This window comes from Moschus berezovskii, chromosome X (genome assembly GCF_049115385.1).
Source record: "Moschus berezovskii isolate FMDL1 chromosome X, NW_MosBer_1.0, whole genome shotgun sequence".
Classification (NCBI taxonomy): domain Eukaryota; kingdom Metazoa; phylum Chordata; class Mammalia; order Artiodactyla; family Moschidae; genus Moschus; species Moschus berezovskii.
In genome coordinates, this window is record NC_142488.1 from 99,724,329 (window position 1) to 99,868,507 (window position 144,179).

The following is a 144,179-nucleotide window of genomic DNA, read 5'->3' on the forward strand; positions in this document are numbered from 1 at the left end:
TATCCATTGTCCAGAACTCACTTATTTCCTGACTGGTAATCAAGTGTGTTTGACAAAGGGAAGGAATTTATAATCATGTGTTTAGACTTTCAAAAAAGTCTTGGAAAAGGTTCTGTTCCATGCCAGGGTTGTTTTAAAAGTACAATTGAGGCGCCATGGGCTAGGAAATGCTTTCACCATTCCTTGAAACTGTGAATGTTTCCTGCCAGTAGCGCAGCTCCATGGAAGTTGGTTGAATTGAACTGAGTTGAGTTTGGCTAGTTGCCAAAGGACGGGCACAGATGGTAAGCACTGTTGGAGTCCAGGAGGCTGGCAAAGCTACAATGGGCTCCAAGGGAGGGGAGGAAAGAAGGCTTCATGAAGCACCAACTACAGACCAAGAAAGATTCATTCATTCATTCATTCATTTCTTCAATGAATACTTGTTGCATGTTACACTGTACAAGGCACTGTGCTGGATCCTAGAGACAACTCAGCAAACAAGTCACACTGATGAGCTGGTTGTGGCTTTGATGGTTCACAGACACTTCTTTGTGAACTGGGCCAGAGCAGGGAGTGCCAGGATCTGGAATGGGATGAGAGGTGGGCATGAAGGATAGCCAGAATTCTGATTGGCAGAGAATTTTGAGTCTGGACCTAAGCATTAGAGTCCAAAGACTTGTTTAAAAAAGGAAGATTCCCCTTAATTCAAAAGAGGGAGGAGAATAAATGGGACAGTTCCTGGATCCCACTGGGACTTCTCAGTTGCTTCATGGGATTGTATGCAGTATTGGGGGTAAAGGGACTGTGGTTTGATAAAATCAATATTTATGGGTCAAATGAACCCCAGGGGCTTCATGTGCCTACTTTGGAGATTTCTTGGAGATGTGCTTGTGCTGAGGTCACTCTATATCCAGGCCACATACGGGAGCATGAAATATGGCCCCTGATCTCATTTATCAAATGCCTGTTGATGTTGTTCAGTCACTCAGTTGTGTTTGACTCTTTGAGACCCCATGGACTATAGCACGCCTTGCTTCCCTGTCCTTCACCATCTCCCAAAGTTTGCTCAAATTCATGTCCATTGAGTCAGTGATGCCATCCAACCATCTCATCCTCTGTCGCCCCCTTTTCCTGCCCTCAGTCTTTCCCAGCATCAGGGTCTTTTCCAATGAGTCAGCTCTTTGCATCAGGTGGCCAAAGTATTGGAGCTTTAACTTCAGCATCAATCCTGCCAATGAATATTCAGGGTTGACTTATTTTAGGATTGACTGGTTTGATCTCCTTGCAGTCCAAGGGACTCTCAAGTCTCAAATGCCTAGCATGTGCTATTAATTAACCTCACAACAACCCTATGAGGAGGGTAGGTTTGTTATTAAAAATATTTAATAGCACTATGTCTTGGGCACTGATGGATGAGCAAACAATCAGAATGGTTTAGTCGCTAAGTCGTGTCTGACGCTTGTGACCCCATGGACTATAGCCTGCCAGGGTCCTCTGTCCTTGGGATTCTCCAGGCAAGAATACTGGAGGAAGTTTTAGATGCTGACTATAAACATCCAATATAAACAACCTCACAGAGCCATATCATGGGGCAAAGAAGTAGGAGAGAGGCACAGACTAAAGAGCTTCCTAGTTCTCAGAAGACGAAACCAAGATCTCATCTCCTTGGGGTTCACAGATGTCCTGAGTCATTTTGAATCTCTTTCCTCCCTGCTGGTGCCTCCACTGCTCCCTGTGTTCACAGCAAGTACGTGAAATATCCCTTGCCTATTGACTCCTCTAAAGCAATGATATCTACTGCAGCTGCCCCTCTCTCCCAGCAGTTTTCTAAGGATGCCACTTGTTGGCTCAAAATTCTTGAATGGGCCTCATTGGTTTGACAAATTATCACCTTAGTGTGGCCATCAAAACTCTCTGTGCTCTGGCTTGAAGATGCCTTCCAGTCATATTTGTAACAATAACTATCCAACATGTCTCCAATACCAGAAATCTTTTCTCTTTTTTTATAACTTATTTTTATTGAGATGTAATTAGTATATAAAACTGTGTAAGTCTGAGGGGTCAAATATGTTGATCTGGTACATATGTATTGCAAAATGATTACTGCTGTAACATGAGCTAAATCTTCTATCACCTGACATAATGATCATTTCTTTTTGGTGGGGAGAGCTTTTAAGACACTTTTTCAACTAGATAACATCTCTCTGTCCTTAGCAACTCCACTGCATAGGATACCAGTAATATGTGTTTGTCAGATGGTCCCAACAATCCTTTTGAGGGCAAGGGCTGTGTTCTTTCTCTTCATGTTCCTTGTCTATGCTGGAACAGTGCCTGGCATACAGTAGGTGATCAGGAAATATTTACTTGGGTCTGAGGTCTGCCTTCTTCCAATGAAGCCTTATAAGTTTGAAAGAAATTGGCTCCATTCAGGATATGGAACTTTGTGGATGCATTTTTTCCCCCAAAAAAGAGAATATTATGCAAATTTCAAACATACAGCAAAGTTGAAAGAATTTGCCAGCAGCACCTTGTAACTTATTAGCCAGATCCTACCATAAAGTTTTCTGATACTGGCTTTATCCATCCCTCACCTATCCATCTGTCTGTCTATCCAGTGTCCTTTCTTTCTAAAGTTGCAGGTATCAGTACATTTTACTCCTAAACACTTTCCACGTGTGTGTATGTGTGTGTGTGTGTATGTGTGTTCGTGTGCTCAGTCATGTCTGACTCTTTGAGACACCCTGGACTGTAGCCTGCCAGGCTCCTTTGTCCATCACATTTCCCACGCAATAGAATGGGTAGTCATTTCCTACTCCAGGGGATAGGGTTTAATATTTGCTTGTTATTCTTTTATTTACTTTTGAGGTAAAATATATCTATGATGAAATACGCAAACATTAATTGTACATTTGCTGAGTTTTGACAAATGTAACTGTGTAACTTAGCTCCCTACTAAGATGTAGAAGATTATCTCCACTCAAGATTAAGCTTCCTCCTGCCCCTTCCCTGGCAGTCCTCTCCCTTCACTCTTAGAGGTAACCATTGTTTTGATTTTTTTTCCGTCACTGATTAGTTTTACCTATTACAGAACTTCATATGAATGGAATCATATAGCATGAACTCTTTTGTATAAGACTTCTTTGAAAAGATACATGCTAAGAAAAGACTTCTTTAACTCAGCCTGAGGTTTCTGAGAATCATCCAATCATGTACCTGTCATTTGCTCCTTTTTATTGCTGAATAGCACTCCATGGTGTGACAATACCACAGTTTGTGTATCAGTTATCCATTTATGCTTTCTCCTACTGATGGACACTTGTATTGTTTTCAGTTTCTGTCTATTAAGAGTAAGGTGGCTATGAATATTCTCATACAAGTTTTTCTGTAAACATATATTTTCCTTTTGCTTGGGTAAGTACAGAGGGAGAAAAGTGCTGGGTCACAGGGAAGATGTGATTTAGTTTTATAAGAAACGGCCAGACTTTTTCCCAAGGTGGTTGCATTTTTTTACACTCCCACCGATAATGTATGAGGATTCCAATTGTTTGTGGTTACTTTAACTTAGCTTTGTCTTGTACCCATGACATGCATTTACTCTTAGAATAGGGCCAGGCCTATTTGTGGTTTATTACTTAAAGTCTCCCCCCGTCACCCATTTTGCTGACTACTAAATGTATATCCAATCTCTAGATGGAGTTGCTAAAATGTGAGTCAGCTCTGTGCGATAATAGCTTTTACTGAAAGTTTACATGTGCCCAGAACTGTGTTAAACACTTTATATGCATTATCTGACTTAATCCTTATAGGAACCCTGTGTGGTAGGTACAATATCATTCCCATTGTACAGATGAGGAAACTGAGGCCCAGAGAGGTTAACTTGCTCAAAGTCACAAGCTTGTAGGTGGCCAATACTTGAACCTGAGTCTGTAATGCACTGCATGCATGCCATGTCACTTCAGTTGTGTCCAACTCTTTTCCACCTCATGGACTGTAGCCCATCAGACTCCTCTGCCCATAGGATTCTCCAGGCAAGAATACTGGAGTGGGTTGCCATTTCCTCCTCCAGGGGATCTCCCCAACCCAGGGATTGAAACTACATCTTCCGAGGCTCCTATATTGCAGGGGAACTCTTTACCACTGAGCCACAGGGGAAGCCGCCCGTAATATACTACCACAATGCTACAGTGCTGCTGTCTAGTGTCCTTTGTCCAGAGGCTAACAGGAAAAAAAAGAACTCTGTTCACACCTAACCCCTTTATTTTTCAGCTGAGAATATGGAAGTCCAGAGAGGAGAAAGACTTGACTGAAGTCCCCAGGTGCCTCAGTGGTTAAGAATCCACCTGCTAGTGCAGGAGACACAAGAGACCAGGGTTCGATCCCTGGGTTGGGAAGATCCCCTGGAGAAGGAAATGGCAACCTGCTCCAGTATTCTTGCCTGTAGAATTCCCCGGACAGAAGAGCCTAGTGGGCTACAGTCTGTGGGGTCACAAAGAATCAGACATGATGGAGCGCACACACACACACAGCCATCAGAATCCTACCTCCTAGTCAGGAAACCTTTCCACTCCAGTACACAGCCTCCTTCAGTGTTTTGGGCAATTTGGATTTCATTTCTGCCTTTTTAATGATGACAAGAGTCCGAAAACCATTTTGAGATCTCTGAAAAAAGTGTGTGAATCTAAGAGAATGGAGTAGGGTCAACATTCCCCTTAGGGCCAAAACATAAAGTCACAAATTAAATTGTCAAATTTGTGTCAATTCATGCCTAAACATCTTGAAAAATGTTTCTTCCGCCCACTCAGTCTTCTCTGGAAAAGGAAAGAAAACAAATGCGAAGAGTTGAGGTATTCTGTGGGAAAGGAGTTGGAAAGGAAGAAGCCGGGGGCACTTTTCTCTTGGACTGCCACAACGCCATCTGGTGGAAGCCTTGGGTTTTTGTTTTTCTTCGTTTTTCTGTTCACAGGTTTATTGCCGGTTTCTGTGCCAGCCCCTGCGTTAGGAGTGGAGAATCCAGATGAGACGCGCTTCCTCTCGTAATGAAGCTAATGTTCTAGAGTGTGGGGGTTACCCAAACCCTTCCAACACTGTGTGGTAAAAGTCCTATTAGAGACAAATAAAGCAAACTTGCATTTTCGTTCTGGGTTGGCCACCTACCAGCTCTGTTACCTTGAGCAAAGTCACTTAACTTCTCTGTGTCCCAGTTTTGTCTTTTGTAAAATGGAGATAATAATAAAAGTGCTCACTGTAGGGTTTTGTGGCAGGATTGAATAAGATAATCCTGAGAAAGCACTTAGAATAGTGCTTTGAGCATATTAAATGTTTAATAATGTCAGCCATGGTTATAGGCGTGCTCAGTTGTGTCCAACTCTTTGCAACCCCATGAACTGTAGACCGCCAGGCTCCTCTGTCCATGGGATTCTCCAGGCAAGAATACTGGAGTCGGTTGCCATGTCCTCCTCCAGGGGGGATCTTCCTGGATCAGGGATCAAACCCATGTCTCCTGCACTGGCCGGCAGATTCTTTACCACTGATCCACCTGGGAAGCCCTCAGCCATGGTTACTTCATCATTAATGATAAGCATATGGTGCTGTGGGGCCCAGAAGAGGAGCATTTAGCTCATCCTCAGAGAGCTCATCGGAGAAGGAAATGGCAAGCCACTCCAGTACTCTTGCCTAGAAAATCCCATGGATGGAGGAGCCTGGTAGGCTGCAGTCCGTGGGGTCGCTAAGGATTGGACACTACAGAGCGACTTCACTTTCACTTTTCACTTTCACACACTGGAGAAGGAAATGGCAGCCCACTCCAGTGTTCTTGCCTGGAGAATCCCAGGGACGGGGGAGCCTGGTGGGCTGCCATCTATGGGGTCACACAGAGTCGGACACGACTGAAATGGCTTAGCAGCAGCAGCAGCAGAGAGCTCATAGCAGCCGTCCCTGCGGATGTGACATTTGGGATGTTTTGAATGGCAGTACTCAGACCCTTCCTCCATGTGGAAAGCAATGTCTGCAACATGTGGGTAAGGAAAACAACAGCGTTCACCTCCCCTCACCCCTGCATCATGAAGGGCTGGCACAGCATCCTTGCCACAGGAGTGCCAGGGGCTTTGGTGAGGGCCTCTGAGCTGGAAGATGCTATGGGAACATTTAAGAATTATTGGGATTGGAACCCAGACCAAGTGAGAAATTGGTTCCCACAATGGATAAGCAAAGCCTGACTTGAAATTAGATGCTAAAAGAAAAATTAAGGCCAGTTGTGCCAACTACCACGTGTTTGTTTTAATTCTGACTTTGGGGGCAATAGTGCTTCACTGGTTCTTTTTTCACCCAACATAGGCATGCTGGAGCCTGGTAATTTCCCACTCTCTCAAAACATGAACATTTCTGGGCCCCTCTTTTGCTCTCGAAATTGTGCCTGGTCCACATCATGACCACATCTGATTCTATTCATATTGTTTTTCCCTGTAAACTCTTAAGCCTTCTATGTTGTCCCAATTTTACTCATCCTTCATGGTCTAGACTTTCTCATTTGTTCATGAAATATTTTCTTTTTTATATTGAGGTATAACTGACATATAACATTTATTAGTTATAAGTGTATAGCATAATGCTTTGATATTTGAATATACTGTGATATGATCTAGTGAGTGATCTAGTGATAAGGTGAGTGAACATCCGTCACCACACACAATTACAATATTTTTTCTTGTGATGAGAACTTTTAATATCTACTTCCTTAGCAACTCATGAATAAGCAGTACAGTATTATTGACTATAGTCACCAGGTTGTACATTACATCCCCAGGACATATTTATTTTATACCTGGAGATTTGTAACTTTGACCCTCTTCACCCCTTTCTCCCACATACCTCCCAACAACCACCATTGTTTTTTGTATCTATGAGCTTTGCTTTTTTTTTTTTTTTTAGATTTCACACATAAATGAGATCATGCAGTATTTCTCTTTTTCTGACTTATTTCATTTATTCCATTGTATATATACACCACATTTTCTTTTTTCATTCATCCATCAGTGGACACTTAGGTTGTTTCCATATCTTGGTTATTGTAAATAATACTGCAGTGAACATGGGGATGTATGTATCTTTTCAAGTTAGTATTTTCATTTTCTCCAGATAAACACCCAGAAGTGGAATTGCTCAATCATATGATAGGAACCTCAATACTATTTTTAATTGTTTGAGGAACCTCCATACTATTTTCCATAGTGGCTACACCAATTTACATTCCTACCAACAGTGCTCGAGGGTTCCCTTTTCTCCACATCCTCACCAACACTTGTTATTTTTTGTCTTCCTGGTAATAGCCATCCTAACAGGTGTGAGGTTGTAGCTCACTGTGATTTTGACTTGCCTGAAATACTTTCTGAGAATGTACTATGTGCCAGGCACAGTGGCAGACACTAGAGATAGAGCAGTGAACAAGACAGACACAGTCTGTCTACCTTCCCAGAGCCGACAGTCTGCCTGGAACTATGACGTGAAAACAAAGTATTGTGACCATGAGTCACCAGAGTTTTCTCAGAGGAGGGATCTATCTAAAATAGTGCTTTCCAATTGTTTTCTTCACATAGCACACATAGATAACATATATGACCCCTAGGATAAATGGGTAAGAAAGTAGCCTGCCAGGGAGCTGTGGCCACTCCAAGGGCAGAGGGCATCAATATCTCGGGCATACCTAGCATCTCTGGTTGAGAATCTCAAGTTATAACCCATGGCATTGTTGTTGCTCTCATCCCACTTCATCCTTGTAGGCTGATGGGCACAGAAGGTATGCTGCTGCAGGTGAATTCGCACTCTTTGTTATTAACTAGAAGTTGGTAAGAGTCACTTTTGCCTCTTCAGCATTAGGCTTAGACTGGAGGCTCCAAGGAAGGCTTCCTGGACAACTGAAGCCTAAAAGGATCTCTGTCTCTCCCAAATTCCTACATACTGAGAGTCTTCAGTTCACAGTTCAACTGCTAATTCACCTGCATAGTCTGATATTGCATGCTGACAGCATAAGAACATCGTCTCCCCTATAGCATCAAGCAGTACTGTACAAGAGAGGGCTCCGAAGGACTTCTTCAGTGTCATGTTTCAAGACCAAAGAAATCTTATTGGAACTTAAGAGGGTCTTAAAATAGAAATGGCTTTGTTATCTAAGAAACATTCAGTGCTGAAGCCATCCTTTAAAACTTCAGATAAAGTCCCAAAGCTGTAAGAGAATGAAGTAATTGGCCTTCTTCCTAGAGACAGGATGCTGAAGCCCCACAGCTCCAGGCCAGTTTGGAGTTTTTCTTCTCAGAACACAACCGAAGGTCAACCAAGATATCCCACAACCCCAGGAGATAGGGTCGAGGGAGCTATTGTTTATATCATAAGCAAAAGGGAAGAATTCACAAGTAAAGAGAGCCCCAGGGGTGTCTTGCAGAGAAAACAAAGACTCCTGCTGAAATGAAACAGAAGAGTCCACATCTTTTCCTTCCCTTGGACTCCCTGAGAAAAATTAATCCTCTCACCATCATGAATCCTAATAGCCAATAAAATGAAGATTTGGGTGAGAAATGATGTGATCTTGAGGAAGGCTGGGGTTCAAATGTGACAAATTTTAACTCATCTCTTTGCATTGCCTGCTCAAATAGTTCATGATTCAGTCACTAGACTAGGAGGCTTCCTGATTTCCCTTTGTGGCCCCATCTCTCCCCCATTCTTTTAAACAAACTTTTTTTAGAATATTTATTTTATTTATTTGACTGTGCCAGGTCTTAGTTGTTACACACGGGATCTTTAGTTGCAGCACAGGAACTGTTAGTTGTGGTATGTGGGATCTAGTTCTCTGACCAGGGATCAAACCTGGGTCCCCTTCACTGGTAGCACAGAGACTTAGCCACTAGAGCACTAGGGAAGTTCCTCCCCCCATTCTTGGGGAGCGACATTGTTACTTTCCTATGCTGATGAGTACAATTCACCATCCCAAATTGAAATTGGGCATTGGAATGCCCCATCCTAAGGAATGTCAAAGATACAGCTAAGGTAGAGCTGTTGGCCATAAAGAAAATATGTGTGGACACGTCTGTAATACATATGTATGTATACATATACATATATCTGATTCTGAGCTGCTTATAACTCCATGAGCTAGCAAAAAGCTGGCCACAAGAAGAAATACCTGACTTCAAAAGAATCACTTTCATAATTCTTCTTCAAAAAGTCTCTCTGGAGAGACACACAGATAGGTCAACATATTTTCTCTTCTTTTCTCTTTTTCCTTGTCCCTAGGAGTCTCTTGACTCTTATTATTATTGTTGTTGTTGCTGATTTCTCACAGTCCCAAGGCAAAAATATGAATTAGATAAAGTTGATGGTTAGCACTTCCAAGTGGTCCCACCACTAAAGCCCATTTCTGATTCTTGATACCCTTAGGAATGTCTTCCAAGAAACAAACTGATTCAAGATTTCATTCTCTCAGAATCTCTCACGTTTTCAGGTGTTAAAGGAAGTAATCTGTCCTGCAAAAGAAAAATCAATCCCATATCAACAGTAGAGGGTTAGGGGAGCCAACAGTTAACCGGGAGCCTCCTATCTTGGTAAGCTGTGAAGACTACCCTCTCTTCTGTCAATTATTTTGTATAATAGTTTAATCTAAGGACAGGTGTTAAAGGAATTTACAGATCTAGGGAAAAGGTCACTGTTGACCAATGAGAGAGGATGAGACACAGATACTGTTTTTGTTTGTTTGGGTTTTGGTTGTTGTTATTGCTGTTAAACTTCCCATGTGATTCCTAAGTGAAGGCAGGATGAAGAACAACTTGGAGGGATGAGCTTGGCAGATTGGAAAACACAGAAATGAAAGAGAATGGAAGGTTTCTGTTGTGGAGATATGGTAAGACAAGTAAAGAGAGAGCTTCTGATTCAGGGACTTGAATACCAAGACATTGTGACTTGAATAAAAACAGCATCAACAAGGTGGTATTTTAAGAAGGTTAGTCTGGCAGAGCTCTGTACAAGATGGAGTATACTGAGTACACTGGCTGTGATGGAAAGAAAAGACTTGCCAAGAAACTAGTTGGGAGGTCAGTATAGCTGTCTTGGTGACTCAGACGGTAAAGAATCTGCCTGCAATGCAGGATACCCAGGCTCAATCCCTGGGTTGGGAATATCCCCTGGAGAAGGGAATGGCTACCCACTCTGGTATTCTTGCTCAGAGAATCCCTTGGACAGAGGAGGCTGGCGGGCTACAGTCCATAGGGTTGCAAACAGTCAGAGAAGACTGAGTGACTAAGCACTCAGGCATGCATAGCTGATTTAGGTGAAAAGAAGTGAAGGTCTGATCTATGGTAGTAATTGCGGGAAGAGAGTAGGAAGTGAACTTTAGGTACATGAGGTCAAGTCTCCCAAAAACTAAGCCCAACTGAGACCGAAAGCAGATGCAAACAACTGACACACTTCAGGTATTTTAAGTTCACCCAAGTTGTCTGTGCCCCTTATTTCACAGCTGCCTAGGTCTACTTCCTCCTATTCAAGCTCACAAAGATATTACTCATCAGATGAGACTTTCAGGTTCTCCGACACCCTTAATTAAACACATTTGTTCCCAAAATTGATCAGTTTGAGATCAGTCTGACATTCTGTCTAGTATATGCTGGACAGAATATGAGCCTAACTGGTTCATCCTCTTCTCCTCCAACACACCCAAATACACCCAACCTTCAACTTCTCCTATCAATCTTGCCTCCACAGGCCAGACTTGTCTGATCCTACTCAGGATGCTCATGTAAATAAGATATAGGGAATTTTCAGGATGCCAGAAGATCCCCTCATACCCTTTTCTAGGCAATACCACCACTTTCTTCAGAGAAAACCATTATTCTGGTTCTATCACTGTTGTGGCCATTCTTCATATAAACTTCATATAAATAGAATCATAATGTACTGTGAATAGCTTCTTTTGTACAACATAATTATCTGTCAATAATTTATCCGTATCTTTGCATGTAGCAGTTAATTATTCTTTTTACTTGCTATGTAGCATTTCCTTGTATGAATATACCACAATTTCTAATCTCTTCTCCTGTTGATGGCCATTATAGTTGTTTCCAATTTGTGGGTCATTATGAATAGTGCTGACATGGGGTTTCCCAAATAGTCCAGCCAACATCACCTTACAGCAAAGTTTTTTTAAACAAACTCCACCCACATTGTTCTGGGTAATTTTTTTGAATACTTGAAATCCCCCCCTTTCATTGGTTCTCTCTCTTGAAGTTCTGTTGTTCAAATGATGAATCACCTGGACTGACTCTTTAATACCCTTACCTTTTTGTTCCTATTTTTCATCTTAAAAAAAATACTTTGTTTGGAATTAGGTAGTAGTGATAGTGGCACATTGTTGTGAACCTAATACCACCTAATTGCACACTCAAAAATGGTTAAAGCAACATTTTGTTATACATATTTTACCACAATATTTTGGCCCCTCCAAAAATTCTACTTTCTGAGAAATTTCCTCTACCAGTTCTTTCAATTTTTTCATTTTAGCCATCATATTTATAGTAAGACTGGGCTTTGTTTTCTATGTATTAGTTTTTCTGCAGCTCTCTGCTCTTATTTAATCCTTACCTTCTTATCTAAGAAGAAAATACTAGCACTGACTGGGAGGTCTAACAGTGTGGTTGTCTCTGAGGTAGAGGAGGAGGGAGGATGAGGCCAAGGGATAGCTTTCTTTCATGGACTTCATGTAATAGCTGACTTTCAACCTGTGCTTTAAAGAGTGGCTTGCAGACTCTCTAGAGCTGTGCTATCCAACATGGAAATGAAAAACTCAGTTCCTCAGTCACACTAACCACATCTCCAATGCTTGATGGCCACACGTGACTAGTGGTACTATAATGGATAGCACAGATACAAAACATTTCCAAACTCACAGAGTTCCATCGGACAGCACCATCTTGTGGTGTCATGAAATCAGTGTAGAGGGTGACAACCAGCATTTAAATAAACGAAATAGAGTCACTGGTCATCTCATTATTATTTTTCACATAAATATTGTCATAAAATATTGTTTCATACACATATAAGCAGGGGCTTCCCAGGTGGCTCAGTATAAAGAAACAGCCTGCCAAGGCAGAAGATGCAAGTTTGATCACTAGGTCAGGAAGATCCCCTGGAGAAGGAAATGGCGACCCACTCCAGTACTCTTGCCCGAAAAGCCCTATGGATAGAGAAGCCTGATGGGCTACAGTCCATGGGATCACAGAGTCAGACACATCTGAGGGACTGAGCATGAGCAGGATACACAGAAGTGTATGGTCACAGCATCATGGATCATATTTTTAAAAAAATTGAAAGCACTGCTGAATTGTGTGTGCACAGCCCTGCTTTTTAAAGAGAGAACATGGGAGTGACAGAAACTCTTGGTGCCTAGTAGCATGGCATCATCTATAGCCTCATATCCCGATAGCAAACTTGGGACTGAGGGCATCTTAAAAAAAAAAAGAAATCACCTTGGGATAGCAAAATCACAATAAGAAAGCTAGAGGCAATGGGCCTTAGGGTTCCCCTGGTGGCTCAGATGGTAAAGCATCTGTCTACAACATGGGAGACCCGGGTTCGAGCCCTGGGTTGGGAAGATCCCCTGGAAAAGGAAATGGCAATCCACTCCAGTACTATTGCCTGGAAAATCCCATGGACAGAGGAGCCTGGTAGGCTACAGTCTATGAGGTCGCAAAGAGTCGGACATGACTGAGCAACTTCACTTCACTTCACACTGCTTATTTCTTCTGTCATTCATCTTTCTCTATTTTTAAAGTCCAGTCTTCCCCCTTTCTTTCTTTCTTTCATATAGGAAAAAGAAACTAAAGCTAAGGCAGTGTTATGAGATTTGTCCATGGCTACAAAACTAGTGACAGAGTGAGCCCAGGTCTCCTCACCTCTAAATCCAGAACTCTTTCTAAACCAAGTCTTCAGGGGCTAGCAGTCCTTTGAGTCCCTGAGTGTGCCAGCCAATATGCTAAATAACTTGACTGATGAATGTTACCTGGATACACCAATGATGATGATAACAGCTAACATATGTTTTTGTTGGTGCTGGTAACATATGCTTACTATGTTTTAAACAGTTTAACTCATTTTACCCTCACAACCACCCTATTATCAATCAACCTCATTTTTCAGGAAGGAGAAATGCAGTGGCAAAATGTTAATGAACTTGCCCAGTCACACACCTAGTGAGTGGCAAAGCCAGGAAATAGACTCAGGCAATAGAGACCAGGACTCTAATACCATTTTATATACACCCTCATATAACTCAGGTAACTTAATTTCTCCCTAAATTTTAATTAGCCTGAAGGTAACAATTATTTATTAGCACATGCTAACAATCCACACAACATGACTATGTTTTGTCCCACAGTATCAGTGCTACAAAGGAATTTTACTCTATTAACTGTACAAAAGTAACAGCTTTGGGTTCAATCCTCCAAACTAACGGATGTGATTTCTACAAACCAGGTTGTCTGCTAATGCAATTCTATAAACCTAGAGATGAGTGCTTTTGAAATATGTGTTTAAAAGTTTGGTTAATATTCCTCAAATTTGCAGATTTTATCCTGGCACATAATTAAGCACAAATTGGCTTGATAACATGGGTGGATTTATTTCTTAAGATTCGAGTGCAAACTTAAAAACCAGAACAAAGCTTTTCATCAAGGAAAACATGAAAATCTAAGTAACAATCCTGCAATCGTGCATTTTAACAGAAAATACAAATATGAATACATTCTAATTTGTAACTACATTTGAAAATTAAAATATTTCTCTCCAAATCCCAAATACCCCACAATCTTTAATCTGTTTTCATCATGCTATTCCAGAAACATCTGTAACGTGCCATCAGGAAAATATAGGCAAAGATTATTAATCAATCTTTATGACCACAGAAACATCATTCTTAACTTCTGACTTTTTGACTCATTCATCTGTATCTCAGTTCCAAAAAGTGATACAATTATACCTCCACTCCAGAAAAAAAAGAATCAATACAAATATCAAGGAGGCAAGATACTTTCACATAATTAAAGCAAAAGTCACAGGTGTTTGACTTAGAAATGTACATACTTGTAGGAAATTTTGGAGGCAAGATACTTTCATGTAATTAAAGCAAAAGTCATAGGTGTTTGTCTTAGAAATGTACATACTTGTAGGAAATTTTTAAAGTACAACTTTATTTGATGGCTGACATGTAATAACAACAGTGAACAATTTAAACCGGTATAAAAATGTAGGATCAAAATCTTTAGGCTCAAATACTTGAAAAGTCACTATGAATATGGAAAGATCCGTTTACATAAACAAGTGTATTTTTTGATGAAAAATCAGGGGGTAGTGGCATCTCCCTGGTCCCTTAACAATATTTGGATTTTCACAAAGAATTAGCAGCACCCATCCTTAAGTGTTAATTATGTGTTTCTAAAGGACCCATACAACAGATTAGTTGGCAGTGTTCTAGCTTTTGGGAGATGGGAGTGGGTGGGGGTGCAAATATCTGAGTATGTATGCATGCACTCACACATTTAAAATCACCATTCCAAAAGGGGGGGGTCACACACTGAAAGTCTAAGTACACCATCCTTAGAGGGTCAACAGTGGGCCAGGAACAGCAGAAGCTGAACAGTAGTCTACTTGGTAAAAATGGTTTTTCACTCTTCAAAGGCAATTTGGGAAGAATGAGAATACTCACATACACATAACTTCAGGGGGCCTTGTGCCTTGCTTCAAATTTTACATTGCAGACACTGAACATTCTTTACAAAAACCTTCATTCTTGCTTATAATAACACCAGATGATTTTTCCTTTTTACCACCATATACATAACATTTAAATATTTTCTTTATAAATATTCTAGAGCAAAAAGAATGTGTTTTGTTGCAGTGGTGGCCCACAACTGTACAAAGCAATATAAGCAACATATATATATAGGCATATATATATATATGTATATATATATAAAATGATTAAGAAAAAAGTGCAAAGAATAACAGTATTAAGAAGTTTTGTGGGTTTTTTTTTTACAGTAACTATGGTTCAAGTGTGACTATATTTTAGGGATATATAACCCCAGATTTCAATTAAAGATTCAAAAAGAAGCCCACACACAAAGTTACTGCACAAATATCAGTCCCTTATTGAGTAACTTCCCTTCTCCCAAATCCAGCATTTCCAGGTTCTAAACTCTTCTTACAAACAGGAAAAAAAGTAGTAACAGTGTGTTCTTCCCTTTAACTTCCCCAAATTCATCCAAGTTAATTAATCATTCATAGATTCAAGCAAGATAGCAGGAAATTCATTTATCATAATCCACTTTGCAAAAATTAAAGCAAAATGAAATGCTTTTAGAAATACACATTGATCAAGAATCAAATCAGCAACAGCAAACAGACCTTAAATTATGAGTGTGATTTAATACACTTTAAAATCCCTGTTATCAAAGATAAATTCAGAGTCTAAATCCTTTCCCAGGTTCAATGCTATGCAAGGGTCAGGATTCGAAATACTCAGGATTTCATCACCTTTTCTAACAGAGAAAATGCTCCCACTAAAATTTGATTAAGTTTCTATCATTTTAACTCTTGGTTTCAGTCTTATTTTGAACAAACAGAAAAAGGCAATTTTCAGCATTTTGAAGATGTACTTTTATACTTAAGCCATTCAAATAATTACAGTTACTGATTTTCAATCTCCAAGTTCCAAATAACAGTTCAATTTCCCTTTAAATGTATTACTAGATATTTTTTGGTGCATTTATATGTTTTTATTCTAACTTCAGGCACTGTAATTATTCACAATATTATAATGATTCTACATCTAACCTACACAACAATTATGAATCCTAAAATGGTTTCCAATGTTTTCATTTGATTCTGTATATTACATTACAAATCAAGACAAATGTTTGGAAGAGAATTTTAAAGCCCTGCAGCACTTCTACTTTGAGTAATGTTAAAACATTTTTTTGGTCATGCTTAATATTTAAGCATCTTCTGAACTAGGAAGACAGTAGACATTGGAAGTTGCAAATTTCCTCAAACTACATTCTACTCCAGCTCTAATTTATTTTGTTCAACATTACATTTTTTTGTTTAATGAAACAAGTATAATCTTAGGCTAATTTTTAAAAACAGAAGTTTTATTCTAAAATTAATAACACAGCTACAGGGAAATAACTTTTCAATTTCAGCTTCACTAGAACTATGGAAACTAGTTAAAGTGGACTTAATCACTTTTGGTTTTGATTTTTTGTTACTATGTCTTTAGAACGATACAATTTACATTCTAACAGACAGTTCAAGGACGCGAGGTTTAAAACTCTAGAACCCAAAAAACACCAAGCCACCTTCTGCACAACTGTAAATACAAGATCAGCATTTTATTTGCCCCCATACATTCGCTCAATGTCTTTGAGGTAATGGTTCTTCAGTTCCTTCCTTTTCAGTTTGAAAGCATCAGTGACCAAACCAGTTTCAGGGGTCCAGGGCTCTGGGCTTAAGCGAACCTTGATTGGAATTTCAAATCGCTCCAGTTTCACTGAAATGAGAAGTGTGGGGACAGGGAGAGGAAAGGGGGAGAGAGGGAGGAAAGGAGGGGATAGAGTGAGAGAGAAAAACAATTAATAAAAGATGAATTTTGCAGCATTTAGATGATGCAGGTGATGAGATAAACTTACTTAATGGTATGTTATAGTTAATTAGTAATACCACCACCTTATAATTTCATTTTATACTTCTCAAAGTACACATCAATTGCTTCAGTTGGATGGTTTTGGTCTATGCAGTTTTTTCCCCTAATATATATATGTCCCCAGGCAGTGCAGTGGTAAAGAATCTGCCTGCCAATGCAGGAGATGCAGGTTCCATCCCTGGCTCGGGAAGATTCCCCAGAGAAGGGCATGGCGACCCACTCCAGTATTCTTGCCTGGAGAATCCCATGGACGGAGGAGCCTGGCAGGCTACAGTCCACGGGGTTGCAAAGAGTTGGACACAACTGAGTACACACACACACACACTCTATATATATGTGTGTGAGTGTAGACACCCTCCTATTTAGAGTGTATCTGCTGTCCCCTCTGCATAGAATGGCCTTCCCTATTGTAGCTGCACAGCTCATTTCCTTACTTCATCCAAGTGTCTGTTCAAATGCCACCTCCTCAGAGAGGACTTCCCTGACCACTCCTAACAAAACAGAAGTCCCTTTGTCTCTCTGTATCCCCTTATGCTATCTTTTCTTCAAAATACTTAACACCACCCCATACATTGTATATGTGTCTCACTTATAAAAACGTAAGCTTTATGAATGCAGAGGCTTTGTTCTATTTACTGCCATTCACAGGCTACACTGAACTCTCAAGAGGCACATACATATTTATTCACCCATTCCACAGAAAATTAGCCTCTAGATAACTGTTCAGAAACTTTATTATAATTCAAATAATCAAAAGGGGATTGTGAATTTCATACTTCTAAACGATATAAGAACTGATGTAGCACATAATGGGTCTGAGTTAGACAACACTTGTTGAAAGAAATATAAGAAAATGGTGAAAATAAAGAGAAGCAATCAATATAGTACTCAATAATTTTAATTTTCAATAAGTTATAGTCAGTCAAGTTACTTATTATTAATACAACATCTTCTTTAAGATTCTGAAGGCTCACTACTAACAGTAATGTTAATCTACAGATGAGCTTTATTTTATACGCTATTATTTAAAACAGCAGTTTTGAAGACACAAACAAACATCTTCATGCTTTAAAACTACTACTAAACAGCCTTAGGTAACTTTAGGGATAACTTGGTTTCAGTGACAGGCACAAAGAACTCAAATTCAATGAAGCTTTTGTTCTAAGACTAGTCTAAGTTTTACAAAAGCGTGGTTGAATTAGTGAGTTTCTCGTTAAAATAAAATAATAATATAAAGCTGAGTATGAAAAGTAATCTTTTGAACTACTTAGAACCAACTTCCTAAAAGTGATGCCTAAAAAGGTAAATAAAAGGATATGAAACTTGTTTCCTTGGTGGCTTCCCTGGTTGCTAAGATAGTAAAGAATCCACCTGCAATGCAGGAGATCCAGGTTTGATCCCTGGGTCAGGAAGATCCCCTGGAGGAGGGCATGGCAACACTCTCCAATATTCTTGCCTTGAGAATTCCATGGACAGAGGAGCCTGGCGGGCTACAGTCTATGGGGTCGCAAAGAGTCGGACATGACTGAACGACTAACACTATCAAAACTTGTTCAGATTAACCGTATCTACTCCGATGATACATTACAGCTCAGTTACACGGAGATCCCTGAAATAAGGCCAAATTTGAAATTCAAGGGAATAACTCAAGTATTGATCGGGCTCCAAAACCTTTTATTTTGTATTACTTTCCATACTTACCTAGGTCCTATTCCAGAAACACTGACAACAATGAGACAAAGCAGGTATATTATTTCAATTGCACACAAGCAAATAAAGCATATATATTTTTAAAATGCTGCATCAGAGGTTTCCCAGTTTTGGAAATGCCTAAACATTATATAGTACCACAAGTTATAGAGAACAATAGGCAATCACACAGTTTCCTATAAAAAGGAAAAATTGCCAACAAGTGAAAAATACTAGGGGAAGAAAAACAGACAATTTTTAATCATGGCATTTTATCAGAACTACCTAGGACATCATGAAATGTGACCTGTAGGTGGCAGCAAATGTCAGATATTTTTAGCCAGTGATAATTGTCAAATCACCCCAAAACAATTATTTTGCATTCTTATCAATACCTTGCACTTATACTTAAAATATGAAGTGGTCTCCTGTGAACAATGCATGATTTCAAGCAGATTTAGCTGAGGCCAATCAAAACTATTTTATACTTTTTTGCCTTAGTCTCTGAAATTAGGGCTTCTTTGGTGGCTCAAAAATTAAAGAATGGGAGATCCAAGTTCTATCCCTGGGAAGATAGAACTTGGGAAGTTGGGAAGATCCCCTGGAGAAAGGAATGGCTACCCACTCCAGTATTCTTGCCTAGAGAATTCCATGGACAGAGGAGCCTGGTGGGCTATAGTCCATGGGGCCACAAAGAATCAGACACAACTGAGTGACTAACACTTTCACTTTCTGAAATTATAATCTGAAGCAAAAGATTAGTAAAATAAATCTTTTGTGGCACACACAAGCTCATGAGTTATACAGACTTAACTCATGATTCCTGTTCGTTAACCAAATCATGAACTGTTCAGTTTCATGCCCATTCAAAACACAGGAAAGTTATGTAGGTGTATTAGGTCCCAGAATTTTATTCCATTTTCCAGCCTGAAAAGCCTCCCCCATTATTGCTTTCACACAGTTAAATATTCAGTGATGAATTATTCAAGTCACATTCTAGTCCATGAGTACTTTGAGAGTCAGGTCAGGAAGCAACAGTTAGAAATGAACATGGAACAACAGACTGGTTCCAAATAGGAAAAGGAGTACGTCAAGGTTGTATATTATCACCCTGCTTATTTAACTTATATGCAGAGTACATCATGAGGAACGCTGGGCTGGAAGAAGCACAAGCTGGAATCAAGATTGCCGGGAGAAATATCAATAACCTCAGATATGCAGATGACACCACCCTTATGGCAGAAAGTGAAGAGGAACTCAAAAGCCTCTTGATGAAAGTGAAAGAGGAGAGTGAAAAAGTTGGCTTAAAGCTCAACATTCAGAAAACTAAGATCATGGCATCTGTTACCATCACTTCATGGGAAATAGATAGGTAAACAGTGTCAGACTTCATTTTTTTGGGCTCCAAAATCACTGCGGATGCTGATTGCAGCCATGAAATTAAAAGACGCATACTCCTTGGAAGGAAAGTTATGACCAACCTAGATAGCATATTAAAAAGCAGAGACATTACTTTGCCAACCAAGGTCCATCTAGTTAAGGCTATGGTTTTTCCAGTGGTCATGTACGGATGTGAGAGTTGGACTGTGAAGAAAGCTGATCGCCAAAGAATTGCTGCTTTTGAACTGTGGTGTTGGAGAAGACTCTTGAGAGTCCCTTGGACTGCAAGGAGATCCAACCAGTCCATTCTAAAGGAGATCAGTCCTGGGTGTTCATTGGAAGGACTGATGCTAAAGCTGAAACTCCAATACTTTGGCCACCTCATGCAACGAGTTGACTCACTGGAAAAGACTCTGATGCTGGGAGGGATTGGGGGCGGGAGGAGAAGGGGACGACAGAGAATGAGATGGCTGGATGGCATCACCGACTCGATGGACATGAGTTTGAGTGAACTCCAGGAGTTGGTGATAGACAGGGAGGTCTGGCGTGCTGTGATTCATGGGGTCACAAAGAGTCGGACACGACTGAGCGACTTAACTGAACTGAACTGAACAGCCTATTGACTGAAATTGTTTTTAAAATACTACATTTAAAGAAAAAAATGAGGATTTGTATCAAAGAAAATTCTGGAAGCCTGGTGATATTAACATAAAAAGTGTGATATGTCAATAATACTATAACTAACAAAACAAACTTTAAGAAAAAATTAAGCCACTCTTTATGCTTATAAAGTAACATACTTTTTAGATTATGTTAATAACTGTTATACAAAACTTTACAGTGACCAGAGTTAACTAGAAGAATGTTCTTGGGGGAAATAGTTTTTTAACTTCAACTCGCTAACAAATGTTGCAAACTCTTTATTTAAACCAAAGTGGAACTCAAGTAGGTAATCTAAAAAAATAATAGTACCCTAGTTATGGAAATAGGTGTGCTCATGTATCTCTAACAGGAGTATAAACTAGTCCAGTTTTTCTGGGGGAAGAGGGAGTTATTTGGCAATATAAGGTAAACCAAGCATGCGTGCTAAGTTGCTTCTGACTCTGTGCGACCCTATGGAGTACAGCCTGCCAGGCTCCTCTGTCCATGGGATTCTCCAGGCAAGAATACTGGAGTGGATTGTCATGCCATGCTCCAGGGGATCTTCTCGAACCAGGGATAGAACCTTCGTCTCATGTCTCCTGCACTGATAGGCAGACTCTTTACCACTAGCACCACCTGGGAAGTCTAAGGTAAACCATAAGCCTTTAAAATATACATTTTCCCTAACTCAGAAATTTCATTTCTGGGGCATCACTGGTAGCTCAGTGGTAAAGAATCCACCTGCCAATGCAGGAGACACAAGTTCACTCCCTGGTCTGGGAAGATCCCACATGTCTCAGAGCAACTAAGCCGTGTGTCAGAACTATTGAGCCTGAGCTCTAGAGACCAGGGACTGCAACTACTGAAGCCCATGGGCTGAGAGCCTGTGCACTGCAACCAGAGAAGCCACTGCAATGAGCAGACCCCACCTGCTATAACTAGAGAAAGCCCACACACAGCAACAAAGACCCAGCACAGCCAAAACTAAAGAAATAGATTTTTTTTTAAAAAAGAAATTCAATGGCTAAGGATTCATACTAATAAAACAATTACATAAGAAAATAAATTGACTGGGAGGCAAGAACAGGTGGGGGTCTATTTGTTTAACAGTAGAGGGGAAAAGTCTAACAAGGAGACACTCCTATACTGGAATACTATTTAGCTAAAAAAAAAAGGGGGTAATGCAATTCTATATTTACTGACTTAGAAGAAAGTAGATGACATTGATATGTTAAGTATATATACCAGAATGTAATGTCACCACCCAAAGGTAACTACTATCAAGTGATTTTTGCTTCCTCCTTTAAATTTTCTGTATTGTCCAATAGTTTAGAATGAATATAGGTAACCTATCCTCAGAAAAATGATATTTTCATTTTTTGGAGGGAAGACAACAGGTTAAACTAGGTTAACAGCTTCCAATTAAGCATGCAGAGTACATAGTTTATACAAGTTCCCCTGGCAAATAAACAGTTTGAAAATGATTTTTTATATTAAAAAAGTATTAACCTCACAGAAAAAAAAATAGAAACACGAGAAAGAGGACAGTGAGTGAGAGGACTCAACAAAATTGTAGAAGACCAAAAGCAAACGGGCTAAAAAGCTAATTGCTGACACTGAAGGACACTGACAGAGGCAAACCAATTTCCCAAGCCCATAGACAGAAGCCACAGGGGCCAAAGAAAGAGATGAGAGGCACACTGAAAACAGGAGGGCTGACTCCCGCCTCTTCAGAGGACAGTTCTCTCTTGCTCTGCTGTTTCCCAACCAGGCTGGAGACAGGTGTGCATGTGTGCTAAGTTGCTTCAGCCATGTCTAACTCTTTGTGACCCTATGGACTGTAGCCTGCCAGGCTCCTCTGTCCATGGGTCTCCAGGCAAGAATATAGGATTGGGTTGCCATGTCTTCCTCCATGGAATCATCCCAACCCATGGATCAAACCTGCATTTCTTAAGTCTCCTGCATTGGCAAATGGGTTCTTTACCACTAGTGCCACCTGGGAAGCCCCAACTGAACTAGAGACTCTGGACTCAAGGACACCAGGTACAGTAGAGGCAGGAAATAAAGCTGAAAACCTAAGAATTCAGTGAGGAGAAGATCTACGTACCCCAACCCCAGTCCCAAGTACCTTTTGTGGCTGCGAGAATACTGACACTCAGGTTAGTATCACTCCAGGGAAGAGAGTGGAGAAGTCTTCTTTGCAGAAGAAGTATTACCCAAGACATTAACATTTGAGTAACTTTTCAATGAAGTCCAGTAAGCTTTCCAAATAGCTTTTTAGTATCTCGTTCTCAAATATGAATGGACAAAGGTCAGTAGATATATGTGAGGCTAACCAAAACAAGCAGAAAGTGGAACTTGGAGGAAATAGAAACAGTAACAGGAGAAGTTATCCTGTTATCCTCATAGAAGTTATCCTCAGAGGATGACTGCACCCATGAAAGAGCAACTGGATGCTACTAAAAGGACACTGAGAAAGCAGGAAAGAGCTCTTGAAAATTTAAATTCCTGATATTAGAAGCTGGAAATTCAATAGACTGAAGCAATGATAGAGTTGAGGGATCTGCCAGAATATAAAACAAAATGGACAAGACAGAATACAAAAGAAAAAATAGATAAGAAAATAAGAGGATGAATGTACAAGGTCAACAGTCATATAAAAGTAGTCCCAGATAAAAACATGAACCCAAAACTTAAAGGGGGGAAAGACTATGAAAGAAAAGCAAACACACAACAAAAGGTAAATGGATATTTCCCAGAAACAAAGAGCAGAGATCTCTAGATTAAAAAGGCCCGTACCAAGTAAGTATACATAATAGTAAATGATAAAAGATTCACACCAGGGCACATGTGAAAGTCGCTCAGTTGTGTCTGACTCTTTGCGACCCCACAGACTATACAGTCCATGGAATTCTCCAGGACAGAATACTGGAGTGGGTAGCCTTTCCCTTCTTCAAGGGATCTTCCCGACCCAGGAATTGAACTGGGGTCTCCTGCATTGCAGGTGGATTCTTTACCAACCAAGCTATCAGGGAAGCCCGATGAGAACAAAGACAGACCGTTCCAAACACAGGCTAGATGACCACTTTGACATGCAATAAAGAACTAGATAGGTTACTTCACCATATAACATTTAAAGATCCTTTCAATAAGAAAATTCATTATATATAATTTAAGAGTCAGGTTTCTTTTTTTAAAAAAAAAACTTGTATTTTATTATCAAAACAAAACAAATAGACATCTTGAAAAGCCTAATGCATAGGACCTCATTAAATAACTTTTGAGGACTTCATCAGACAGTTTCTTACTTACTGGTATTTGCAGCTTCTCTAATCTCTTTCAGTATTTCAGCTTCCATGGCAGGGTTATTGCAGATATCAACCCAAGTTCCTTCTACCCCTTTCTGTTGTGCCAAAAGTGTCAACCTTTGCTGATTAGGAACCACAAAACTTATCACGTAGGACTGGTCACTAAAAGTTTAGATAATAAAGCAGAACAGAAATTAAAACATAAATTCAACGAGAACAGTACACATAAGTCCAAATATATATTTCTCTGTTACAAGTTCATTAAGAAGTAATAAAGCCCATAGTACTGCCATAAACACAGACATATAGATAGACCAATGGAATAGAATACAGTCCAGCATAAATCCTTGCATATATGGTTAAATGATCTTCAACAAGAGCACCATGACCACTCAATGGGGAAAGGACAGTCTCTAAAATAAATAGTGTTGAAAGAATTGGATATCCACATATAAAGGAATGAAGCTGGATCTGTATCTTATAGCACATAGGAAAATTAACTCAAAATAGATCAAAGACCTAAACATGTAGGAGCTAAAATAATAAAACACCTAGAAGAAAACAAGGGGAAAGATTTATGACATTGGATTTGGCAACGCTTTCTTAGATATGATACCAAAAGCACAGGCAACAAAAGAAAAAATAGATGAAGAGGACAACAAAAATAAAAAATTTTCTGTGTATCAAAGGTTACAACAGAGTATAAAAAGGCAATCTATAGAACTGGACAAACTATCTGCAAATGATATGTCTGATAAGGGGTTAATATCTAGCATGTATAAAGAATTCATACAACTCAATAACAACAAAATAATTCTATTAAAAAATGGCAAAGACCTGAAACCATAAAACTCCTAGAGGAAAACAAAGGCGGAAGCTCTTTGACATAGGTGTGGTAATGATTTTTTTAATTAGACACCAAAAGCAAAGGCAACAAAATCAAAAACAAACAAGTAGGAGCATATAAATTTAAAAAGCTGCACAGCAAAGGAAGCCATCAACGAAATGAAAAGGCCACCTACAAAATGGGAGAAAAGTATTTGAAAATCATACCTGATACAGGGCTAATATCCAAAATACATAAAGAACTCATATAACTCAATAGCAAAAAATATTCAGTAAAAATAGGTATGGGGATCTGAATAGCCAGTTCTCCAAAGAAGACATACAGATGGCCAACAAGTACATGTAAAGGTGCTCAATACCAGGGAAATGCAAATCAAAACCACAATAAGATATCACCTCATACCTGTTAAAATGGCTATTATCAAAAAGCCAACAAATAACAAGTTTGGGGGAGGATGTGAAGAAACAGGAACACTTGTGCACTGTTGATGGGAATGCAAATTGGTGCAGGCACTACAGAAAACAGTATGGCGGCTCCTCAAAACATTAAAAATGGAACTATCATATGATCCAGTAATCGAACTTCTTGGTATAAATCCAAAGGAAATGAAAACATGATATCAAAGAGATAGCTAGTCCATGTTCACAGCTGAATAGTCCATGTAATGGACTGCATGCATTAGTCCATAATAGCCAAGATACAGAAACAAGTGTCTATCCGTGGATGAATGGATAAAGATGTGGTGTATATGTACAATGGAATATTACTGAGCCACGAGAAAGAGATTCTGCCATTTGACTGCTCTAGATACCTTGAATAAACAGAATCATATGGTGCTTATCTTTTTGTAACTGGATTATTTCACTTAAAATTTCCCTCAGGGTTCATCTATACTGTAGTATGTATCAGAATTTCCGTCCTTATTAAGGCTGAATAATATTCTAGCCAGTCACCAAAAGACAAGCATTGTATGACTCTATTTGTTTAAGGTATCTAGAGTAGTCAAATTCACAGAAATAGAAAGGAGAATGTTGGTGGACAGGGGGTGGGGAGGATGGGGGGAAGGAGGAAATGCAGAGTTGTTTAATGGACATTGAGTTTTATTTTTGCACAATGAAAAGTTCTGGAGATTGGTTGTACAACAATGTAAGTATACTTAATGCTGCTGCTGCGTCACTTCAGTCGTGTCCGACTCTGTGTGACCCCATAGACGGAAGCCCATCAGGCTCCCCCATCCCTGGGATCGTCCAGGCAAGAACACTGGAGTGGGTTGCCATTTCCTTCTCCAATGTGTGAAAGTGAAAAGTGAAAGTGAAGTCGCTCAGTCGTGTCCGACTCTTAGCAACCCCATGGACTGCAGCTCACCAGGCTCCTCCATCCATGGGATTTTCCAGGCAAAAGTACTGGAGTGGGGTGCCATTGCCTTCTCCGATACTTAACACTAGTGAACTGTATTAAGAATTGTTAAGATGGTAAATTTAGGTTTTGTGTTTTTTTCAATTAAAATTTTTAAAGGGAGTAATAAAGTCCAGAAAAATAAACCATATTAACATATAAAGAAAGAAAATGGTTCAGTCTCTCAGGCTTTTTATTTAGAAAACTTATACTAGCTGAGTTACCTTCCTAGGAAAATTACTTATGCTAAGTTTCAGTTGTTATGGATGTTAAATCAAATAACTGTTATGGCATAGCAAGACGTTGTAGGTAGTCCATAAATGGTTAAAATCTCTGGATTATCTCAAATGACCTTTAAGCTGTTGAATTCAAGAACTGTCATAAAATGTATAACATTCCCCAACTCTGAAAGTTTAATGTTTCCCTTATGATTGTATCAATATTTTCCCAATTATCCTGTTACTGTAAGTATATGAAACAAATGCAACTTTAAAATTACCTTTTGGCAAAAGCACAGATGTTATCAATAAGTGGACAGTTCTTCAGTGCAGCTTCTACTTTCCCGAGAGACACATATTCTCCTGCTTGTAACTTCACCAGATCTTTCTTACGGTCTGTAAGTCATGAAGCATGTTAGCTTACCCACAGTACAGGTATGTACAATTTTGATTTCCTTTCCATCTCACTGCCTTAACCTTTAGTTATAAAGATACTTCTAAAATCTTGTTATATAGAATGCCTGCTCACACACATCAGTTAAAAAGAAAATGTCTACTTAAAGAAGTACTGGCTAAAATGTTACATCCCACACCAAAAGTTTTTCTTTTTCAATTTTTTATTGTTAAAATGACTGTGCTCTAATAACATGCTGGCACAGGATGGCACAGCGTGGCTAATCATCAGGTTGTCTTATATCCCTACCCATAGGCTGGGAACCCACTCTACATGCCAACAGAGCCAACCTTTGATTCTAGCACAATTAAGGATCAAGTGGAAAAAGGTAATGAGGTTGTTACTGGTTCTAAATCAAGCCATGCTTCCTGGAAATTTCCCTGGCAGATCAAACTTCTAGGTGAAGAACCAGATTTTCTCAGGAAATCTCTAATTCTATTCAGGTCACATATGGGTCCAGAGACAGATTTAAATGGACCATTGGAGATATGACTGAGGAAATTTTATGGCTTGAAAAGGGCCTGAATGAGACCCAACACTGTGATCGGTATTAGCTAGTCAAATTTTTAACTTTTGCCTGATTAAAGTGAGTAATGTAAGGGCTATTTTGGAGTAGCTTTGAACTTCAAAGTCTATTCTAGTAGGCTCAATAAAGACAGTGCCAAGCCAATTGATATTCTCAGAATAGATTAACATTGAGAACTGAGATGTGTTGGCCAAAAGGTTCATTCTAAGAGTCTAGGATAGTTAGAGTCATATAAGTGGCCACTAGGGAAAATAATGTGTCCACAATGCCTCCTGGGTGGGTAGGTAAATGGTGAGGAAGCCCTAGAATAGGGTATGTTGCAGTACATGGTTATATGGAATCAAATGTAGTTGACAAAAAAAAGAAAAAAACCCACAAAGAAACAACCAAAAAGCCCTCTTCTGAGCAGTTTTTGTTTTCTCATTACCAACTGCTATTTTCCTGCTTTTCAACATGGTATTTAAAAAGAAATGGCTGTTTGCTCATAGAGCACCAAAAATAATGCACATAATTAAAAAGTCACATAGGAGGAACACTTTTAGAAACTTCAAATTTATGTCTGCCCACTCTAATGTTGCTTCTGCTACCACTTACTAAGGTGAAGGCACTGCGCTGCTCTAAGCATTTTATACATGCAAACTCATTTCATCCTAATTAAACCCCTACCAGGTCAGTGTTGCTGTCCCTATTTCACAGATGGAGAAGCACAGACATTAATTAAATAATGTGTCTAAAGTTTAAACCAATGGAACCATCATCAATGTTATTAATGACTTGACCAATATTACCTTTCATAGTTGTTGAAGTTGCAAAAACTAAAGAAAAGCACAAAAAGAGAACACACTGACCGATAATCTGTAAACACCCATCGGGATGGAATTCTCCAATATCACCAGTGCAAAACCACCTTTGGCCATTTTCATCCACAGAATAATCCTCAGCTGTTTTCTCCTCATTTTTAAAATATCCCATGGAGATATTCTTTCCACCAATTACGATTTCACCTCTGGGGTTTGGCTTGTCATGAATTGTATAACCGCCTGGAGGTCATAAAAGCTATTTAGTTACTGTTCCAAAACAAAATTTACTTGCATTAATTCTTAAAGTTCCTTTGCTAATATTTTTTGCTGGTCAAATTGTATTTCACTCTACAGGAGCATATTAATTAATATTTACTGAGATTTGTGTGAGGATAGAGGGTGACTGTGACTGCAGAAGTACCAACCCATTTGAAGCCTTCCCAGGACCATAAAATTTCACACTTAGAACATCATTAAAGCTTAGGGTTCACAGACATCTACTAAAAGAAAATCATCCCCAAGTAGGATAATACTTGAAGCTGTTATAAATAAATTATTAATATGTTGATATCAAATGTGTTTCAGATATATTGTTTTAATCAAAGAGAGTAGTTTGAGAGTAAGTGCTCTCAAAGGCAACACCATGAAGTAAGAAAGTGTTAGTCGCTCAGTCATGCCCAACTCTTTGCTACCCCATGGACTGTAGCCCGCCAGACTCCTCTGTCCATGGAGTTCTCCAGGCAAGAATAGTGGAGTGGGTAGCCATTCCCTTCTCCAGGGGATCCTCCTGACCCAGGGATCGAACCTGGGTCTCCGGCAGTGCAGGCAGCCTCTTTATCACCTGAGCCACCAGAGAAGCTATGAAGTGAGAGGGAAACGTTATTTCCTTCACTTTGCCTCTGGCCAGTCATGGCTTTAAAAGTCAAAGCACCGAAATCATTGACAATGAGTACTGAAACATTTTATCACACTCATTACTTGTTTATTACTGAACAAAGCTTACTCTAAGGAAAATACACAAAAATTCAAATTGATAAACTGAGATGCTGGTTAGATTTTAGGTCATAAAAGAATTAAAAGCAGAGTTCTTTCCAGCTGTTAGCTACCCTTATAAATTTAAAACAATTCAATATTTCAATATGACAAAACTCACTGTATGTAAAGCATGAACATCATTCGTATTATATAAAGCAAAGATTCTTTCATAGCAAGGAAAACTCCAAACATGGACCCACTCCCCACAAAACTGACATTAAAGCCCAGTACCAGAAAAATCAGAAAATAAAAATTAAAGGCAAAATTATTCTTACCAAGTTTTGTAATATACCTTGTTTCTCTGATTCTACTGCTTAATAAATAACCCACTGAATACAGCAATTTTGATGCTGATGCCCAATATACATAGACACACAGCCCCTATATTTTTTTCAAATCTTCATTCTAAAGCTGGAAAGGCGCTACCATGGGAGAATGAAGACTTATTTCCAAGATGTAAAACACCTGGGAATGAAACTGACTTTTCAGCATGGTATTTAAAAAGAAATGGTTGCTTGCTCATAGAGCACCAACAATAATGCACATAATTAAAAAGTCACATAGGAGGAACACTTTTAGAAACTTCTAATTTATGTCAGACAAAGCCCATTCATTTTCTTAGACTTGAACAACCTAAGGGATATGTACAACAAGATAACTGGTCCTTTAAAATTTCAGTCTATGGCTCTATCCTAAGGTGAATACTCCCTTTTTAAATGTTAAGCTTTGATTTTTTTTTTAACAGACAATAATATTGTACTATATCCATCAAACTTGCTTAGAGACTAAAACTTAATTATCCCATCCACTAAAAAGAAAAGGCAATTATGTAATGTAATAGAGATACTTAATGTCGCTACAGCAACAATCATACTACAATATATAAAGGTACCAAAATAACATGTTGTATGTCTTAAATTTACATATTATATACCAAATACAGTAAATTAAAAATAGAAGGAAATCTTAAACTTTTTAATTACTCTTCATCTGGCATGGCTAGGTTGTTAATTATTTTGCAGTTAATGAATATGCTTAATGTTTTTTCACAATTTCATCACGGGAAGACTGCGTTACTTTTGCCTTCAGCTGGTTTATAGAAAAGGATTATCACTAATGTCTGTAAAGCACAGGTCTCCTCTAAGTGGCTCACAGTTACTTACAAAAATTAAACTATACAAAGCTAGACAGTGGATTCTCAACTATAAAAATGTTTGCTGGGGTCAAGAGCTAAGAAGTTGGGGAAGTGTGTGTGTGATTAGTCACTGTATCCCCTGAAAATCTGGGGTTTCATTTCTCAGCTCAAATACACTCACTAGCAATCTCAAGATTCAAAGGATAGGATATATATCCTTCTCTAAATCCAGGGAATGCCCCATTAAGAACGTTTTCCTCTTTACCATCCATAAAGTATTCCCAAGTTCAGAATCGTTATGCCTAGATTCTAGAGATTTGCTTTTTCTATTGGGAACCTAATGATGTTACTGAAGAAAAAGAAAGCACAAAAACAAGCAACAGCAAAGACTCACTTGCTACCACTGAAAACCTAACACTTTTTAAAAAATGAAAGTCTAGAGGCTCATGGTGATTTTCAGCATATCTAGAAACACTAGAATTTGTCATAAAATGCTTACCTTCCTGCCAGTCTTTTAGCTTAATTTCACAGCAAATAAGAGGGGCCCCAACTCTGCCAGTGGTATAGTCAGTAACTATAAGGGAGAGAGTAACAAGGATATTAATTAGTGCATGACATTTCACTGATGATACTGTCCTTTTGTAGTATGTGATTATTGCGTGCATTAATCAAGTATTTATGGACAACTTACTATGTACCTTAGCATTACATTAAACATTGTGAGGAAAACACATTAAAGGTGAGGAGACCCTGTCCTCACCGAGCTTACAAACAAACTACCTGGAGAGAAAAGCACATTAAATAATTTGGAGCACATTTAAATAGTAAACTGCATGGTTCTGAAGGTGAGCACACTAGCACCTTGGAGGCTAGGAAGATCAACATAAAATGAAATGACTGGGAAAGATTTACTTGAAGCGCTACACGTGAGAAGACGGCTGGGACCAGATAGCAAAGGGGGCATTCCAAGAGAAGGGAACAGAAAATACAAGAGAGAGTAAGAAGATTGGCTTGTCTGGAGAAAAGAACCCAGGCGTATACACAGGTGGGAAATAATGATGAATAGGTAAAATGGTGCCAGGTTAGAGATGCTTGAAATCTAGGTTCACCAGGTATGAAGCAGTGTTTGAGGTGGACGTGTCTAACAGAAGAATACAGGATGAATCAGAAGTGATATAATAGAGGCAGACACAGCAGTTGAAAGGTTGTTACTTCAGGACATGGTGAAGTAATAAAAGGTGAGATGCCAAAGGTGGCAGCCAGGGGAGGGAGCAATCCAATGAAAAAAACGGGGAGATCGAGTGAAATTTAAAGATATTAAAAATAAACAATCCAATGACTTCGAAGCTGAATGGTTTTATCACTGACTTGATGGACATGAGTTTGGGCAAGCTCCGGGAGTTGGTGATGGACAGGGAAGTCTGGTGTGCTACAGTCCATGGGGTTGCAAAGAATTGGACATGACTGAGCAACTGAACTGAACTGAATAACACTGTCATACACAATCTTGCAATGGACAGATGGTTTTGGACAATGGCATTGACTTTGGACAGGAGTTTAAAGTGAAAGTGAGATAACAAAAAAGAATTACTCTACTCCATTGTTTCACAACCCAGGGATACTTGGCAACAACTAAAGATATAATTCATTGTCACATTATCTGGCGGCTATGTAGCAGCTAAACATCCTACAACATGCAGAAGCAGTCCCAACAATAAAGAATTATCTGGTTCAAAATCTCAACAGTGCTGAAGTTGAGAAACCCTGCTGTAGGCTGTTGAAAACAACAGAAAAGAAAACAAGCTAGAAGTCAGGATAGGAACACAGATTCAAGAGGGAGCACAAAAATGTAAAAGCAGAAACTAACACGACGTCATAAAGCAACTCTACTCCAATAATAATTAATAAAAAAAAGAAAGCTGGGAGAAAAAAAAAAGTGATACCTAATCCAAGAGTGCAGTGCTCTGAGGAAGTGATCATTTTAGAGAGAGATTACGAGACCAGGGTGACAGAACTTTGTGGACTGACAATGTGTCATAAATATTTATGAGGGCTTACAAATAAAGGGTACACATGACTCAACTAAAAGTTTCTAAAACTAAAATATGTAGATTTGCACTGATTCCAATATTACTTAATAGGTATAAAGTCACCATGGTTCCCAACAGCAATTATAATTATATAATTATTTGCCATGTTAAAAATGCTTACATTCAAACACAACATTGTAAAGCAACTATACTTCAATAAATTTTAATTAAAAAAAAAACTTACCTTCAGTAACTGTCCCAGCACCACATGTTTCTGTTAATCCATAACCCTGACCAACTGGGCAGCAGAAGCAGACATTCATGAATCGCTGTGTCTGCGGAGACAGGGGTGCTCCACCAGACAGCATCATACGGACATTTCCTCCCAGCAGAGCCTTCACTTTTTTAAACAGTATCCTTGATAAAAAGGGGGGATAAATGATTTTTTAAAGTCTTTTATTGGAAGATAATTGCTTTAAATATTGTGCTGGTTTCTGCCTTACATCAACATGAATCAGCCACAGGTATACACATGTCCCCTCCCCTTTTGAGCCTCACTCAAATCTCCCATCCCATCCCACCCCTCTAGGTTGTCACAGAGCACTGGGTTGAGCTCTCTGTATCACACAGGAAATTCCCACTGGCTACCTATATTTTAATGTACGCATAGATTATTCTTGGTGATGCACCAAGTGTCATAATTCATAGCCTCTGGAAAAGATGTCTCAACTTTGGTTGAACATCTAAATTTTGGGACCATTGTGATAATGAGAGGTGATCAAAGCAACAACTAGTAACACTTTAAAAAAAGGCAGAAAAACTCTGAAAAATGCAAAAAGAAAACTGTACAGTGTTGGGAAACTGCTTTGACACATAATAAATGAAAGAAAAGGATGATGTCAAAGGAAAAAATATAAAGTTATCTTTGGAACATTTTGTCATCTATCTTAGTTCCCATACAATAAAAAATGCTTCCTTATCTTGACTCCCCAGCACTACATTTAAAGTAAATATATATTATATTCATATGCTTAATATGCTATTTTATGAATACAATAAATCAGAAACTTTCACGCAAAATAAATATTGAAAATCACTTTTTTAGTTAGATCACTTTTTTCTCAACTATCTTGAGAAAAAGTCTACTCGAGTTTTTCTTCATGAGACCAAATTTTATAATTAAATCTTAAATATGTACACCAATTATTAAAATTTGTTAAACTGCCAAGATTAGAGTTCAAGGTCCTCTGCTTGCTATATAAGCAACAAGGCTTAGAAGTGAGTAAGAGAGAAATTCAATGTTATGATCATGGTGGCGATGCTCAAACTAAATTAACTTGTCATTTACTTATTCATCTTCCAGATATTAAAACACAAAAAGATTTAAAGGCTCAACTACAGAGTCTGTGAAATATACTTACAGATTGCAAAGTGGTGCATCATATCCCTTTTTGATCTGTTCCAATTTGTAATCATACCCTATCTTGAACAGAGTTTTCTGAATATAATTCATCTCTTGGACTTTGCTCATAACATTCTTATAAATTCTATCCATGATTTCCTGAATGGTAAGCAACATATTAAATAATATGAAAAGAACTACACGAACACTGAGATAGCCTTTAGTCAAAATTACTTTATTTACAAAATCTTAATAGTCTTTAGCATAATGGAAATATTTACTTTATTAAAGAATTAATTTCACTAACTTGTTTACTATTTCAAAAACACTAAGAGCAAGGATAGGGGTTTCTCAGTTCTATACACTAACTTTATCTAAAATTTCTTACAAGAATTCCCTGGAGGTCCAGGGGTTAGGACTCAGTGCTTTCACTGCCATGGCCTTGAGTTCAGTCCCTAGTTGGGGAACTAAGATCCTGCAAGCCATGTGGTGTGGCCAATTAATAAATATATTGAATGGAAGTGTTTTAAACATTGACTAAATTGATGCTTTTGAACTGTGGTGTTGGAAAAGACTCTTGAGAGTCCCCTGGACTGCAAGGAGATCAAATCAGTCCATCCTAAAGGAAATCAGTCCTGAATATTCATTGGAGGGACTGATGCTGAAGCTCCTATACTTTGGCCACCTGATGCAAAGAACTGACTCATTGGAAAAAACCCTGATGCTGGGAAAGACTGAAAGCAGGAGGAGAAGGGGATGATAGAGGATGAGATGGTTGGATGGCATCACCGACTCAATGGACATGAGTTTGAGCAAGGTCCAGGAGTTGGTGATAGACAGGGAGGCCTGGTGTGCTGCAGTCCATGGGGTCACAAAGAGTCAGACACGACTGAGCGACTGAACTGACTTGAACTGAAAGTATAAATAATTCATCCACATGTCACATAAAAATAACTTAAAAAAATTTCTTTTCTTTTACATATATTCACTTGTTCTCAAATAGCACTAAAACATCCAACAATGTTGAATATAATCCTAATGTTGTTCTTACTACTACCTTGTGACTCTTACAGCCTGGCAGAGAGTTTTACAGTTTCTTAAAATTATTTCCCTATACATGACGCATTCTATTCCATCTTAATAGAAGCTAAGTCAACAACAACAAAAAAAGGATTCTTGCTCACAGCTCTGTGGAAAATTAGAAGTAGTTCAAGGTTTGGGATATACTAACTCCCAAGCTAATACGTAGAAAACAGAAAACAAACAAACCAACCAACCAGTAAAAGCCCCAACTATCACTGTATCACTAGGTGATGTTTTTTTGGCATTACTTAGCAGAAATCAACAAGAATTATTACATAAAGCATACATATTTATACCTAATTTTAAATATTTAAAATAGCAAGTAATATAAATTTAGTTGTGCTACAATGAATAACTCTATGGATGGCTCTTTCAATGCTAGAACAGAGTCATTCTCAAATGAGGACAGCAGAATTAGCCCTAACATTATGTTCAGTGAAATGAGTCAGACAGAAAAAGCCAACTACTGCAGGATCTCGTTTGTATGTGAAACATAAGAAAGCTGAACTCATAGCAACAGAGAATAAATTGGTGGTTGCCTATGTCTAGGGGGTGAGGGAAATGGGAAAATGTTGGTCAAAGGGTATAAACTTCCAGTTGAATAAGTCTAGAGATTTAATGTACCCCATGGTGACTATGATCAATAAGACTATATTGTATACTTGAATGTTGGTAAAATAAAATCTTAAATGTTCTCTTCGTAAACACACAAATAGTAACTATGTGTGATAAATGTTTTAATTAACATTATGGTAATCATTTTGCAATACATATGTATATCCAATCATCACATTGTATACCTTAAACTGACACAATGCTATATGTCAATTATATCTCAATAAAGCTGGGGAGGGAGGGTAGCATGGCAACTCAAGTATGGTACAATGTTGTTCCTCTCCATTTCCTCAAAAAGAATCACTATTGGATAAACTGAAATCCTTGTTTATATCTGTGATTGAGAAATCCCAAAGACTCTCTAAAAGGGTTTTAATATCCTATAACTATTCCTCTTAAGAAAGTGCATGGTATGCAAATGACAAACCATGTAGTACAAGTACACCTAAAACTAATATAATACTATACCTTAACTATATTTCAATCTAAACCCCCACCAAGGGAAATAAATTGTATCATGTGTATCCTACCAATAAATCATGTATAAGTCATTAAAAAAAATATGTTGGGTGGAAAAGAGCATATGGGAGTGAGACAGATGGGTGAGAACTACTTCCACCACTCCTCCCAACACTAGATACCAATCACAGATACAGAAAGGCCTTAATGAGTAAAGAACACAACACAGTTGCCACACACTGGCAGGGTTTATTGTTAGCACATTCAGTCACCCTTTAACTCGACCTAATAATATTACATGACATTCAATACGGTCATTACTTATAAGTAGTGATTTACTGTGAATTCTCATCATATATGTGAATATTACAATACTAAATGTATCTTTTATTCTGACTCAGGAAAGAAACTGAGAAAATAGAGTCTATCAGAAACAATTCTCAATAAAAAGATTTTTTTTAAAGGCTTAGGAGGGGAAGGAGCTAAGGGAACCAATTAGGTATGGCGAAGCATCAGTGAACTAGCAAGATAGGAGATGGTTTACTATCTCTAGGTCTGAAGAAGTGAGAGGAGAGAAGTATTACTGGAATCTAATGGACATTGCCATGAGAAAGACCTGGTTAGAGCCAATAGGAAAGAGACTGTCCAACAACTACCAAAAATGGCAACTTAGCAGGGAAGAGGCAAGGTCAGTAAATAGGCAGACCTCTCTCTCCGTCCTCTGATCTCTCATGAGCACCAACAAGTGGCTAAGCCCTACCAGAAATCAGAACGCATGCAAATCCTCCTGGAGTTAGCCTCCCAAGACACAAAGTAAAGAATGAAAAAACAGGTAATTAAAAGATACACAGCATATCAGCTAACTCTTGTTTATCTTTCAGGCCTAAATTCAGACATTATTCCTAGACTCCTCGGTCCTTCCCCCTCCCTAATTTATGTCCTCTGATACTGTTTCCTAAGAACTCCTTGGTAATAAACCCAACATACTGTTGCCCAAAGACAATCCTAAATAGACAGCCACAGTGGTTAAGAAGTCTCTGCCATCACAGTTCAAGTTTAATTACCACCTATGGGCTCTGTGACCTCTGGCAAGTATTTTTTTTTCTTTATATAAGGACCCACCTAGCAGAGTCTTAGGGAGGATTAAGTGAGATGATCCATTTAAAGCACTTAGCACAGTGTCTGGAACATAGTTAAGAACTGTGAAACCTATTATCAGCATTTTATTATGCTTTTAATCAGAAGCTTCTCCTTTCAGTTTGTAACTTGCTGAATTCTATAGCACTCTAAATAAAAAAGCAGATGCTACTCTGATCTAATACTTTGGTTATTTTGGTAATTTGAAGGTAAAAAAATTATCTTCCATCTGTAATTCTTAGAAAAACTTGGACTGAACACTTCATTATCTAATCACAGGCTTTCCATATGCAAAAATAATTCTTAGAAAGATAATAGGATAAGATGTAAAGTCTGATCATAATACAAGCAGTAGTGATACTCTCACTGGAGTTTCTGAAGCCTAAAGTGCTAGAATATATTTGACTATACAAGTTAGAAACATTGTTAAATATTTAATAATTTATCATTACAAGGCTATAAAATGTAACATCTTATTTTTATGAAAGGCAATATTTCATACAGATTTTGAATATCTAGAATTCAATCTGATGTGAAGAGCTGACTCACTGGAAAAGACCCTGATGGTGGGAAAGATTGAAGGCAGGAAGAGAAGGGGATGATAGAGGACAAAATGGTTGGATGGCATCACCTACTCTATAGACATGAGTTTGAGCAAGCTCTGGGAGTTGGTGAAGGGACAGGGAAGCCTGGTGTGCTGCAGTCCATGGGGTCACAAAGTCTCAGACACGACTGAGTGACTGAACTGAACTGAGAATTCAACTTTTTCTCTCTGGGAGTTCTCTCATATGACAGTTTCCTTAATCTTTCTTAGCCACCATAAGGGTCAGCAGGCTTGGATTCTAGATTCAGCTCTGCCATGAACCAGCTCTGTAACCTTGGATACACTGCCCCAGTTCTCTAGGATGGCCTCGGTCGCCTCATTTTTAAATGAAGTGACTAAACTAAATGATCTTTAGAGTGTCATCTATCTTTAAAATATTACGACCAATTCTCAGACTAGGTAATTTGAGCTAGGTCAGTTTCATCATTTAATTTTCAAGAATCAGCAAACCCTTACAGGCATCCACTTTAGAAGTTTGCCATTTCATCTTTTCCCGATGCTTATCTAAGATTTTAAGGGACACATTTTACCATAATTTCCACAAAGTAAAATTGTTTTAAAATGTTGACAAGTATTTAAGAGGGTTACTTTTTTAAAAGTCCAAGTGCAGGTCATGGATGACACTGACATGCTATACTCACCGGGACAGCAGCCATGAGTGTAGGCTTCAGTACAGTACAGTCTCCTTTGCTTCCCTTTTTAATTTTGCTGGACTAGAGTAAAGAAAAAGTAAATAGGATCAAGGAAAGAAACCTTAGCAGAAAAAAGGTTACAATTTAAGTATTAGCAAGAGCAAAGACAGACATTTACAAATGGAATTTGCTCTCTACTGCTCTGTGAGTTATCTGTTCCAACTATCATAACCTACAAGTCTGAGGTATGAGGACATTAGTGTTTTGTCCTGTAGATAATTTCTTCTAGCACATTTCAGTCTTCCTTAAAGGAGAAACTTTGATCCAGGATAAAAGAAAATGGGGTATTTTGGTAAACTGAGCATTTTTACTAATAACATATCACACATAGCACAGACCACCCATTTTCAAACAAAAACAAAAAAAGGCTAAAAAACCTAAACTAAGGTAGATCAAACACTAAAACAAAACTGAAAAAAATTTCACTTTCTTTGATCAGCCAAAAGGCAAAGCCACATCTCAAAGTCATCTCTATGAACATCAACTAGCATCATATAGAAATACTATTTTGGTAACATTTTGGTTGATAGAATACTGAAGACAATGAAATTAATTATCAGTCTCAAAATAATTTTAAAATATATACATAATGCTAACAAATCCTCAAGATTATTTTCTATAGCAACATACTGCTCATGGGAGCTATTTTTGAAGCCTAGGAGAAAGTTTTAGCTGAATTAAAATATCTCATGCTTTAGTAAACTGTTCTCAGCCGAACACTATAACTTAATATGATCATATCAATAGACTGAAAAGCTTGTCACCTGGTCAGAGAGTGTAAGTGGAGAAGAATATCCAATCCTACAGCCATAGGTAAAGCAAGAGATCTCTGCTGTCAACTCAAGCACATGAGCCAAAGGCAGGTAGCCAATATACGTATCTTTTGGTCTAAAACAAAGTAAGAGAAAGATTCTAGCCATTCTTAAAAAGACATTGTAAATTAGAAACATCAATTATTGTTTTACTATAGCCTGAGTTTAGAGAATGTCAAACATGAGTTCTAAGAACCCTCAATAATTTTTTCTTACCCCAGCCCAGGAATTCTCTCACACTGGCCAGTCATTCCAGCTATCAAATTGCTATGATGCATCATCACTCCCTTAGGTCGGCCAGTAGATCCACTGGTATACATGACAATAGCCAAGTCTGAAGGAGTTGGTCTATTAGGAGAAATGCTCACTAAACGAATGAAAAAGCACATTTCCTTTAGTTTAAAAGTTTAATTGTTAAACAAAGATAAGATTTTTAGATTCTGGTGTAATGATAAACTAAAACAAATACTCTCTATTGATCATCAACAAGAAAATGGTTATCCAATTCTGATTACCTGCAATGAGAACTTCAAACTTAATTTGGCCCATTTTCTGAATGTTTAGCCTAATCCCTCTCCACAGTGCTGTTTACAGGGTTTTGTTGTGGAAAGATACCTAAGATCTGGAGAATTAGGAAGATAGAATACTATGTGTAAGCTCCTCAAGCCTCAGTTTTCTCATGTCTAAAATGAAATGGTTGGACTAGATTTTGGTTCTTAACTGCTGGTGGGCATAAGAATCACCTGTAGAACTTAAATAAAATACTATCTCTGGACCCTAGCTTTGAAAATTCTGGTTTTGTATGTCTGGAATGGATCACAGGCTCCACAGGTGACACTCATACACACTCCTGATTGAAAATCAATTGGACTTGATTTTTTTCAAGTTTTTAGAAAAATAATTTTATTTTAAAAATAATTGAACCATGGATATTGAGTAAGATAACAATAAGATAACCCTTACTTTAATTAGATTAAGTAGCAAGTAAAATCCAAAGACATCAAACCAAAATGATGTCTGTGTTTTGATGGCTGCTTCTTGAAATCTATATAGGAAATCATTTCTTGAAACTATTGAAAGTGCAGTGACATAAAAACTGTAACAGGATATTATTTCTCTCTCTGCTACACACACACACACACACACACACACACACACACACACACACACTCACTCATGCCTGTAGTTAGAATATTTGGTATGTGTCTGGACTGGGGATTCTTTTGGGTCTTCCAGAATTAATGCTTCTTTCCCTATCAGGGTCAGACCATACTTCAATTCTTTTTAATCAAAATCAGATTTTTTTTAATCAAAATCAGACAGGAATTTTAGGAAACCAAGAAAAAGAGACAATTTAGGGGGGCTTACATGCCCTTCATTTCCCACCAAAGGTAATATCTAAACAGTTTCTAAACTTTGTTTCTTCTTGCCATTTGCCTGCAGGTAGGAACTTTTAATCATCTTGTGTCCTGAGCCCCAGCGCTGTCTCTGCTTGTTGAATGATTGGGGGAAAGAAATAGAGAGGTCTTCCCAACAGATTACAGTCAGCTGTCTTGAGCAGGGATTGGCCAACTTTCATTGCGAGGGACCATAGAGTAAATATTTTAAACTTGGAGGGTCGTATGGTCTCTGCCAAAGCTACCCAGGTTTGTTACTGGAGAGTGGGCAGTTGTTAAACAAATGGATATGACTATGTTCCAATCCAACTTCATTTAGAGAAACGTGCAGGTTGGAGCTTGATAACCTGTCTGCAAGAGTTGTGCTTCTCAAACTATCTTCTGTGAGGACCTTTTTCCCCCTAATAATTTATGGATGGATGCATTTGTAAAGTATAATAAAAGAAGGTAGAGATGAGTAAACTAGGTGGGATATGTAGTCTATCATATTATGGCTCCCTATGAGCCAAATTATGAGGATCCCTACCTCCCATAGTTTTATGCCAACAAATCCCAACCAATCAGGACTTCTCAGTCAACTTTATCCCAATCTTGCAGGGTCAACCTGGTGCTGAGACACAATTCTCCATGGGTCTGTTGCGTTTCTGCACATCTTGTGAGCAGAGGCACAGACTTTATTCTGGACTATCTTTTCAAGGATGATTCCACAGCGAACAGCCTTGGAAGATAGAAAAAGTATCTCCCTCTGGAGCAAAGAACAGGCATGCTCACTGTCCAGTGCAATAAAGATAATACTTTTCCTCAGAGCAAGAGGCAGGCATGCTGACTGCCTGTTATAAAAGACTCGGCTTCCTCATCTAGCAGAGTATTGTGATCTTCTCATTAAACATGTGAAAGAAAATAATTTAAATGGAGTATTTCAACTGTTCAACCCTCTCTGACCTGATGACCAACTGACATTTTGATATGACACACTTATTTCAAATGGAATACCAACTACCATATCAGTGGTAGAATAAATCCAAGTATGGTTTTAGCAAACAGGTCTGTATCCACAGAGGTATGATTAAAATCAGTAGCATTAAAAAAAAAAATAAAGGAAAATTTTACTGAATGGAAGGCCTGAGGTCTGTCCCTTACATGAGGTTCAGATTGGAAGGTTATAGTAGGTTTTTAACAAAAAAAAAAAAAAGGAAAGGAAGTTTGGCAGCAGCTGCCATAAATCTGAATCATTGAATGCATGCATGCTTAGTTGCTAAGTTGTGTCCAACTCTCTTCAACCCTATGGACTGTAGTTTGCCAGGCTCCTCTGTCCATGGAATTCTTCAGGCAAGAATACTGGAATGGGTAGCCACTCCCTTCTCGAGGGGACCTTCCGAACCCAAGGATCGAACCTGGGTCTCCTGCATTGCAGATGGATTCTTTACCATCTGAGCTACCAGGGAAGCCCTGAACCATTGAATACTTCTCAATAATTTAGTAAATTTTCAAACAGTGGTTACCTTTTTGAGGACAGAGAGAAAATCTTAATACTATACGGTCTTGATAGTTTTTAAACATTTTTATTTTTTTATTGAGTTATACAAACCTTTTTTAAAATCAGAGAACAGTTTTCACTTGTATTATTTCTTTAATCTACTGGAATAATAAGCCTTGAATAGATTAATAAATTTGCTTTACTTACAGTTTTCTGGCTTGGATCCCAACTCTTCTACTGATTGCATGCTGTGAATCTCAAATCCTTCAGGGTATTCTGCTTTATTGATAGTCTTATTGTCCACATAAATGATATGTTTAACACAGTTGATATCTATCAATGCAGTCTATTGAACAGAAAGAAAATCCAGCTATTAAATATGGGCCCACAATCAACTTCATTACTGAATATGTTCCTATGTTGTCAAATGCTACCATAAATTAAAAGAAAATGTCATATTTACCTTAAGTTTACTCTCCAGAAGTTCAACACTAGTAATCAGATAGGTAGCCTCAGATTCATTTAACCCATGAACTACAGCTTCTCTGCCAAGGGTGGCATATAAAGTCACAACTACATAATAAAAAATAAACACAAACATTAAATGATAAACATTTCTTAGATATATTATTTCAGCCAACTTTTAATGGTAGACTCACAGACATGAATATATTTTAGAATCTAATTTGATTTCATAGTCTCTGCTTTTACCCTTCCACCTTGCCTCAAACTTCCTGGCAGTCACAAATGTGTCTTACAATTCTCAGGATTCTAACTCTCTAAACCTAAAGAAATGGAAAATACTGAAAGTGCCACAAACTGGGCAAAAATCCATTAGTTAAGATTCTCAAGGTCAACAGGTTCTGGCTTAACACTTGCTTGGAAGACAAGAGGATCTCAGGACAGTTTCATGTGTAAGCACAGCCCACTCTCTCCCTCCAAAACCACCAGGCACTTACGAGGAAAGTTGTACTTAAAGCAGGTCTGTGCTGCAATCATCCATTCAGCCCTGGTCTCACAGAAAATGGCAATGGTGCTCTTTGGCTTCAGTCCCAGTGCAGTGAGTCCACTACCGAAGTTATTCACTCTGCGGTTCACTTCGAGATAGTTCAACCATTTATAATTCCCGAGAATTAACTGTTAGAGTGAGGGATGCTGTAATATTAGCATATGTACTCAAACAAGCAATTAAAATACTATTCAATGGGGAGAACTCAAAATTGCCCTTAAGTGAATATACAGACGCTAGGAACACCTTTGGAGAATTAGTTACAGGCACTGTAATGAAATGTTGGCGTGTTTTAAATGCACTTGATTTATAGTCAAGTGTACCTTCCCCTTTAAAAAAAAATAGCCCCAAAATGCTTTACCTTCTTAAAAACCTTTCCATTTGGCTGCATTTCATTTTCTTCACTTAGGACTTCCCTGGTTCCCAGGCTCTCCTTCTTCCCAAACTTGGAGACAGCATGATCGAATAATTTATCCAGGGTGTCTGCTCCAGGGATGTCTATGACAGCTAGCGAGTCGAAGTGCGTGACAGAGCGATATGGACTTCCAGGTTTGTCTGAGGTGGGCTTAGCTTTTATTCTCTTTGCCATAGCGTTTTTCTTCTTGGCATTGGTAAGAAAATACCACGGAATAAATATAAGGGCACTGTATATTGTTATTAACAGGTGGATAGGCAGCAAAATAATGGTGAGCACATTTTGCTTAAGTTTCATGGTGGCAAGGCTTCTAAAATGGTGTTTATTTCTTGTTATTCTTTGGCTTCAGAAAGCCTGATTTTGCTGAAGAAGGCAATAATGGGAGCAGCAGTAAGAGTAGCAGAATAGTCAAGGCAGTTCAATTTTAATGATACAGAAAGAGTTAGTAATCTTTGGAAGCCGACAAAAAGTACACCTGCAGGTGAAGACAATGAACCAGGCAGAGAGCAGGGAAAACAAAACAAAAACAAAAGAGTATTAACAAGTTGATAGCACCATTGATTTAAATACTCAGGTTTTTATTAGTTTCTATCATTGATTTGATACGAGAAAGCAGAAATAACTGGTCTGAAAGACTGGTATTTTCCAGTTTTAATCATTATGGCCATAAATTTTAGATGTAATTTTTGTAGGCTTTCTGGTATACTGCACATGACTCTACAAGTCAGTTGTATAACACTATAGCACCTATATGAGCACATGCATGTGTTATTTAAGTTTGGCTAAAGTTTGGGAGAGTAGAGAATGCCAATCGGAGAAGGCAACGGCAAGCCACTCCAGTACTCTTGCCTGGAAAATCCCATGGACGGAGGAGCCTGGTAGGCTGCAGTCCATGGGGTCGCGAAGAGTCGGACACGACTGAGTGACTTCACTTTCCCTTTTCACTTTCATGCATTGGAGAAGGAAATGGCAACCCACTCCAGTATTCTTGCCTGGAGGATCTGAGGGACGGGGGAGCCTGGTGGGCTGCCGTCTATGGGGTCGCACAGAGTCGGACACGACTGAAGCCACTTAGCAGCAGCAGCACAGAATGCCAATACTGAGGTTTCACTTCAATATGCATATGTAAACTGAACAGCTTTGAATAGTATTTGACTTTTTCAAAAGAAGGGAAATAAATCCAACAATTTTGGTTTATTTCTCAATGATCAACCCAGAAATATTCTGAGTTCTTCATTAAGATAATTTTTTAGTAATGCTATTCACTATCACCTATCCCCCAAATTGGACTAATAGAATCATAAAATCATTTCCTACATGTCTGTTTTGTGCTCAAATTGCACCACTTGCCTGGGAGTGGCAGTATTAAGTCCAAGGCAGTATAAGTCTCCTGGCCCCTGATCATTATGAGTTAACAGTTATGAGGTCATCAGCACACAAGATAGATCCAGTGTTTTTCAAACTTTGTTTGCAGGAGAAAGGGGCAGCTAACCCATTTCATCAAATAAACACTAGTGAAGACTTCTCATGGAGAAGGAAACGGTAACCCACTCCAGTATTCTTGCCTGGAGAATCCCATGGACGGAGAAGCCTGGTAGGCTACAGTCCACGGGGTCGCAAAGAGTCGGACACGACTGAGCGACGGAACGGAACGGACGGAACGGAAGACTTCCCATCTGTAAACACTAAAGTGGAATTGCTCTGGCTGAAGCAGGGATTGGGGGTGCCCTGAGTCCCACCCTGGACTTCCTGGAACCCCATTCCCAAAGTGACCACTGGAGCTTTTCCAATGAAAAGTCTGTAGAAATACCTAAGTCCTGTGGTGCGCAGTGCAAGCAATTAATGTGATAGCAGTTCAGAGCAAGTGCAAAATGGTCCACAGTTACAAAGGAAAGCTTTGTGGAGATTAGACTTAAGCTGGACCTTATGTTGGGGATCTGGAAACAAAGGGGAAAGGACAGAGGTCATTCTGGGCTGGGGAACCACATGAAGAGAGGAATGAAAGGACTCTGGGAGAGGAATGAGTGCGAATAATAAGGACACTCGCCTGACTGGGGCACAGAGCACTCGCCACAGCAGTACAGGCCACGGTAGTACATGATCTGACAAATCAGGCAAAGTAGTTTTCATTTGATTTGGCAGGAAACTGGAGGCCACTACAGGTCAGAAAAACAGTGCCAATTGGAAAGGAACTGCAGAAACAGCCTCGGGGAGAATAATCTTTCTCCAGGAGCTTGCCTTCAGTTGAGAAAGCTATTTTGGTGAGTGGCAGTGTATTTCAACTAGAAAAAAGTAAAGTATTAGCTCACTTTGAGGAGCCAAAGTAAAGGGCATCTTTCTGCAACTCCTGTGAAAATCGACTACTGACCCCAAGACAGTTGTGCCTTTTTACACCAATTACTATAAAATGGTAACATAATCCTTAAACCTGCTCTGCTGTTATTCATGTTGTTCAACTGAGTGTGGTGAAATGAGCAAGAAACTACAGATGAAACGACCCGCGATGCAGGCCCCATCTCTGTCAATGACTGTGTAACCTTGGGCAAAGCCTCTGAGCATAAGATATGGCTAGATCAGTAGGCCTTAACTTCCTAGGGGTGATGGACCACTTTCAGAATTCAGTGAGAACTATAAACCCAGTTCTCCTCAGAAAGATATGCAAAATGGTATACTCAAATTCAGGGAATTCCTGAGTTCCCTGGAATCCATCCATGAACACCAAAGGTTGACACCACCCTTACAATTTCCTGGGGCCCTTGCAACTTTAACTTTATGCTTTATTGTACCTAGAAAAGGGCTTCCCTGGTGGCTCAGTGGAAAGAATCTGCCTGCCAATGCAGCATATGTGGGTTTGATCCCTGGGTTGGGAAGATCCCCTGGAGAAGGGAACAACTACCTGCTCCAGTATTCTTGCCTGGGAAATCCCATGGACAGAGGAGCCTAGAGGGGTATAGTCCATGGGGTCACAAAGAGCCAGACACAATTGAGTTACTAAACAACAATATACCTAGAAATTGCTTTCTCCGTCTCTCTGACAAGTCTCATCATCCTTTTTTTTTTCCCGAGATAGAACACACCAAGGGTCTATCATAGTGCCTGATCCTCAGTCTGCAAGATCCCCTCTAACAATCCTCTCCTCCATCAAACATTCCATGACTACCCAAACCCATGATAATCTCTCCTTTTCCTAATTTCCCACATCACTTAAAATGTCTACCACTCATTCTGATCCTTGATTATACCATCATTTAAAAACATCTAAGCATCTAGTTATGCAGCACAGACCAGTAGTTCTCAACCCTATCAAACCCAGCACCTCTTTATTATGACAAATATTTTATAATACTCCTTTATAAACCTTAAAGGGTGCTCACAGATGATAGTCTACTTACACACACAGTTTTAAAAATAATTCCTTACTGATAATATAAAGAAGTACTGAAAGGAAATTAATTCAAAATAAATACTTAGTTCAGTGCATAAATTCTCAGGGACAATACCAGAAGACAAACAAGTCTTTAGACTGATAGACTCCCCCTAAGTGGGGAGTATCACCTCATTCTCATTTGAAAAATGGGGCTGAAGAAGCAGAAGACAGCTTTTGACAATATTACAAACTAGCTGGATTTAAATTGCGCTGTATGCTTTTCAGTCAATTGTATTGTTCTATACACTTAATTTTTTACACAGATTTCCCTTAAGTCTTAGAGGGAGGGAAACATCTACTTAATCCTCATAGTACACACACACACACACACAACCCCCCCCACAAGGCTCAAAGAACACTGAGGTAAAGAGAGATCATTTAGTCTAGAAGTTTTCTAATTTTTTCTGGTGGTGCTGAGGCTGGGGGCATGGGGTGCGTATGGGTCACTCATTTGAATAAAATCTTATATGGACATGGAAACACAAGTACAGATAAAAGAAAAAAGCAGAGTTTCTTCAGTTGGGGAAGCTGTGTAAGCACCTGAAGGGACTCCACGGAACCTCCATTTCAGCTGAGTATTTGAGCCACCGATGCGGTCTGATCTTTCATCTCCAAGGGAAATGAATGAGTGACAGTGCAAATTGTATCCAAGGCCTGTCCCCAAGTCTGGTGCTCTTTCAAGCACCCCCCTGCCCCCAGCCAGCCTCTGCCCACTTTGACCTATCATTTAAAAATCCTTCTTTATCAAAAGTTTTCCAGCATTACACATAGTCTGCTGATACATTCATTTAAAAAAAAAGATTTGAACACCTACTATGTATGTTTTGAGCACATAATACAAAGATGAGTAAAACGTGCTCTCAATCCTTTGCATGCACATCTGCATGTCCATATGTATGGTAGGGGGCAGGGAGATGAGTTCACAAACATATACAGTAGACTATGATAGATCCATCCCATCAGAGGAGCGAGAACAAAAGGTATTCAAAAAAGGGATGAGATTACACCCAATTTGGGGAGCAGGGGCAGGAGAGAGATAAAGGAGGAAGGAAAACCATCTCGGAAGGTTTCACAAAAAAAAGCACAGTATTTTGGGTTGGTGTGAAGGATGGGGATGTTTTCAAAAGGAGAGGACAAAGATTGGGAAATGAGGATGGCCCTCATGGACTGGGGAATGGCTGGCGGCAGAAGTGCAGGATGTGTCAGAAAACAGAAAGCAGCATAGCAGATGCTTTCGAGCTTTCTGCTTTTAAAGTGCTGGTCCCCTTTTGTGATCTAACTCATATTATTTCAGAGTCAATGCTACTAGAATGTCACTATAAGAGACACATGTGTATAATGGTTTGGTAACTCAAGATTAAACACCCTGCAATTATATTAGAAGAAAGCCTGATGATAGCTTGGGTGGTAAACGCCCTAAACGAAGGAGATTTGGCTTCTCGACTCAATGTCTGCTCTTAAGTGTGACTCTGGACAAGATAGATGACCTCTCACGTAAAAGCTCTGTACCAGCGGCATCATGTGTAATCGGGAATACTGCTTGTGTTATCTACTTCACGGCAGTGTTGGGAAGATCCTGTCTGGTCCAGCTTCACTCCCATGGGTGTGTGGCATTGGTCCCTGGAATACACTCTCAACCCTCTTGCCCCTCTCCCACTTTGGTGTACTCATTCGGCTAAACAACGACCTGGTTAAATCCAGTTTACCACCTCATCTGCACCCATCCCCATGCAGCTGAATCTGGCTGGAGAAACACCCAAAAGAGCCGAGCATCCCCCTTTAGATCCACGGCTGCTCCCTCAAATGGACCCTTGAAGCTGCAGAGAAGCCACGCTGCCCTGCCATAGGCCATCCACAGGCTTGCTCTCCTGGGGTTCATGCTTTGTTTTCTCTCTTCAGACCACCGAGGCTCCTTCACTGTCCTCAACCTCAGCTGCTGACCTGGCTTCCAATTTGGCTGAGAAAACTGAAACTGTCTGAAGAGAAAGTCCACAGACTCCCACCAGTGTCTCTGCAACTACTCACATCTGTGGCCACATCTCTCCTGTGACTAGAGATGGGCTGGTGATGCTCCCAGCCAAGGCCGACCCCTTCACTCATGCATGAAGCCCCTGTCCAGACTAGAAAGACCTTGCAGCACTGCTCTATTGACTCTTCCTTCTCCCGCTCTGATGAACTGGTCCCACCCACATCCTAACAGGCTATGATTTCTTCCATCTTAAAAACCATTCCCTCTCTTGTACCTTATTCTCTGCCTATGGCTCCATTTCTTCTCCTTCTCTGTGTGTGTGCTAAGTCACTTCAATCATGTCTGACTGTTTGGACTATAGTCTGCCAGGCTCCTCTGTCCATGGGATTCTCCAGGCAAGAATACTGGAGTGGGTTGCTGGGCCCTTCTCCAGGGGATCTTCCCAACCCAGGGATCGAACCTGTGTCTCTTAAGTCTCCTGCATTGGCGGTGGGTTTTTTACCACTAGCCCCACCTAGGAAACCCTCTCCTTCTCTGTAAGACTCCTTTAAAGAGTTGTCCATATGCCCTGTCACCCAGTTACTTCCCATTTTCTTTTGACCCCACAGTGAAGAGGAACTAAAAAGCCTCTTGATGAAAGTGAAAGAGGAGAGTGAAAAGGTTGGCTTGAAGCTCAACATTCAGAAAACAAAGATCATGGCATCTGGTCCCATCACTTCATGGGAAATAGATGGGGAAACAGTGGAAACAGTGTCAGACTTTATTTTTGGGGGCTCCAAAATCACTGCGGATGCTGATTGCAGCCAAGAAATTAAAAGACGCTTACTCCTTGGAAGGAAAGTTATGACCAACCTAGATAGTATATTAAAAACAGAGACATTGCCAACAAAGGTCCGTCTAGTCAAGGCTATGGTTTTTCCAGTGGTCATGTATGGATGTGAGAGTTGGACTGTGAAGAAAGCTGATCGCCGAAGAATTGATGCTTTTGAACTGTGGTGCTGGAGAAGACTCTTGAGAGCCCCTTGGACTGCAAAGAGATCCAGCCAGTCCATTCTAAAGGAGATCAATCCTGGGTGTTCACTGGAAGGACTGATGCTGAAGCTTAAACTCCAATACTTTGGCCACCTCATGTGACAAGTTGACTCACTGGAAAAGACTCTGATGCTGGGAGGGATTGGTGGCAGGAGGAGAAGGGGACGACAGAGAATGAGATGGCTGGATGGCATCACCGACTCGATGGACATGAGTTTGAGTGAACTCCGGGAGTTGGTGATGGACAGGGAGGCCTGGCGTGCTGTGATTCATGGGGTCGCAAAGAGTCGGACACGACTGAGCGACTGAAGTGACTGAAGCTCAGGTTTCCTCCTACCGCTCCACAAAATTGCTTTGCTCAAGGTCACCAATGACTTCCATGTTGTCAGATCCCAAGGTCAATTAAAGCTCAGCCCTCATCCCGCCCTTGACCCACCACCAGCCTTTAGACCATTTGACCCCTCTTTTCCTGCTGGAAACTCCTTCACTTGGCTTCCAGGAGAACCCGTTCTTCAGGTTTTCTTCCAACTTCCCTGACCATTCCTTCTCCATTTTCACTGCTGCTTCTTCCTCATCTCCCGGACCTCTCAATGCTATAGTGTTCAGTCCTTGAACCTCTTCTTTATCTAAGCTCACTCTCAAGGTGATCTCATTTAGGCTTATAGCTTTAAACAGCATATATATGATGATGATCCCAAAGTTTCTTCGCTAAGCCTGGAGGTCTCCCTTAAGCACTAGGTTTGTATATCCAACTGCTTCCTCAACAGATCCATTTAGATATCAGTTACATACTCATTTAATATATATATATATATTAATAGGAAATTGAGTTGCTGATCATCCTTCCATAAAGAGCCCACTCAGTCTTGCCCAACTCTGTAGCTCCAGTTGCTTTAACCAAAAGCCTTCAATCAGGTTTACTTTCATTCCCCTCTCTTTCTCACAATTCCACAGCCAATTCATCAGCAAATCCTACCGGCTCTACTCACAAAACAGATATCAAATCTGACTACTTCTCACCACCTCCACACATACCAACCTGGCTCAAGCCACTATCTCCTCTCACCTGGAGAAATGCAATAGCCAATGTGAGCTCCCTGCTTCCACCTTTATAACAAATTCTAAACTCAGCAGCCAGAGTGCTCTAGTTCAACTGTAAGGTAGATCATGTCATTCCTCTGCTCAAAACCTTTCAAAGAATCCCCATGTGACTCATTCAGAAAAAAACATAGTCCTTACTCCGATCTATGAGAAGGGACCTGTCCCCCACCTCAAGTTTCTGCCTTCATCTGCGACACTGTCCCTGTTTCCTTCTGCTACCATGCCACTTGTTCCTTGATGTTTCTGGGACACAACAAGCATGACCCTGCCTCAGGGTTCTTGTACACACTATTCTCTCTGGCTGGAATGTTCTTCCAAGATACCTGCCCAGCTTATTTCCTCATCTCCTTTTTGCCTTTATTCAAGTATCACCCCCTCAGTAAGGCCTTCTCCGTGCTCAGTTGCTAAGTCGTGTCTGACTCTGTGACCCTATGGACTATAGCCTGCCAGGCTCCAGTCATGGGATTTCCCAGGCAAGAATACTGGAATGGGTTGCCATACCCTCTTCCAGGGTATCTTTCTGACCCAGGGATCGAACTCAGGTCTCTTACGTCTCCTACACTGCAAGTGGATTCTTTACCACAGAGCCACCTGGGAAGCCCAAGGCCTTCTCCAGTCACTCCAAAATCACAGCCCATTTTGATTCCTCTCCTTAGTACTTAACACTACTACTACATCATATGCTTTATCTTTCATGTTTATTTTCAAGGCCTCCGTTAGAACATAAAGGTTCCGTGAGGCAGTTTGTTGTTTGCTGCTGAATCCTCCTACACTTGTACCTTTGCATATGAAGTGTTCAATAAACTTGACTGAAATAAGAATGGACATGGGATTGCTCTGAAACTATAAAGTAAAAATGGATGTTAAGGGCAGTAGCCAGAAGACAACCAATCTTAGTCATCTTTTTAAAAAATCACTTGTCCATGCCAACACTCCAGGAAATCCCTGGTAATTAACTTGAACATGTGTTTGGTTGCTTGATAGAAAACATGAAACTGGACAAACTGCCTTTTCCACAGAGGAAAAAAACAAGCTGTTACAAAGGCAAGAGGATTATAGAATTTGTACCATGTGCCTTTTCACGGATGCCTTTCACAAATGCTGCCTGCCATGTATGAAGAGGGATACTGCTGTCCCACCAGGAGGACATGAACTCTGAGTTTCACTTCCTTAAAATCAAATGATGCACTTGTATTTCAGCTGGAAAGTGCAGGGCATCAGCTTCAGTCAGGGGATAGCGAATCATTCCTGTTGATGTTCAGCATTCCATTTGGGAATCGGATTGCACGCTCACTCAGTTGTGTCCAACTCTTCAGTGACCCTGTGGACTGTAGCCTGCTAGGCTTCTCTGTCCATGGGATTCTCCAGGCAAGAATACTGGAGTGGGTTGCCATGCCCTCCTCTAGGGGATCTTCCTGACGCAGGGATCGAACTTGCGCCTCCTGCATCGGCAGGGGGATTCTTTACCAATGAGCCACCTGGGAAGCCCAAGAATCAGATTAACAGCTACTTATTGAGCCTGTACTATGGGCTAGGACTGTGATCAGTCCTTTAGATACACTATTTCCTTTAATCCTTCAGAAACACTCTTTGAACTAATTACCCTAGGGATATAACTTATAACTGATGATATAACAGTCTCAGACAGATCATTTGACCAAGATAACACAGCTAAGTAGGGATTCTGATCCAGGTCTACTGGATTTTAAAGTCCATGTTTTTAGCTGTACTGTCTGTGACCTGGGTCATACTCATATAATTTAAATAGGTGAGAGTGACAAACTTTGTGTATGAAAAAATCCTGATGACAACTTTGAGCACTGATTTGTCCTACAGTCTAAGGCATTTTTATAGCGGTGGTGAGGGGAGCCCTTTAGCTGCCCAGTGAGTCCTAGAAGTTTAAATGAAAATCAGATGTAATTTTACCTTGCTTCTTGTTTTGAGGCCAAGTTTAATGTTAAGTATTTCATTCCAGTTACTTCAAACGCTCTGAGATAGTTAGGTTAAACACAAAAAGCATTAGTAATACATGAAGCTCCAGCACACAAAGTAAACAAATGCGACATACTGATTAAAGGCTGAATTTAAAAGAAATCATCATCTTTCCCAGTAGCATGTGACACAACACCCATTTAAGAAAGAGACAAAATAATAAACTAAAGTCAATGCCAAGATTTTTTTTTGCAAGTTTTAGAAAATGGTCTAAATCAAGCAAGGATCCATGCATCTACCAAGTTGAGACACATGGTAGAGACAAGTATACTTCATCTGTCTTTGATATATTTCCTTATGAAAATGTAAGAGAGATCAATGTGATAATCAATGATTAACTCTCAGTGCTACTTTAAGAAATCACATTTTCAAATCACACATAAGTTAAGAGTAATTTAAATAGATAATTTGCCTTCTGAAAAGGATAAGCCTGTATCCACTAAACATTAAATCAGAAAACAATTATAAAAATTCCAAGAGATTAAAACAGATATGCATACCTGTTGCACTTTAAAAGATCATACTTCAACATAGATATTGCATCAACAAGACTTTTGTAAAGGAGTGGAATGCTTTTTTAAAATTCCTATTTTCTTTCACACACTATTAAAAAGTTTCAAGTGATTTTAAAACATATAGGAGAAAGGTTATATACACGTTAAAGAAAACAGTTGCTTTGGTTAATGAAATCAAACTTCATAGGTACTACATTACAACATAATTAACCTTGTATTTCAACATTAAAACTTTTAAAACGTTAATATTTTAAGACAATAAAAGGCAATAAGAGTAGCTAGCACAATCTTTTGCTATCAGACAGTTTGTAGGACTGAATAATCATGTAAAATATATACCCGTCTGCTCTATGTAAGTCTCATGTGACTCAAAGTTGGTAAGTCAATCTAATCAGTATGAAATAGCTTATACAGTCAAACTTTTGAAGTATACAGTAATTATAATAAATACATTTGAAAGCTGAAAAAAAGCAAAAGAAAAGCAAACACCGAGGATGACTAGACACACACTCTATACCACACATTGTGCCCCTGCCTAGCTAGTTTGGCTAGAAGAGTCTAACAGCCATGACTGATCTTTGGTACCATCTCTAACAAGATTAACCAAACCTGTTTGCATCATCACCTGGACGGATATTAACTCCTGAAGTCGCCATCCTGCTAGTCTCTTCCCAGCTTTCCCCAGCAAAGAAAGCACCTCAGCTGCCATGTTGAAGATGCCCTTTCTTGCTTGAGCATGCGTTCCCTCCCATAATGTGTTAAGAACATGCCCAGCACGTATCAGATAATGCTTTTTCTAGGTCACAGGATAGTATAATTGGGATCCTATCTACATATGTTGAAATAAGGAGATGTAGTGTGTTGAAATGTCAGAGCCTCATACAATGTCGTGCCTACACACTTCACACACACTGTGTACAAGTACATTTATCTTCCTCATTTTAAGTGATTGAAACACACTTGATTTTTATTTTTAAAAAAACACTTGATTTTTAAAGTTTTCCAAAGTTGAGAGTGGGTTGGATATAATTTAATCCAAAGCTTACATATAAGGAATTTTGAGAATATATCATGCTAGAAGTGGCACCTGCCAACAAAGCATGATATTATAATCCAACTTTATCAGACATCATGAAAAATGGGAGAGAAACTAAGTTCTAGGGGGTATGTGTTCAGAGAGAAATACAAAGGGTTCAGTGCTGCAGAAGGGAAGCAGACAACGACAATGACAACCCCAATCCTTACTGCTGCTGCTAAAGAGCATCTGCTACTGCTGCTACATCAAACGGCCCATCATGCATGGTGTAGACTTTTTGTCTGTAAAGTCTTCCATGTACTGGGTATTTTTTTCTTTATGATCTTAACATAAGTTAATTAAAAACAATCGGATTACATATCTGAACTTTCAAATTAGCTCACAGTTATAAATGTGTTATCTGAATGAGAAATATACAGACTATTATCGTTGATATTTGTTACACATCTGTCTCCTATCATCTTATCTACTAATTATAATAAATTAATACAGCTGTGAGCTGCCAACCCTGAGCACAGATTAAAAAAAATCTGTTAACTTGCAGTGTTATTTCCCACAGCCTTTGTGTTACAGGGAGAATTTTGCAACTTACATCTTTTTTGGCCTTTGCTAGAGGAGGGACCAGTTTAATAGATTGGTTCTCTATGAATGTTGTCTCCCAGTACTCACACTGTTAAAAAGTTATGCAGCAAGGTAGTCTTAAACCGGGAGAAGGCAATGGCAAGCCACTCCAGTACTCTTGCTTGGAGAATCCCATGGATGGAGGAGCCTGGTGGGCTGTAGTCCATGGGGTCGCTAAGGGTCAGACACGACTGAGCAACTTCACTTTCACTTTTCACTTTCACACATTGGAGAAGGAAATGGCAACCCACTCCAGTGTTCTTGCCTGGAGAATCCCAGGGATGGGGGAGCCTGGTGGGCTTCCGTCTATGGGGTCACACAGAGTCGGACACGACTGAAGTGACTTAGCAGCAGCAGCAGCAGTCTTAAACCATTTCTTACAAAATGGCTAAATAAGTCACTATGATTCAGCTACCAGGCCACCATAATGTGAAACTGTACTGTGGTAGATAACAAAATAAAACAATAAAACCTCGCTCTGCTCTTCAGTAGCAAATATATCTTATAACTGAGATTAATAAGAGTTCAGTGACTGATAAATCTGTTGAAGACTGAAATCTTATAGCCAACTTACAGTCAACTCAAATATTAGTGCTAGTAAAGAAAAGGGCAAGGATATTCCAAAGACAATGAAAAAATTCAATATGTATTTTTATTATTAACATTATTATTAATGCAATACATAGTTAAATTATTCACACTGAATTATGGGTGTACCTGACATTTGAGAAATTAAAGAATTTTTAACTAAAAAAGGATGCCACATGAAGTCAAATACAAGAAACCATGGAAAAGTACTCCGGGAGGTAATGTCTCCATGTTAGGGATGAGGAATATTTTCCATTCTGTTCTCTCTTCATGTTCATTTGTTCACCTGACCCATGCAAGCTTCACGAGTGTGAGTGAGATAAGAGAATTATGTATTTCTATTTTGAAGTGTACTTTGGGAGAGCCAAGGCACTATGCCAATTGAAGAACTCTCTCTAAAGTGTCTGTTGACTCCTGAACTGGCCAGATACTCTTGCTACAGCTTCTGGAAACTCCTGCTTTTCACCTTGGTAGTTCTTTCTCTTACACACCTAAGTGGGCTGCAGGTCAATTACAATAAATTTTTGTGTGTGGGACATGTGGGGTGGTGGTGCAGAGGGAAAAAGAAACAGGAAATAGATTCTCTGTGTATAAATAACTATAGGAGCCTGAATCCTACAGCCCATATAATTGCACTATGGTCTATTTCCCAAAAGAAACACTAAACCTGTTACCTTATCTCCTTTGTCAATCATGGGATAGCATGCTGAATTTGGAGACAACTAATTTTGGTCTGTTGATGAAAATCTTTGTTCATGTTCAAGATTTTTCTAATGCAGCCTAATCAGTCAACTGTAGCAATCTTCGCTATATAAGCAAGTTAAGTCTTTTGAATTTCTTTATACTTGGAATTCAAAAATAGTTATGAGCACATAAAAACTACTATTTCTTCTGTTTCAGTTTCATAATCTATTATAATGAGAGTTATTCTCAGAAGACCAGAAATACAAGAGAGACAGCATTGTATATGGGGCTTTGGTCCTGGCTCAGTAGCTTGACCAGCTGCACTACCTGGAACAAATTAAATTACCTCTTGTCTATTTCCTTATCTACATGAGAAAGTTGGATTCAGATTTTAAGATATCATAGACAAGTAAAAGTTTTATAAACAAAGAATGATGGTGAGGGCAATGACACAACTGCAATTTTTTTTTGGCCAAGCATGGACATAAAAAACAAAAACCTATCATTTACTATCACCATCATTTCATAAAAATACAGAACAGGTCTAACTCTTCAAAATTAGAAGGATATAACTTATAATAAGCAGCAATTTTTCAAATGGAAAAGTTCAGCTTTAAAAATCTCATGGCCTGTGGGGCTTCCCTCATTTCACCATAAACCAGTAAAAAGTCTTCACTGGTCAGGGTACTGTCTAAAAGTAAATGTTTGGGAACTCCTGAACTAGGTAATTTTCAAGGTCCAAGGCTCAAACACTAAAATTATAATTTTAGGTGCTCTGTTATATTTCTTCCATTCTATATTATAGTCTAGAGTAGGTGTTCCATGAAGGACAGCACTGATGCTCAGATTTTTTAATATCAGAAATATATTTAAATCATTTTGAGAAATAATAACTAAAATTAAGCTTCAATTTATTGGAGAAAGTATACACTACTACAGATTCAACTTCATCAATATTAATGAACCATTCACTGGACACTTACTATTAAGCTGATTTTACAGATGAAGAAATTGAAGCAAAGGAAAACTAAATAACTTTTCAGAGATACACTGCCTCAGGAGTCAGAACTGGAACTCCAATCGTGACTCCACTTTTTGGTAATACTAAAATAAAGAAGATAAAATTTAGATTTTAATTATCACTTCCCCATTCATAAATGAGTGACAGATGTTTTAAGTCTTAGAAGCTGTCCAGAGTAAAAGGTTTTCCTATTTTACTTTTCCAAATAATGCCTTTTTAGCATATAAATATTGGCAGGGTTTTTCCAATATAAAGAGAGGAAAAATGTCTATTAGTTTGGTCACTTAACTTTCTCCAAAAACTGACAAGTTTGCAAATTTAGAATTTTTAAAGGACAAATACTTACAGATTTTCTCTTTTTCTCTTAAGAAGAACCCGTATATCTTTCTGGATTTGAATCTGCAATAAGAGACAATATTTATGTGTATAGTGACATAAGAAAAGATCCTCTTTAAAAAGAAACCCACCTGCTTTTTCCCATTACCTGTGCACCTTAGTTCATGATAAGCCAGGTACCAAAGGAAAAACAAGAAATGACTAGAAATAGTGCTATTGGGTCTTACAAAAGTAAATGAGCCTGGCTCTAAGAAACAGTAGTCAAAACCCTATGGGAAAAGGGCAGATTAAGAAACAGGCAGAGGACTGAATAGACATTTTCCCAAAGAAAATGGTCAACAAGGTACATAAAAAGGTACTCAATATCACTAATCATCAGGGAAATGCAAATCAAAACTACATTGAGTTATCACCTCACATCTGTTAGAATGGCTGTCACCAAAAAGACATGAGGTAATGAGTGCTGGTGAGGATGCGGAGAAAAAGGGACCTCTTGCGCACTGTTGGTAGGAATGCAAACTGATGCAGGCACTATGGAAAACAGTATGGAGGTTTCCCCAAAATTTAAACTACAGCTATCACATGATCCAGCATTCCTATCTCTGCTTATATATGCAAAGGAAATGAAAACAGGATACTGAAGATCTCTTCAATGCCTTCCCATGTTTCAGTTCAGTTCAGTTCAGTCGCTCAGTCGTGTCTGACTCTTTGTGACCCCATGAATCACAGCACGCCAGGCCTCCCTGTCCATCACCAACTCCCGGAGTTCACTCAAACTCATCTCCATTGAGTCGGTGATACCATCCAGCCATCTCATTCTCTGTCGTCCCCTTCTCCTCCCGCCCCCAATCCCTCCCAGCATCAGAGTCTTTTCCAGTGAGTCAACTCGTTGCATGAGGTGGCCAAAGTATTGGAGTTTCAGCTTTAGCATCAGTCCTTCCAATGAACACCGAGGATTGATCTCTTTTAGAATGGACTGGCTGGATCTCCTTGCAGTCCAAGGGACTCTCAAGAGACTTCTCCAGCACCACAATAGCCAAGATATGGAAAAAACCTAAGTGTCTGCTAAGGGATGAATGGATAAAGAAGATGTGATATGCATGCACACACACACACAGACACACACACACACACAATGGAGGTATTATTCAGTCATGAAAAAGAAGGAAATCCTGCCATTTTCAAAAACATGGATGGACCCTGAGACGTTATAGTTAGATTAAGTCAAAGAAAGACAAATATTGTATTATATCACTTATGGGGAATCTGAAAAGGTCAAACTCAACAAACTAGAAGGCTGGTTATCAGGGGCTGGGTGGGGTGGTGGAGGAATTGGGGAGATGCTGTTAAAAGATACAAACTTGCAACTAGAACGTTGAGTAAGTTCTGGAGACCTATAATGCATAGCAGAGTAACTATGATCAACAATACTGTATTACATATTTCAAAATTTCTAAGAGATTAGATTTCAAATGTTCTTGTCACAAAAAAGAAATGATAGTTAACATGATGTGATAGTTGTTAGCCAATACTAAGATAGTAAACAGTATAATATATAAATATATCAAATCAACTCATTGTACATCTTAAACTTATACAATGTTATATGATAATTATATCTCAATAAAATATATATACACAATTACATTTTTTTAAATGACAGGGAGCAGGAGTCATGATGTAAATGGTTTTATTTCTACCTCTTAATCTCCCATAGTCAGGATAGGAGCCAAGTTCAGAGACAAAGTCTGACTATAGGAAACTAGTAGGTCAATTTGACTGGTTATCCCCAAACTCAATGCCCACAGGCACCCAGCTATTTTCTCACTAAAAATGAACTATTTCCTTTAAACAATACATGGCTCTTTCCAAATTCACATATAGCACTGGTCTAAGTTTGAGTGAGCTCCGGGAGTTGGTGATGGACAGGGAGGCCTGGCATGCTGTGATTCATGGGGTCGTGGAGAGTCGGACACGACTGAGCGACTGAACTGAACTGAAGCAGAAATGAGAGATAATTTTCATCTTCCTTCAATGAACAAAGAGATAGTCTTGTGACATCCTTCAAGATATATACACTGTGAAGGTTTAGGATCCATTTATAGTTAAGGGTTAGTCTGTTTTGGAAAATGCAAGAGAAAACTTCTTACCATCTGAATACTCGGAACAGTAAAATAAAGCTCTCCAGTAACTGATACTGTTTACTTACATTTCAACATGACTGGGCATCATATTATGCTTCAGTTTCCTTTCCATCCAGTAGTACTTGGTACTATTTCCATATGATTATAAGAATAACATTCAAACAAAATTTTTACTCTAGACACCTCAATGGAAGTTGCAAATCAAACATCCATATAATTAATCAGCATACTCAAACAGTTGGTTTTCTCTTTTGCTACCATCAGGAGGGTGAAGGAAACAAAGGTTTATACCCAGATCAATCACTAACTGAGTATGCCTCTCGTTTGGCTTAATAGAACTACTTTTCAACTCAAGTTAATACCCACAATCTACTCTAGGAAAGGGGGCTCTGGCAATAGTATCAGTACCTGTGCGAATACAAGTGGTTAAGATGACTTATAAACAAAAGACACACTATTTAATATTTTCTTCCTTTTCTCCCTGAGGGCTAACACTTGATATTAACACCAAGAGGGGAAATCTCTGCACGTTCCTGTTAAAACAAAGTCCCAAGAGCTCAAAAAGAGAACGGTGAGGAAGAAAAACTTCATATTTTTTATACAAATGCATGTATTTCCTCCCCCCCACAAAGCTTAATTCAGATAACTAACAACAAAAAACCAACCTTTCATAAAATCACATGAACACCTATAGGTGATGCAGAGTGAGGACAGGATACAAAACTATCCAGTAGTTTGTGTAATTTGAAAAATAATTTCCATAGTGAAAGTTTCCAAAGGAGAGTTGACACTTGGTCATTGGTCCCACAGAGAGAGAGGGTGGAGAGGATACTCAGAAGTATCAGCTGGATGAGAGGCCCATACCAACCTTTGGCTAATTTCCAGTCTGAGAGCTCTCAATCAATTGGGCAGGACAAAGTAACTCTCAGATGTTCTTTAATACAAAAGACAGACATAATTTTTCTCAGTGCCTATAATCTTAAAGGACATTTCTTTCATCACACACATACAAAAATCAAGCAAGCAACAGCTTCCCAGTATGATAAAAGGGAATCAAATCACATTTCCTAACCGAGCCTAATTAAGTTTCTCTACACTACAGAAAAACTGGCACTCGCCTCTCTCTCTAGCCTCCTCCCTACAAAATAGCATCCTCCTCTTAAAATCATCCTATTAAATTGAAGAAATAATTTGATATAAAAGAACTAAACAGATTATCAACACGCAGGTTCTCTTTACAGATGATCAGAAATATGGATGATCTGGCTAAAATTAAAATGCAAATTTGAGTCATACTTTTCACTTTCACGGATATGCAAGCTTTTGCAACATAAGGAAGTTGGAAATCCTTAGCATAGCAAATTTTTAAACAGACTGAAGCATATAACATGGTTTGTTTCCACTTTATAGTCATTTCAGTTCAGTTCAGTTCAGTCACTCAGTCGTGTCCGACTCTCCGCGACCCCATGAATCACAGCATGCCAGGCCTCCCTGTCCATCACCAACTCCCGGAGTTCACTCAAACTCATGTCCACAGAGTCGGTGATGCCATCCAGCCATCTCATTTTCGGTCGTCCCCTTCTCCTCCCGCCCCCAACCTTTTCCAGCATCAGAGTCTTTTCCAGTGAGTCAACTCGTCGCATGAGGTGGCCAAAGTATTGCAGTTTCAGCTTTAGCATCAGACCTTCCAATGAACACCCAGGATTGATCTCCTTTAGAATGGATTGGCTGGATCTCCTTGCAGTCCAAGGGACTCTCAAGAGTCTTCTCCAACACCACAGTTCAAAAGCATCGATTCTTCGGCGGTCACCTTTCTTCACAGTCCAACTCTCACATCCATACATGACCACAGGAAAAACCATAGCCTTGACTAGACGGACCTTTGTTGGCAAAGTAATGTCTCTGCTTTTTAATATACTATCAAGGTTGGTCATAACTTTCCTTCCAATGAGCAAGCGTCTTTTAATTTCATGGCTGTAATCAGCATCTGCAGTGATTTTGGAGCCCAAAAAAATAAAGTCTGACACTGTTTCCACTGTTTTTCCATCTATTTCCCATGAAGTGATGGGACCAGATGCCATGATCTTTGTTTTCTGAATGGTGAGCTTCAAGCCAACCTTTTCACTCTCCTCTTTCACTTTCATCAAGAGGCTTTTGAGTTCCTCTTCACTTTCTTCCATAAGGGTAGTGTCATTTGGTGGCATGAAAAAAAGGAGTAATACAGCATCTAGAGTTGATCAGCTTTCAATTAGGGAATGAGGAAGCTCTGAGAAAGCCTTACCCACTAAATATCAGGGAGCATAAGAGTGTCCTTGCAGCTAACAAGAGAGTGACTAAGGGAAAAAGTAATACAAATAGAAGGCAGTGTTGTTCAACCTCATGTTTTGAGACAGACTTCATAACAAACCATTAATGTGTTTAGTTTTTGCCCTTTCTGTAAATAAGTTAGTCTGCTAATGAATATTTTGGAAACATTTTTCTAAAGTAAAGTCAATATACTAACAATGTGATAGCATCAGATGGAAATGTTTCAGGCATGATCAATCATTCCTTCCTTAATGACTCAAGGACCAATCTTAGTAAGTTTAAAAGAGAATGTTTCAGGAAAGAGTGGGAAACATTAACAAAGTCCTACCCACACTGTGTCCAAATCTAAAAGTAAATCCTGGAAAGTCCCTTACAAAACAATTCCCTAAGCAACAGTCTTTTATAAATCTATGTATACAAAATTTATATAACAGCAAATACTAATGGGTGAAAACTGCCATGCTAGCATATATTTTAAAGGTCAGAGATGTTGAAATAAAAAATGACACAGGTGCAAAACAGTATGTATGAGTCTATCACTATATAAACACATACATATTTGAGAAGGCACATATTCATAGAAAAGTTAGCAAGACATGCACCAAATATTACTGCTATTATTGCATGGTACAATTAAAGGGGAATTTTACATGCTTTACTAATTTTATGTTGTGTATTCTTTGATTTAGTATCTTCCAAAGTTTCCAGAAATAAAAGTTGCTTACTTAAAAATTAGTTTTTCAAAATCCTAAAGGAACAAGAAAATGACTCATTTGAAAGGCCTACATGACAGTCATAAGGTAGTCAAATTACCAGAGGTACCACTCAGAGTCTAAGCTACAATAGAATCTTTTCTTTTCCCTTTAAAAATATACTTGAGTATGAGTGGTCCAGGAGCTTTAAATGCTCCTAAGATTGTGGGTCACTTGATTTGTAAACATTAAAACTATTAAAGAAATGTTATAACCTAAGTAAAACTACCCAGAATATATCATGAAAAGAGTACGGATGTAATTCCAGACTCTAGTCACAGACTAGTCATAGACTATAATGTTGCTTCATGGAAAAGTTAAAACCAAAAGTGTTTATAAAATACTCATGATCTCAAAAAGCTGCTTGAAAAACAAACATTACAAATTATCAAATACAAGTGAAACTATCTTTTTCATTCGATCCTCTAGAAACAAGAGCTTTAACAGTTTGGTGAATACACTCGGGGACTTTTTTCTAAGCATATTCTAATATACACACACAATTTTAAAAAACTGAATTATACTATCTACACAAGCTTGCAACTTTCTTTTTAAGAAATGGCTCTTACATGCCTTTCCATGTCAGAATACATAGATCTAACATAATACTACTTTGTTATTGCTTTTTAAATTTTAACAGTTATATGGTATTCCATTGTATGGCCATGTCAAAATTAAGTCTTACCAATCTTCTCTATTGATGGGTATTTGGGGTTTTCTAATTTCTCATCACTAGAAACATAGCAATAAACACCCTTAACAATATATTTATGCCAGCCCTTCTATAGGATACATTTCTAGAAGAATTTTTAAGTCAAACTGCGAGGTTAACTGCACCTTATACCATTTATGAATTTATCTTAATCACTTAAGTAAACATAAATAGAAGGTCATATGGGGCAAGGATTGTGTCTTACTATCTCTGCATCTATTTTGGCTTGAAAGAGCATTAAAAATCTCCTGGAATGGATAAAGGAAACTAACAGCTGTCAGAGAATACAGCTGGTTTAACTCATCTTTTTCTTCACATTTAATATCAGCTTTCACTTCATTAGTAACCATTTTTAAGATAGGATTTTTTTTAAATTATCAACTTCAGCAGACATTTTGGAAAAGTACTTACAACAAAACACTACCAGTATATTTTAGAACAATGATACAATGATAATCAATTTTAACCAAAGAGAAAATCCTTTGTTTTACTCGTTAGTCAGAAATTATTCTTTTCAGTGCTAGAACAATATATAAATTGCATATCCATGACAACAATGAATATTTCTTTACGTAGTTAAATCTGCAGTATTCTGGGGTAAATTCTTTGTTTCATTTTCTCAGTTTTGAAGCAATGTTTATTTATACTCTACCCATTGTCTTTACCCAAGCTCAAAGACAGAGTCTAGTTTGAACATTAAGAGAAATACTTCAACTCTAGTTAAGAATTCTGTTATCACCCATTCTCTTACATAACTTTTCCCCTTATAATTAGTATGGTAAATTATATGAATTATATACACACACAGTTTCATCATTAGCATGGCTTTATATATATACATGCACACATACAATTTGCATATCGTACACATGTAAATTATGTGTATGTATAAAAATGACAAGTATCTACCTACAATATAAGTACCAGACCTCACCTGGGACAGGAAGATAAACTATATGCATATAAATTCCATTCCTTACCTACAAAGTTATAGACTTCCAGAGCTGAAATAGGCTTTAAAATGAGAGTCTGCTGCTGCTGCTAAGTCGCTTCAGTTGTGTCCAGCTCTGTGCGACCCCATAGATGGCAGCCCACCAGGCTCCTCCGTCCCTGGGATTCTCCAGGCAAGAATACTGGAGTGGGTTGCCATTTCCTTCTCCAATGCATGCATGCATGCTAGGTCGCTTCAGTCGTGTCCGACTCTATGCGACCCTATGGACAGCAGCCCTCCAGGCTCCTCTGTCCACAGGATTCTCGAAGCAAGAATACTGGAGTGGGTTGCCATTTCCTTCTCCCTAAAATGAGAGTAATTAGTCTCTAAAAAGAAATTCTCTTCCCTCCCCTTCCAAATGATCACAGGAGCTAAGAGAAGATCTATTTTCTAGAACATAAGGAAAGACTCTTATATGCTTCCCTATATGGCTAATGTAAGAATTTCTTTCTAATCAGTGTTGATTAGTTTTAAGATGAAATGTGAGAATATTAGAAAGCAAAAAAGTACACTATTTCTAACCTTTTGGTTACCTAGGATGAAATTAACAGTATCAAGACAGAAAGGCACATTCTCTTTAAATGTTCTCAATAGAACAACTGCATTTAAATAAATTTTTAAAGTCACAAATATCAAGAGTCCTATTTGTAAGATCCACCTAAGATATAGCTTGACTATTAGGAGGCAATCACTGGGGAAGAACTGTTTTAATAGATGAAAATTGCTGGCACATTGGTAATATTTGACTCAGGAGCAACAATCTTCCAATACTGATTTAAAAGAGTGTTTTGAACAAATTGATTGCATAATATCAAACATTGTACTTACTACATCTCTTCCTTCCAAGTTTACTCAAGCAGTGTGTTGATACATGGGTAATTCTGAATTTACAAGGCCTTTATTAAAATACTGAAGAACTGAACAATGCTTGAAAGAAGTATTTGTTACTTTAAGAGATCTTGACCAGAAAGTACTGCTGTTTAATAATCAAAACTTTCCAAAAGCTTGGGCAATTTTTGCCAGAAGTTACATTTTGTTTTTAAAGACATGACTCAATAAATAAACAGACAGAGAGCACTAAGGTAATGAACAATAAGTACTCATGAAGCAATCATTTTAGGAGAAAAACATTAGCATTTTCTTCTACATTAAAGATGAGATTGATAAACTACTTGAGAAAAGAAAATACATTTTTAGAAATACAGACTCTTAGAGCTAAAATATGGCCTGTTTCGATGACTCTCAAAGAATCTGGGGCCACCAGTTCCGGGCAGTACTACTGTTCATAATATTGCAAGCGCCACTTTCATTTCTGCCAGGAATAATTTTTATTTGCTGAAAAAAAATGCACTGGAGTTCCGTCGAAAGTAGTGCCAATTAAGAATAAAGAAATTGTTCAGTGTTGCCAAATGTATACAGAAAGGCACTTTATATCCCATTGACGGAAGTGTAAATTGGTACAAGTTTTATAGAAAGTAATTTGGCAATAGGCATTCAGAAGCTTTAAGTCATACATACCTCATGACTGAGTAATTTCACTCTCTACTTCTAGGACTAGCCTAAGGAAACAGAAATGCACACGCACAAAAAAACATAGACAATAGTCACTGCTGTGATATAAAGAACAGAAAACTAGAACCAACAGCAAATATCCAAAAGGAGACTAGTAAAATAATGATGTATCCTCATGGTTTAACAGTACAGTCATCAAATGCAGTATTGTCAAAGATTTTAAGGATGTGAAAAAACAGTCAAGATATTAATAAGTGAAACTGGTTTAAGACAAAACTTAACCAAATATACGCAGGCTACCAGTTGAAATATTCATCTCTGGATTGTAGAATTACAGGTGATTTTTAGTTTTGTCCTATTTTTTCCTACATTTTCTAAAACTGCTACAGTGAACATATTACTTTTATCATTCAATATATAAGTAAAAAATATAGCACCAGTGTCAATTAATTCTAGTGTGTGTCTATGTTTATATGTGGGTATTGATAACTGACAACGAACACGGCCCATAAGGCATTGAGCCCTACTGACATGGTGAGGTGATGCTATTTTGCTGACATAACTGCATTGTAGAGAGAAGATTAGATACTTCAGTTTTTAAACTAGACTCAAAGTAAAATAAACTTCTTTGGCTTGTGTAATATGATCTATGAAGCGAAATAAAATAAGTGGGTTTTTTTCTTGCTGTAACTCACTGTAGCCTGCCAGGTTCCTCTGTCCTCAGGATTTCCCAGGCAACATTCCCATCTCCAGGGGATCTTCCTGACCCAGGGATTGAACCCAGGTCTCCCCCACTACAGACAGATTCTTTACCATCTGAGCCACCAGGGAAGCCTACTGGCAAGTGAATAGGCAATATCAAAAAGCTAGATAATCACAAGGGGTTCTGCACAGATGGAAATACCAATAATTTCCTTAATGCCCACAGTTCCACCCATTTATCCTATTAAAACAAACAGGAACTCAAATGCCAGGTGACACTGGCAAAAGATTTAAGAGGTATGAGAGGAATCATATTGGCATTCCTCTGCCCCACAAAGAAAATATTTTTCAGCTAGCCCAAGTATATTAATACTAACATATTATTAATTAATATTAATATCAATCAGCCCCCTAATGGGAATTGAGGCCTGCCTGCCCCCAGCTGAAAGCATCACAGGCAAAAGGCAGCAAATGAGTATCTTTTCTTTGCTTTCCACATGATGATGGGAGGGATGATACAGGCAGGGGATTTTAAGAGTAAACTCTCCATCAGTACCCACTTGTTTACAACCTGAACTCTGGGACCAGTGGCTCCGAATATTAGAGGATCTCATCTTACCTAAGACAGTCTTGCTTCAGACATTCCAATTAACTGTGATATCAGGTTACTAATATGTACTAGCTGACTTCAAAAAGCTGTAGGAGGCAGAAAGGGTTGAATCATTTCTTTCCCTCAAAGTTTTCATTTCAAAATGTTTCGGGCAAGAGTAAAGTATCATTAAGTAATCTCATTTCCTGTAAAGGCCCACACAGCTCCAACTGTGTCCTGCAATAACCTCAACAGGGCCTAGTGGCACTGAGTTCACAATGCTCAAAATGATAAAAGGCACACAGTGGCTACGCATAACATCCCACTGCAATATACAATTTACTTGAAAATTAATGTTTTTTATTTACTTGAAAATTAATGTTTTTACTCCAAAGTAAAGGAAAAGCTATCTGTGGCTGCTGGTTAACTCAACTGAGCCGAGCCAGTGCTTCTGAAGCTAAGCTCACAAATTTGAGCCCTGTGTGAATTGGTGAAGAATCTGCGTGCAATATAAGAGACGAGGGTTCGAACCTTGGGTCAGGAGATCCCCTGGAGAAGGAAATAGCAACCCACTCCAGGATTCTTGCCTGGAAAATTCCATTGACACTGGAACATGGTGGGCTCCATGGCATTGCAAAGAGTTGGACACAACTGAGTGACCAAGCTCATATGCACAGGAATTGGTGAAAAAAAAGGCAATCACATTTCTTAGCTTGCTAATATATGTTCCCTGGTTGTCATGTGTTGTCCCAGATTCTTACCAGAATTCTTATCAGAGTCATCCCCCCCAATCTTTTTCCTTTTTTTGGAGAGACAACCCTAGTGATGACCCAGTAATAACCCTAACTCTGGTCCCACAGAGAACAAGGTAAGAGTGTATGGCTACATCAGCAGAAGCCAGCCTTCACAACTGGAAAGACACTTCCCTGTACTAAGTCCTGACTGAATCCACAGTGATACACAAATGGGCAAGTAAATGAAATAATCAGCTTTGTGCCATTAAACACACACATGACTTTTTATTCCAAGTGTTTCAACAATATCAAATTATGATAACTTTAAATATTTTATCTACAACCAAATATTTATAATCCTACTTCTAAAATCTACTTAGATTTTAATTGGTAATTTCTAGCAAGTCAATTCCTCATCTTACAAAGCATACACTGGTATATTGAGTACATAAAGGATAAATCAGATCCATTTTAAGAAAATACCTCCACGAATAGGTTTTTAACTTATGATTTTTAAAGACTATAATCCTATTTAAGAAGTTGTGTTTACCCTTTCACTAAATTAACCTAAATCAAATAGGTTAATTTGGCAACTAACCTATTGCCAAACCAACTTTGTAGTTATGCACTCAGTCATGTCCAACTCTTTGCGACCCCATGGACTGAGCAAACAAAAATTCTAACTTTGCAGGGAATACAAATCTGATACTCATTTCTGAAAAATACAACCAATTATAACTTGCCATCTAAGATTTTCTGGAAAATACAGGTTAGCAACCATACAGTTGAATATCGAATGAGGTATTTGATTCCCAGTGATAAAAGACTAAAGCAAACAGGAGACATTCCAGACTAACCCAGATGCTGTAAGCTTAAGGAATTTTTCACCTATTTATAAGCTTCAGTTCTTAGAAGAGGCTGTATCCAGTACAGCCTAATATTCAGCTTACTAAGAAAGATTTTATTTAATTTGGCCCATCAGAAAAAAAAAAAAAAGACCACAGATGAACAGGATAAGGTGCTCCGTTCCGTTCCATCGCTCAGTCGTATCCGACTCTTTGCGACCCCGTGGACTGTAGCCTACCAGGCTTCTCCAGGCAAGAATACTGGAGTGGGTTACCGTTTCCTTCTCCAGGAGATCTTCCCGACCCAGAGATCGAACCCAGGTCTCCCGCATTGGAGGCAGACGCTTTACCTCTGAGCCACCAGGGAAGCCCAGATAAGGTGCTATGCTCCATCAAAGGCTAAAGGGAGGGAGACAGTGAAGCTCCAGTACACACAACACACCGCCGTGATGAAGGGTAACTGTGAACCAATGTGCTGGAGCCAGCCGGCCTGGGTCCAGTTCCTGGCGGTGCCACTTACTAGAGTTGAGTGACCTCAGGCAAGTTATGTCCCTTCTGTGCCTCATTTGCCACAACCCTGAAATGGAGGGAAATAATACTCCTACCTCCTGGGACTGCTGTGAAGCTGAAATGAGCTGATCTCACAGCTCCAGCCATCATGAACTTCTTTTAGGTTCTCCAAAGCACCAAACTTAATCTCTCACTTCTGCATCTAGCACATGCTTTTCTCTTTGCCAAGAACATTCTCTTCTCCCTTTTCTTGGCTTCCTTTAGGTCTTAGTTGAAATGACACTTCTAAAAAGCCTTCCTTGACCTCCCCACTTTATGTCAGGTGCCTCTGCTGTTTGTCCTCCCAGTGCTCACATGGCACAACACCTAAACGTGTGCAAGTTTCTGTTCCCCAGCTGGGCTATAAGCTCTTTAAAGACAGAAGTCATATCTGTCCCCATCATTGCTATAATCCCAAGAACCCAGAACAGTACAGGTACACAGTAGGTGCTTACAAAAAAGTTCTGGACTGAAATAACAAGTCATGCTAAAGAGGAAAGAGACCAAAGAATGAATCCCCACTGAAATCTTTCACTCTAGGCAGAAATGTATGCCTCTTCATATCTGAGATGTATAGGAATACTTCCTCTCATCTATTGAGAAGTTTGAAATTAAACACGCGACATGCCACATTCTGGCAGAATACAAATTTTCTGGCCATTCTGGGTAGGAATAATGATTTCACAAGCAGAGCAAGTAACGGCCTGTTCAGTATGTTTACATCTATATTTCATGTCTCATATTCCAAAGTCTTTACTGATATAAGGATATCGCAGCAAAATTATATGGCTACGGTACCACTCCGATTCTCATCAGCTGGGCTAAACGAAATCCGCTAGTGCAATTGGCACAGATGGAGAGAAGCAAAGTAAGGTGAGACAATGAACGTGGAAAAACAGGAAAGAAAAAAAAGTGAAAGTAGTATTAAGAGCGGAGAAGGCAATGGCAACCCACTCCAGTACTCTTGCCTCGAGAATCCCAGGGATGGGAGGAGCCTAGTGGGCTGCCGTCTATGGGGTCGCACAGAGTTGGAAATGACTGAAGCAACTTTGCAGCAGCAGCGGCAGTATTGAGCAACATCAGCTGCTAGTCTACAAGAAACCACTGGGTGGCGCCAGTGAACCTGGCTATCCAATACAGATATGGAACCAGGAGGCAGAGCCATCAATTAGCCTGCATCTTCCAGCTGCTGCTGCTGCTAAGTCACTTCAGTCGTGTCCGACTCTGTGTGACCCCATAGACAGAAGCCCGCCAGGCTCCCCCGTCCCTGGGATTCTCCAGGCAAGAACACCGGAGCGGCCTGCCATTTCCTTCTCCAATGTGTGAAAGTGAAAAGTGAAAGTGAAGTCGCTCAGTCGTATCCGACCCCCAGCGACTCCACGGACTGCAGCCTACCAGGCTCCTCCATCCATGGGATTTTCTAGGCAAGAGTACTGAAGTGGCTTGCCATTGCCTTCTCCGTGCATCTTTCAGAGCTTAGGTTAAATGCTCACAAGTTTATTTTCAGCATACTGATGGACAGATGCAATTCACCAGATTTCAAGTTCTCTGCATATATCGTTAACACAGGCATAGGTCTTAAGGATGTTTGTTTATCAGAGATACCTGGAAGGTGATTTGTCAACATTTTTACCTGGTGAAATTTCTCAGTCAGCTTATCATTCTAAATGCAGAGAATCTCAGAGTGAGATGCCAGGGATTCTGAGGGGAGTGAGAAGGAAGGAAAGGAATCAGAATGATTTAGAAAGCTATTTAAAAAACTATTAGGTGGTATTATCCCACATTTTAAAATATACTTTCATGAATTGATTTTGGCAGTTTTTCTTTAGTCCCTCTTAAACGACTTTTAGTAGTAATAAAGAATATACTTTGTCTTAGTAAACGAACATGATCTTTATCGGAAATTTTTCAAAATATAAATAAAGATTTTTTTTAAAACTATTAAGTTGAGCCATATAAAACTGCTGATAGTCAAAAAACTGTTACATACCCCCCAAAATAGCAATTTCACACAGTTCAACCAAATACACACCTATTTAGAATCACTGGTTTAGTAAGCCACAGTTACTGATAAGAGTGTCCTCTCAGGTTTGTTGGGGAAAAAACGTTGAGAATACTCGCATAGTTTCTCTTTCATCATGAAGAGTTAATTGAACAAATAAATGGAAACAAAATAACTAAAGATAGGGAATTTGCTGGCAGTCCAGTGGTTAGGACGCGGTGCTTTCACTGCTGAGGATATGTGTTCAATCCCTGGTTGGGGAACTAAGATTCTGCAAGCCACATAGCATGACAAAAAAAAAAAAAAAACAAACCCTCAGGATAGGGAATAGATTAAACTATATAAAAAATAGCAGACATGGGAACATGTTCACCAAAAAAGTAAATGCTATATTAAGTGTAAAAAGCAATTATAAAACAGTATATAAAACACATTTTGTGTTTTGTTGTTGTTCAGTCACTCAGTCGTGTCTGACTTTGTGACCCCATGAACTGCAGCATTCCAGGCTTCCATGTTCTTCACTAGCTCCTGGAGTTTGCTCAAACTCATGGCCATTGAGTCAGAGAAGCCATCCAACCATCTTGTCCTCTGTCATCCCCTTCTCCTCCTGCCCTCAATCTTTTCTAGCATCAGGGTCTTTTCTAAGACCCAGTGTTTTAGGGGCATTCAAAAAGTTTGGGGGATATGGAAGGATATATACTAAAAATCTCAATAGATATCTCTGGGTAGGGGGTCACCCTTACTTTGTTTTGTCTTTTTATCTATACATGTTTCTAAAATAAACATGTATAACAATTTTGGATCCTGGAACAGGAAGAAAAATAAAAACCTTGGTAGAAAAACTAGGGAAATCCAAACAAATTCTACACTGCAGAGTACTGTGCCACTGTCTGTTATATAAAATGTTAACCTTTGGGGAAGTTGGGGGAAAGATATCCAGAACATCAGAACTATCTTCACAAATTCATTGTAAATCTAACATTATTTCAACATGAAATACTTATTTTAAAATATAAGCCATGTATTAAGATCACGCCTTTTAAACCTAGGAGGAAAAATTCATTTGGTTAAAAAGATTCCTACATTTAAAGAATAATATTGTGGACTCAAACTTCTTTCAGAGGCAGAAGCTTTGAAGAAGCTATGCCTTCTAGCATGACGACCAAAAGCTGTAAAGACTTAATGACATATACATTGCCTTTCATAATATGAAAGTGAAGTTACCCTACTGGGCAAAGACTCACTGAAGCCGGAAATAAATAACTGATTCTCTATTTTCTTTGATTTTTTAATCATCATTGCTGAAGACCAACCACCATAAGAACATTTGAGGGAAGGAATTAAAAGTACAGCCAGTAACAACCTTTAATTCAAAAAAATATATTTACTTTTTGTCTGCACTGGATCTTCATTGCTGCACTCGGGCTTTCTCTAGTTACAGCGAGTGGGGACTACTCTCTAGTTGTGGTGCACGGACTTATTGCTGTGGCTTCTTTTGTTGCGGAGCACAGACTACAGCCTCTAGGCCCATAGGCTTCAGTAGTTGTGGCTCAAAGGCTCTAGATCGCAGGCTCAGTAGTTGTTGCGCACCAGCTTAGTTACCCCGTGGCATGTGGGATCTTCTCAGACCAGAGATCAAACCCATGTCTCCTGCATTGGCAGGCGGATTCTCAATTACTGGACCACCAAGGGAAGTCCCAACCCTTTTCTTTTGTAATAATTTTAGTTGTAGTATTTCTAGTTGTCAAATTCCAGGCAGCCTTGGAGAAGGAAATGGCAACCCACTCCAGTATTCTTGCCTGGAGAATCCCATGGACGGAGGAGCCTGGTGGGCTACAGTCCACGGGGTGTCAAAGAGTCGGACACGACTGAGCGACTTCACTCACTCACTCACAGGTACAAGAACATGCATTCATTCATGAAAACTCCAGTGAACATTTACTATGCCCTCTCCTTCTGGAGCTTAGTGTTCAATAGATAACATTTTAAGAGGACCTAAGACTAGGCACTTCCCTGGTGGTCCAGTGGTTAAGAATCTGCCTTCCAATGCAGGGGGTGCAGGTTCAATTTCTGATCCAGGAGATAAGATCTGCATGCTTCGTGGCCAAAAACCACAACATAAAACAGAAGCAATATTGTAATAAATCCAAAAAAGACTTTTAAAATGATCCACATCAGAGAAATCTAAACACTTTTTTTAAAAAGAGGCCATGAGACTAACACAGAGAGCAGACATACACCTGTAACGGAAAGGAGGGCCACCTATGAGTCAACCCCCAACCCTATATGCCCAATCAGATGATCATCTTCAGTTCAGTTCAGTCGCTCAGTCGTGTCCAACTCTTTGCGACCCCATGAATCACAGCACGCCAAGCCTCCCTGTCCATCACCAACTCCCGGAGTTCACTCAAACTCATGTCCATCGAGTCGGTGATGCCATCCAGCCATCTCATTCTCTGTCATCCCCATCTCCTCCCACCCCCAATGATGATTATCTTATCTTTTATTAATAAAAAGCTAATAATAGCCGCTACCCTCTAGAATTATCAAGTTATACCTATTACTGCTTAGGGACCAGCTGGCTTGCTCAAAATGTATTTTTTAAAAAATCATATTGGAGCAAGAAGAATTATGCAAAGCCAAAGGATGAAAGCGAAGTTCTGAAAAGAAATAAAGGAAAGGAAAATGCAGAGTTGAAGTACACAAACAGAAAATTAAAAGGTTTTGATCAATTTCATCTGCAGACTGCTACCCAGCTGTTACAAACAGGTTACAGCTTTTTGGTTGTAATACTACTCTGGCAAGTGTAAAATTTGGAATAGGTTAGTTCCATTGCAAAACACACCCAACTGAGGTTTTGTTACCTGGAATTTTCATTAGTCGAGTATTGAAAATGCATCAATAAGGTATTTCTGCAGATGAAACCCAAAACAAGAATTTCAAAAAACAAATTTAAAAAGAAGCACCAGTGTACTAAGAACTCCCAAGCAGAGCAGAAGTCTTTCCCATCTCAATGGAACACTGCTTAAGGAACGGCTATTATGTGTCCCCATAAAAAGGTCAGCCAAGAAACTTGTTGCAATTTCAACAGTGTTGATATTTCCTACTAGTAGAAATCACCCATTTATCTCTAAAGCAATTAATTTCTGCTGTATCTGCAATGTAATCTGCCTTTAAGACATCCCTTTGCAGTTATTTCTGTGAATTGTTAAGCGAAAATGTATCATCTTTAAATTAAGTTATAATTCAATCCTCCTACAAACATCTGCAAACAATACGAGAAGCAGTAAAAGCGGTTTGCTGTCTCATGTACTGCATGGAGCAATACACTGCTTACTCTTCTTCAAAAGCAAAACTAAGGTCAACACAGAGGCGGTTCTGAAAACAAACGTTCTCCGTTAAGCACACATCTTGAGGTCTGATGGTTGTGTGACAGCGACAGGCCAGATTTTTAAAGAATAAGAAAAGATATCATCAAAATGCTTTCAGCACCTCAATTTGATGGTTTCCAGGGCTGCTATGCCTGAAAATAGAAGAGAAAGGTACTGAGTTTTGGCACCTGGTGCCAATCCCACCTAGACAACATCCTGATCTTTCATCAGCAATGGGGCAGTGCTGGTAAAAAAAAGAAAAAAAATTTTTTTAAGGTCAAGCAATAGCAAGACATGGCCCCAGACCCAGTCAAGTACCAAACTCAAAACAAATTCTAAAAGTTTAGATCATTCCACAGAACAATTTTATGTAACTCAAATATATAACTGTGAGGCTTTGAGACATTATTGATTTTTCTTTCATGCAGCATGTAGAGGTAAGCAGTAGAGGCAACAAATCTAAGAACAGATTTTCCATCCTAAACAGATTCCTAATCACTCCTCTCAAAGCAGAAGAAACATTTCTCATGATCTCATGACAAAATGACATCTAGAAGAGACCAGACAAATAAAATTATCTTAGTGTCATAATAGCTGGAAACGATGCAAGAGTGAAGAAATCTAGTCTAGGTTGAAAAGTAATTCTTTCAACCAGAATTAGCTGCATCAAAATGAGTTGTGTGCATCTCATCAAAGTCATTAAAAACAATCCCATATTTGAAGAAGACAAATAGAATTTTGACTCAATTTTGCAGATTTCCACTGAGGTCTGTGATATCATCAGATTAAACACTGCAAGGCTTCTCAATGTTCTCTTAGTTTAGGGATTCGATAGGCTACAACTGGTTTCTAAAATATGTCTTTAAATTACAAACTGGAGTTGAGATTCCTAGTTTTCAAAACTCCAGTACGTTCTGGCTAGAGACTGTATGCTCACAGCCACCTCCCACTCCTTTGGTCATGCCCTAGTATAGCATCCACCTCCTCTTTCCTGTGGGCAATGCCCTAAGCAACATGACCCTTCAATCAAAAGCAGAGAGGGAGATGGACAACAGTCTTCACCAGTTGAGGACAATTAGAAGCAAGATTAATAGGAAGCACTTCCTCCTTGTGTTTTTTAGCTGCTAAGTCATGTCTGACTTTTGTGACCCCATAGACTGTAGCCCACCAGGCTCCTCTATCCATGGGATTTCCCAGGCAAGAATACTGGAGTGGGTTGCCATGCCCTCCTCGAGGGGATCTTCCCAACCCAGCGATCGAACCAGAGTCTCTTGCATTGGCAGGCAGATTCTTCACCACTGGGCCACCAGGGAAACACACTTTCTCCCTAAGAAGTTAAAAATAAAAAACACCCTACAATCGTTAAGGGTTAGGGGCTTTATGAGAAAAAGATCAGTGGTCTGAAAGTTGAGTTAGGAACAACTCCGCCATTTCACCACATGTATATCATTGCAATCATAGGCCAATCACTCCACACAAACATTTCATATAACAAAAGAACAATGGCTCAAATGCAGGGTACCGCTGACATAAGACAGAGATTAGATAACTATCTGAGCACTGGAATATTCTTCTCCCAATAGCCAGATAGAACAATCTTCCTTTGCAGACTCCTACTTACATTGACTGCAAAAGGACCCTACTGAGCTAGGATTCAAGTCAGCCAGCAGGACTAGTGCATGTGTCTTTACAACTGCAGTGAACAATTTGTACTTCTGGGGTTGAGAATCACCATCCCTGATTCAATTCTACTCAGTCCTAAAAGAAAGACTGGAATAGTGAGGTTGGGGAACTCCATTTCAAAACAAGAATAAAAAACAGAGAAGGGAGATTCACCAGGGAGGTTTCCATTTTGCAGCTGTCTTTTCTAAAATTACTTGTAAAGAAGTAAATTATTTGGGGGGATACTTCCTAAAGAAAGCTACTCCCTTATTAACAGTTTAATTCTCAACGATCTCCTGGTGAGAAAGAGAATATTAAAATTAATGTATCTTCTTTCTACAAAAGAAGGGTTCTTAGTGTACATACTGATTTGTAACTTGCTTCCTTTAACTGTAGTCTATACAGTGAGCATCTTTCATGATCGATAACTGTGAATAAGTGAAAAAGAAATCCTAGTGAGAAAAAGAACAACCATGTGCCAGGTAAATGTAGTGCTCCACTTAAAATAACCGATTTCTGGGACAAACTATAATCTTCCAACAAAGTCATGGTCACCAAAAGTAAATAACCAAGGAATGAAAAATTTCTCAATGTTAAACCAGTTCAGTTCTGTTTTGACTTTATCCACATTGTTTAAGTTGTAGTTACTAGTAATGATATATAAGTACAGTATATTAAAACGTCATTAGGGATCTTTTGGGTGGGGTTTGGTTTTAATGAAGGTTTTAAAACTGAGCTTGAACAGTTATTTTGGTTCACAGAAAAACCAACTGGTCTGACTAATTTTTGGTAAATGTGTGGGCGTAGTTGTGTTCTTTCACAGCTTATAAAAGTAAAGAAAACCTGAGTGTCTGTGGCAACATAAATCTTTGTCTATGGTATCTCAGTCTAGTAAAATTGAACATTAGGAGAAGTGTGTTGCAGGACCAAGTTTGATTTGTATAGTATGTATTCTGCTCATATGTCATCGAGAAGCCTTTATTAAGCATCTGCTGTAGGCACATTATAACCACTTCCGGGTTTATACTGAGGGATTTAGAGGTGAAAATACCTTACTTTATGATGAATTCAATAGAGTGTTTAACAAAAGAATATTCTGCCTTGCAGACAGTGGTGTTAATGTGGCGGCCCAGTGTAGCTGCTCATATTTTCATTATGGAGATTGAAGTAGCATCCCCGTTCTCCAAGGCCTTTCTGGAATAGATTTTGCAGCAAGAAGATTCTTTTTTTCCATAGGCACTGTGAAGTTAGAAGATTTTATAGGGGAGTAAAAATCCCATGAACAGAGGAGCCTGGCAGGCAACAGTCCATGGGGTCGCAGAGCCAGACACAACTGAGCCACTAAGCATGCAGGCAGAATAGAGTTTTCCCATTTCTCACTTGATTAATGACAGGTGTGTGTGAGATGAGACTATTAACAGAGGTATTTGAAACATTTATGGTGGCTTCTAGTGATTGTTAGGAAGTTAAGGCAGTGGAAGGCATGGTGAAATACCTGTTTTCTCTTAGGTATTCTGTTTATTACCTTCAACATGTGCCTGAAGCATTCTAATACTGTTAAAAAAAGAAATGAGTCTTTGGGACTCTCTGGGAGAGGGTGAAGGTGGAATGATTGGGGAGAATGGAATTGTAGCATGTATATTATCATAAGTGACCAGTCCAGGTTCGACGCATACATTTTCCTCTGTTCATTTCTTTGCATTTGTGCTTTTTTAATAAAATTCTTTTTTAGAAATAAAAAAAAAAAGAAATGACAGGGTTTTGGAGGACCACTCCCCTGGGGGTACCCAGGTGATGTCATAAAAAAAAAAAGGTCTTCAAAAATGGGCAGAGCTGCTCCCTATGAAATGGTGATCATTCGTTTTTCTCAGAATATATTAGTCATTTCTGCTTTTCAAATGAACTGAAAGCTGAAAACTTCCCGCAGACAGGAAACAGGAACTTGGTTGAATGAGCTTAAAGTTCAGTTATGGCTTTGGAAACAGAAGAGAAGACACAACTAGCACTAGTATCTCATGGGATGCATCCAAGTAAAAGGTACTCTGTTCTCCATGACTGCTGAAGATGGTAAGTTGAGAAGTAGCTTAAAAAAATAGTTGAAAAACCGTAACTTGACTCAGGAGTGGAACTGAGTAGAACTAGCCATTAATAACTGTCAGATGAATGTGTTTCAGACAAATAGAGTAGAAAAGAGAAAAGCAGGCTGGAATAATGGTATTCTTACACTTGGAACCACAGAAACCTTCGGAATTTGGTCAATTGCAGGTTAGTCTAGAATGGTTTAAAGCCTTTGGTAAAATATTTGGGATTCCCTCTGTGCCCAGGCATTTCCTTACAGAAGTAGGTTAGACTATTTGTGAAGAAAGTGGTTTCCATACTCTGGAAACTAGAAAAGGCAGGGTTCAGGCTCACTGTTTTGTGAATTATAGCGACCTGCAGATGGGAAAATGTGTAGTGTTTATTTCCCCCAGTAGAAAGAAATGTCAGTATTAGCATATTCATTCACATATAGTTACATGTTATACATTTTTAAGCAAAATGACTGAACTTGGAAGGATATCATACAACTCAGATTTTCCACCAGAAATTTTGGGATCCCTTTCCTTCGATTTTGTTTTTAGTGTCGAGTGTAAAGGCCAGGATTTTTATGTAGAAGCAGGTTTTTAATTTAATCTGTGATATCATCAGATTAAACACTGCAAGGCTTCTCAATGTTCTCTTAGTTTAGGGATTCGATAGGCTACAACTGGTTTCTAAAGTATGTCTTTAAATTACAAACTGGAGTTGAGATTCCTAGTTTTCAAAACTCCGGTATGTTCTGGCTAGAGACTGTATGCTCACAGCCACCTCTCACTCCTTTGGTCATGCCCTAGTATAGCATCCACCTCCTCTTTCCTGTGGGCAATGCCCTAAGCAACATGACCCTTCAATCAAAGGCAGAGAGGGAGGTGGACAACAGTCTTCATCAGTTGAGGACAATTAGAAGCAAGATTAATAGGAAGCACTTCCTCCTTGTGTTTTTTAGCTGCTAAGTCATGTCCGACTTTTGTGACCCCATGGACTGTAGCCCACCAGGCTCCTCTATCCATGGGATTTCCCAGGCAAGATTTCCATAGACACCCAGATTTTCTTTACTTTTATAAGCTGTGAAAGAACACAACTACTCCCACACATTTACCAAAAATTAGTCAGACCAGTTGGTTTTTCTGTGAACCAAAATAACTGTTCAAGCTCAGTTTTAAAACCTTCATTAAAACCAAACCCCACCCAAAAGATCCCTAATGACCTTTTAATATACTGTACTTATATATCATTACTAGTAACTACAACTTAAACAATGTGGATAAAGTCAAAACAGAACTGAACTGGTTTAACATTGAGAAATTTTTCATTCCTTGGTTATTTACTTTTGGTGACCATGACTTTGTTGGAAGATTATAGTTTGTCCCAGAAATCGGTTATTTTAAGTGGAGCACTACATTTACCTGGCACATGGTTGTTCTTTTTCCCACTAGGATGTCTTTTTCACTTATTCACAGTTATCGATCATGAAAGATGCTCACTGTATAGACTACAGTTAAAGGAAGCAAGTTACAAATCAGTATGTACACTAAGAACCCTTCTTTTGTAGAAAGAAGATACATATGTTTGCACACGTGCATGTGTGTGTGCATGCAAGTGTCCATACATGTATGTACCCAAACGTGTGCCCAAAAGTTGACCATATATCTCCCTGGCTATGGGATTATGGTGCTTTTATTTATTTATTTTGTACTTATATTTTCAGTGCAGAAAATTCAGAAAATACAAATAGTTTTAAAAATAATGTTCTGCCTTTGTTAAAGTACTAAGTACTCTCTAAATACAAGGCATTCACCCCCATTTCTAGCTCAATGTTATTGTATAAAGCACAATGAAGAAACGGCATTGTAAATATCCTTCAATGTGTAATGCTGCATATGAGGAATCTGTAAAATTACTATCAAAAGGGTACTGGTATATATAGAATTGTATAGGGTAAAAAGTATAAGTATCTCTATAATGCCTTCCTCTAACACCACTCCCTTTTGCCCCAGAGTTATCCATTCATGGTGCCTATCAGTCATACCTTTTTGTATTATCCATATGCATGGCAAGGTTTTGTCTTTTTTAGATAGGTGGAATCATGGTATATGGAGTGTTATATAATTCCCTCCACCCTTCAACAACATATTTTGGAACTCCCATGTCCATTTATATAGGTCTAAGGGATTTCTTTCCTTTAATAGGTTCATATTATTCAACAGAACAGCATGTTATTATTTAAGTCATTCCCCTTCTGATAGACATTTAGGTTGCTGCCAAGTTTTCACCATTACCAAGCTTCACTGCTTTGAAATCTTGTATATATTTTTATACAAATGTGCAGATACTTACCCAGAATAGCTTCCTACAGAATTACTGGGTCAAAAATATATGCACATTTAAAAATCAGATGATTTTGGCACTCTATCAAAAAGCTACACAATTCACACTCTCATTAAAGTGTATGACAGTGGCCATTCCTTTCTAAAAGTGGATATTACAGTTTTTGCCAGTGTATTTGGTAAAAAAAATTGGTTTTCATTTCCTTAATTACTAGAGTGAATTTGAGCATCTTTTCTTTTTGAATCATTATTTCAATTTCTTTTCTTTTTTCATAAAAGGCCAATTCACAACCCTCTGCCACTTTTTCTAACAGGTACCTTTTACTTATTGATCTGTCAGTCAGTCAGTTCAGTCGCTCAGTCGTGTCCGACTCTCCGCGACCCCATGAATCACAGCACGCCAGGCCTCCCTGTCCATCACCAATGATCTGTAGGAGCTCTTTATATATCATAGATATTATATAGTAGAAACTTTTTAACCTAATTTTATTTGGAATACAATTAGCCAATTTAAAAAGTCAACTAAGGTGAACAATCATAAAAAAAATATGCTCATGACAAACATTTCATTTTATCTTCATTTTATCAGTGGTAAATGTACACTCATTTATCAAGTTTTTGATAAAGGGCCAGAAGGCCAAAACCTTTCTTTAACTCCAGGCCCACTAACTATAAAGAAATTTAAACTGAATTCTTAGATAATGCAGAACTTCAAAGAACTTAAAAGATACTTGCAAGGAACTATTAGTGGAGAACTCTTCAGATTTATATATATACTTTATACAAATCTTTTATCATTGTCTTACACACCCCTAATTATACACTTACAACTTGTTTTCATCAACTCATTTCAAAATATACCATTTGTTTTGTTACAATAAACCTATCCCCCAACTTCAACTATCATCTGTATTTGCTGAATTTTATTTCTTTCACATCTCTATGCACTCTGCACGTCAACTCCTATATAATTTGAAGCAAATCCCAGACATCATATCATTTCATATGTAAATTTTCAGTAAGAACTTCAATTCCTCACTACTCAGATTGTATCAAGTTATATGAAAATAAATTTCATATTTACAAAAACAAGAACAAGCACAGTAATTCATAATAAAATAATAATTCATATTTTTAATTTAATTATTTTAATTCATACTAATTCAGTAATAAAAGCATCTGTTGTACTGGTGGGTTCACAAGCCTGGCGTACCAGATACCAATCTACTAATAGCAAGTGTTCAGTTCATAGTGTGTTTTACAAAACAAATGAGTATCATTTAATATGGTGGGTCAGTTAAGTGGAAGTCAATAAAAGCTTCCATGGCATATACAGAAATTATTTTCCTCCTGTCACATGACTTTTCAACTTTGTTACGGTGTGTTGTGCTTTCCAGAAGTTTTCAAAATATATACATAGATTTTTAAAAAATACATCTTTAACTTATTTTGGAGTATGATGTGAGGCAGGGACCCATTTCTTTCCAAATATACAGTGAAACAGTCCAAACTCAGTTTCTATTTTCAACCTTACCTGTAGGTGGGGCATTTAAAAGAACTAAAGTATGAACTTCTAACTTACAAAAGGAAGCTGTGCACACAAAATAATAAACAAACAATCTTAAGTTCAGCTTGACAGGCTCAAACTACTATGTATTTAAAGATCACAGTAACTTTGGGAGAAGGAGCAACAGAACTGCCATACCTGGCTCTCATTACCACTCTGGCACACAACAGAATCTCCAAAGGATATCGTGACTAAATAGGCCTCCTTCTGAATCTCACCAGTTACCAAACTTGCAAACTGACATTCACAATGAAAAAGCCCACACCTGACAAAAACAACAAAATCAACTTTTCCAACTCTCCATCCATTCCTTAACGCTGCCCCTAGATCAGTGCCTTTGGACACAATAAAGAAAATGAATAGTCTTCCAAACCACAATTTCCACATGGAAACAACCTAAAAGGTACTAAAAGTCAAGGTAACATTTGTTAAATTTCCTTTAAAGCATAGAGACTCAATAATTTATTATAAGGTTGCTTTATCTCTGGGCAAACTTTTTGTGTAAAGGACCAGAGAGTAAATTGACTTTCAGGGCCGTTAAGTTCTCTGTTTCAACTCTGACACTGTATTTTGAATGCAGTCAAACAACACATAAATGAATGGATGTGCCTGTATTCCAACAGAAATTTATTTACAAAAACAGGTGGTGGGCAGGATTTGGTCACAGGCAGTACTTTACCCACCATTGTCTTACACCAATGATTGATCTCTTCCAACTAGGAATCCACTATCCTGGCTATAAATTTATTGAGCAAAAATTGTGACACTGAAGGGACAATTAATAATTTCAGTGCCCCCTTACAGAAATGAATACTCTTAAAAAGTCAATCACTGAGCTTTTCCTGTAAGTTATTCTCAAACATGAGCACATATATTTTTCAAAATAACACTTGTAAGCTACCTTAAAACTAATGCTTATTTTAAAAGATAATTAAAACGAACATTAAGTAGCTACTATAAAAGAAAAACATACAGTCTAGACAGATAAATTCAACATTCTATTTATTATTCTGAGCAGAACAAGCCTACTAAATCTATCATCATATTTGCAACTTCACTACTCAAAATGAAGAAGCAGACTTTCAAAGTACATTTAAATGAGAACTCAATTTTTTTTCTTTGGATTACTTACCAGAAATGTTGATTAGAAACTACACAGTTTTGCCAAAATATTTTAAAATTAGAAAGTGAAACCAAAAATCTCCTTGGCATATGACACATCTACTTAATTTTAAAATATTAATTTTAATGTTATGGTGACTGCCTGGTAAGACAGAAATTATATTTTTAAGAATGGCAGCCATTTTAATCCAGTGAGAACATGTATAAATATGGATTCACAATCTAAGCCATCAAGGTCACTTGTTTGAAGAATACATCTGAGCTCCAAGAATGCTCAAATAAAAAAACATGTTCACACTGCTTACAGAAATACTGGATGTTATATATAACAGCAAGGAATAAAATTAAATAACAAAGGTATATCAGATTCCTTCACAGTATCCATAAGAGGGAAAACTGACAAACTGGACCTTATCAAAATTAAAGACTTATTCTGTGAAACTTGCCTATGAAGAGGACAAAAACGCAAGCTGCAGGCTGGGAGAAAATATTTGCAAACCACATGGCCAACAAAACACTAGTATTGAGAATTATATAAAGAACTCTCAGAACAGTAAAAAAAAAAAAAATTCCAACTAGAGAATGGAGAAAAGACATGAACATACATTTCACTGATGAAAATACAGAGATAGCAGATAAGCACATGAAAAGATGTCCAACATCATAGCCATTAGGGAAATGCAAATTAAAACTATGACAAGATATCACTGTATATATATCTATCGGAATGGCTAAAAATAAAAAATAGTAACAACTCCAAGTGCTGGCAAAGATGAGAACCATTCATGCATTGCTGAGGGAATATAAAATGGCACAGTCACTCTGGAAAGCAGTTCGGCAGTTCCTTATGAGACTAAACATCCATACAAGCACCAGTTGCACTCTTGAGCAATTATCCTAGAGAAATGAAAATTTATGTTCATACAAAAACCAGTACATAACTATTCATAGGAGCTTTATTCATAACGGGTTACAAAGTACAAGAAAGAACCAGATATCCTTCACACAGGACTCAAGAATGAAAAGAACTATTGATACAAGATATATTCCCTGCAAGAATCCCACACAATTACACTGAGTGAAAAAACACCAATCAGGCAAAGAAAACACATTAGGGGTTGCCAGGGGGTCACAGAGGGAGTGAGATGGCTATAAAAGGACATCAGAGACCTTTGGGGTGATGGAACAGCTCTGTATCTTGACTGTGGTGGTGGTTACATGCGCTAACACTGCATAGAGCCAAACTGTTTTTGTTTAGTCGTTAAGTTGTACCCAACTCTTTTGCAACCCCAGGGACTGTAGCTGGCCAGGCTCCTCTGCCCATGGGATTTTCCAGGCAAGAATACTGGAGTGGGTTGCTATCTCCTCCTCCAGAGGATCCTCCTGACCCAGGGATCAAACCCATGTCTCCTGCATTGGCAGGCGGATTCTTTACCACTATATAGTGCCTATAGAGAAGCCCATAGAACTAAGTACACACACACAAGTGAGTGCATGTAAAACTGGAGATCTCTGTACCTGCTTCAATCTCCTTGTGATATTATGCTACAATTATGCCAGATGTTACCACTAAGAAAATTAAAGGGTATTGTTTTTTACAATTGTATGAGAATGTACAACTATCTTAAACAGCTAAAAGAGAAACAAATAAAAGGAATATATAAAACCAGTCAACAGCATGAGTGAAAAAAACAAACCTTTCATTTTTGTTAAAGTCTCAGTAATTGAAAGTCAAGGAATGGAAAGGGAAAAAAAAAAAAGGAACACCAAGAAGAGAGTCTACAGGCTACAATTAACACAATTATCTCCTCCTCCCCTGTGGAGACTTAACTTCCCCAGGATTTTATGTCCCTGATTTGACTGTTGTTAATAAAAATAAACTGACACACAAAACTCTCTCTCCACAACCCTCACCACCATCGCCTCCATCCTGGACTATAAAATTAAACCTTGGAGGGAAAGGATTGTCTTCTCAACCATCATACCCTAGAGGCCTGGCACAAAATAAATGACAGATGGAGGAATGAGATACGTTGAATGAAGGAACAAATGAATGAATGAATGAGGTGCTTGCATATTCTTTTCAAGTTGCCTAGCCAATTACAGTTACAAGGCAGTCTGTATACACTCCCATACAAATTTCTTAAAAACCTTGAACCTTTAAAGAAAAATAAAGTGTGGTATGCACACCCTTCACTTGCAAGCAGAAGTGAATAATACCTGACTTTTGTAGAATGCTTCCCAATATATAGAGTAATTCATTTGATATGGATGAATTAAGAATTATGCATATATAGATTGGAACTAGTATAAGCAGATCTTTGAGAAAAACGTTCTAAATAACTAAGGACTTAACTAATGATTTAAGGCACAGCCTTAATGCAAACTATGATAGATATGTATCGTCAAATTAGGGGACTTATGCAGATTATTCTGACAACATCAAGACCCTTTTAGAGATGCAAAAATGAAGTGAGGTAAAGTGACTTGTTCAAGGTTATACATTTAGCTACCACTGGAACTGCATGTCAGCCTCTCCAGAGTCCCAATCCATTTCTCATCCCACGGAATTGGGCAAGCCTTGCCTTTCTCCACCCATCCTGCCCCTACCCAAAACACTCAAAAATGGATCACTTATTTTTAAAATCGGGGCTTTAGGGGGAAACACTGAATTTAGTCAAGATGTTTATTGTTGCAATACACCTGTGGATTTTTAGGTGTCAAATTACTTCTATCAGAACAAAAAGGTACTTTATTCTACGTTGGGAGAAGAGTTCAGTGTTTCATCCTCTGCCAAAATGGCAGATAGGGTGTTAATTCTTACAGGAGTTTTAGGTGTTTCACACTTCTTTTCAATCTAAAAGATGAGCTATTTTATAATTCAAGGAAGAGGCCTCACACTATGCAAATCTTAATTGATACGCTCATTGACAGTATAGTCATTGGAGCTCTGCCTACAAACTAATGCATCAAGAGCAATTAAAAGGATTTGTTAGAAGTAATAGAAAACCTAATGTAACAAGCAACTACTGGGAAACGTGGATTTCATCAGGTTAAATATCCCTTACACTGCAACACGTTACAATACTAAGCATGAATTCACAGGTCTTAAAATCAAAATACTAGAAGGAACCTTCGTTCAACACCCTCAATTTTGTAAATGAGCTAACTGAGGCGTTGATTAAACCATTAACCAATAGAGCAGACTGCTTACTTTTTCAGAGGGACTCATTTAAATGCCATCTCCCCGTTGTTTCTTAGAGCGATGATTGATTCTTTTAACGTGAAAAGAGGGATTAGACCACAGTCATTTCAAGAGGGTGGAAAAAATGCCTTTGAAAGAGGAGATGCTGGAGTGAAGAGGAGAAATGACGTCTCATTTAAAATATGTAACCCCTTAACGGGGGTTAGGCAGTGAATCATATTCTCCTCGATTCTTCTCTGTGCTATAGACATCGACCACAGTTCTTTCTGTAGCACACTCGAATGAGAGGAAGAGGAAGTGAATAAAGCTGATGCTAAATATACAGCACCCACGGAGGGCAGGGATGTAGATAGGTAGGACAGCAAAAAAAAATAAGAGCATGCTTCTGCTAGAAAGCAGTCCTTTTCTAACCTACCTAAAGATAGGAAGCTAAGAGGATATCGGAAGCTAGGGCATCCTTCAAATTCGAAGGGCGGATGCTTCTAGAGCCAGAAAGAGTCCCAAGCTCTCAGATACAGAGCGACTCGAAACGGACAAAATGGAGCTGAGGTCCGGGGGCGTCCTAAAGGTCGTTTGGAGGTCTGGCGAGTCCCTGGTGTGCTCACTGGGGAAAGGTCATGGCAAAGCCTGCACCCCGATTGGGAAGAGCTTTTGGCCCTCGAGGAGGCGGTGAGCGGCATGAAGAGGCAGACCAGGGTCTCGAAGACCCCACACCTCAGCAAAGCAGATGATACCGGCATCTCGGGAAACCTGCCCGGCCCCGGAGGAGGCGGGCGGGTAAATCGGCCAGGCTCCAGAAGAAAGCGAAGGGATTTCGGGAACAGGAACGTCCCCCCAACGTCCTCCGGGATCAGGTGTGGGACGGTGGCGCGGCCAGAGCTGGGGGCCCGCGCCACAGCAACGGGGTCGGGGTGCCGGGGCCGGAGCCTCGCGGGTCCCGGCTACTTACCCGGGGCGCTGCCTGTGGCGCGTTCGCAGCCGGCGGGCGCTCGGCACTCTAGAAGCCGGCGGAAAGGGGCCGCGTGCCCGCTAGCGCTGGGACGAGGAGGGGCGCGCCGCGGAGGCCGGAGAAAAAGCCGCAGCCGCGCGCGCGCACCCGGAGGGCCAGCGGAGGCGGGGCGAGGCGCGGCGCCGCGCGGGCCCGGAAAAGACGCGCCCGGAGGGGCGGGCGGAGCGGGGGCGCGCGGTGGTGTGGCACAGCCGGCCGAATCGCGGGCGACGGCCCGCTCAGCCCACCCACGCGCCCGCCTCCGCTCGCCCCGACGTCAGCCGAAAAGGAGGGGCGGCGAGGGCCGTTAGAAGGCGGGGGGCGGGGAGGTGCGGGGGCCGAACTGGCTAACGGCTCCCCGCGGGCCTGCCTGAGGGTCCAGCTCCCGCACCCGCCGCCGGGTGATGGAGCTTGCTTTCGGGAGGGTCCGGCGCTTCTCTGATTTCAGCGCGCTGCCCCAGGGGCCCACGCCCGCACCTGCGCTCCCTTTCCCAGGACTCCACCCCAGAATGAAAGTTCCTCTTGGGTCCTATTCCAGCTGCCCTTTCAAGATACTCATCTTCGGACTTCACTGCTCTTTAGAGAGAGATCTTAACGTTCTTTGCCGAAGACATCCTGCCCCTCCAAGCCCCACCTAACGCCTCTCTTCACCCTTTATCGCGCCTCTCACTGCCTGAAGACCCCATGCAGCCACCCCCACTTATGAAATATCACAAGAATGCAGGGTTTTCACTTTATGCCTTGTGTTTCTACGATGGTGTCGTGGTAAAAAGAGCTCACCACCGATAAGGAAATGTCACCGCAGCACTGTGACATCTTACTGGCCCTAATCGTTGCTTCTGAGCCAGTCCTACAAATAATCTTCCCGAGAGATTCAAGAAACTGCTGTTAAAAATAAAATGCTGGCGAACTGTCTCGGGGCTTCAGAAGAGACCGTAATTGTAAATAAGCCACGACAAACTGCCAAGAATACATCACCAAAAGAAAGAAAATGCCAGTATTCTTCCAGTTCCCTGATGTTTAATGGAGGACTAGCTTCCTTTTCTTGCTAGGCATGGACATGTCATTTCACTGTTTTTCATTTTCCCATATAATTATGAGAGGTAACGACGAGCGTGTGTGTGTGTGTGTGTGTGGCCAACTCAGATTACAGGGTAGAGTTGTTCTTAGACTTGAGTATGCATCTGAATCATCTGGGGTGCTTGTTAAAATATGGATACCTGGATCTCAGTGGGACTGAGAAATTTGAATCTTTAATAAGCATCTCAGGTGACACTATAGGTGGTTGGAAGCCCGCAATTGGAGAGCTGAGAGCTGCAGCCTTTATATGTTACTTCTTTGAAGTGGGATTACTCATCCAATTTTCAACAGGCCCACCCACTTATATATAATATGCCTATGAATATTGCTATGGCAGTCATATAACTTCTTTTTTCAAGACTGACCTAGAAAGTTCAGGACTTCAAACAACAAGTTTAATTGTCATGTTTATTTATGAGATCTTGTTGTAATACCAGAAATAAGTAATCATTTGTCAGCTATAAAATTCACTGGGCACCAACAGCGTACAGAGGACTGTCAAGTATAGTAAACACAAACGAAATCAAACAAATGATCATCCTTGCCCTCAACAAACTTAGTGTCTAGTGATGGAATGAAAACAGAGAACAGACCCAGTAGACCACATAAATCAGACCAAAATGGAAAAAAAAAAAACCTCGTATTGAAAGTATATACTTTTGTCAGTTTCCTTTACTAGCAGGCATTTAGCCCAGAATTTTTCAATTGGGTAATTTTTTCTGAACACTGAGTCAGCATAGGTTGCTAAAGTTCCTCCAGCTTTAGAAGGTGTAAAGGAAAGAGCCTGAAGCTATCAGTTTTTGTTTGTATGTATGAATCTGTGCATGTACATACCTATGTATAAGCATGTCTGTAAATACAGATATAGAGATATTTATCAGACCAAGAAACTAGTTGTATTTTCAAGATCTTTATCACATGCTAGTCATTCATGCTAACAGTTCTGGCTACCTTTATCATCTGCCTTTTCTCACCTTTTCCTTTCGAGTTAACCACACTCAGGATGAAGAGGATAGAAGGATCTCCAAAAAGGAAACCAAGTGTATCCACGCTGTTTCTAGCTGCTCTTTTTTCACTTTTTCAAGGTCAAAATAAACTTTGCTTAATTTCTTGTCATCAGAAACCCTCTAGAAGTGTACTACCCAGGAGCAAAACATCCCCCAAGCCACCTGTCTGACATTTTAGAGAGAACATTTGCATCATTGTTTACTAGTTTGGAAGACATGGGATTATTATCTCTGTTTTACAGATAGAGAAACAGATGCAGGTTAAACGACTTGTCTAGACATATAACTAACCAGTAGCAGAGCCTGGATTTCCCATCACAATTATGATTCCCAGACCAGGGTGCTTGCACTACACCAGGCTTCCTAGGTAATAAGTTTTACCCAGGACAACCAGTCCAATTAAAAACAGAAGAGAGAAACATATGAACATGGAGAAAAGTTAGGAAAATGTACAGTGCAATTGACAGATTCAACATACAACATAAAAAGCACTGAAAGCATGGAAATTAAACTGAAGGCAAACAGAACTTACAGGACAGCTCTGTTAGCAGGTACTGATATTTAGACCTTGCCCATTTTACTCTCCTGTAACAAGAAGCTGAAACAGATAGCCAGGCTTCTCTTGGCATTAGTTATTTATGGAAGGGCAGAAAACAACTGTTCTTCATTGACTGTGTAGCAAGCCTTTGCATGTTAAACATACTTCACATGTTTGTAAAATAATAATTTCCTTTTTGGTCTCACTACAAGCAGCAGGACTTTATAATAATATTTGCATATCCAAGTGATGTTATGCTTTGTCATTCATGAGACCTTATTTTTTTTAGACCCAATAACCAAGCCAAATATTGTCTTCAGTGGCAAGTCTGAAACAACTGGTGAAATCAGAAACCTAGACAGAAGCTGATATAACTGTAAACATAAATAATAACTTAAGCTAACCCTTTCAAAAATGACCATTGCCATCGTAGCTAGATTTAATGTCATTTTTTTGAGAAACAACTCTTTTATCTTTTCAGACCACAATTTCTTGTCACTTTAGTACATTCCACTGGCTTTTAAACTAATTGAAAAGACAAAACAAATGGAAAGATATTGAACTCATCTGGATGGGAAAACTCAGTAAAAACCCAGTTCTTCCCAAATTCATCTGTAAAGATCGTGCAGTCCAAACCAAATCCCAGCAGTGTTTTAATGAAATTTGTCTTCTGTGTCTCTCATTAACTCTGTCTTCTTGAAAACGAATTCTATCCCCTCTAGATAAAATCCTCTGCAGTATCCTTGCAAATTGCTTTTGCAACCTTCCCAAAAAGAAAGAAAAAAGGAACAAAATACCCATGTTTATCCATAAGGCCAGAGGCAAATTGAATTGCAGCGGTAGTCCTCAAATCTGCAAAAAGTTACCTTTTTGTATAGTTTGCCCATTTTCTGTAGTGATTCTAGCCTAGTAATGTTAGAGGGAAAGGCCATCAATATCTTTTTCTTTTATTAGAATTTTCCTTTTTATTTTATTTACTTCTTCAAAGTTTAAACTTTTCATTTTGTATTGGGGTATAGCCAATTGACAATACTGTGGTCATTTCAGGTAAACAGTGTAGGGACTCAGCCATACATATACATGTCCATTCTCCCCTAAACACTCCTCCCGTTTAGGCTGCCACATAACATTGAGTAGAGTTCTATGTGCTATACAATAGGTCCTTGTTGGTTATCCATTTTGAATATAGCAGTGTATACAAAAGGTCATCAATGCCTTAACTCGTTTTAAATCTTTATTTTCCTTTCCTTTTCACATGCAAGAAGATTTTATTTCTTTACCCATTCTTAAAAGACGAGTCAAAGTTTTTCCGACAGCACACACCCACTCTTAAAAGACGAGTCCAGGTTTTCCCTTACTCGGGGTTTCCCTGGTGGCTCAGTGATAAATAATCTGCCTGCCAATGCAGGAGGCACAGTTTTGATCTCTGGTCCTGCAGGCTCTCACATGCCACACAGCAACTAAACCCCATGCGCCACAACCATAGTCTGTGCTCTAGAGCCCAGGAGCCGCAACTGCTGAAGCCTATGTGCCCTAGAGCCCACGCTCTGCAACAAGAGAAGCCACTGCAATGAGAAGCCTGCATGCCACAAAGAATAGCCACCCCCCGCCCCAACTCACTGCAAGTAGAGAAAAGCCCATGCAGCAATGAAGACCAGCACAGGCAAAAATAACTAAACAGATGTTTTTTTCTTAATGTCCTTTACTGTGAATCATTGACTACTGGAGTCAGGAGGTCACATAGAGTCAGAGGAGCAGGAGAGAAACTCTATGGGCTTAGGACTTGGACCCCCCTAGACAACTTACATAACCTCTTCTGAGCATCAGCCTGCTCATCTGTAAGTCAAGGATAATAATGATATCACATTCATTATGGTAGCACAGGCTTTTCTGAGGGAGGGCTAAATGAAATCATGCTCATAAAATGTCTGGTTTATGGCAAGCATAAACCAAGAAGCAAGAAACCATGGCAAGCAAGAAAATTAGAGTTACCAAGGTAAAATTCCATGCAAAGATGGGCACAATAAAGGACAGAAATGGTATGGACCTAACAGAAGCAGAAGATATTAAGAAGAGGTGGCAAGAATACACAGAAGAACTATACAAAAAAGATCTTCATGACCTAGATAATCATGATGGTGTGATCACTCACCTAGAGCCAGACATCTTGGAATACGAAGTCAAGTGGGCCTTAGGAAGCATCACTACGAACAAAGCTAGTGGAAGTGATGGAATTCCAGTTGAGCTATTTCAAATCCTGAAAGATGATGCTGTGAAAGTGCTGCACTCAATATGTCAGCAAATTTGGAAAACTCAGCAGTGGCCACAGGACTGGAAAAGGTCAGTTTTCATTCCAATCCCAAAGAAAGGCAATGTCAAAGAATATTCAAACTACTGCACAACTGTACTCATCTCACACCCTAGTAAAGCAATGCTCAAAATTCTCCAAGCCAGGCTTCAACAGTGTGTGAACCATGAACTTCCAGATGTTCAAGCTGGATTTAGTAAAGGCAGAGAAACCAGAGATCAAATTGCCAACATCCGCTGGATCAATGAAAAAGTAAGAGTGTTCCAGAAAAACATCTACTTCTGCTTTATTGACTAAGCCAAAGCCTTTGACTGTGTGAATCACAACAAACTGTGGAAGATTCTGAAAGAAATGGGAATACCAGACCACCTTACCTGCCTCCTGAGAAATCTGTATGCAGGTCATGAAGCAACAGTTAGAAGTGGACATGGAACAACAGACTGGTTCCAAATAGGAAAAGGAGTACGTCAAGGCTGTATATTGTCACCCTGCTTATTTAACTTATATGCAGAGTACATCATGAGGAACGCTGGGCTGGAAGAAGCACAAACTGAAATCAAGATTGCCAGGAGAAATATCAATAACCTCAGATATGCAGATGACACCACCTTTATGGCAGAAAGTGAAGAAGAACTAAAGAGCCTCTTCATGAAAACGAAAGAGGAGAGTGAAAAAGTTGGCTTAAAATTCAACTTTCATAAAACTAAGATCATGGTATCTGGTCCCATCAATTCATGGCAAATAGATGGGGAAACAATGGAAACAGTGACAGACTTTATTTTGGGGGGTTCCAAAATCACTGCAGATGGTGACTGCAGCCATGAAATTAAAAGATGCTTGTTCCTTGGAAAAAAAGCTATGATCAGCCTAGACAGCATATTAAAAAGCAGAGACAATACTTTGCCAACAAAGGTCCGTCTAGTCAAAGCTATGGCTTTCCCAGTAGTCATGTATGGATGTGAGAATTGGACTATAAAGAAGGCTGACTGCCAAAGAATTGATACTTTTGAACTGTGGTGCTGGAAAAGACTCTTGAGGCTCCCTTGGACTGCAAGAAGATCCAACCAGTCCATCCTAAAGGAAATCAGTCTTGAATATTCATTGGAGGGACTGATGCTGAAGCTGAAACTCCAATACTTTGGCCCCGTGATGTGAAGAACCGACTCAATGTAAAAGACCCTGATGCTTGGAAAGATTGACGGCAAGAGGAGAAGGGGATGACAGAGGATGAGATGGTTGGATGGCATCACCAACTCAATGGAGATGAGTTTGAGTAAACTCCAGGAGTTGGAGTTGGTGATGGATTGGGAGACCTAGTGTGCTGCAGTCCATGGGGTCTCAAAGAGTTGGACACGACTGAGCGACTGAACTGAACTGAACTGGTGGCAAGCATATAGAAAATGGGGCTATTCATTACCAACTTAGATTTGAAAAAAGGCTAGAACCAAAACTCATATCCTTTCATTACACTCCACCAGTCTTTCTCCAGATTCTCCCACTTATTGAGTGACTTTCTTTAAAGCCAAGGGCTAAATCCCTTTTGAAGTGGTCTACAACCATCACCTTCAGTTTCATTCACTAAATCACTCTCTGACCTACAAGCCCGCCTCCATTCTTTTCAATCCTCTAAATCTGTCTTTGCTAATGCTTTCTATGAAATGGACAAGCCCCATCTTTATACCTAGATATTCACTCTGCTTAAACTGGCAAACTTCCATTCAAAGCAATTCTTCTTCAAACTAAAATACTATAAGAAAACTGTCTCCTTCACTCAGACCATATATAGCACCTGGTTCAGGCCAAGTTATTACTATTCAGATGGAAAAGCTTTAGTAAGTGGTTGGATAATGATGGCCACCAGCTATTGAGAACCTAGTATGTACCAGGCACTGCTGCAAACACTGCATGTGTTATTTCACCTTCCCAATGAGCCTATGAGGTAGATACTATTATTATTCCAGAGGAAATACACATATGAATGAGTAAATAAAATTTCCAGTGTCCATCTCATTATCACATATACCTATCTAGAAGAAAAGCAAAGTCTCATTTGGGAACATCCTATTTCTATATTAGACCCAGGGAAAATCCCTCCTATGAAAGGACTTTTAAAGCAAGTACCTTGAAGGTGAACACATAGAATTTTTTGTTTAATATTTAACTTATAGGTTAGAAGAGTCACTTTTAGGTATGATATGTATCTAATCCACTTATGCAGGCAGATTTCAACATCACTGACTAACCTCAACTCTCCGCAAGGTCACTTCAATGATATTTATGAAAGAGTTCAATAAATCTGATTTTGTTGCCACTGGGAAAAAGTCAGGTATGGCAGTCTAGATCAGTTTATGAATCAATTCCTTCCCTGAGACTATTCTGTCTCTTTATTGAGCCATGGTACAAATTAGGCCCTAGGTTAAGGTGGCCAAACTCTTAGTAGCTGTATACCACTGTAATACATTCCTGAAAGGCTATTAATAAATCAGATTTTCACACAGCAAGCCTCATTTTCCACTGATTGTCTCTTTATTATTTTTTTACAAATGACGTGCATGTTCACTTCTTTGGTTGAAGTGTATGAAGTAACAGAATCTCTGAGATAACTATGAATAATCTGGTATATATCATTCCAAATGTTTGTTGTGCACAGATATATTCATATACTAATTTTTTCAAAATGAGATTATGCATATTGCTCTATAGATTGCCATTATGCATTAAATCATACACCACAAACATTATCCCATGTCTTTATATTTGTGTGTAGATAGATATCTAAAGAATTACACCTCATCCTTTTTTCACTGTCACACGGTATTCCATAGTATGGATATACCATAATGTGTTAGCCAAAGCCCTACTGATATACAGTCAGGATTTTTCTCTAACTTTTCACAATATGCCAATTAATATCCCAATGCATATAGCTTTGTGTATTTGTCCAAGCATCTCTACAGTGGAGTCCTATAAGTGGAAATGAAGCAGGGTCAAAGAGTATGTGCATTCTAAAATTTAAAAGATACTGTCAAATTGTCTTCCAAAAGGGCCAGATGAATTAATACTCCTATTCAGAGTGTATAAGAGTAACATTTTCCTTATATTCTTGAAAACATTGAATATTATCAATCTTTAAAAATCTTGCCAATCTGATAGGTAACGCCATCTCACTGTTGTTTAATTGGCTTTCATTAAAATGTTTGGTAGCTGTTTGTATTTTTCTTTGAAAGTAGTGACTATTTATCATGGAAAATATAGAAAACACCAAAAATGTATGAAGAATGCTGTTTAATTCCACAATTCTACTGCCCTTGGAGAACCACTGTTAATATTTTGATATATTTTTATCAGTTTTGTCTTATGCATATTTCTTCCAAAATTGGATACTGTGTGCTTTTTTCACTTGACATATAACATGAGCTCTCCCCCATTTTCTAAAAATTATTTAAAAATAATGTTTAGGATTGAATACTATTCTAGCATATGATAGTCATAATTTAACTAGTTACCGATTCTTTGCCAGACATTTATGTTGGTTTTTAAATTTTCCCAGTACTATAAATGATGTTGTTGTGAACATTCTTGGACATAAATTTGTCTTCCTAATTATTTTGTTAGAATAACTCCTAGATATAGACATATTGAATCAAATGATGCATTTCAAGGTAATTGACTCACATCACCATAACAATTTTCCTCCGATTTTAAAAAGAAATTGAAAACAATGATTTGTAGTGATAGTCCCATTTATCAATTGACCCCAATAGGAAAATAAATATATGTACTTTTCTGCTGTAAAATCACAAAGGTAACTTTAAATTAAATATAATGATTCTTGAAATAAGACACAAACAAATACAGCTTAGTTCAGGATAGAGAGGTCATTTCTTTTGTGTAGGATTGAGTTTAGGAAATTTTTTGGCAGTAGTACAATATTTTAACATTCTACTGGAGAAAAACAGTCAAGGGAGAGATAGCTTAGTTGAATAGACCACACTAACCATAAGCGTTCCTTTCAGCTTCAATCACATTTCCCTCCTTCACACCCCATACTCCACCCTGTTTCCTAGCATTTTGTAGAAGCTGCTGCTTTTTGGGAAATACACAAACTGACCTAGGGCTAAAAGACCAAATACAGAACACCAAAAAAAACACTGATGCAATGTACACTTGTAAATGAACAAAAAAGAAATAGCCAAGAGGTAATAAATACATGAAAAATGAGTCTTAAGATAGTGCAGAAGAGATCAGCTTTCTGATAAAGTTCCCTGATCATAAATTTTGATAGAGCCTTTATCTTATCTAGTACAGTTTTTCATGTGAGAACATCTTCTGAATTGGAAATAAATGCTAATGCAAAGACCACGTCAGCTTCTCTCATCTGAGATGACTAGCTTCACCCTTTCCCTTCCACTGAGTAAGTGAGTAAGTGAGTAAGTGAAGTTGCTCAGTGGTGTCCGAGTCTTTGCGACCCCATGGACTGTAGCCCACCAGGCTTCCCTTTCACTGACTTTATGTTAATCCCAAGATTACAAACAACCTCATGCTATACTGTACCTAAACGTAACACAACCCTTCCCAGAGAGATCATAAGCTCTGGATTCTTCATCAGGGACTAAAGTTGCTAGTCATATTCTCCTGGCAATGGCAATGACATGACCCAGAGTTCCCCAGGTCTTGTGCCTGGAAAGAGACTCTATGTGTGACAGAACAGAATCACCTTACCATTTCATGTAATGTTTTCCTACAAATGAAGGGGGTGGGGGAAAACATTTCGAAACACAGTATCTTCCTGCAACAATAAAATGCATCATCAGATTAAGTGAAAGTCAAAGTATCCTCATTTCAGACCGGAATTTAAGACTGGGAAAGTTCAGGAGATGAGAAATATTTGAGCCACTGATTAGGAAAGAGTACTATGTCCTGTGTGAGTCAGTTATGTTTGATAAATAAACATCTATGACACACATTGCAAAACGTAGATTAAGAAACCTCGGGGTAGAGGACAGATCATCACACGTAGAAAGCACCCAGGCATTTAGCCAGTACACAAAAAAAGAGTGTGGCTCTGGAATCTGAAAGCCTGTGTCCCTAGGCCTTATTTATTTTCCTTTTTAACTTCTTCTGTTGATACAGGTTTGAACTGAGGCAACGGTTTTAATTTTTACGTATGCAAACATAAAAAGAGTATGTGCTGCTTCTGAAATTTAGCATAACACATGAACTTCTCAAATAGAATTTTAGAGCTGTAATGGACTTGAAGGCTAATCTAGAGTACAATCACTCATTTATTTACAAATGAGGAAACTGGGGCTTCAAGAGTTTAATTTATCCAAGGTTATAAAACTAGTTGTTTCAGAACTAGAGACCAGAACATGGATCTCCTGACTGGGCTCAAAGCTCTTCCTATTTTGCTACATTGCCTACCTCACATCAATTTGCCAGAGGTTTGATGATCTAACAATAAGCTCTCTTTCTCTCTCTCTCTCTCTCTCTATATATATATATATATATATTTGGCCATTCTATGGTCATTTGACATTTGAAGCAAATTAGAAAGGTTATGTTTCCATAACCACATTTATTAAAGTCCCCTGAACTGCTTAGTTTTCTTTTTTTAATTCAGGAATACATTTTTTAAAATAGCAAGAAAAATCTGTTCAATTCATGTAGAAAGTGTCTGAGAAAGCAAGTGGAAATTTTGAGGGAAAAGATCATTTCTGCTCCCTAATCTGATTCTTTAAGGGAAAGAAGCAAACTCTTCCAATGTGTTTGTTGATTATCTGCATGTGGTCAGTATACTTTACAAAGGTCCACTTCGGGTTGCAACCTCTTCCTTACCCAATGGAGACATGGAGTTGATGGCTTGCCCCATCTGTAGATGCTTTCCATATCTCCTCTGTCACTTTTACGACATTCCTGCAATGTCATTTAACTGTATCAGCAAATATTCAAGGCTGGTAATACCTGATATCAGAAGGGGACTTTCCAGTGTTACAGAAAATGTGATATTCTCAGGAGTTGAGGCCAGAAAGACATTTGGGGTATTTGCCAAATGACTGTGTGGGTCACAATAAACTGTGGAAAATTCTGAAAGAGATGGGAATACCAGACCATCTGACCTGCGTCTTGAGAAACCTGTATGCAGGTCAGGAAGCAGCAGTCAGAACTGGACATGGAACAAGAGACTGGTTCCAAATAGGAAAAGGAGTACGTCAAGGCTGTATATTGTCACCTTGCTTATTTAACTTATATGCAGAGTACATCATGAGGAACGCTGGGCTGGAAGAAGCACAAGCTGGAATCAAGATTGCTGGGAGAAATATCAATAACCTCAGATATGCAGATGACACCACCCTTATGGCAGAAAGTGAAGAGGAACTCAAAAGCCTCTTGATGAAAGTGAAAGAGGAGAGTGAAAAGGTTGGCTTGAAGCTCAACATTCAGAAAACAAAGATCATGGCATCTGGTCCCATCACTTCATGGGAAATAGATGGGGAAACAGTGGAGACACTGTCAGACCTCATTTTTTTGGGCTCCAAAATCACTGCAGATGCTGATTGCAGCCATGAAATTAAAAGTCGCTTACTCCTTGGAAGGAAAGTTATGACCAACCTTGATAGTATATTAAAAAGCAGAGACATTACTTTGCCAACAAAGGTCCGTCTAGTCAAGGCAATGGTTTTTCCCGTGGTCATGTACGGATGTGAGAGTTGGACTGTGAAGAACGCTGATCGCCGAAGAATTGATGCTTTTGAACTGTGGTGCTGGAGAAGACTCTTGAGAGTCCCTTGTACTGCAAAGAGATCCAACCAGTCCATTCTAAAGGAGATCAATCCTGGGTGTTCATTGGAAGGACTGATGCTAAAGCTGAAACTGCAATACTTTGGCCACCTCATGTGATGAGTTGACTCACTGGAAAAGACTCTGATGCTGGGAGGGATTGGGGGTGGGAGGAGACGGGGACGACAGAGAATGAGATGGCTGGATGGCATCACCAACTCTGTGGACATGAGTTTGAGTGAACTCCAGGAGTTGGTGATGGACAGGAAGGCCTGGCGTGCTGTGATTCATGGGGTCGCGGAGAGTTGGACACGACTGAGCGACTGAACTGAACTGAACTGAACTGAACTGAATTTTATAACACTAGTTCTCTTGTTCCTGTTTGCTTCTGATCTTTCTATCTTCTACACTATATAAAAGAAACTGTAAAATTTCAGAAATACTCTACAGTCAGAAATAATCTGCATGGAAAATGTACAATAAACACAGGACAAGATGCTCAGCCTCATTAGTTGTTAGGGAAAGTAAATTGAAACTACACTGAGGTACCACTTCACATTCACTAGGAAGGCTATATTTTTTAATTTATTTATTTTAATTGGAGGCTAATTACTTTACAATATTGTATTGGTTTTGCCATACATTGGCGTGAATCCACCCTGGGTGTACATGTGTTCCCCATCTTGACCCCCCCTCCCAACTCCTTCCCCATCCCATCCCTCTGGGTCATCCCAGTGCACCATCCCCGAGCATCCTATATCTTGCATCGAACCTGGACTGGAAAACAGAAAAGGAGAAATTGGAACCCTCCCATACTGTTAGTGGGAATGCAAAATGGTATAGCTGTAGAAAACAATTCAGCAGTTCCTGAAAAATATAAGTATAGAATTACCATGTAATCCAGCAATTCCACCACTAGGCTTTTACCCCAAATAATTGGAAACAGGTAATCAAACAAATGCAGGAACAACTTATTTTCAAGTAACACTATTCATTATAGCTCAAAAAGTGGAAACATCCCAGAGGTCCATCATCTTATGAATGGATAAACAAATATGGTATAACCATACAATGGAATATTATTTGGTCATAAAAATGAGTGAAACACTGATATGTGATGCATAATGGATGAACCTTAAAAACAGCATGCCAAGTAAAAGAGGCCAGACACAAAAGTTCACATAATGTATAATTCCATTTTTTTTTCAGCCACATTGTTCCGGTTGTGGGATCTTAGTTCCCTGACCTGGAATCAAATCCTGGCCCATGGCAGTGAAAGTGTTGAGTCCTAAGGACTTCCCTGGTGGTCCGGTGGTTTAAGACTTTGCCTTCCAATGCAGAGGGTGTGGGTTAAATCAATGGTCAAGAAGCTAACTAAGATCCTACATGCCTCATGGCCAAAATACCAAAACATAATACAGAAGCAATATTGTAACAAATTCAATACAAACTTTAAAAAGGGTCCATATTTTAAAAAAAGAAAGAAAAAGAAAACTTTACTGAGAAGGTGATGTTTGAGTTGAGATGGGAATGATGAAAGAAAACCAGCCATGCTTAAGTCTGACAATAGTGGTCCAGGCAGAAGGATTATGAAGTACAAAGGTTTTAAAGTCAGATGGGGCTTGCATCTTCTACAGTTGGATGGATTAAGAGAACCAAGGGCATAAGAGCATGGAAAGAAGACAGAAAGGTGGGGAGGGCCTGGTTTTTTCAGTTTTATAGGCTAGCATAAGAAGTTTGATTTTATTCAGTGCACCTATGCTCTGAAATGGTTTTCAGCACCAGCAGTCATCTGGACAAAGAGGCTGGTGCAACACAAACACACACAATTTTAAAACAGATATCCAAGATAATTGCACCACTCTCTGTTTGTGAGAAATCAATTTGATCAAGTTGAAAGATTGTTGTTTTCCCTTCTTTTCCAGAGTTTCTCAACCTTGGCACTATTGGCATTTGAGGCTGGATAATTCTTTATTTTGGAGAAGGAAATGGCAACCCACTCCAGTGTCCTTGCCTGGAGAATCCCAGGGTCGGGGGAGCCTGGTGGGCTGCCTCTGTGGGGTCGCACAGAGTAGGACATGACTGAAGCGACTTAGCAGCAGTAGCAGTAGCAATTCTTTATTTGGGCTTCTCTGGTGGCTCAGATGGTGAAGAATCCACCTGCAATGTGGGAGACCAAGGTTTGATCCCTGGGTTGGGAAGATCCCCGGAGAAGGGAAAGGCTACCCACTCCAGTATTCTGGTCTAGAGAATCCCATGGAGAGGAGCCTGTCCTGTGCATTATACCATGTTTAACCTTCCCATCTCCAGGCTCATTCCAAAGCATCTCTTCATTCCCAGAACTCATACATTGGTGCTAAGTAAATATTCAGTAATTTCATTCAATGCACACTACCTATGTGGACTATTCAGTCACTATACCTCTGGATTTAGTCTGGGTAGCTGCCTTAACGTCCTAGCTCATTTTGAGCACAGCCTAGGGAGACTAAGTCTTTTATTTACATCTGTATAACACCAAAAGAATCATTCATTTTATGTATTCCAATGAAGTTCTCTGAAAATACAACTTCTATTCACTGACTTCAATTATGATTTTAGACCTGTATTTCCATATGCAATCTCTAGCAGAAAACAACATCCAGGACTCGAAAGTGGGGTTTCTTAACCATGGTGCTATTGATATTTGGGATCAGACAACTCTTTGTTGTGGAGGTCTGTCTTGTGTAATACAGGACCAGTATCCCTGATCTCTGCCCACTGGATGCAGTAAGCATTCTACTCAAATTATTATAAAAACCTAAATGCTTGTAATAAATATACAGGAGTCCATACTAATGTAAATGAACAATGAATAAATCAATATGGGAGAAGAGACAAATCTCCTGTGCAAAATTCTAAATAATTTACGTACTCCGCCTTTGATGCAATGCAGCATAACTACTCACCTTGCAAGTGAGGGCTACACAAAGGAATAATTTGCTTCCAAAGGACAGAGTATGAGAAGGGTGGGATGAGGGGGGATAATGTTACAGTGGAGAAACCTCACAAATACTATCTTGAACAGGTGGTCAAGATTAACACCACTAGTGATAAGTCACGTTGATCAGTTCAGTTCAGTTCAGTCGCTCAGTCATGTCCAATTCTTTGCGACCCCATGGACTGCAGCACACCAGGCCTCCCTGTCCATCACCAACTCCTAGAACTTGCTCAAACTCATGTCCATAGAGTCAGTGATATCATCCAACCATCTCATCCTCTGTTATCTCCTTCTCCTCCTGCCTCCAAACTTTCCCAGCATCAGGGTCTTTTACAATGAGTCATTTCTTCACATCACGGGGCCAAAGTATTGGAGTTTCAGCTTCAACATCAGTCCTTCCAATGAAGATTCAGGACTGCTTTCCTTTAGGATGTACTAGTTGGATCTTCTTGCAGTCCAAGGGACTCTCAAGAGTCTTCTCCAGCACCACAGTTCAAAAGCATCAATTCTTTGGCGCTCAGCTTTCTTTATAGTCCAACTCTCACATCCATACATGACTACTGGGAAAACCATAGCCTTGACTAGAAGGACCTTTGTTGGCAAAGTAATGTCTCTGCTTTTTAAAATGCTGTCTAGGTTGGTCATAGCTTTTCTTCCAAGGAACAAGCATCTTTTAATTTCATGGCTGCAGTCACCATCTGCAGTGATTTTGGAACCCAAAAAAATAAAGTCTGTCACTGTTTCTATTGTTCCCCCATCTATTTGACATGAAATGATGGGACCAGATGCCATGATCCTAGTTTTCTGAAAGTTGAGTTTTAAGCCAACTTTTTCACTCTCCTTTCTCACTTTCATCAAGAGGCTCTTTAGTTCTTCTTCACTTTCTGCCATAAGGGTGGTGTCATCTGCATATCCAAGGTCATTGATATTCAAGCAATCTTGATTTCAGCTTGTGCTTCATCCAGTCCAGCATTTCTCATGATGCACTCTGCATATATAAGTTTATGTAAGTTAAATAAGCAGGGTGGCAGTACACAGCCTTGACATACTCCTTTCCTGATTTGGAACCAGTGTGCTGTTCCATGTCCACTTCTAACTATTTCTTCTTGACCTGCATACAGATTTCTCAGGAAGCAGGTCAGGTGGTCTGGTGTTCCCTTCTCTTTCAGAATTTTCCTCAGTTTGTTATGATCCACACAGTCAAAGTCTTTGGCATAGTCAATAAAGCAGAAGTAGATGTTTTTCTGGAATTCTCTTGCTTTTTCAATGATTCATCAGATGTTGGCAATTTGATCTCTGGTTCCTCTGCCTTTTGTAAATCCAGCTTGAACATCTGAAAGTTCATGGTTCATGTACTGTTGAAGCTTGGCTTGGAGAATTTTGAGCATGACTTTACTAGCGTGTGAGATGAGTGCAATTGTGCGGTAGTTTGAGCATTCTTTGGCATTGCCTTTCTTTGGGATTGGAATGAAGACTGACCTTTTCCAGTCCTGTGGCCACTGCTGAGTTTTCCAAATTTGCTGGCATATTGAGTGCAGCACTTTCACAGCATCATCTTTTAGGATTTGAAATAGCTCAACTGGAATTCCATCACCTCCACTAGCTTTGTTCATTGTGCTGCCCTAAGGCCCTCTTGACTTCACATTCCAGGATGTCTGTCTTTAGGTGAGTGATCACGCCATCGTGGTTATCTGGGTCATGAAGATCTTTTTTGTACAGTTCTTCTGTGTATTCTTGCCACCTCTTCTTAATATCTTCTGTTTCTGTTAGGTCCATATCATTTCTGGTAAGTCATGTTGATAACCTTAGATATGATGTGATGAGATTGGCACTTCACCTCTATTGTTCTTCCCCTTAAAAAGCCCCAACCCCAGTCTAATCTTGAGAATAATTTCAGACAAATCACAGTTGAGGAACATTCGACAAAATACCTGATCTGTACCCCTCAAAACTGTCAAGATCATCAAAAGGGAGGAAAATCTGAGAAACCTTCACTTAGAGAAAGCTAAGGAGACATGACAATTAATACGATGTATTTTCTTGAAACAGAAAAGAAGTGTTATATAAGAACTAAGGACTTCTGAATAAGGAATGCACTTTAGTTAATGATAATGTATCAATATTGTTTCTTTGGTTGTAACAATATATCATACTAGTAACAATATATCATACTAGTATGTGACAGTCCCTTAGTCTTGTCTGACTCTTTGCTACCCCATAGACTGTAGCCTGCTGGCCTCCTCTGCCCATGGAATTCTCCAGGCAAGAATACTAGAGTTGGCTAGCCATTTCCGTCTCCAGGGGATCTTCCCAACCCTGGGATGGAACCCAGGTCTCCTGCATTGCAGGTGAATTCTTTACCATCCAAGCCACCAGGTTAACAATAGGAGAAACTAGAGGTATTCAGAAAGTCTCTCTCCTCTGTAACATTTTTGTAACTCTCAGTTCAGTTCAGTTCAGTCACTCAGTTGTGTCTGACTCTTTGCGACCCCATGAATCACAGCACACCAGGCCTCCCTGTCCATCACCAACTCCTGGAGTTCACTCAAACTCATGTCCATCGAGGCGGTGATGCCATCCATCCATCTCATTCTCTGTCGTCCCCATCTCCTCCCGCCCCCAAATTCCTCCCAGCATCAGAGTCTTTTCTAGTGAGTCAACTCTTCGCATGAGGTGGCCAAAGTATTGGAGTTTCAGCTTTAGCATCAGTCCTTCCAATGAACACCCAGGATTGATATCCTTTAGAATGGCCTGGTTGGATCTCCTTGCAGTCCAAGGGACTCTCAAGAGTCTTCTCCAGCACCACAGTTCAAAAGCATCAATTCTTCGGTGATCAGCTTTCTTCACAGTCCAACTCTCAGATATACTAATATTTGAAAGGTTGTTTTTTAAATGTTTGCAGACATGACCAAACATCCCCTAGCAGGCAAAACCTTCCCCGGTTGAGAACCACGGCTCTAACTCAATCTAATCATTTGTTTTTTCATTATAGCACTTCCACCCTCTGTACTGGGCTTCCCTGGTGGCTCAGTGGTAAAGAATCCTCCTGCCAATGCAGGAGACAGGGATTCAATCCCTGGGTCGGAAAGATCCTCTGGAGAAGGAAATGGCAACTCACTCCAGTATTCTTTCCTGGGAAATCCCAAGGACAGAGGAGCCTGGTGGGCTACAGCCCATGGGGTCACAAAAGAGTCAAACACAACTTAGTGTCTAAACAGCACAACAGTACCTTATAGTATTTTTCCAAGTTCAAGATTCTTCTCTATGTTGTCAGCAACTCTTGATGTTCAAGAATTTTTCTTAAAACTTTAAAATCTTCTGAGTCCTCACCTACAGCTTCCAGAACTTTCTTCCTCTCCACTTTTGTCTGGCAATCCACAACATACCTATTGAAGTGAGGTTCATCGTCATCTCCCTCATGAGTAATAATATCTAATAAATCAAGTCTATAAATTCTTCCATTTCAAAACATGAGATAATTGTTCTACTATTTGTTCTTTTATATGGTATGAAAATCTTCGGTGATATGACTAATTTAACAGGGCTACTTTTGGAGTTTGGGATTTTTGAACATAAGCCATTGTTTCTCCTTGAATGGCCATGCAATAATCCTTCCTCTGCTCCAAAAAACAGCATGGAGGTGGGGGAGTACTTTCATGTCCTTACTGTTTCAATAACCATAGTTCAAGTGTGATCTTGTCCTCATAATAAAGCTGCTTTGTCTGAAAAGATATTCCACTGAATTATGGAACAGAAGCCTTCTGCTTTAGCTATAAAGTAGAATTAACTTAAGGCAAAGAGGTCTATCAAACTTAATGTCATCAATCATTTTCCATAGCTTTCATAATGATAACTCATCTTAACTTCTGGTTGTTCAGTTATAAATACTAATTAATCTCTGTCCTCTCCTGGATCCAAAGATGAAGGAGATGAAGGAACAAAAGAGTTTGACTCAATATTGAAATTAAACCTGAAAAAATGAAAGAGAGCAGTAAGAAAGAATGACAAAGACAGTCAGTCATTCTTTAAAGGTTTAATTCTCTTTCTGAAGTGGTGGTTCCTTTATACCACTGTTTTCCTTGATAGGCTCTTCCTATTCCCACCCAGGATGTAGTAGAAACATAGCCTGTGTTTTTATTGTATGTGTTACAGATTATCTTGACTAGGCTGGTGCTAGTGATAGAACTTTTTCTGAAACAAATCAGATGACACCTACCCCTATTACTTCCTTTACCTATTAGCATAATTCTGTGCACATTGAGGCCTTCTGGTTTTGCCCGAAGGAGTGATAATTTGGGTTTTTGTTTGTTGGGTTTTTGCTGGGGCACACAGAAGAGGAGAGAGAGAGCTTCAAAGAACAGAGGGAAGGGTGGAGTGTTGGTGCTCATGCTAGCCCTTTGGATTCAAGGCTCAATATGGAAGATGGAGCCAAAAACAGAAAAAAAAAAACATATTCATGAAGGACCTTCTGTGATTCTGAGCTCAAATGTTGCTGTTTAGAGCCAAATTGATAAAATTCATATAAAGTTGGGTGAGGGTCCCAGTCTCAATACCCCAAGGACTGGAAGCTCCATGCTACTTGCCCAAAGGGTATCAATAACAGAGATAGTAATGACGTGCCTTGTCTGGTAGGCTGGACTATAAGAATATGAATGATATTGTTACAAGCACATGTGGTAAAGCTTTCTGCAGAGGATGGCTAGAAATAACTGGAGAGTCTTTGGAAGGGGATTAAATTCCTCTGAGAGCAGATGGGGCTTTGCAGCTGATGAAATTTGGATAGTAGCATTCATGTGATCTCATTTAACCAAATAGAAAAATTTGGCATATTTGTGTTACATAATTCTTGTTATCTAGGCCTCACTTCTAATAAAAACTCGCACTTCTTAAGCTTATCTCCATCATAGAAGACTGCTACTTCTCCAGGCCTAAGCCATCATTCCCATCCCACAGTTAAAGGAATTCCACTACAGTTTCCGTTGAGAGTCCTTTGAGTTATCTTATCTCATGTCATATTAATGGGCTATAGTTCTTATCCTCTGTAAATTCCCAAGAGTTACTCTTCCTCAGATAGTCTCTTAAGTCAACAAGGATTTTTTTATCTCCTGTGGTAAGCTCTAAACATATCCTTTTATAAACACTTCACACAGGGAGCCACTTGCTTCTCTCAATGACCAATATTTCTTTTCACAAAAGCAGACATCTTCAAACAATCACTTTGCTGAAAATCCAGACTTTTGCAACTCTTGGATAAATATAACATTATTTTGTTCCTTTTCTCATTTTCTTTGAACTGTTTACTTACTGTGGAATGACAAGCATTCACTTTCTTTGCATTGTGACAGATACAGAAAAAAATACAGAAAAAATTTCAATGAACACTAAGATTTCTAGGCCATATTATCCACTGACAAAAGATTTAGCACAAATTTCTTGAAGCCTAATCCCTTGTCTTACAGCTAAGATTCAGATGAGATCCATTTAATATACCATAATAATATGGTCAATTATAGATATTGGTATCCTAAACATATCTTTTTCAGCTTTCCTGATAGCTCAGCTGGTAAAGAATTCACCAGCAATGCAGGAGACCCAGGTTTGATCCCTGAGTGGGGAAGATCCCCTGGAGAAGGAAATGGCTACCCAACCCACTCCAGTATTCTTACCTGGAAAATCCCTTGGGCAGAGGAGCCTGGTAGGCTACAGTCATGGGGTCACAGAGTCGGACACAACTTAGCAACTAAACCACCATGACCACAGTTCATGAGGTTCTCATGGCAAGTATACTGAGATGGTTTGCCATTCCCTCTTCCAGTGGATCACATGTTGTCAGAATTCTCTGCTGTGACCTGTCCATCTTGGGCCGCCCTCCATGGCATAGCTCATAGCTTCATTGAGTTATGCAGGCTCTTTTGCCATGACAAGGCAGTGATCCATGAAGGGGATGAGTTATAAGCCATAATCAAGATAAGAGGGAGAAACATCAACAACCTCAGATATGCAGATGATACCACTCTAATCACAGAAAGCAAAGAGGAACTAAAGAGCCTCTTGATGAGGGTGAAGGAGGAGAGTGAAAGAGCCAGCTTAAGACTAAATATTAAAAAACTAAGATCATCGCATCCAGCCCCATTACTTCATGGCAAATAGAATAGGAAAATGTGGAAGTAGTGACAGATTTTCTCTTCTTGGGCTCCAAAATCACTGTGGACAGTGACTGCAGCCATGAAATCAGAAGACGATTGCTTCTTGGCAGGAAAGCAATGACAAACGTAGACAGTGTGTTAAAAAGCAGAGACATTACTCTGCCGACAAAGGTCCATATAGTCAAGGCTATGGCATTCCCAGTGGTCACATAAAATTGTGAGAGCTGGACCATAAAGAAGATAGAATGCCAAAGAACTGATGCCTTCAAACTGTGGTGGTGGAGAAGACTCCTGAAAGTCTCTTGGACAGCAAGGAGATCAAGCCACTCAATCTTAAGGGAGATCAACCCTGAATATTCACTGGAAGGACTAATGCTGAAGCTGAAGCGCTGATATGTTGGTCATCTGATACGAACAGACAGCTCATTGGAAAAATCCCTGATGCTGGGAAATACTGAGGGCAGAAGGAGAAGAGAGTGTCAGAGGATGAGATGGCTGGATAGCATCACTGATGCAATGAACATGAACTTGGGCAAACTCTGGGAAATGCTGAGGGACAGGAAGGTCTGGCATGCTGCAGTCCATGGGGTGAAAAGAGTCAGACACAAGTAGGTGACTGAGCAATGAACAGCAATCCTGAACATTCCTCTCAGTCAATTAGGGTGTAAAAAAAAGATTGTGTCATAGATCCATTTTAATCTTTCATAGTAAAAGTATTACTTGCTCAATCATGTCCAACTCTTTGCAACCCCATGGACTGTAGCCTGCTAGGCTCTTCTGACCATGGGATTCTCCAGGCAAGAATTCTGGAGTGGGTAGGCATTCCCTTCTCCAACAGATGTTCCTGACCCAGGGATTGGACCTGGGTCTCCTGCATTGCAGGGAGATTTTTACCATCTGAGCCACTGGGGAAGCTAAGCTAAGACATAACCCAGCAAAGGGTTTAGAAATTTGTCTTTGGAGTAAACTTTGAATCTTCTTCTCAATAAGCATATAATTCATACAAGATGCAAGTACTCCTGTAGTCCAAATGTATGCCATGAAAATATTCACAAGATTATATGCCAATGATCAAGGAAATAAATAGAAATACTACTGAAGTCATATATTACATATATCAAAGGAAACATTGCATAACATCCTGAGATTATCATGGAGATCAGTTCAGTTCAGTTCAGTTCAGTCGCTCAGTCGTGTCCGACTCTCTGCGACCCCATGAATCACAGCACGCCAGGCCTCCCTGTCCATCACCAACTCCCGGAGTACACTCAAACTCATGTCCATAGAGTCGGTGATGCCATCCAGCCATCTCATTTTCGGTCATCCCCTTCTCCTCCCGCCCCCAACCTTTTCCAGCATCAGAGTCTTTTCCAGTGAGTCAACTCATCACATGAGGTGGCCAAAGTATTGCAGTTTCAGCTTTAGCATCAGTCCTTCCAATGAACACCCAGGATCGATCTCCCTTAGAATGGACTGGTTGGATCTCCTTGCGGTACAAGGGACTCTCAAGAGTCTTCTCCAACACCACAGTTCAAAAGCATCGATTCTTCGGCAATCAGCTTTCTTCACAGTCCAACTCTCACATCCATACATGACCATGGGAAAAACCACAGCCTTGACTAGATGGACCTTTGTTGGCAAAGTAATGTCTCTGCTTTTTAATATACTATCAAGGTTGGTCATAACTTTCCTTCCAAGGAGTAAGTGACTTTTAATTTCATGGCTGCAATCAGCATCTGCAGTGATTTTGGAGCCCAAAAAAATAAAGTTTGACACTGTTTACACTGTTTTTCCATCTATTTCCCATGAAGTGATGGGACCAGATGCCATGATCTTTGTTTTCTGAATGTTGAGCTTCAAGCCAACCTTTTCACTCTCCTCTTTCACTTTCATCAAGAGGCTTTTGAGTTCCTCTTCACTTTCTGCCATAAGGGTAGTGTCATCTGCATATCTGAGATTATTGATATTTCTCCCAGCAATCTTGATTCCAGCCTGTGCTTCTTCCAGCCCAGCGTTCCTCATGATGTACTCTGCATATAAGTTAAATAAGCAAGGTGACAATATACATCATGGAGATAGACAACTAAAAATAGTTATTTCTATGTCCTTTTACTGCTCTAAAGGTCTATTCCTATTTGCAGTCCATCTCCTTACACACACGAGTGTAGAGAAAACTGCCTCACTTTTGAGCCTCTTCAATTACTCTTCCACACTTGGGGGACTCTGCCAACAGTGGCATCTTTAAATAATACAAGAGAAGGTAATGATGATGCAGAGATGGAGTCAAGTAATCATAAGTAAGAGTGGCTTAGGGTGGAATCCCTGTCATCTGAGAGTTAACCATCAGTGAATTTTATATCCCAGTGGCACAGGTTCATAAAAGACTGAGAACTAATCATAGGGCTATGGTTGAAGTCCTTTTCTTACAAAAAACTGAACTCTTGCCTGGGGGCAATGATAGCTGTTTGATCAGTTGTACAGCTAATGTACAACAAAGTGCATATTTTTCTAGCCTACGAAGATTTCAATAAGTAATTCACTCTTTAACACAGATCAAATTACTTTTTTGTTTTTAAAGTTTTTATCTAAGGATTGCAGAGATAACATCTACATAAAAACATAACAGGAACTTCTGGTTTCCTGTCTAACATGTAAAGAGCTTGGGAGTCGGCACTCCATCCTGACAGAAAGTAAAAAGCTGAACAAACTGAAAAATCAACAGCTTTTCTTAGATTCACAAAAGAAGTGAGGTCACAGGGTAAAATGTTGCTCTGAAAATTGGAGAAACAGACAGGCAGATATAAAGAATCAGTTTATCAAAGCAGAAACCTCCAGTGGAACCTGTACTGGGTACTGGGGTAGGAAAATCTGAGATGTAAATGATGAACTGCTGGAGGCTTAGTGTGGACAAGTCTGAGTTAAAAACTCCAGGGGAGACCCAACACTTTTATGAGTTTTATCTCCTGGAGGCCTACCAGGTTCTTATAGGGAGGAGAAAAGGAAAATCCCCTCAGGTTTCTGGCAGGAAGAAGGAAAAAGTGGCCACTTTCAAGTAGACCAGAGCACTCTGTTCTTCTTAACAAGACTTACCCTCAAGAGAATCTATTTCACTAGAGCCTAAACTTTTGGGTTTGTATTGGAGCCTGACTTGGATGAAATGAAATACTCAGTTTCAGCTTATTCTAGCCTTCCACCTGATGAAAGAGAAATACCCAATTTGGAGAGAAGGGAAATATCCAACTCCAATTCCCTCTGGCCATCCTGTCTGACCTAAGGTGAGGGGGGAGGACTGAAAAATACTGGTGATTTTTATACCCCAGGGATACAGGTTCACAGAAGACTGAGACCTAATCATAGGACTACAGAAAACTTTCCCTTCTTCCTACACATTACCAATATATCACTAAATGCCTATCTATTGAAGATCTTTTCATTCAGTACATCGTGTCTTCTTTCAACAAAAAATTAAATTATACTAAATAGTAAAAATAACACAATTTGAAGAGAAAAAGCAAGTATCAGAACAAGACTCAGTATGTCAGGGATATTGGAATTCTGACCATGAATTTAAAACAACTGTTGCTGATATGCTAAGGGTTCTAAAGAAAAAGCAAGCAATATGCAAGAACAAATGGATAACATAAGCATAGAGACAGAAATTCTAGAAACGATTACAAAAGCAACACTAGACATCAAACATACTAACATCATTCATACCGAATGAATTCCTTTGGTAGGCTCACAAACTGAGTAGGACACAACTGAGGATAGAAGAACCTCTGAGCTTTAGCATATGTCAGTAGAAACCTCCAAAGCTAAAAAACAAAATAAACCCAAAGCAAGCACAGGGAAAAAAACAATAAAAATTAGAGAGGAATTCCATAAAATTGAAAACAGGAAATAAATGCAGAAAATCAATGAAACCAAGAGTTGGTTTTTATAAAACATGAATAAAATCAGTAAACCTCTTGCTAGGGTAATTAGGAAAAAAAGAGAGATGACACAAATTGTTAATATTAGAAATGAAATAGGTAACATCACTGAAGATCCTATGGACATTAAAAGGATAATAAAGAAATACTATGAATAATGCCACACCCACTTATTTCTTAATCTGAATGAAATGGACCTCCTGAATGAAATGGAATTCCTCAAAAGGCACATTCTGCCAAAACTCAAAAAGAAATAGACAATCGGAATAGGCCAATATCTATTAAAGAAATTGAGTCAATGATTAATAACCTTCTAAAATAAAAGACACTTACTTCTTGCAATGAAAGTTATGACCAACCTAGATAGCATATTAAAAAGCAGAGACATTACTTTGCCAACAAAGGTCCATCTAGTCAAGGCTATGGTTTTTCCAGTGGTCATGTATGGATGTGAAAGTTGGACTGTGAAGAAAGCTGATCACCAGAGAATTGATGCTTTTGAACTGTGGTGTTGGAAAAGACTCTTGAGAATCCCTTGGACTGCAAGGAGATCCAACCAGTCCATTCTAAAGATCAATCCTGGGTGTTTATTGGAAGGACTGATGCTAAAGCTGAAACTCCAATACTTTGGCCACCTCATGCGAAGAGTTGACTCACTAGAAAAGACTCTGATGCTGGGAAGAATTGGGGGGCGGGAGGAGAAGGGGACGACAGAGAATGAGATGGCTGGATGGCATCACCGACTCGATGGACATGAGTTTGAGTGAACTCCGGGAGTTGGTGATGGACAGGGAGGCCTGGCATGCTGTGATTCAGGGGGTCACAAAGAGTTGGACATGGCTGAGCAACTGAACTGAACTGAACTGAAAAGAGAAAGCACTAGTGCCAGATAGATTCATTCGTGAGTTTGATCAAACATTTATGAAAGAAATTATGCCAATTCTCTGCAATGTCTTTCATGAAACAGAAAGACAGGGAATGTTTTCTAGCTCATTGTATGAGGCCAGCATTACCATAATACCAAAACCAAAAACAGGACAAGAAAAGGAAACTGCAGACCAAATATCTCTTAGAAATATATAAGCAAAATTCATCAACAAAATATTAGCAAATCAAATCCAGCAGTGTATAAAAAGAATTCTATACCATAACCAAATGGGATTAGTGAAAGAATGGACAGATCAAAGGAACAGAATAGAGAGCCTGGAAATAGACCCACAAAAACATAGTCAACTGTTCTTTGACAAAGGAGCAAAGGCAATACAATGGAGCAAAGATAATCCTGTCAACAGTGTTTGAACAATCAGACATCTATATGTAAAAAAAGAAAAAAATCTAGGTATACTCTCCACAAAAACTAAATTGATCACAGGCCTAAATATAAAATGCAAAACTATAAAACTCCTACAAAAGAACATATGAGAATATCATTGTCTTGAGCATGGCAATGAATTTTTCAGTTACAATGTGTGTGCGTGCTAGGTGTCTTCAGTTGTGTCCAACTCTGTGTGACCATATGGACTGCAGCCCGTCAGGCTCCTCTGTCCATGGGATTCTCCAGGCAAGAACATAGGAGTGGGTTGCCATTTCCTACTCCACTATATCTTCCCAACCCAGGGATTGAACCTGTGTCTCTTATGTCTCCTTCATTGGCAAGTGGGTTCTTTACCACTAGTGCCACCTGTGAAGCCCCTTAGGTACAACACCAAAGTAAAACTCAGGAAAGAAATAATTGATAAGCTAGACTTTGTTAAAAATAAATGCTTCATTTCTGTGAAACCCAACATTAAGATAAAGTAAACACAAGCCACAGGTTGGGAAAAGATATTTGCAAAAAACTTATCTGATAAAGGACTGTCGTTCAAAATGTACAATGTCTAAAATTCAACAATATGAAAATGAACAATTTAATTTTAAAAATGGACAAAAGACCTGAACATCAGTTCAGTTCAGTACTGTCGCTCAAACGTTTCCGACTCTTTGCGACCCCATATACTGCAGCATGCCAGGCCTCTCTGTTCATCACCAACCCCTGGAGTCCACCCAAACTCATGTCCATTGAGTCGGTGATGCCATCCAACTATTTCATCTTCTGTCGTCCCCTTCTCCTCCTGCCCTCTATCTTTCCCAGCATCAGGGTCTTTTCCAATGAGTCAGCTCTTCGCATGAGGTGGCCAAAGTATTGGAGTTTCAGCTTCAACATCAGTCCTTCCAATGAACCCCCAGGACTGATCTCCTTTAGGATGGACTGGTTGGATCTCCTTGCAGTCCAAGGGACTCTGAAGAGTCTTCTCCAACACCACAGTTCAAAAGCATCAATTCTTTGGCGATCAGCTTTCTTTATAGTCTAACTCTCACATGCATACATGACCACTTGAAAAACCATAGCCTTGACTAGACGGACCTTTGTGGATACAGTAATGTCTCTGCTTTTTAATATACTGTCTAGGTTGGTCATAACTTTCCTTCCAAGGAGTAAGCATCTTTTAATTTCATGGCTGCAGTCACCACCTGCAGTGATTTTGGAACCCCAAAAAATAAAGCCTGTCACTGTTTCCACTCTTTCCCCATCTATTTGCCATGAAGTGATGAGACCAGATGCCATGATCTTAGTTTTCTGAATGTTGAGCTTTAAGCCAACTTTTTCACTCTCCTCTTTCACTTTCATCAAGAGGCTCTTTAGTTCTTCTTCACTTTCTGCCATAAGGGTGCTGTCATCTGCATATCTGAGGTTATTGATATTTCTCCCAGCAATCTTGATTCCAGCTTGTGCTTCCTCCAGTCCAGCGTTTCTCATGATGTACACTGCATATAAGTTAAATAAGCAGGGTGACAATATACAGCCTTGACGTACTCCTTTTCCTATTTGGAACCAGTCTGTTGTTCCATGTCCATGTCTAACTGTTGCTTCCTGACCTGCAAACAGGTTTCTCAAGAGGCAGGTCAGGTGGTCTGGTATTCCCATCTCTTTCAGAATTTTCCACAGTTTATTGTGATCCACACAGTCAAAGGTTTTGGCATAGTCAATGAAGCAGAAATAGATGTTTTTCTGGAACTCTCTTGCTTTTTCAATGATCCAGCGGATGTTGGCAATTTGATCTCTGGTTCCTCTGCCTTTTCTAACACCAGAACTGAACATACACCTCACCAAAAAAAAAAAAGATATACAGATGTCAAATAAGCATATGAAAAAATTTTCCAAATTGTATATTATTTGTTGTTGTTTAGTCTCTCAGTCGTGTCTGACTCTTTGTGACCCCACAGACTGTGGACCACTAGACTCCTCTGTCCATGGGATTTCCCAGGCAAGAATATTGGACTGGATTGCCATTTCCTCCTCCAGGGGATCTTTCAGAGCCAGGGATCAAACCCACATCTCTTGTCTTGCAGGTGGATTCCTTACCACGGAGCCACTGAGGAAGCCCCTATCATGTATTATTCAGTTCAGTTCAGTCGTATTATTAGGTGACTGTAAACTAAAACAACAATAAGATACCAATACACATCTATTAGAATGGCCAAAAATCAGAACGCTGAAAACAACAACAAATGCTGGTGAGGATACAGAGCAATAGGAGGTTTCATTTATTGCTGATGGGAATGCAAAATTATACAGTCATCTTGGAAGCTAGTTTGGCAGTTTCTCACAAAATGAAATATGCTCTTAATATATGATAGAACATTCACACTTTTTGGTATTATCCAAATGAGCTGAAAACTTATATCTACTAAAAAACCTGCACATGAATGTTTATAGAAGCTTTATTCTGTAATTCCCCAAACCTGGATGCAACCAAGATGTCATTCAATATCTGAGTGGATAAATAAACTCTAATACATCCAGACAGTCAAATATTACTCAAAGCTAAAAAGAAATCAAGTCATGAAGAGATTTGCAGGAACTTTAAATGCATATTACTAAGTGAAAGAAGGTAATCTGTAATGGCTACATACTATTTGATTCTAACTACATGATATTCTAGAAAACACAAAATTATAATCAATATAAAAACGTCAGTGGTGGGCTTTTCTGGTTGCTGAGTGGTAAAGAATCTACCTGCCAATACAGGAGATATAGGTTCAATCTTTGATTCAGGAAGATCCCACGTGCTGCAGAGCAACTAAGCCCATGTGCCACAACTATTGAGCCTGTGCTCTAGAGCACAGGACTTGCAATTACTGAGCACACATGCAGCAACTACTGAAGACTGAGTGCTCTAGAGCCTGTCCTCAGCAACAAGAGAAGCCATCTCAATGAGAAGCCCACACACCACAATAAAAAGTAGTACCCGCTCACTGAAACTAGAGAAAGGGCCCATGCAGCAACAAAGACCCAACACAGGTAAAAATAAAATAAATTAATTAAAAAAAAATTTTAAAGGGTCAGTGGTTACCAGATAATAAGCAAGAAAGAGAGGGATGAATAAGCAGAACACAGGATTTTCAAGACAGTGAAAATATTCTGTGTGATACTACAGTATCATTATACACTTGTCCAAACCCAGAAAATTTTTCATTCATAAGAAGGATTCGTAAGAAGGAATCCGCCAGACAGGGAGAACGCTGGTTCTCTTTAAGGGCCAGTCACCCTCTCTTTTCCCTCTAATAAATTTCCCTTTTCTTGCCTGACTGCCTGGCTCACTCTTTTTCTCTGCACTTGCCCTATAATGTGGAGTATGCTTCCAAGTGCTTTTGGACTTGGACCGTGCTTTGAATTCTTTTTCGATCATTTTCCCATGGACACTACTTGAAGGGAAGGAATCATTTACAGCCTCTCAGCCCTTCTGAATAAAATTAGGCATCCCTGGTGGCTCAGTCAGGAAAGAATCTGCCTGCTATGCAGGAGACCAGGGTTCAATCCCTGGGTTGGGAAGTTCCCCTGGAGAAGAAAATGGCAACTCACTCCAGTATTCTTGCCTGAAGAATCCCATGGACAGAGGAACCTGGCAGGCTACAGTCCATGGGATCACAAAGAGTCAGACATGTCTGAGCAACTAAACCAGACCCATAGAACATATAACACCAAGAGTGAACCCTAAGGTAACTCTGCACTTTGAATGATTGTAATGTGTCACTGTAGGTTCATTGACTGTAACAAATGTACCAGTCTGGTTCAGAATGTTGATGGTAGAGGAGGCAGTATGTGTTTGAAGGCAGAGAGTGTATGGGAACTCTCTGTACTTTCAGCTCAATTGTGCTATGAACCTAAAAGAATGTGCTCTGAAAAATAAAGTCTATTTTAAGGGGGAAAAACCACAATGGACAAAATATTAAAAATTAAATTATTCTAACAGCATTAATAAGGTGGCATTTTTTTCAATGGTTTACATCAGAAATTCCAGTTGCAAAACTCTTTTATGTTCCTGGTATTTAAATTTGTGGGAACCCTAACTAGGTCTATTTTTTCTCATCCTTGAATCTACTGTTAAAAACATAGGTAACCATTGGGCATGGCTATGGAATCCAGTCAGTAGCTCGAAGGAATGTAAAAAATTAAAAAGGCCCAGTGTTTGTTCTCCAGGGGAAAAGTACTGACCTAATGTACTTAAACATACTTATTCATTCAACAAGTATTTATTAGGTGTCTACTATGTGCAAGGATCGTCCCTGTGGCTCAGACGATAAAGAATCTGCCTGCAATGCAGGAGACCCAGGTTCGATCCCTGGGTCGGGAAAATCCTCTGGAGAAGGGAATTGCAATCTACGCCAGTATTTTTGCCTGGAGAATCCCATGGACAGAGGAGCTTGGTGGGCCACAGTCTGTGGGGTCACAAAGAGTCAGACACGACTGAGTGACTAATACTACTACGACTACTATGTGCCAGGCATATAGTGTGTGCTAGGCCCTAGGACTGGAGAAGGAAATGGCAACCCACTCCAGTGTTCTTGCCTGGAGAATCCCAGGGACGGGGGAGCCTGGTGGACTTCCGTCTATGGGGCCACACAGAGTCAGACACGACTGAAGTGACTTAGCAGCAGCAGCAGCAGCAGGCCCTAGGACTACTACTACTACTAGGCCCTAGGAATACTGTGTTAAGTTCTTGCTCTCCAGGAGCTAACAATCTACTGGGGAGACAGATAATAATCAAGTAATCATACTAACAAATGTCAAAAAGGAACTATAGTAAGTGCTACAAATGCTGGTACACAGTACCAAGACACTAATTAACCTACGGGGAGGAGGGTGGCCGGGGTGAGGGGGTGGTGGTCGAAGAAGATAACCCTAAGGGAGTCACTCAAAATGACATCTAAAGGATGAATAAGAGATGAGAAAGGAAGGAAGAACAAAGAAAACAAAGAAATCCAAATATTCAAAGGCCTCATAGCAGGAGGGAGCCTGGTGACTTGAGGAACTTAAGATAAATGTGATAGTAAGTGAAGAGAGTGAAGGGGTCTATGATGAGGCCGGAGAAATAAGTACACATGCCAGGTCATGCAGGGCCTTATAGGCTACATTAAGGAGTCTTGTTTGTGTTTGTTTTAAAAGTGATGGGAAGCCATAAGGCTTTTAAGCATGAGGATGAGATGGCATTCCTTATGCTAAGACCATTCTGGTAGCAATTAACAGAACAGATCAGAGTGAATGTTTGTACATGAGGAGTTACTGCATGTATCTCCTAGGAAAGAGGTTGATGGTAGCATGGTGAGAATGAAGATGAAAAGAAGTGGATTGATTCCCAAGATTTTAGAAAGTAAGCAATAAACAAAAAAAAAAAAATAAGCAAAATTTGACTCCCCTCCCAAAAGCAAGTTTCAAAGTGAGGGAGGAGCCAAGTGCTATCAAAAGATCCCTAACTACCACTGGATAGAATGGTAGACCAATCAACTGAGATAGGGAAGGCTGCAAGAGGACCAGGTTTGGGGAGCAAATTGAGTCTGAGTAGGCTTTCAGACATCTTAGAGGGCCAGTCTAGTAAGCATTTGGGTATACCAGTCTGAAGAGGACTGAGCTGGAAATATAAATTGGGGACCTCATGTGTGTGCATGTGGTAATTAAGATATGGATGTGGGTGAGTTTGCCAGGGGAGAAAGCATAGAGATGGGAGACAACTGAGGCCTCAGGAAAAGTCAACATGTGTAACAAAACATTTCAGTTCAGTTCAGTCACTCAGTCGTGTCCGACTTTTTGCGACCCCATGGACTACAGCACACCAGGTCTCCTTGTCCATCACCAACTCCCAGAGCTTGCTCAAACTCATGCCCATAGCTTCAGTGATGCCATTGAACTATCTCATCCTCTGTCATCCCCTTCTCCTCCTGCCTTCAATCTTTCCCAGCATCATGGTCTTTTACGATGAGTCAGTTCTTTGCATCAGAGTATCAAAGTATTGGAGTTTCAGCTTCAACATCAGTCCTTCCAATGAATATTCAGGACTAATTTCCTTTAGGATGGACTGGTTGGATCTCCTTGCGGTCCAAGGGACTCTCAAGAGTCTTCTCAAACACCACAGTTCAAAGGCATTGATTCTTCAGCGCTCAGCTTTCTTTATAGTCCCACTCTTACATCCATACATGATTACTGGAAAAACCATAGCTTTGACTAGACTGACCTTTGTCGGCAAAGTAATGTCTCTGCTTTTTAAAATGCTGTCTAGGTTGGACATAGCTTTTCTTCCAAGGAGCAAACGTCTTTTAATTTCATGGCTGCAATCAACATCTGCAGTGACTTTGGAGCCCCCCAAAATAAAGTCTGCTACTGTTTCCACTGTTTCCCCATCTACTTGCCATGAAGTGATGGGACCAGATGCCATGAGCTTAGTTTTCTGAATGTTGAGTTTTAAGCCAACTTTTTCACTCTCCTCTTTCACTTTCATCAAGAAGCTCTTTAGTTCTTCTTCACTTTCTGCCATAAAGGTGGTGTCATCTGCATATCTGGGGTTATTGATATTTCTCCCAGCAATCTTGATTCCAGCTTGTGCTTCATCCAGCCCAGCATTTCGCATGATGTACTCTACATATAAGTTAAATAAGCAGGGTGACAATGTACAGCTTTGACATAATCCTTTCCCAATTTGGAACCAGTCTGTTGTTCCATGTCTGGTTCTAACTGTTGCTTCTTGACCTGCGTACAGTTTTCTCAGGAGGCAGGTAAGATGGTCTGGTATTCCCATTTCTTTAAATATTTTCCACAGTCCGGGAGTTGGTGATGGACAGGGAGGCCTGGCGTGCTGTGATTCATGGGGTCCCAAAGAGTCGGACACGACTGAGCGACTGAACTGAACTGAACTGAACCGAACAGTTTGTTGTGATCCACACAGTCAAAGGCTTTGGTGTAGTCAATAAAGCAGAAGTAGATGCTTTTCTGGAATTCTCTTGCTTTTTCGATGATCCAGTGAATGTTGGTAATTTGATCTCTGGTTCCTCTGCCTTTTCTAAATCTGGGTGAACATCTGGAAGTTCTCAGTTCACATTCTGTTGAAGCATGGCTTGGAGAATTTTGAGCACGACTTTGCTAGCATGTGAGATGAGTGCAATTGTGTGGTAGTTTGAACATTCTTTGGCAATGAATTTCTTTGTGTTTGGAATGAAAACTGACCTTTTCCAGTCCTGTGACCAATGCTGAATTTTCAAAATTTTCTGTCATATTGAGTGCAGCACTTTCACAGCATCATCTTTTAGGATTTGAAATAGCTCAACTGGAATTCCATAATTTCCACTAGCTTTGTTTGTAGTGATGCTTCCTAAGACCCACTTGGCTTCACATTCCAGGATGTCTGGCTCTAGGTGAGTGATCAGACCATCATAGTTTCATGGTTATCTGGGTCATGAAGACCTTTTTTTTTTTTTTTATAGTTCTTTTGTGTATTCTTGCCATCTCTTCCTAATATCTTCTGCTTCTGTTAGGTCTATACCGTTTCTGTCCTTTTTTGTGCCCATGTTTGCATGTGATGTTCCCTTGCTATCTCTAATTTTCTTGAAGAGATCTCTAGTCTTTCCCATTCTATTATTTTTCTCTATTTCTTTGCATTGATCGCTGAGGAAAGCTTTCTTATCTCTCTTTACTATTCTTTGGAACTCTGCATTCAAATGCATATATCTTTCCTTTTCTCCTTTGCCTTTAGCTTCTCTTGTTTTCTCAGCTATTTGTAAAGCCTCCTCAGACAACCATTTTGCCTTTTTGCATTTGTTTTCCTTAGGGATGGTCTTGATCAACGCCTCCTGTACAATGTCCATAGTTCTTCAGGCACTCTGTCTAGCAAATATAATACCTTGAATCTGTTTGTAACTTCCACTGTATAATCATAAGGGTCTAGGTCATACCTGAATGGTCTAGTGGTTTTCTCTTTTTTTTTCAATTTAAGTCTGAATTTGTCAATATGGAGTTCATAATCTGAGCCACAGTCAGCTCCCTGTCTTGTTTTTGCTGACTATATAGAACTTTCCTCGATCTTTGGCTGCAAAGAATATAGTCAATCTGATTTCGGTATTGACCATCTGGTGATGTCCATGTGTAGAATCATCTCTTGTGTTGTTGGAAGAGGGTGTTTGCTATGACACGTGTGTTCTCTTGGCAAAACTCTGTTAGCTTTTGCCCTGTTTCATTTTGTACTCCAAAACGAAAAGGTAGCTACGAAAATATGTGGATTCTCCCTCCACTTTTGGAAATCGAAAATCCTGAATTCTTTCTTTCACTTTGCCGCTCAATCACCCTGACTACATCCAAAAAAGTAACTCTTCCCCTCTTTAAATCAACATTCCCTTTCTTGAAGGAGATTGTGCTATTTTTGTGAGGGAGTACTTTTACTTTTTACCACATATCAGTAGGAGGATATTAGTAAATACACTGTTAATACTTCTCAGAAAACTAGAAAAAATTTATATACTGTTAAGTTGAGAATATGGTAGCAGAAGTTTAACTTGTTGAAGTATTGAGCCTTATTCATAGATGCATGGGACTCACAGAGAGCTACTGTACTTTTCCAGGGTTGATTCTGGAGGGTGGGAAAAGAATAGCCCGTGTACTATGGTGATCTGGACGATGGTTGTGTCCCACATACCCAATCTTTCTCTGAGTGTAGAGCTATGTTTTCAAAGTGGTCAATGACTTTGCTTGGGGAACAAAAGAGAGAGAGGGAGAGAGAGGGAGAGAGATCCCTTGCCTTCTTTCTCAACTCTATAGTGCATATTTTTTATGCCCTTGGGAGGTAAAAGGGAGGAACAAGCTGATAGTTTGTTTGATTCAACATTCTGACCCCTGAGACAAAAAGTTACTCAATAATCCTTTTAGCAGAGTCAGTGAGGAGGTGGCTATTCAGAGTCAGGAGTCTCCCACTCTAATACTGACTCATACTCTGGGTTATCTTGGAGTAAACCATATCAACTCCTTCTATTTCCATATCTGTAATACCACCTGTCCCCCCATCTCTTTGGGTTATTATGAGAGTCTGATGAGATCACAAATCTAAAAGCATTTTGGAAATGTCAGACATTATCATGCCACAAGTAAGCCATCCACGTGGAACTAGTCTATTGTGAATAAGGCACAGATTTGTTACACCACACATGTGTCAGTTCCTGTTCTAATTGTCTTATTTCCAAATCATGTTTCCTTTGAAAATAAAGGTTTCCCAGCAATTGATATATAAGCTAGCTGCTTTTACCACTGCAACTAAATATCAAAATATATGAATAAAACATTGTTATATTAATCCATGACCTAGTTTACAAATGAAACTCTAAAACAAAAAATGTAAAATCAAGGTTAGTTTTTATCATAGCATGACCTGAGCCCACTAGACTTTACACTGTCTTGTTCCTAACTATCTCTTTGACCTCCCTATGCACTACTCCCTTCTTTCCTCACTCCTTTCCACTGCTGCTGCTGCTACGTCGCTTCAGTCGTATCCAACTCTGTGTGTCCCCATAGATGGCAGCCCACCAGGCTCCGCCATCTCTGGGATTCTCCAGGCAAGAACACTGGAGTGGGTTGCCATTTCCTTCTCCAATGCATGAAAGTGAAAAGTGAAACTGAAGTCGCTCAGTCGTGTCCGACTCTTAGCGACCCCACGGACTGCAGCCCACCAGGTTCCTCCACCCATGGGGTTTTCCAGGCAAGAGTACTGGAGCGGGATGCCATTGCCTTCTCCTTTCCACTACTCCTTGCTTTTGCCCTTTAGCAAAGGCCTCCTCACTGTTCCCTGAACAACCCAAGCACTGTCTTGCCCCACAGACTTCGTTTTGCTGCTACTCATGCATTTCCCTCTGACATCCCTCATTTCTTTCAGGTCTCAGTGGATCCCTAACAACCCCCTCTGTGTGTGCATGATCAGTTGCTCAGTCATGTCCAACTCTTTGCATTCCCATAGACTGTAGCCCATTAGGCTCCTTTGACCATGGAATTTTCCAGGCAAGAATACTGGAGTCAGTTGCTATTCCTTTCTTCAGGGGATCTTCCCAACCAGGTTGAACTTGAGTCTCTCCCATTGGAGCCAGATTCTTTATCATCTGAGCCACCAGGAAAGCCCCACTACCCTCCCTAAATTAGTACATATCCCTTGCACTGGTCATCCATGTCTCTCTCTCACTCCTTCCTCTCAAATTGCTTTATTATTCTTCGTAGGACTTATAATCACCTGACATCCTGTATTTGTTTTTCTGTTTTTCTCCCAACAAAAATATAAGTTCCATGAGAGCAGGGGCTTCTTGTCTACTTTGTTCCACTGTTGCATCCTTAGTACTTAGAGCATATAGGCACACAATAAATAGCTGTTGAATAGAAGAGTGAAGGAACATAATCATACCACTCCTCCAGCTGGTAAAATCCTTCCTAACACAGTACCTTGAAACCAAGAACTTAGGAAATCAGAATGAGATGCAAAGTAGTAGGATGCTTCTGCTGGACACGATCCTATGGCTAGTTTAGCAAAAATGTGGGGAAGAGCATCAAGATCACACGTGATATATTGACCTAACTGAAGCCCTTAATGCCATTTACAGAAACGGGCTATGGAAACTTTTGAATAAATCTGGCTGTCTTGAGAAGTCTAGTAGTTTCACAAGTTCCCTCTCACTAAAACCGTGTGGGCCTGTTAGTGGGAATTGGACAACTCATCTAGTTGTCCCTTAATTTGTTATCTTAACAAATTAAGGGTGTTGGGGTCAACTACAAGCTATAATCAGCATTGTCAGGTTAGATTCCCCAATAACCAAGTCCTGGAGTACAACTAGACTACAGGCATTGAAACAATTCAAATTCATGGCAAAACACATCAGAGGATAGAGGACATGCAATTTACTGATGCCAGTGCTGACCCCAAATGGTGCAGTTATCAACACAGAAGGCAGAAACAAATCTTTGTGTCCAAACTGAAGCACAAATATGTCCTATCTGTTGGTGGGGGTGAAAATCTCAATTTTGTGGCAATTTGGGCATCTGCTCTTGTGTCTAAGATCATATGACCACTTTATGAGAGGAAGAGATAGTCAGAGCACATCACTGAACTAACCGGAGCCCATAAGAACAATTAACAAGACATAGGAAAAAAAGAGCTAAGCATTGATTGTGGAGACAAAACTGTTTTGATGAAGTCTATTCAATCATATCAGAAAATTGGAGTGAAATTGTAGTTATATTTCATTTAGTGAAATGTGATCTCATTTCTAAAAAATATTTATAGGGTATGGCTTATTGATTCTGTACTATAATTAATTACTGTTTGCTTCCATCTTCCATTTTGTTTATAAGGAAGAACTAATCAAAGTACTGAGATATTTATTTTTTAATTAATTTATTTAATTGGAGGCTAATTCAGTTCAGTTCAGTTCAGTTCAGTCGCTCAGTCGTGTCCGACTCTCCGCGACCCCGTGAATCACAGCACGGCAGGCCTCCCTGTCCATCACCAACTCCCGGAGTACACTCAAACTCATGTCCACAGAGTCGGTGATGCCATCCAGCCATCTCATTCTCCGTCGTCCCCTTCTCCTCCCGCCCCCAACCTTTCCCAGCATCAGAGTCTTTTCCAGTGAGTCAACTCGTCGCATGAGGTGGCCAAAGTATTGCAGTTTCAGCTTTAGCATCAGTCCCTCCAATGAACATCCAGGATTGATCTCCTTTAGAATAGACTGGTTGGATCTCCTTGCAGTATAAGGGACTCTCAAGAGTCTTCTCCAACACCACAGTTCAAAAGCATCGATTCTTCGGCGATCAGCTTTCTACTTTACAATATTGTGGTGGTTTTTGCCATACATTGACATGAATCAGCCATGGCTGTACATGTGTCCCCCATCCTGAACCCCTCTCCCACCTCCCTCCCCATCCCATCCCTCAGGGTCATCCCAGTGCACCAACTTTGAGTGCCTTGTTTCATGCATTGAACTTGGACTGGTGATCTGTTTCACATATGGTAATATACATGTTTCAATGCTATTCTCTCAAATGACCCCACTCTCACCTTCTCCCACAGAGTCCAAAAGTCTGTTCTTTAAAGCTGTGTCTCTTTTGCTATCTCACATATAGGATCATCATTATCATCTTTCTAAATTCCATATATATGCATTAATATACTGTATTGCTGTTTTTCTTTCTGACTTATTTCACTCTGTATAATAGGCTCCAGTTTCATCCCCCTCATTAGAACTGATTCAAATGTGTTCTTTTTAATAGCTGAGTAATATTCCACTGTGTATATGTACCACAGCTTTCTCATATAGTAATCTGCCGATGAACATCTAGGTTGCTTCCATGTCCTAGCTATTGTAAACAGTGCTGCCATGAACATTGGGGTACACGTGTCTCCTTCAATCCTGGTTTCCTCGGTGTGTGTGCCCACCAGTGGGACTGCTGGGTCATATGGCAGTTGTATTTCCAGTTTCTTAAGGAATCTCCACACTGTTCTCCATAAAAGCTGTACTAGTTTGCATTCCCACCAACAGTATAAGAGGGTTCCTTTTTCTCTACACCCTCTCCAGCATTTATTGTTTGTAGACTTCTTAATAGCAGCCATTATGACTGGCATGAGATGGTACCTCATTCTGGTTTTGATTTGCATTTCTCTGATAATGAGTGGTAGTCACGATAACGTGATCACTGACCTAGAGCCAGACATCATGGGATGTGAAGTCAAGTGGGCCTTAGAAAGCATCACTATGAACAAAGCTAGTGGAGGTGATGGAATCCCAGCTGAGCTATTTCAAATCTTGAAAGATGATGCTGTGAAAGTGCTGCACTCAATATGCCAGCAAATTTGGAAAACTCAGCAGTGGCCACAGGACTGGAAAAGGTCAGTCTTCATTCCAATCCCAAAGAAAGGCAATGCCAAAGAATGCTCAAACTACCGCACAATTACACTCATCTCACATGCTAGTAAAGTCATGCTCAAAATTCTCCAAGCCAGGCTTCAGCAATATGTGAACCATGAACTCCCAGATGTTCAAGCAGGTTTTAGAAAAGGCAGAGGCACCAGAGATCAAAATGCCAACATCCGCTGGATCATGGAGAAAGCAAGAAAGTTCCAGAAAAACATCTATTTCTGCTTCATTGACTATGACAAAGCCTTTGACTGTGTGGATCACAATAAACTGTGGAAAATTCTGAAAGAGACTGGAATACCAGACCACCTGACCTGCGTCTTGAGAAACCTGTATGCAGGTCAGGAAGTAACAATCAGAACTGGACATGGAACAACAGACTGGTTCCAAATAGGAAAAGGAGGACGTCAAGGCTGTATATTGTCACCCTGCTTATTTAACTTATATGCAGAGTACATCATGAGGAACGTTGGGCTGGAAGAAGCACAAGCTGGAATCAAGATTGCTGGGAGAAATATCAATAACCTCAGATATGCAGATGACACTACCCTTATGGCAGAAAGTGAAGAGGAACTCAAAAGCCTCTTGATAAAAGTGAAAGAGGAGAGTGAAAAGGTTGGCTTGAAGCTCAACATTCAGAAAACAAAGATCATGGTCCCATCACTTCATGGGAAATAGATGGAAAAACAGTGGAAACAGTGTCAGACTTTATTTTTTTGGGGTTCCAAAATCACTGCGGATGCTGATTGCAGCCATGAAATTAAAAGACACTTACTCCTTGGAAGGAAAGTTATGACCAACCTAGATAGCATATTAAAAAGCAGAGACATTACTTTGCCAACAAAGGTCTGTCTAGTCAAGGCTATGGTTTTTCCTGTGGTCATGTATGGATGTGAGAGTTGGACTGTGAAGAAAGTTGATCGCTGAAGAATTGATGCTTTTGAACTGTGGTGCTGGAGAAGACTCTTGAGAGTCCCTTGGACTGCAAGGAGATCCAACAAGTCCATTCTAAAGGAGATCAATCCTGAGTGTTCATTGGAAGGACTGATGCTACAGCTGAAACTCCAATACTTTGGCCATCTCATGCGACGAGTTGACTCACTGGAAAAGACTCTGATGCTGGGAAAGGTTGGGGGCAAGAGGAGAAGGGGATGACAGAGAATGAGATGGCTGGATGGCATCACCGACTCTATGGACATGAGTTTGAGTGAACTCCGGGAGTTGGTGATGGACAGGGAGGCCTGGCGTGCTGTGATTCATGGGGTCGCAAAGAGTCGGACATGACTGAGTGACTGAACTGAACTAAATTGATAATGAGTGATGTTGAGCATCTTTTCATGTGTTTGGTAGCCATCTGTATGTCTTCTTTGGAGAAATGTCTGTTTAGTTCTTTGGCCCATTTTTTGATTGGGTTGTTTCTGCTTCTGGAATTGAGCTGCTGGTGCCACTTGTATATTTTTGAGATTGATATTTTGTCAGTTACTTTGTTTGCTATTATTTTCTCCCATTCTGAAGGCTGTCTTTTCACCTTGCTTTTCATTCCCTTCATTATGCAAAAGTTTTTAAGTTTAGTTAGGTCCCATTTGTTTATTTTTGCTTTTATTTCCATTACTCTGGGAGGTGGGTCATAGAGGATCCTGCTGTGATTTATGTCAGACAGTGTTTTGCCTGTGTTTTCCTTTAGGAGTTTTATAGTTTCTGGTCTTATGTTTAGATCTGTACTACATTTTGAATTTATTTTTGTGTATGGTGTTAGAAAGTGTTCCAGTTTCATTCTTTCACAAGTGGTTGACCAGTTTTCCCAGCACCACTTGTTAAAGAGATTGTCTTTTCTCCATTGTGTATTCTTGCCTCCTTTGTCAAAGATAAGGTGTCCACAGGTGTGTGGATTTATCTCTGGGCTTTCTATTTTGTTCCATTGATCTATATTTCTGTCTTTGTGCCAGTACCATACTGTCTTGATGACTGTAACTTTGTCGTATAGTCTGAAGTCAGGCAGGTTGATTCCTCCAGTTCCATTTTTCTTTCTCAAGATTGCTTTGGTTATTCGAGGCTTTTTGTATTTCCATACAAATTATGAAATTATTTGTACTACTTCTCTGAAAAATACCGTTGGTAGCTTGATAGGGATTGCATTGAATCTATAGATTGCTTTGAGTAGTATATTCATTTTCACTATATTGATTCTTCTGATCCATGAACATGATATATTTCTCCATCTATTTGTGTCCTCTTTGATTTCTTTCACCAGTGTTTTATAGTTTTCTATATATAGGTCTTTTGTTTCTTTAGGTGGATATATTCCTAAGTATTTTATTCTTTTCATTGCAATGGTGAATGGAATTGTTTCCTTAATTTCTCTTTCTGTTTTCTCATTGTTAGTGTATAGGAATGCAAGGGATTTCTGTGTGTTGATTTTATATCCTGCAATTTTATTATATTCATTGATTAGCTCTAGTAATTTTCTGGTAGTATTTTTAGGGTTTTCTATGTAGAGGACCATGTCATCTGCAAACAGTGAGAGTTTTACTTTTTCTTTTCCAATCTGGATTCCTTTTATTTCTTTTTCTTCTCTGATTTCTGTGGCTAAAACTTCCAAAACTATGTTGAATAGTAGTGGTGGTGAGAGTGGACACCCTTGTCTTGTTCCAGACTTTAGGTAAAATGCTTTCAATTTTTCACCATTGAGGATAATGTTTGCTGTGGGTTTATCATATATGGCTTTTATTATGTTGAGGTATGTTCCTTCTATGCCTGCATTCTGGAGGGTTTTTATCATAAATGGATGTTGAATTTGTCAAAGGCTTTCTCTGCATTTATTGAGATAATCATATGGTTTTTATTTTTCAATTTGTTAATGTGGTGTATCACATCGATTGATTTGTGAATATTGAAGAATCCTTGCATCCCTGGGATAAAGTCCACTTGGTCATGATGTACGATCTTTTTAATCTGTTGTTGGATTCTGTTTGCTAGAATTTTGTTAAGGATTTTTGCATCTATGTTCATCAGTGATATTGGCCTGTCGTTTTTTTTGTGGCATCTTTGTCAGGTTTTGGTATTAGGGTGATGGTGTCCTCATCGAATGAGTTTGGAAGTTTACCTTCCTCTGAAATTTTCTGGAAGAGTTTGAGTAGGATAGGTGTTAGCTCTTCTCTAAATTTTTGGTAGAATTCAGCTATGAAGCCATCTGGTCCTGGGCTTTTGTTTGTTGGAAGATTTTTCATTACAGTTTTGATTTCTGTGCTTGTGATGGGTCTGTTAAGGTTTTCTATTTCTTCCTGGTTCAGTTTTGGAAGGTTATCCTTTTCTAAGAATTCGTCCATTTCTTCCAAGTTGTGCATTTTATTGGCATATTAGTTGCTGATAGCAGTCTCATATGATCCTTTACATTTCTGTGTTGTCTGTTGTGATTTCTCCATTTTCATTTGTAATTTTATTGATTTGGTTCTTCTCCATTTTTTTCTTGATAAGTCTGGCTAGTGGTTTGTCTATTTTATTTATCTTCTCAAAGAACCAGCTTTCAGTTTTGTTGATTTTTGCTACAGTCTCCTTTGTTTCTTTTTCACTTATTTCTGCCCTAATTTTTTTTATTTCTTTCCTTCTACTAACCCTGGGGTTCTTCATTTCTTCTTTTTTTAGTTGCTTTCGGTGTAAAGTTAGGTTATTTATTTGATTTTTCTCTTGTTTCTTGAGGTAAGCTTGTATTGCTATGAACCTTCCCCTTAGGACAGCTTTCACTGAATCCCATAGGTTTTGGGTTGTCGTGTTTTCATTTTCATTTGTTTCTATGCATATTTTGATTTTTCAAAATTTCTTCTGTGATTTGTTGGTTATTCAGAAGCATGTTGTTTAGCCTCCATATGTTTGTATTTTTAATAGTTTTTTTTTCCTGTAGTTGACATCTAAACTTACCACATTGTGGTCAGAAAAGATGCGAAATAATTTCAATTTTTTTGAACTTACCAAGGCTAGATTTATGGCCCAGGATGTAATCTAACCTGGAGAATGTTCCGTGTGCACTTGAGAAAAAAGTGAAATTTATTTGTGGTGAAATGTCCTATAGATACCAATTAGGTCTAACTGGTCCATTGTATCATTTAAAGTTTGTGTTTCCTTGCTAATTTTCTTTTTGGTTGATCTATCCATAGGTTTGAGTGGGGTATTAAAGTCTCCCACTATTATTTTGTTACTGTTAATTTTCCCTTTCATACTTGTTAGCATTTGCCTTACATGTTGCGGTGCGCCTATGTTGGGCGCATATATATTTATAATTGTTATATCTTTTTCTTGGATTGATCCTTTGATCATTATGTGGTGTCCTTCTTTGTCTTTTGGTTGGGGCATTCAACCCATTTACACTTAAGGTAATTATTGATAAGTATAATCCCATTGCCATTTACTTCATTGTTTTGGGTTCGAGTTTATAAATCTTTTCAGTGTTTCCTGTCTAGAGAAGATCCTTTATTATTTGTTGATAAGCTAGTTTGGTGGTGCTGAATTCTCTCAGCTTTTGATTGTCTGTAAAGCTTTTGATTTCTCTTTCATATTTGAATGAGATCCTTCCTGGGTATAGTAATCTGGGTTGTAGGTTTTTTATCTTTCATCACTTTAAGTATGTCCTGCCATTCCCTTCTGGCCTGAAGAGTTTCTATTGAAAGGTCAGCTGTTTCCACTCACATGCTCAGAGGTAGCCAGATCCCTAAACAGTGAATCCAATACCTGGAACTACTTTCTCATCCACTGGCAATGACCTAGGACGAAGTGAAACTTATTCTTTGTCTTCATCCTTTTCCTCTTCAATGCCATCTCACTTCCAACCACAATAAAGACATTTATTGATTGACTTTGTGTGTCTGGCACTCTGCCAAGCCCTGGGGTTTTTAAAACTTTTCCACATCTTACCTCCAAAGCACAAAACTCTTTAAGTGGTCCCACTTGGAAACAATAGCACATCAACTGTCTTCATATTCAGAAATCAGAAACAGGGTGGCTTTTTTTTTTTTTGGAGTGAAGGAGCCAAATGGCAGGCTGGTAAAATGATTAAAAGCACAGGTCTTATCCTGTCTGGAGTCCGAATCTTCCAAATAAAATTCTTGCTCAAGTACCTCCACATGCTGTGTGATATTAGCATGGAGTATAACGTCTCTGTGCCTTACTTTCCTCTTCAGCAGAGCAGGAATAGTAATAATCTATGCACCAAAGAATTGTTGTGAGGAATAAATGAGATAATTTCACATAAGGTGTTACAAACTGAGCCTGGTTCATTAAAAGTGCTTAATAAATATTAGCTATCATTATGCAAGGAACTCAAAATTTGCAGGCTACTTAGGGCCAACTTTGGCTACAAATCAAACATATTTTTGTGAAGATTGCACGGAAAGACTATTAGTTGCCTAATATCTTTTTTGTGTTAAGCCCTCACACACAGTCATCATTTTAAGTGTATAACTAGGAAGTCCAGCAATACATGGGAAGTTAAACTCAGACACTGGGCTTTCAAAACACCACATTTCTGTAAAAAGGAGTTAGCAAACTTTCTCTGTAAAAGACCAGATGGGAGCTATTTTAGGCTTCACAGGACTGACTGCTTCTGTTGCAAGTACTCAACTGCTGCTGTGGGGAAGAACCAGTCATATACACTATGCAAATGAATGGGCATAGCTGTGTTCCAATAAAACTTTATTTCAAAAAGCTGTGGATCAGATTTGGCCCACAGGTTATAGTTGGCCTATCCCTGCTCCAAGTAATTATCCTAGGCTAACAGGATTCTGAGCTTCCCTGGTGGCTCAGCAGTAAAGTATCTGCCTGCCAAGCTGGAGACAAGAGTTCAGTCTCTGGGTTGGAAAGATCCCCTGGTGAAGGAAATGGCAACCCACTCAAATATTCTTGCCTGAGAAAACCCATGGACCCATGGGGTGTCAAAGAGTTGAATATGACTTAGCAACTGAGCAGCAACAACAACAACAGTGAGGATTCTAATGGCCACTTCAGCTGAGCAACCACAGAAGGCAAATAAATTGCCGAGGGGAATAAAGGGAGTAAGAAGAATCGAAGAAATCGGAAAATAAGCAGTGTCTCCTCCAATGACCCTCCCCCATCCTAACTGGTATTAGATTCCTTCCATGACAAGGGAACAGCATGCTCCATTCATTCTCTCCTTCATTTCACAAGTAATGAGGAAGCACTCACCATGCCCAACCACTATGCTCTGACCTCTAAAACTAAGTGAAAAGCAACCTAGTCCCTACCTTCGAGACACAATCTTGTCACGTAGGAATAGGGACCAACATCAGTCAAATAACCACACAAACAAATGGAACCCTGCACCTGTGCTAGGTCTTCCCCAAGCTTCTAAGAGGGTGTCTGCTCTAGAAACGGACCTCAAGGTGGGCTTTCCTAAGGAACATAAACCTAAAACTGGAGCTGATATCTGACAAATGAGTTTTAATTAGGGAATAGAGTGAAAGATCAGAGAAGGAAATGGCACCTCACTCCAGTGTTATTGCCTGGAAAATCCAAGGGATGGGGGAGCCTGGTGGGCTGCCATCTACTGGGTCTCACAGAGTCGGACGCGACTGAAGCTACTTAGCAGCAGCAGCAGTTTAGCAGCAGCAAAGTGGAAAATCACTCCAAGCAAAGGGAACAGAATGGTCTTTTCGATAGTGGAATGTAGAGTGTAGTCAAGGAATGAAAATAAGATAACTGTGACTTGAGTCCAGAGAGCCAGGTGGAACGTGGTGGAGATGAGGCTGGGAAGGGAGGCAGAGGTCAGATCATGCAGGACCAGGTAGAAGCAATCATTTATTTATTTATTCAGCAAATATTTACTGAACACTATATTAGACTCTGGATACTGTGGTGAATGAGAAAGGCAGACATTAAACAAACACACAAATAAATCTATAATAACCAAGTTCCTTCTCCAGAAGTTCAATGCTCCAAGACTCTGTCCAATGGCCTGATAATATATATATATATATTTTTTTAATTTCCTGGCCTGTTCCCAAGTTGCAGTTCCAATTTAACCAAGTGCCCTGGTTAGAGCTTTATGCAGATGTATTACTCACTCTATTTCTTTTTGGAATTATGAATGGATTTAATATACTATTGCTAGGGCTCTGCCTGTGAAATGCTGTTTCACATCGCTTCCAGGTTATAATAAAGAAGCACTGAGACTCTCTTTTTTTGGGGTGTGAGCCTCCAGGTAGATGTAGTCCCCTTGTGCTGTTCATATTGACAAGTCTACGTGAGTAACCATTGATGGTGCTATCATGGGCAAGACTGTGACCATAGATTTGATCTGAGTATTTGGCATACAAATTCAACTGTTTAAATATGAGCTCTTCTTTTTGGTTTGTTACCTGCTTCTCCTACACATTTATTCCTGTGGCAAACTCTGTCAGTACATTCTAGCTTACATTTTTAAATCCTTAAGAGAAACAGGCCTTTATTCTAGGGAAGTGCAAGCTTAACAAATACTTTTTGATGTTGATGACTGTGAAAATCTAACAAGACTTTTAAACAATTTCACAGTGACTTTATTACAATGATACTGTTTCACTCTTAACTCCTTGGCCTATTTTTCTATGAAAGAAGGAAATTAAAATGTCGTGAAATGACTTGCTTTATATAAAGCTGGGCTGATTGCTATACAGTACTTGATACTAATCTAGGGAGTAAATGGATTATTGGACAATCTCCTCTCCTGTAGCAATTCTGATTTTCAAAGTATAGTTCACAGATGCTTGGGGGTTTCCATGACCCTTTGGGGGCATTAGAGAGGTCAAAATTACTTTCATAATAATACTAAAGTAGGGTTTGCTTTTCCTGGAGTGTTGGCATTTGTACTGATGGTGAAAAAGCAGTGGTGGGTAAAACAGCTGGTGTATTAGTGTGAATCAAGGCAGAGGTATGAAACTATACTACTAGTCATTGTATTCTTTCCCACCATCTACTTTCAGAAAAAGAAATGCCAGTTTGCTTAGGAATATCTTTGATGAAGCAGTAGAAATTATAATTACTTTTCATTAAAATGTTATTTTTAACATGTGATTCATTATTATTTTAGCTTTTAAACGTCTTAGTTTTACTTTCTAATTTGATCAACATGGATAGCGATAACTCACACAAACAATATCTTTGGGGTCCTCAATAATTTCTAAGAATGTGAGAGGCTCTTCACACCAAAATATTTGAAAACTGTTGCTCTCTTAACTTGACAAGCATGACTCTTATCAAGACAAGTTTCCTCTTTTCAATTATGCATTGTACACAGACTTTTCATATCTCCAGGTCTATCTCTTCTTTATCACTTCTCAAAATAATGACTAAGGGCTCTAAGATAGCCTTCTAAAACTCCTGAAACATTCTCCTGTTGTTCACCCAATTTGTTTCTCCTTACTCTCTCCTAGCATGGTATTTTGGAAAGAGTGACCTGGATTTTCCAGAATATTGGTGTAGTCAGCAGTGGTAGTTGTGGTTTTTGTCTACTCCACATACTTCCCCATTGTTCTTTGCCTAATAACATCATCCTCTTCCCTTTAGAGAACCCTCTCCCCATTCCTTGCCTTCCTAGTGAAGCTGTTAGTCAAGTGCTCCACTCTCAACCCCACACTACAAGAATGGGCATGTGATCCAGGCCTGGCCCAACCATAGCACTGCACCAATGGTAACTGGTCCAAGGGATAGGGTGAATGACCAAGGCTAAGCAAATTGGAATCCTTACTCTACATTGTCTGAAGTACAGGTACTTGTCACTTTGATAATGAGCTGTTAAGGTATATGATTGGGTCTACTACCCACAATCTTTCCCAACATATAAAGATAGCCTGTATATAGAAGGAATCCAAACAGAGACAAGAAGAAATAAATGTGATTAGAGAGAAATTTCTGGCAATGTTGAGTCTTTATTTCAATGTCTGAGACCTGGTTCCTGGCAACTTTTTCCCCTTCAATTCTGCCAGGTACCACAGAGTTATGTGAACAAGTAAATCCACTTTTGTGTTCAAGTTACCTTTCCAGTTGAAAAAGTTTGGAATAGTACATTTGAGGAAGTTACTTAATCTTCTGACTTCAGTTTCCTCATGGGAATACCCACACCTTTACCTGACAGCTTGGGAGGAATTAATGAGACAGTATTAAAACACATTGAAAACTGTAAAGTATTAATCAAGTGTTAAGTATAACAGGCGTTCTTTCTCTCTCTACCCCAGTAGTACAGTGGCTAGCCTTGCTGCTCCAAAACTAATTTTAGACCACTGAGTATACTCATCCCAAATCCTTGAGTCCAAGGATGGCTTAAGACATTCTTAAATTTCCTCTGGAAGTCAAGTAAGGTTTAGAACCCTTTATAACACAGTAATTGTATGTAGAAGTTTCATCCTGCACTTAGGCCAGTTCAAGAATCTTGAGGATACCAGAAAACTGTGACAGTTCAAGAATCTGATTAGAGGTCTGGATTTTTTCTCAGAGGACTTCAGGAAGTCCAAAACAAAAACCATTGACTCTTCCTGAGTAGGCTGTCAGCCTCAAATAAAGACAGGCTAGAAAGTCTGCGGAGAAATCAATGGCAAGCCACTCCAGTACTCTTGCCTAGAAAATTGCATGGACAGAGGAGCCTGGTGGGCTGCAGTCCATGGGGTCGCTACTAGTCGGACACAACTGAGAGACTTCACTTTCACTTTTCACTTTCACACATTGGAGAAGGAAATGGCAACCCACTCCAGTGTTCTTGCCTAGAGAATCCCAGGGACGGCAGAGCCTGGTGGGCTTCCGTCTATGGGTTCACACAGAGTCGGACACGACTGAAGCGACTTAGCAGCAGCAGCAGCAGAAAGTCTTCAGAAGATTGTCAGATGGTAACCAAAGAGAACTCCCACACAACTAAATGCCACTTAATCTGCAACATAAATGAATGAACCAAAAAATAAATAAATAAAAGTCTAATGGTGGGAGGAACACAGTCAGGTGAATCATCTATGACAGATGGAATTTGGGGGTGTAGGCGGGGGCTAAATGCCATGGAACATCAGCGGCTTCTACAGTGTGCTTGCCAGCTCTAGGTTACCAGGATTATGTTAGCCCAGTGTTCTCTCACTGTGGCCTTGGCTATCCAAGGATTCCATTGGATCAGAACCAAGGTGTTTTCATTCACTAAGTCAGTCAAGTGTTAGTAGCTCAGTCATGTCTGACTCTTTGCAACTCCATGGACTGTGGTCTACCAGGCTGCTCTGTCCATGGGATTCTCCAGTCAAGAATACTGAAGTAGGTAGCCATTCCCTTCTCCAGGGGATCTTCCCAACCCAGGGATCTAATCCAGGTCTCCTGCACTTCAGGCAGATTCTTTACCTTCTGAGCCATGAAGGGAGTCCATTCACTAGTGACTACTTTACACTATGCCTTTTCAGAACATGATATAAAGAAATGAGAGGCTTTCTGGGGGACCGTCTTTGGTTTTGCTTTATTGAAAGAGTGACTTCCTGTTAAATGACCTTTCCATTATTTCTCATTGTCTCTTCAATTGAATCTGAATATCTGGCTACAAAGCTTCAATTTCCCAGGTGAGGCTTCCCACCAGGAAGTGGATCATTTCAACAAGAGAGTAATTTTATTTCAAATGTTAAAATAGCAGTCTTCCCCATTCATCTCAAAAAATTCAAAAACAGTAAGACAGGCATTTGCAGTTTATATTCCAGGTAAATATGTACCCTTTTTGCTCATTAGCTGAGAAACAAGAATGGCTTTTAATTTTGAAAGAGGATTTGATCATTAACATTCTTTGTATTCAGTTCTGCCAAGGACCTGCCAGATGGTCTTGCCTCTAGGGGAAAACGTCTTACTCATCACTCAGCTTTCCTTTAAGTATATCAATGTGACAAATCTCCTTCCCTTCTGGTAGTCCTTAGGCCCTCTTCTCTGCCATTGGTGAGAATTCATGGGACTTCAGAAGCATTAAGTGCAGAGAGGAACATAAAATACCTGTTGAAGGCCTGGCTTTAAAATGTCACACTCTACCACACACACACACACTGGAGAAGGCAATGGCAACCCACTCCAGTACTCTTGCCTGGAAAATCCCATGGACGGAGGAGCCTGGTAGGCTGCAGTCCATGAGGTCGGTAAGAATCGGACACGACTGAGCGACTTCACTTTCACTTTTCACCTTCATGCATTGGAGAAGGAAATAGCAACCCACTCCAGTGTTCTTGCCTGGAGAATCCCAGGGACGGAGGAGCCTGGTGGGCTGCCATCTATGGAGTCACACAGAGTCGGACACGACTGAAGTGACTTAGCAGCAGCAGAAGCACACACACACACTGGCCCTCAAATGTCACTGGGTTTATTCCCTCTGTTAAAAAACAAATTTAGGGACTTCCCTGGTGGTCCAGTGGTTAAGACTTTGCCTTCCAATGCAGGGGGTGTGGGTTTAGTCCCTCGTCATGGAGCTAAGATCCCACATGCCTCATGGCCAACCCCCTCCAAACATAATACAGAAACAATACTGTAAAAAATTCAATAAAGACTTTTAAAATGGTCCACATAAAAAAAAAAATCTTTAAAAAAAACTTAATTTCTGAGAATTTTGGTTCACCTGTCTCAGTAGATAGCATTCCCTTTATAACCACACAGGAATCAACTCTACAGTGCCTTGAAGTAAATTTGGAACATGAAACTTGTAGTTTTACCAGATTAAACTGGAAAAAAGAAAATCAGTTCAGTTCTCCATAGAACAGGAAACTCGGCGGCCAGGTGAGGCCAGAGCCAGGTTCTAAACAGCCCCCATAACCCAAACCACCTCATCTTTGGCCCTACAGAGTGAACAGACCAGAACAGTGAGAGCGAATCAACTTTTCTTTAGCTCTGCCTTTCTGAAAAGCATGTTTGTTTGTTTGATATGGGAAAACAACCAGTTAATGTTCTATGCCAGTTGGGTGTAGCTTTATTACTTTTTTATACTTTATTACTTTTTTTTATAATGACGTGGGTTTAGCTGGCACCAGAAGATTGCAGAATAGGAAATACCAAGAAAGGGGGATGGGGGGGGTTGGAACAGTCAGCTGCTTCTCCGACAAGAACAAATCTCTATGTTACAAGACCCTGTTACAAGGCCATTTGGCACACTCTGCTTCCTGACCCAACTAACTCAGTCAGATACATTGTAAGCTCCAGGGCACCCCCAACTCACCCCTACCCCTGAAACCTGAGTTGTTCTAGTTCCATGCATGCCTTCCAGGACTACTTTTCTCATGGAAAACAGAACCAATATTTTAGGAGAGAGTATTAGGCAGCACCAGCAAACATGGACAGAGGAACCTGGTAGGCTGCAGTCCATGGGGTCGCTGAGTCGGGCATGACTGAGCGACTTCACTTTCATTTTTCACTTTCATGCATTGGAGAAGAAAATGGCAACCCACTCCAGTATTCTTGCCTGGAGAATCCCAGGGACAGAGGAGCCTAGTGGGCTGCCATCTATGGGGTCGCACAGAGTTGGACACAACTGAAGCGACTTAGCAGCAGCAGCAGCAGCAAACATTGCAAATATTACTAGAAACAGACACAATGATATGCTGAGTCTAGGGTAAACCTTTGGCTATGACTATTTATGGCTACTTATGACTACGATTTTTTTCACTAGTTTTCTGTTTAATGTTTCAGAAGAGGCCTAAATGGGTGTGAATATCCCTAAGATGTGTTCTTTTTGTGAGTCAGATTGCATTATCAATTGTGCTGTGTAGGGATATTCACACCCATTTAGGCCTCTTCTGAAACATTAAGCAGAAACCTACCACTCACTGTGAATATTGGTCCAGAATAAAAATAAGATTTATTGAACTCTTACAAGAGGCTTGACACAGTCAAGTACTTTACACAAATTCCCATTTAATCCTCATACCAACCCTTTGGGGGAGGTATTAATATTAACTCCACCAGTCATTCATGGGAATTTCAAAGTCTGTTGGCAGAACCTGTGCTCTTAACCACTATACTCAGTGGACCAGGTCAACATTACTAAAAAAGCATGGGCTGTAGGCTAGTGATGGTTCATGGACTGCTTGCTACTCATCTGCAATAAGTCAGAAATTAAGACCTAGCTTGTATAAACAATTAGAGCAATGTGACAGTAATTTTTGTTTGTTGGACCTAATTTTTAAAAACTGAGGGCTTGCATTTTCTGTGTCTTTGGTTTTTATCTAATATCATTTTATAGTAATTCATTCTTACTCCGTTTTTATTGAGATCTAGTTGATGTTTTATATGTTTCATGTATACCATAGAGTGATTCACAATTTTTAAAGGTTATGGTTTTTGCATTTATGGTTATTGCACAATATTGGCTATATTTCTTATGCTGAATAATATATCCTTGTAGCTTATTTACTTTATACATAGTAGTTTGTACTTCCTCTGCCCCTATACTGCCCCTCCCCTGCCCCCACTGGTAACCACTAGTTTGTTCTCAAAATCTGTGAGTCTGCTTCTGTTTTGTTATGTTCACTAGTTTGTTGTATTTTTTAGGTTCCACATATAAGTGATATCATACAGTATTTGTCTTTCTCTGTCTGATTTATTTCACTTAGCCTAATGCCCTTCAAAGAATCGATGCTTTTGAACTGTGGTGTTGGAGAAGACTCTTGAGAGTCCCTTATACTGCAAGGAGATCCAACCAGTCAATTCTAAAGGAGATCAATCCTGGATGTTCATTGGAGGGACTGATGCTAAAGCTGAAACTGCAATACTTTGGCCACCTCATGCGACGAGTTGACTCACTGGAAAAGACTCTGATGCTGGGAAAGGTTGGGGGCGGGAGGAGAAGGGGACGACGGAGAATGAGATGGCTGGATGGCATCACCGACTCTGTGGACATGAGTTTGAGTGTACTCCGGGAGTTGGTGATGGACAGGGAGGCCTGGCGTGCTGTGATTCATGGGGTCGCGGAGAGTCGGACACAACTGAGCGACTGAACTGAACTGAACTAAATGCCCTCCATGTCCATCTGTGTTGTTGCAAATGGAAATCTTTCATTCTTTCTTTTGGCTGAGTAGTATCACGTCTTCTTTATCAGGTCATCTGTTTGTTGATAGACTAATTTTCTTTTTTAAAAGCATCATTCCATGATGGATTGGAATTTTTTAAAAAAGAAAAAAACACTGGTCTTTCACCATAGACAGTTTAAGAGTCATATCTTCATGATGACTATTGTAGTAAGAAAAATGGAAGGTAGTGAAGTCTGAGCTTCTTCATGAGGTTTGTGAGAGTTTTATTTCTGTTCTTACCATCCTTCTCCACTTCTCCCTGACAAATTCAATCATTGTTCTGCTGGGTTTTAGGAGAACAATCAATAACAGCCCTTTTCCCATTCCTAGCAACTGAGACAAACACCAGAGTCAGACAGGAGACGAAAATATCAGTTACAAAACTGGGTTGGAAGACATAGCTGAGATGTGGGACCTCAACAGTCTCTCTAATACTGCCTTCCAACCATGAATTAGGGATCTTGATTCATCTAGTCACTGGTTCAGGGAGATAAGCTCAGGCCTTCTCCCATGAGCTAAGAGAAGATCACATTAAAACCCTTAAACAGAAGACGTAGAAATGGCACAGCAAAGCACTCTCAGTCTCTCTCAAAAACTCATTACCCAGGTAAAATTTTCTTCACTTGGTAGGGCATAAGGGAGGGTCAAGGAGGAAGACCATGGGAATCCCTCTAGTCTATGTTGCCTCAAAAAAATGTGAGGTTAAGGGAACAGAGTTCCTTAACAGATGTCATTTCTATTCAGTTCAGTTGCTCAGTCGTGTCTGACTCTTTGTGACCACATGGACTGCAGCACACCAGGATTCCCCGTCCATCATCAACTCCTGTAGCTTACTCAAACTCATGTTCATTGAGTTGGTGATGTCATCCAACCATCTCATCCTCTGTCGTCCGCTTCTCCTCCTGCCTTCATATCTTTCCCAGCATCAGGGTCTTTTCCAATGAGTCAGTTTTACACATCACGTGGCCAAAGTATTGGAGTTTCAGCCTCAGCATCAGTCCTTCCAATGAATATTCAGGACTGCTTTCCTTTAGGATGGACTGGTTGGATCTCCTTGCAGTCCAAGGGACTCTCAAGAGTCTTCTCCAACACCACAGTTCAAAAGCATCAATGCTCCTGTGCTCAGCTTTCTTTACAGTCCAACTCTCACATCCATACATGACTACTGGAAAAACCATAGCTTTGACTAGATGGACCTTTGTTGGCAAAGTAATGTCTCTTTTTTAATATGCTGTCTAGGTTGGTCATAACTTTCCTTCCAAGGAGTAAGCGTCTTTTAATTTCATGGCTGCAATCATCATCTGCAGTCTGTCACTGTTTCCATTGTTTCCTGATTTATTTCACTTAGCCTAATGCCCTCCATGTCCATCTGTGTTGTTGCAATGGAAATGTTTCATTCTTTCTTTTGGCTGAGTAGTATCACGTCTTCTTTATCAGGTCATCTGTTCCTTCAAAGAAGTAACATTAGCAGTGGGAATGTCATAAATTAATGCAGATTGCTAGGGGGACATCAGGGAGCAGGGAGACTTTAAATCACCCTTTAGAGCACAACATGTAGTTGGTTACCTACATGTAAGACCAAGTCTATGAATTAATATCTGTATCACTTTGTATAAGTACATAATTACACTTTAATGGATGAGCTATATATTCACATATATGGATATGAATGCAACTTTCATAAGTGGATGTCTGTGCAACCCCCTCATTAGGACATCAATAAAAACTTCTTCCTTGCTCGCCTGGTACCCCTAGTTTCTGGAAGGAAGGAAAGTGCATCCATGTTGAGATCATAAAATTACTACTTTCTCAAGAAAAAAAACACAAAACTCTGCTAGATATAAACTTAAATTAAATAGTGATCTGAATCACTGAATCTTACTACTATAAAGCTGGCCAGTATGGAATGCACCCACCACCATCTACCACTTTGCAACTTGGAAACCTCATCTTCAAGCCTCCTTTGAACTCAAAACTGGCTTGGCTTAAAGCGGGCTCTCTGAATGACTCTTCATACAAAACGGCATCCCTCATCCTTGATTAGATTCATGGTCCGAGGAAGCTCCAGACCAGCATGGGAGCCTAAGGTATGGTGGTAGGTGTTCCTAACCCCCACTTCCAACCCTTTTCATACTGTTCATGAGGTTCTCAAGGCAAGAATACTGAAGTGGTTTGCCATACCCTTCCCCAGTGGACCACGTTTTGTCAGAACTCTCTGCCATGACCCATACATCTTGGGTGGCCCTACACGGCATTGTTCATAGTTGACAGTGAAAGATGAACTCCCCAGGTCAGTAGGTGTCCAATATGCTACTGGAGAAGAGTGGAGAATAACTCCAGAAAGAATGAAGAGATGGAGCCAAAGCAAAAACAACACCCAGTTGTGGATGTGACTGGTGATGGAAGTAAAGCCCAATGCTATAAACAACAATATTGCATCAGTTCAGTTCAGTTCAATCACTCAGTCATGTCCGACTCTTTGCAACCCCATGAATCATAGCACGCCAGGCCTCCCTGTCCATCACCAACTCCCGGAGTTCACTCAAACTCATGTCCATCGAGTCAGTGATGCCATCCAGCCATCTCATTCTCTGTCGTCCCCGTCTCCTCCCACCCCCAATTCTTCCTAGCATCAGACTCTTTTCCAGTGAGTCAACTCGACGCATGAGGTGGCCAAAGTATTGGAGTTTCAGCTTTAGCATCAGTCCTTCCAATGAACGCCTGGAATGTTAGGTCCATGAATCAAGGCAAATTGAAAGTAGTGAAACAGGAGATGGCAAGAGTGTATATCAACATTTTAGGAATCAGTGAACTAAAATGGACTGGAATAAGTGAATTTAATTCAGATGACCATTATATCTACTGTTGGCAAGAATCCCTTAGAAGAAATGGAGTAGCCCTTATAGTCAACAAAAGAGTCCAAAATGCAGTACTTGGGTGCAATCTCAAAAACAACAGAATGATCTCTGTTCATTTCCAAGGCAAACCATTCAATATCATAGTAATCCAAGACCATGCCCAAACCACTAATGCTGAAGAAGCTGAAGTTAAACAGTTCTATGATGACCTACAAGACCTTCTAGAACTAACACCCAAAAAAGATGTCCTTTTCATCATAGGAGATTGGAATGCAAAAGTAGGAAGTCAAGAGATACCTGGAGTAACAGGCAAGCTTGGCCTTGGCATACAAAATGAAGCAGGACAAAGGCTAACAGAATTTTGCCAGGAGAATGCACTGGTCATAGCAAACACGCTCTTCCAACAACACAAGAGACAACTCTACACATGGACATCACCAGATGGTCAATACCAAAATCAGATTGATTATATTCCTTGCAGCCAAAGATGGAAAAGCTCTATACAGTCAG

General features: G+C 39.6%; 1 protein-coding gene across 5 annotated transcripts; it reads right to left on the reverse strand.

Annotated features, from left to right (window-relative positions):
* Positions 1–13,616: 13,616 nt before the first annotated feature.
* ACSL4 (acyl-CoA synthetase long chain family member 4) lies at positions 13,617–87,861 on the reverse strand. 5 transcript variants are annotated; one of them, XM_055393973.2, is made up of 17 exons: positions 87,722–87,859; positions 66,025–66,065; positions 57,611–57,663; positions 43,225–43,464; positions 42,814–42,991; positions 42,318–42,427; positions 42,062–42,200; positions 39,197–39,347; positions 38,933–39,056; positions 38,118–38,189; positions 33,598–33,737; positions 32,421–32,593; positions 30,646–30,720; positions 28,025–28,216; positions 26,478–26,592; positions 23,741–23,898; positions 13,617–16,564 (listed from the first exon to the last, which is right to left on the reverse strand). In XM_055393973.2, exons 4-17 carry the CDS (start codon positions 43,450–43,452, stop codon positions 16,407–16,409), a joined length of 2,013 nt encoding a protein of 670 aa, XP_055249948.2. In that variant the 5' UTR covers positions 43,453–43,464; positions 57,611–57,663; positions 66,025–66,065; positions 87,722–87,859; the 3' UTR covers positions 13,617–16,406. The 5 variants fall into 5 exon arrangements, with proteins under 5 accessions (XP_055249948.2, XP_055249947.2, XP_055249946.2 ...); XM_055393972.2 differs by lacking the exon at positions 66,025–66,065 and having other exon boundaries at positions 43,225–43,461; positions 87,722–87,861; XM_055393971.2 differs by lacking the exon at positions 66,025–66,065 and having other exon boundaries at positions 87,722–87,861.
* Between the last annotated feature and the right edge of the window lie 56,318 nt (positions 87,862–144,179).

Coding starts and splice junctions, on each gene's coding strand:
- ACSL4 (XM_055393970.2), bottom strand. CDS start 43,575: ATGAAACTTAAGCAAAATGTGCTCACCATTATTTTGCTGCCTATCCAC. Junction 32,594..33,597: donor GATGCACCACTTTGCAATCT/GTAAGTATATTT, acceptor CTTTTTATCAAG/GATACTGTTTAAAAAAGTGA. Junction 28,217..30,645: donor GCTAAAAGACTGGCAGGAAG/GTAAGCATTTTA, acceptor TATGACCTCCAG/GCGGTTATACAATTCATGAC.